This window comes from Anopheles nili, chromosome 2 (genome assembly GCF_943737925.1).
Source record: "Anopheles nili chromosome 2, idAnoNiliSN_F5_01, whole genome shotgun sequence".
In the NCBI taxonomy this organism is placed as follows: Eukaryota; Metazoa; Arthropoda; class Insecta; order Diptera; family Culicidae; genus Anopheles; species Anopheles nili.
In genome coordinates, this window is record NC_071291.1 from 39,163,207 (window position 1) to 39,295,909 (window position 132,703).

General features: G+C 49.3%; 13 protein-coding genes across 13 annotated transcripts; 9 read left to right on the forward strand and 4 right to left on the reverse strand.

Moving 5' to 3' along the window:
• The first annotated feature begins 23,238 nt into the window (after window positions 1-23,238).
• Window positions 23,239-36,410, forward strand: LOC128730788 (dynein axonemal heavy chain 3). Its single transcript, XM_053823867.1, has 14 exons — window positions 23,239-23,946; window positions 24,016-24,977; window positions 25,053-25,237; window positions 25,304-25,569; window positions 25,639-26,859; window positions 26,937-28,226; window positions 28,292-28,845; window positions 28,909-29,113; window positions 29,188-31,921; window positions 31,989-32,118; window positions 32,187-34,718; window positions 34,786-35,125; window positions 35,210-35,833; window positions 36,108-36,410. The coding sequence occupies exons 1-14, from the start codon at window positions 23,287-23,289 to the stop codon at window positions 36,408-36,410; spliced, it is 12,006 nt and encodes a 4,001-aa protein (XP_053679842.1). The 5' UTR covers window positions 23,239-23,286.
• Window positions 36,411-36,860: 450 nt separating this feature from the next.
• On the forward strand, window positions 36,861-38,266 carry LOC128720178 (uncharacterized). Its single transcript, XM_053813832.1, has 3 exons — window positions 36,861-37,048; window positions 37,674-37,757; window positions 37,850-38,266. The coding sequence occupies exons 1-3, from the start codon at window positions 37,003-37,005 to the stop codon at window positions 38,011-38,013; spliced, it is 294 nt and encodes a 97-aa protein (XP_053669807.1). The 5' UTR covers window positions 36,861-37,002; the 3' UTR covers window positions 38,014-38,266.
• Window positions 38,267-39,422: 1,156 nt separating this feature from the next.
• Window positions 39,423-42,380, forward strand: LOC128731783 (ammonium transporter Rh type A). The gene is made up of 5 exons (XM_053824961.1): window positions 39,423-39,597; window positions 39,668-40,455; window positions 41,063-41,281; window positions 41,350-41,443; window positions 41,876-42,380. The coding sequence occupies exons 1-5, from the start codon at window positions 39,423-39,425 to the stop codon at window positions 42,007-42,009; spliced, it is 1,410 nt and encodes a 469-aa protein (XP_053680936.1). The 3' UTR covers window positions 42,010-42,380.
• Window positions 42,381-54,526: 12,146 nt separating this feature from the next.
• Window positions 54,527-56,130, forward strand: LOC128720042 (uncharacterized). The gene is made up of 2 exons (XM_053813687.1): window positions 54,527-55,126; window positions 55,227-56,130. Exons 1-2 carry the CDS (start codon window positions 54,527-54,529, stop codon window positions 55,413-55,415), a joined length of 789 nt encoding a protein of 262 aa, XP_053669662.1. The 3' UTR covers window positions 55,416-56,130.
• A 4,570-nt stretch (window positions 56,131-60,700) lies between these two features.
• On the forward strand, window positions 60,701-64,855 carry LOC128720257 (uncharacterized). Its single transcript, XM_053813917.1, has one exon. It carries the CDS (start codon window positions 60,701-60,703, stop codon window positions 64,853-64,855), a length of 4,155 nt encoding a protein of 1,384 aa, XP_053669892.1.
• Window positions 64,856-65,386: 531 nt separating this feature from the next.
• Window positions 65,387-68,170, reverse strand: LOC128722742 (leucine--tRNA ligase, mitochondrial). The gene is made up of 3 exons (XM_053816424.1): window positions 66,319-68,170; window positions 65,769-66,256; window positions 65,387-65,677 (listed from the first exon to the last, which is right to left on the reverse strand). The coding sequence occupies exons 1-3, from the start codon at window positions 68,168-68,170 to the stop codon at window positions 65,387-65,389; spliced, it is 2,631 nt and encodes an 876-aa protein (XP_053672399.1).
• A 1,195-nt stretch (window positions 68,171-69,365) lies between these two features.
• On the forward strand, window positions 69,366-88,348 carry LOC128720320 (dynein heavy chain, cytoplasmic). Its single transcript, XM_053813985.1, has 10 exons — window positions 69,366-69,633; window positions 69,835-71,450; window positions 71,517-72,026; window positions 72,365-72,403; window positions 73,018-77,256; window positions 77,776-77,802; window positions 78,241-81,264; window positions 81,340-81,580; window positions 81,765-81,966; window positions 84,189-88,348. The coding sequence occupies exons 1-10, from the start codon at window positions 69,366-69,368 to the stop codon at window positions 88,084-88,086; spliced, it is 14,064 nt and encodes a 4,687-aa protein (XP_053669960.1). The 3' UTR covers window positions 88,087-88,348.
• Window positions 88,349-88,771: 423 nt separating this feature from the next.
• Window positions 88,772-90,833, forward strand: LOC128730544 (acid phosphatase type 7). Its single transcript, XM_053823597.1, has 3 exons — window positions 88,772-89,539; window positions 89,607-90,027; window positions 90,244-90,833. The coding sequence occupies exons 1-3, from the start codon at window positions 88,914-88,916 to the stop codon at window positions 90,565-90,567; spliced, it is 1,371 nt and encodes a 456-aa protein (XP_053679572.1). The 5' UTR covers window positions 88,772-88,913; the 3' UTR covers window positions 90,568-90,833.
• A 331-nt stretch (window positions 90,834-91,164) lies between these two features.
• LOC128720578 (beta-1,3-galactosyltransferase 5) lies at window positions 91,165-92,421 on the reverse strand. The gene is made up of 2 exons (XM_053814252.1): window positions 92,145-92,421; window positions 91,165-92,060 (listed from the first exon to the last, which is right to left on the reverse strand). The coding sequence occupies exons 1-2, from the start codon at window positions 92,419-92,421 to the stop codon at window positions 91,165-91,167; spliced, it is 1,173 nt and encodes a 390-aa protein (XP_053670227.1).
• A 1,470-nt stretch (window positions 92,422-93,891) lies between these two features.
• LOC128722753 (actin-histidine N-methyltransferase-like) lies at window positions 93,892-94,578 on the forward strand. Its single transcript, XM_053816435.1, has one exon. The coding sequence runs from the start codon at window positions 93,892-93,894 to the stop codon at window positions 94,576-94,578; it is 687 nt and encodes a 228-aa protein (XP_053672410.1).
• A 729-nt stretch (window positions 94,579-95,307) lies between these two features.
• On the reverse strand, window positions 95,308-99,852 carry LOC128722763 (uncharacterized). The gene is made up of 3 exons (XM_053816446.1): window positions 99,813-99,852; window positions 95,952-99,149; window positions 95,308-95,457 (listed from the first exon to the last, which is right to left on the reverse strand). Exons 1-2 carry the CDS (start codon window positions 99,850-99,852, stop codon window positions 96,001-96,003), a joined length of 3,189 nt encoding a protein of 1,062 aa, XP_053672421.1. The 3' UTR covers window positions 95,308-95,457; window positions 95,952-96,000.
• Window positions 99,853-101,619: 1,767 nt separating this feature from the next.
• On the forward strand, window positions 101,620-103,368 carry LOC128722774 (actin-histidine N-methyltransferase-like). Its single transcript, XM_053816457.1, has 3 exons — window positions 101,620-101,639; window positions 102,492-102,779; window positions 102,858-103,368. Exons 1-3 carry the CDS (start codon window positions 101,620-101,622, stop codon window positions 103,366-103,368), a joined length of 819 nt encoding a protein of 272 aa, XP_053672432.1.
• Window positions 103,369-130,624: 27,256 nt separating this feature from the next.
• On the reverse strand, window positions 130,625-132,117 carry LOC128730671 (WD repeat-containing protein 5). The gene is made up of 3 exons (XM_053823745.1): window positions 131,986-132,117; window positions 131,818-131,914; window positions 130,625-131,753 (listed from the first exon to the last, which is right to left on the reverse strand). Exons 1-3 carry the CDS (start codon window positions 132,115-132,117, stop codon window positions 130,939-130,941), a joined length of 1,044 nt encoding a protein of 347 aa, XP_053679720.1. The 3' UTR covers window positions 130,625-130,938.
• Window positions 132,118-132,703: the final 586 nt, after the last annotated feature.

Below are 132,703 nucleotides of genomic sequence, written 5' to 3' on the forward strand. Positions count from 1 at the left end.
TTTCGTGCGCTATTTATGTTTCATTTCTACCCCCGAACCCGGTGCTGCTGCTGCTCCCGGCCCGGAGCATGAATGACAAACTGGCCGCCCTTTATGGGAGCATATTTTATTCACCGGGGCCACCCTTGCGGGGTCCTTTTTTTCAATGCCGATCGTGCGAAAGGTGAGGTCGGCAAGTCGGGAAAACCCCCGTACTGCACTGAAAACATTGAAAACATGGCGAACATAACTTTGCATCGTTAAATTGATGAAACTTTATTAGGCTGCTGCGGGGGTACGGGGGTCGGAGTCACCACCCTCCTGGGGGGTGGGGGGGGGGTTGCAATAAAGCAACTACACACCCCCTAATGGAGCCATGTGCAACATTTCGACAACAACCGTGCGGGCTGTCACTCTCGAGTTGGGAGGTCTTTCGTGCGACCGAGTGCCACGTGAACCACGCGATGGCTAGGTCGGGCGTAGGGCCACCAGGTCCGGGTCATGTTTGCCGGCCCAATAATGTCAAACAACCGGTGGCCCTTGAAGACGAACGTGCCACGCCGGGCCACTCGTAAAAGTATTTATAAGACGAGATTCTTATCGTGCGCATCTCTGGAAGCTTGGGAATTTCGTGAATGTTCTTCCCCGAGCCGGAAGGACGAGCAGTCGCATTTTAGGCGCAACTTCGGGGGCGGCTTATCAGCGCACCCGGAAGTCGGAACTACTGCGGTAATATCTGCGGTTCGCGGATCCACTCCAGCGTTGGGGAGAATCGAACGAAGCGCAGGCAGCAGAGTCGTCGTAATATTTCAAATTAAAGCAAAAAGAGCGCACCGTAAAAGCGAGTGCATACTCATAACCTCCGCTGCAAGTGGGTGCTTTTCCGGCCATTTTGCGATGCTTCCGGGTGCACGAAGTATTCACGTCGTTATGCCACGGATATGTCGGTTTATGGGAACCGCAAAAAAAAAATTGTTGCCCTCATAAACCGAGGCCACCATCCTTGCGATGGAATCTTTGGATCCTTGTGGTGAAATTAAAACGCCATTCAACAGTGTGTTTTATTTGTTTTTCTTATGCTACTTTTTTTTCTTCTTCTCTCAATCCTCCACCACATCGCATCGCATTTACTTTGCGGTGAAATTGAATATGCCAAAATTGATTTCGATACCACGAATTTCGAGCGTTCGGGGCAAAACTTTGCCCACGCGCGATTGTGCGCTGTGCGTGACGTGCTGCTGCTGCTGATGCTGCTGCTGATGCGCCAAACCATATCAACCCGACCGGTGGAAAACAACCGCTTTGATGATTCAGCACCCTGCGGGAATTGGCTGGCAGGCCAAAAACGCCAAACTTCAACCTGGATGAGCGGATTTATCAAAGCTTCGTTCGTTTGATGAAAAACTTTCCTCACGCCTTCCATGCTGGGACCCTTTTGCAGTGCGCGGGCAAAAAGCCCCTAAAACTTCACAACCGGCCGCGTATGCCGACCGGGGGGGGGAAAAACCAAAGTCGGCTCGGCGTTCAACAGAAAACTTCCCACGATGCAAGGACCGTCTTGAGCAGGCCGCGTGCAATTTTAATAAAACTTCCAAACTCTCCTACCCAAGCGGCCCGGCGATTCGGCAGACCGTAATTAATTTGCCAAAAGCCGTTCCCCCACGGTGGAAAGTTTTGGTACCGGCCCAACGCTCACCGGGATGGCCCAAACTGGTGCAAGTAAGGGACCCACAGGCAACGGCGAAAGTTCTGCCGGCCCACAACGAACTGCCCGGTGGCCCATGCCGGTGGCGACTTGTGTGCGGCTGCGGCAACTCCACCTTTACAAATCGGGTCGGTTTCCAATACGCCACCGACCACCGACAAAGCCGCATAATCCGCGGAGATTTCATTTTTAAACTCACCTCAAACGAACGCCGGCAAGCGACCGGGGGGGAAAATCGGAACTGAACCGGAGATTATGCGCTTTTCCTGACGCGACGCGGCCCGGTGCGCTTTCGGTTGCGGTTGCCAAATTGCGGTTGCCGCCGAGCTAAAGCTGTAAACAAATTTAGATAGCGGCTAATGCAATTTTAACCTGGGATTAAATTAGCGCTCGCAGCTTCCCCGCGAAGGATTGGGAGGATATTTGTGCGCTCGCAACTCTTCCGGAATGGTGCTTTTCTCGTTGGGCTTCGTTCGCTTTGGCTGGGCGGTTTTGTTTTACCGAAGAAATATCGCCACCTGAACGTGGGCAGGGTTGTTTTATTTACGACAATTCGAACAATCTGCACGTGCGTCCTAGAATGCAGCCTAATGGTGCTAGCTGGAGTTTTCGTTGTTGTTTTTTTTTTCAAATTTTCGCTCAGTTCCATTCGAAACCAACCAACCGAAGGGGCTGCCTAAGTACACCGGGCCAATTAAGCAATAGTGTGAAAACCGACACGTTTTATTTACGACAATCCATCCTCCTGTTTGGTGGCCCACCTGTTGGTGGAACGAACCAGCCGATTCTCGCCCGGGGCCTAAATCCTGCAGGCTGGATTTGGGCCGGTTCGGTCGGCATTCGTTACGGGATGTTGCGAATTAATTGAACCGTACAATTTAAACTAACCATCCATCCATCCGTCCACGGTTATCCTTTCCGTGGGCGCTTGGGGTTGGTTGGGTTATGTTTTCTCTCTTTCTTTTTTTTTCTTTGCTTCCCCCTTTTTTCTGTCGCTCGAGAACGAGAGCTTGCTGTGCCTACGCCATGGACGGTAATTCCACAACCCAGTGCAATTGCATTTTCATTTCATTACGCCCGTCCGATCGGAACAGGCACCCTGGCAGGGTGCTTCCCAGTGGACCATGTCGTTCGGCGAACTGACCGGTCCTAATTAAAGGACGAACTGTAGGTGCTGCGTCATATTTTTAGCACGAACCATGACGCAATCGTGTCATATATATATTTTTGCACCTCCTCCCAGAGGAATTACTCGAGCGTGATTGATTGGATAATGGATTCGGATCGATCACAGAGAGGGTGGATATTTTCTCAGTATAAAATTAGCGCATAACACAGCTGGCGGCGAGATATGGATGTTCGATAACATTCTATCTGTTCAAGGAATTGTCTTTGTTCTAACATCAACTATTTTGCTACATACTGACACAGTGCGTACCAGTACATTGATGACAATGTAACAAAACGCGCATAATTACATGGCATTTGCCAGGTATGTAAAAAAATCGCTTACACCTCCATAGCCTACTGCAAGGAGTGTTGACGTTTGCTTACATGGTAACGAGTTGAAACATTCATTGTTATTGAGCGGATTTTTAAAACAGTGTTTCTAAAACATGCACGCATTGTTTTGCTTTCTGCTAATATCATGAAGATTTATGTCTAATAGCTGATGAAAAAACGTAATAACAAGTGCGTCGCTGAAGCGCCGAGGAAGCATATGAGAACATCGCACATAATTATTTGAAATTTTAATTAAATCCTCCCTCCAGCAGATGGACCAAATTGATGATAATATTGTCGTCTGGAATTTAAGAAAAAAAAACGTGACTCGCTTTTAAACAAGCATTTGCCGGCGGCTTTGTGATTTAAAGACGGACTGAATATTGCATTTCTGGCATTTGTGCGTCGCAGAAAATTCCGACAATAAACCACAAGCGGGCCGGCCACCTTTAACGCAATGCATCCTTCGCATCTTTCGTTACGCCGCGTTCAAAGAAGCCTAATTTGCATAACCATTAACGCCGAAAGGCACAGCGCCAAGGGCTGGCGGCCCCCTTGGTGTGCCCTTGATTGATCCTCGCCGGTACCGATGGTCCTTCGATTTCTAACACACTCACGGAACGCAATCAACCGGGCCAGAGGGCGCGAACGACCCCTGAAATTGGCGCAACAACATATTCTCCGCCGCCCTGAAGGGTACCGCGAAGGGTCGCAAAAAAGTAGGCGTGACGATTAAATTTGCAATCCAATAGCGATGGGCGTGGATCGGGCCGCTCGCTGTCGAAATCGAGGCGCAATCTACTATGATTGAATCAGACACCGTTTGATCACCCTCCGGGCACCGGGCGATTATTGCATCAGCCGAACGCGGACGACGGAACGCTTCCGGTGGTTGATTAGTGCGCCATCGTACGCGCCACTACCAGGACACGTACAGTACGTACGCAGACGTCGCGGCCATGCGTCCTTCCGCTCGACGTGTTCTTTTTCACGGATGCCACGGGAGCATGTCTGGCGGTGAGGCACGGCGGCCAGACAGGCAACGGATGTCGATTACCTTCTTCTTGGTATCGGGTGCGATGTCCCCGGAACGAAGAGCGAATTTTACAACGTGCAGTTTCGCAAATCAACGCTGAATGGCGCCATTAGGATGGTGAGCAGTTTTTTTTTTCATTTTTTGGCTGATTGGAATCGTCGCGGCTGGAATCACCACGGATGATGGATGATGGCCGAGCGCGAGTATGTTGGTTTTTTTTCTTTTGACTCGGTTTTTCGGTGCTCATCGCCGTTCGGGGACAAGAATTTACATTCCCGCCGGTATGGTGAAGCTGAGACCAAACTGGACCAGCGATAAAAGGAGATTTATGATCGTCGAACGTCGAACGGAACGTCGACCCAGAGTCTGCTGTATGAAGGAAGCGCATTTCTTTTTTATCTCCAGCAACCTCATGTTGCCTTTTTGGTGGGTTCTTTTTTTTTGCGTAATTAGAGTACATTCGCATCATTTACTACGGAGTGATAGTACCGGAGAGAAAACGTTGACGTATGGGATTTTTTATTCAATTCACCCTCTTCCGAATGCTTCTTTACAGGACATTTTTTCCTTCGTTTACAATCATACCGCACACGCATGGGCCAAATCGGAGACATATTTTGTTATCATATTCCGCTGTTTTGTGACGCTTTTGAGAGATTTCATTTCCTCTGCGGAAACCGGCCCAGTATTTGATTGGAAGTCACCCACCCGCAAGCGGATGGACAAAAAACTAGGCGTCTTTTTGGCGCTTTGCGAGACGTACATTTGCGTACATGCCTGCCCATTCGCTTTTTCCTAGCCTAAAGATAACAGAGATCGAACAAGGTGCTTTAAAACTGAGCGCCAACGAAAACGTTGGCCACATTCCGCAACAGCAAACAGCTCACTTCGACGCCTTGAAGCTCAGAATCCTGCGACGAAAGCGACGCCTTTTTTGCCTCCCGAACCGATTCCCCGTTGGAACGGAATCAGTTTATGGTCTCCGGTTTTCGGCGCCCACATAAAGTCCCCTTCCTTGGTCGGGCTACAAATTGCAAAACCCACAAGCACCCACTTGTGATGGCTTCCGGAAATCAACCCAACGTGAGTGAAGCCTCGGGCCCACGTTTGACAGATGCGCCGATAAGACGCGTGAACACGTGACGTGCTCATTCAGGACGAGGGACGCCATTTTGCCCGCGGAAACAACCGTTTTGTGCTGCAACACGAACGCCAGAACGCACGAGGCTCGACCATGCTCGAGTGCAATTCGGGCTGCAAATTGAATTCGTCCGCCATCCGCAAAGTCATAAGACAGGCGAAAAACCAACTTTTCTCCCACTCATCCATCGCCAACCCACTCGGGTCCGCACGAACGGGTTACCGTCGGCAAATGGCGCCCGAGCGTCCTGGCCGGAAATTGAGTTAAAGTGCTCGAAATGCGCCGTCTGGCTGCCTCGGTTGCCTTTAAGCGAAGATGGCGCCGAAACGGCCATACTCCACTTTGGGGTTGGGAACCCACGAATGGACCCAGAAGCAGGCAGAAGCTGGTGGCGGGAAATGGCCCCTTAAAATGGCAGCCCCCACTAACCCGGCTAACGAAAGGAAAGCAAGAAGCAGTTCTGATCATCGGACGGCATCAAATCGACGCTCCTGCCCGACCGAACTCTCGCCCGACAACCGCTCGGATGAAGCGCACCCCATTAGCAGAAGCTTTTCTTTGTTGCCGAGATTCGCTATCTATTGTTTATGGGCACGTGGCGATAAGCAGGGCTTAAATTGAAACCACCCCGGGCACTCGGGTGGGGTGGGCTTCGTGCGCGGATTTAAATGATTATGCTGTCATTGTTTGGCTTCGCTTCGATCATCCGGGCGATGAATATTATCTGCGAGTGGTGAGCGATGCGACGTTTGGATAGTGGGACTGTTTTTTTTTTGTTTTCCTCTTTAATTTTGTTTTATTGTTCCAAGCAAATCCATTATTCCAAGCAGCTTGCGGCCAGCGCACACAATCCGTGCCGGGTCTGCTAGGAAGCACGCAAAGCCCTACGTATCGTGCCGCATATACGCACAGCATTCCAAAGCTACGGCCGCTGGTGTAGCGAGCAATGGTTCGTTTATCGCAATAATTATCGATCGCGCCATTTGAATTACGATTGTCAGCAACCGTAGCGAGTAACAAGTTTAGCCACTCTGCGCGTGAAGTGCTCTTTCCGGTGAACTCTTTCGTTCGAGCCACAAGCCAGCTGAATGGAGGGAATGGAACGTTATTTACGAAATCAATAAAACACCACTCGAAATTGCGAGCGGACTCTTCCGAATGTGATATTTAGAATAATTTATTAGCGTTCGGCAAAACTTCCGGTTAGTGTTAAAAAGCATCTGTCAACGCGAGTGGAAATCCGTTTTGGTGACGGCCTACTGCGATGGAAATGTACGACAGTTGAAACAAACCGTTTTCAGTCTGACGTTTTTCGGTGGAATTTTTCCGGAATAGCTTTTCCATTTTGCCACATGCATTTTCCATCGGCCAAGGCGGCTAAATACGAATTCAAAATGGACCCGTTCGGAGTACATTCCGCCCGAGAACGATGCATCGCTAAGTGTTTCCGTAAATATTGAGCTTTCGCTTGGGAAAACAAAATACAAACACAGCAAAAAATAAAGCAAAGCCTCTCCCTGTGAGATAGTTTTCTCGCGATACCGATACCGTTCGGCAGGCGTGCTAATAATTCATGCCAATCGGCTCAGACCCAACCCACGGAAGTGCTCCAGGATCATCGATACCCACCCGGATCGGGTGCTTGGGTGGGCCGGCTTCATGGCGTTTCTCGACTTTTTCCCATTCTTGGTTGCTTGGTTTAAAAAGTTTCTGCTCCGATTCCACCGATGCCGCTATCGACTTCGGGCGGGGTTCACTTTGCCGATACATCGAATATGCAAATTAGCTGCCGCCTGATTATTGATGAGATTTGCAAACTTTTTTGCCAAACTCGTGCCGTCGCCCCACGAGCGGAACCGGCTACCCGGTTCCGTCCTTTGGGAGCTTCAAGGCCAAGCGCTTCGGGCTTACAGCACCACGCCGGATACAAGCCACGTCGGTTTCGAGCCGAACGAGAACGGCACCGGAACCGGCTGCCCACACCGTGTCACGGATGGCCGGAAGTTGTATGTGGAAAGTTAATGTGCGAGTAAAATTATGCGAACTTTGGCGCCACTTGTTCCAGGTGCCGGGTCGTGTGCCGTTTCCTCAGTCAAAGGAACGAAGACGAAGACGAGAATAGGAAAAAAAAGAGCGCGCCCACCTTCAACCCGACCCGACGTGAAAGTGATGAATGTTTCGGGGTTGAGTGAGCTTTCAACTCCGGGTGCAGCTGCGATCGTTTTCCGAGCTATCGATTTTTCACCTTGTGGCATCATCATTAGCTGCCCGTTATGATGAAGATGGTGCCGTTTGACGGAGCAGATACCGTTCTCGCTTCTTCTTTTTTTTGTTATTGCAACTTTTGAGCAAACTCCCTACGGTGGGTCCCCGTTTTGCACCAGAAAAAGTCACCCGTGCGAGGCACGCAAACGATGTAACAGAGAAACGTTTCCGCAGCGCTGAAAGTTTTCGAATCCGAAAAATTATAAGATCGATCGAAATCTCCCACCCACCCACCCAGAAACACTTTTCCGCTGATCACGGTTATCGAAATTATGCCCACAAATTGCCCTCGCTCTCGGTTGCGAGAGGAGAGAGCTTTTTTTCTTTTGCTTTTGCATACCCGTTTTTCCGAGCGTGGCCAGCAAACTTTCGCCAGCTGCGACGCTGCGACGTGATATGGAAACGTTCCCGGCGTGGAATTCATTTCCCGCGCCGTATTTTAGTTCCACAAAACCGAAACTGGTGCGGGAATGAGACCGTGGCTTTCATTTTGCCTATTATTGTCAATTTCTTTTGGTGTCTTTTTTTTGCGCTGGTTTCAGTTATTTTTTGTTTTTGCGCCTTTTTGCAACTTCCTCGATTCGAGCTCGCCCCATGGCAAAAAAAAAAACTAGCCAGTTGTGGTTCGCTGGGGGAGAAGAACGCAAATTTCGAACCCGCCATCAGCAAATCATCGAAATTCAATTCTGCGCACGGGCAGCAGTTTACGTTCTTCGATTGAGTTTGATTTTTTCCCCCCCAGCTTTTGACGGTGTTTGTTTCTGGTGCATATTTTTTGTTTGCTTAGTTTAACGTATCTTACTCCTCGCTGCTGCAACCAACGAGCGCACAGGACGGCCGAGAGCGAAGAGAAGCAACAGCAACAAAAAAATACAAGAACCTCGAGCCGAATTGTAATTCGATTGTCTCGTGATTTCCTCCGATTGGTGCAATTGCAAAATTGTCCGCAATGTCGGCCGGAAATGAACGAGTCAGCCGAGTCGGCAACGCCACAAAAAATAAAACACAGCAAAGCTTCCCATTTTTGTAAGGCAAATGTGCGGTGTGATGAAAACGGGTGATGGAGCACCGATACGGGCTCGCGATGCAAACTCAAATCAGATTTCAGATCATACTTGTTTGTTTCGTAGCCTAAATTCAATTGTATCGAGATGATAAATCTTATCGAAAGTGTAATATAAAAGGTTTTTGCTCTTTGCTAAACAGTCGCGGCGTGGTTCGGTCACTCGATCGGACACATTACTTATGGCAGAAGGTTTTGATCGCCCAGGCGATCATTGGAAATCTTTTTGCTAGGACCCTTTTTGCTAGGAGTCTCTTTATTTATACTCAAATGTTGTTTTGATATATCTAGCTGGTTTATAAACATGGTAATTTTTGTGTCATAATAGTAATGAATGTTTTGGTTTGCGAGCGGAAATGACCCCATTTTGATTTGCTTGAGGAAATGCTTATTTGGCTATTTATCTAGGTGCCCAACGTGGGGTTTGCGGATACATTGCTTTTTCTTGAGTTGGTTAGTTTGCCACTTTACATTACTGCATTGATCACTTATTTTGCAATCTTTACTTAAGTGTGAGAAACGGTTTTTTTGCGAAATGGTTCTGGTTGAATGTGCTTCAGTAGCGTAACTGCCTTCATTAAAGTCGGGTATTTAGCAGGCATGCTACAAAAGCTTTTTTTCGCAAACATCCAACGATGCGAAAGTTTCATGGGCTAAATATTTGTTATCCAAATGCAAACGCAAGTGTAGGTGTAAAAAAAACAACCTAGAGGCCCTTCCCGCTGTTTTCAGGTTGATCAACCGTTCAAAGCTTCAACCGATTTGAAATGATATAAAAAGCCACCTGCAAAATACCGAGTACATTCACTCTCAAACACCATGCATAAAGAAGAAAAAAAACCCCATCGGATAAATATTCCATAACCGGTGCGCGAGGAAAATTACGTTCCCACAGAGCAACACGTCGAATTCATTTCGCTGTAAACGCTCTAAATATTTTATCAATAAACCCCCCCGGATAGCTCAGCCTCAGCCGACGAGCCACCCAACCCAGGCCTGATAGTTTATGCCGAGCGGTTTTGTGCTCGCTCAATCACGATCGCTCAAACTCTTTGTGTTTTAGTTTATTGCTTTAATCCCTTTCATCATTCATCGCAAAATCCTTTCAAAAGCACACCCACCGAGAACGCCAGGAGTACAGAAGCTCAGGCTCGTCGAAGGACGAAGAGAACGCAAGCACCCAACCTGACGACCGGTCCGGTCGCGATCCTGAACCGCGCTGTACGATTCTCGTCGCCGGCTTTCGCGTTAAATATTCAAAAGATCGTAAAAACCTCCCCCTGGGGAGAGGTTCGAACAGCTCGCGGGAAAAACGCTACCCCGAGAGCAGCGAACGTCGTTCACGCCGACACTCGCCTTTACCGTTAAATATTCTGTCACCCAAAACCACTCAAATCCCACTGCAGCAATCGATCGTGAAGGTGAACCGGGGGCGAAGATTGTCCCGGGTTCTGCAATCTCGGGCCTTTGGGCCACGTGTGCTCACCCAGTGTACGACTCGGCGATCTTCTCGCAAGAGCCCCCGCTCATCGTCAACTTCATCACCATCGGCATCATCGCCGCATCATGCTCATCATCTCAGCATCAGCATCATTGTCGTGTCGGTGCCCGAGCTCGTCGAAGCTCGTCGGCGTGTGGTGGCTTCGAAATCGGCCCCACCGAAGCGGATGGGCGTAATGAAATATTTAGCAGACAATTTTCTTCTTTCGCCGCCACCGGCTGGCGAAGGGGAAAATATTAAATTAAAATACACACGCATCGCACGGAAATTGTCATCAATAATTTATGCCCATCAGCCCTCGAGACCCGGGCCGTGTCTCTCGCAATTTGTGTGATGCAGCTAAGCGAAGCGAAGCGAACGAACGACCGACTGACGATGAAACCGATTGTGATTGTACGTCTCGAGCCTTGCGAACGTCGTCGTGGCGGCCTCGAACCAACGCATCCGACACCGAGGCGGATGTGGAAAATGGTACGCCAGTCGCACGGATGCGAACATTGCGCACCACGTTCGCTGTTGCCGGGAATCGAACGAATGTGCATCGGGCGAACGGAATCAATATTAAATTGCCACTTTATGCTCGCGAAGGCTTGCTCTGTCAAGGATTGGTGGAAATAACACAGCCGATTGCAGTGGATGATGAAGAAAATCATATCCTCAACAGTGGCTTCCGGCTGCCGGATTTTGCTGCACACACGCTCCCAAGAAGAATAACAATTTCTCGTTATGCAGATTCGAGAATCTTCCGTCCCACACCCGACACCGATTCGGTTGGAAGCGGATTAACGGAAGCAACAAACATCGTCGCGACAATACTCATCCGGAAAAGGACGACTAGGTCTACGCGCTTTCGTAGAAAATTTTGCTTCCGGAAAAGATGCAAACGTTGCCTCACCAAAGCCGCAATAAAAATAATGGCCACCGCACGATCAGCGTTGCAAATTACGCTAACCAGCCCTCAAAATCAATAAGAACGGGTGTACTGGGAAAGGGGTTTAGCTAAGTCTTAAATCTGCCCTCGCCATCAGGCGAAATCTTTGTTTGTTTGGTTGGCAATCTCTTAGAAATACACGGATTGTGCTTGGATGTTGTATCGAAAAGACTCCCCAAGCTCGCAGAAATACAATCAGCGGCCATCTTTCCATGCATTTCGAGAACAATTCCATTCGCGTGAAATTTAATATTCCTTGATTTATTGAATTCGTGCTTTAACATGCCACATTTCGCCTCGATACATTAGAAGCTCGTCATAAACATGCAATCAAATTCACGAAAGCGCCTAAAGGTATGCTTCACCGAAACACGCCGCTCCAAAGTATTTACGCGCCGAGCGTAATGGTACAACTTTTCTCCCCTTGGGGGATGGCTCGGCAGTGTCTGTTTTAGAGTCGAAGTGAAAAGCCACTCCTGGAGAGCTGCCTCCCTGGAATGGCTTCCATCAAATACGCCCCAAATTCCCAGCCTTCCTCGCAGCTCGCCGCCAATGTCACCACAGTTTTCACGAACACCGGCGCTCAGTTCGTACTCCTGTCGCCTATTATGGCGGCCCGTAAAAAGAAAATCCGAAACGGCGAACCGCCACACGTAAAAATAGCTCACATAATTTCCGGTGCGCACCCAAGAAAGTATCCATCCACGTCCGGCATCGCATCTTCGCTTGCCTTCACGTTTACTACCTGACATAATTACATTAAGCGCAGCATTCCCAAACCCCCAAAACTCGAGCCCCCATCGAGATGAAACGACCGATGCCCAACCGAAAGGACCCGGCAGCGAATGCGGCTACCGTTTCTTCACTGGCGGTACATCGCAATTGCAATCCAGTTGCGATGCTGTTGATTTCTTCATCCACCTTCTGGGTGGCTGTTGTTGTTGTGCTTTTTTTTGTTGCTCCACCCCAATCCCCACTCTGGTTTTCGCTTTTATTGTCCTTTCCGGCTCCTCACTCATCTCTGTGTTCCGTCTCGTCCAAGTGTTTTTGTTTTATTGTTTCCTCGCTCCCTCGTTACGTTTTGTAGGTTTTTGTTTTGTATTTTTTTTTTCACCGGTTCCGTTTGCGTTCTTCGACGCACAATTACTTCCTTCCATCAACAGGTTCTCGAGATGGGCACCGGGACTCGCATCTCGGGTGGGTGGTACACAAACACCCCCCACACACAAACACACACACACACACACACAGACGGGCGCACCACACAACAAAGCTTCTCTCGTCCGTTGCCGTCGTTTTGGTTGGAAAATCTCGCATCGCTCACGGGCGCTTGATTGGGATGCGAATCCCCGCACACTTGGATCGAGCCGAAGCGTGCCATGCTGCGGCAAATAAGAAAACACGCTGCCAATGGTACGGCTCATCAACGTCTTACGTCGGTTTTCGCTCCCCTTTATCAACCGCTCCTCATTCGTCCTGGCGGCTCACCCGGGCACGCATTGTGTTATTGCGATGATATTGTCAGCGTGCGGCAGGTTCATAAATAATAGAACGTAAAATGAAATGAAATCGACGCCGCGCTCGGTACGATATGTCGTCGTCCCCGGGACGTCAACTCGATCGAAGGAGGAGCCTTGCTATCGCCCACCTTCCCATTCAATTCGCGCAGCCCAGCGGGAAGCGCATTGTCAACATTTGTTCGCTTTCCCCACCCACGCGGTGGGGTGGAATAGGGGTTTGCGGGAGTGTGGGGCGAAAAACCAGCAGTCCCCACGATAAGTCGCCGTTCGCTTCCGAGCGATAACCATCGTGTGCCGGTGTGCCGGGTGCTGCCAAATGGCGTAGAACAAAAAGATGACGAACAAAAAAAAAGAGTAAAAGGTAAGTCACATGCTTTCCCGGACGGAATCAAATCGTGGCATTATTTCGCCCTCTCGAGCGTGTGTGTGTGTTTGTACATCGTTCTGTTCTGTTCGGCGCTTTCGCTTTTGTTTATCGCTCGATGGTGGTACCATTTTTCCACCCTTTCTTTCCCAACGCTTCCTTCGCTGAGACCATGCCAGTCCCCGCGGACATGGCTGAGGTGAATTTTCAATGTTACACGTGTTTTTTTTTCAAAATTTTGCGTGCTCACCGAACATATCCCCAACCGACCGGCGGGCAGCTGGACGACTGGGCGTCTCCATCGATGGGGGCGACGAAATGGTGCCGGTGGTTCGGATGCAAGCCACCCCAACAACAACCAGGACAAGCACACACATAACGGCAAAAAAAGGGCCCCGTCAAGGAATACCTAAATAAAAGATTCCTCCCCCACTCTGCGATGAGCCATCGTGCTGGCGTTTTATTCCATCGAACCCCCCGGTCTAGGGAAATTGTGGCGAAAAGGAATTCCTACTGCCCCGGTTTTCTTCTCGTAAAAGATGCACGGCCAGCGAGCGCGGCCAAACGCAATCGCAATTTCGTACCACTCGGAGCGTGGGGGTGGGCGAACGGGTGACTCATCTAAGGGCGGGGAGGGATTGAGGGAGCAGACAAAAAGGTTGCGCATAAAAACTACTCCATCCGAAGGCTCGGTGGTGGTAACAAGGACCCTCGCACCCGAACTCGCCGGGTTCGTCCTTACCGACTACCGGAAGCTGTCCCTTGAACGGTTGTGTTTTTTTTTTCGCTCTCTCTCTCTCTCTCTCTTTCATTGGAAGGAATCCCGCAGCACGCCTTCTCGGTATCAGTTCTCGCCGCAACAACAGAAGCAAATAAAAAAGAGTGAAGAAGAAAAGAAAATATCGGTTAAATAGCAAGTGGAACAGGAGGGAACAACGCCGTGAATAATTCAGCGCTGTTTCCGTTTGGGCCTTTCGACTTCCGACCAGAGGTTTCCCGAGCGGATCAGGGACCGCTCCGGTCGGAAAGATGCCCAAAGCACGCAGCCGATCGTAGCCGTAAAGGGAGCTTGGCAGGAGTTCTGCAAAAAACAGTCGATTGCAGCCGGACGGAAAATGACTTCTTTTAACGTACTGCGCCCCGTGCGCTCTTCATTCGCTCTTTGTGCGGTTGAGTAACGCAGTCCAGTGTTCTATGCAGCTAGATGAAGCGAAGTAAAAACCACCGGTGAGATGTCGAGCCCGTGATGAGTAAGAAATGCCACCGTAATGTGTTACTACCATTAGTGGTGCAGGACCGATTGATGTGGAGGCAGTTGACGAAGTAAACGGTAGTATAGCGCACGTTACGCGGTTCCCGAGCGAAGTACTGGGCCTTTGAAAGCATGTTTGTTTTGTTGTTATTTTGTGCTTAAATTCTTCTTATATTGCATTCCGTTCTAGCAAGCCTTTGATGTTGCGTCCTGTAAAAACCACAGCTGCGTACTGCACCACTTAAGGTTGCGTACTGTTGGATGGGTTTTTTTTTCTTCATCATATACACCATATTTTACTTTAAAAGATTTAATTTATTGAGAGAGCGATTATGTGCGTATTTAAAACGGGTTCAACAATCCCGTTTAAACCAAAAATAAACAAACAGTGATAAACAACAAGAAAGCTTCTCTTCGCTCTATCAGCATCTCCTAATGGATCTCTTATCTACCTTATGCTATCGTTCCAGAGCCATGTGAATTGAAAAAAGAAGCTCTTTCTTTCATTCAACCGTACAAACAACCTGTTCTAATCTGATCTGCAGCATGTTCATGTTGCCTGCACGCAATGGATCAGGCTAAGAGATGGCTTATTGTGTCAATTGGATGTAGTCACCGGTTTAAAAATACTTTCGTTTTGCTCTGTGCCGACTCGCCCCCATGATGGAGCTTTTCCAGGCCAAGCTTCGCATCTTCTTCCCAGGGCTCATGGTGGTTTCAATTACGTCGGTGAACGATACCCAAAATAGGCACCGGTATGCTTGCTCCGTTCCGCTCGCTCGTAGCCCCCGAGCCGACGGGATTTTGACTTATCTTGAGGTTTTCCTGTGTTTCCCATCACGTGCACGTGCAGGCAGCTTACTAATCTCTCTCTCTATCGCTCTCTCTTTTCCTATCTCGATGCGCTCTTACACCCGCCCTCTCACTCACACGTTTTGGTGCGCACCCTTTCTTAAATTTGCTAAATAACTTTCGCGATCGCTTCGCCTTGAAAGCGGCGTCGTTCCACGTGCCGTCTTGAGCCGGTGCGTCACGAAATTGATATCATCCACTGCGGGAAAAAAGGTGGCGTAAAATTGAGCCGGCCCTTCACGAAAGCGTGGGTAGTAGCGAGGGTGGAAGAAAAAACCCCTTCCCACTCACCCACCCACCCGGCCGGTTCTCACCGGAGTGCGGATGCGCCTCAAAGGCTCCATCGTGGCTGGCATCGTGACACTTTGGATACCACACTTCAAAGTGATTTAATTTAACGAGAAACCGAGCTCCGATACCGACGAGGACGAGCCCCGCAATGGCTCACAACCGACCAGCCGCCTCCAACCGGCCGCAAACTAACAAGCCCCGTCCTGGTGGACGATCGAAGCGAAAAACTCCCGAGCGGCGGCGAAAAAACCCTCCACGCGCGCCCTTGCAAAAAACCGCCCGCGGTGCGATATTGTCGCGTCTTCTTCATTATGCAAATTTATTCACCCTCGACGGGCCGCACCATCGACGGGGCACCGTTTTTCACCGTCTCGGCGGCTGAGCTGAGCCGTGGAAAAGTGTTTGTTTCTGGTGTGCCTATTACTACAATAAGCCTTCTTCTGGCGGCGCCATCTTTCGTCCTGCTCACGCGCCCCGGCATCGTACGCGTTCGCTCTGGCAGGATGCGCACCCGATCGGGTCGGTCCGCTGACCTCGAAGGGCCGCTTAATGTGCCACAATTTGCACAATAATGGCCCCCTTCGGACCGGGCGGAAGCGCAGCACGACGGCCACGCGAACGCCACCAGCACAACGCTGGCCAGGAACGGTTTAGTTTGGTTTAAAACATGGGACGGCACGGCACGGTCAGGCATCGTTTGAGCTTCTCTCTTGTTCTCATTCTGCCGGGTTTATGTTCTGTTCTTTCTTTTCTTTTGTCGCTTACACACACACACACACACACGCACGCACACACGAGAAAGAAGAGAAACGTCAGAAACTGTGTCAAGGTGGGCCATCGAAGCAGGTGTTGATTTTTCGGCACCCTGTGGAAATATTAAAACGATATTAAAGATATTAGCCTACTATGGGTTCGCTGGTGTGGAGTTTCTTTCTGCGCGAGCAGGGGACGATCCTGTTTCAACCACCATCCACCATCGGCAGGGAATTAAAAACGTAATTAAAAAGAGCGTAGCACGAAGCAAAGAGTCACGTAACCGCTCGTTTGCTAGCGTTTTATTTGGAGCGAATTATTCAAGTGGAATTCCAATTTGTGGAAACGTTCCAAATTATTTGCCCACCCTTACGGCAAACGCAGCGATGAAGAACGTCGCCACGAGCAAGGCGAGTGTCGTAATGTTGAGCTAAATGAAAAATTTACTTACATCTAACCACCATCACGGATCACTCGCTTATCCGCGCTTGGAAGCCGACAAAATCCATCCCCGGCTCGCTGTCACTACGCTTCCGGTGCCTTTGCGTTGCGCGGTCCATTAAAATATAATGAGCAAACCGAGTTTAGCTTCGCTGAAACGCTGGCAAATCTGCGTCAAAGTGCAGCTTTCACGCCGGGCAAACGCAATCCGCGGGCAAGAGCGCATCTCTTTGATCTGTCACGAAAGTGTCTGTGCGCTGAGAAAAGAAAGCTCTGGGCACCACACTCCTAAGGACTCGATGGTGATAAAAAAAAGGAAGAAAACATACAGATGCCGGTTCTGCTGCGTGGGATGTAACTCTTAATGCGGTGGATGTTGTTTTGCCGCTCTGCTTCGCCCACTGCTAGCTATGACTGTGCTTCATTCAGCCATCGAGCCACATCCTTTTCGATCCGCAACGAAATTGTTTGCTTCCGGTGGTGCATCCGTACCCATAGTGCACTGTACTGCATTGGTCGTGGTCGTTGCGTTGCGCAAGTTTGCGGTTGAATCGGAATTAGATGAGAGCTGCCATTACCGGTACCGGGCGTCTCCATCGCTATTGTCCTTGGTAGCCTTGGTAGACGAGGTTTGCCTCCATCACCGGGTTTTCGCAACAACCTCCGCCCAAGATGGTCCTCAAGACTCAAAACCCACCACCCCATCGACCGGTGTTAATGCGGATATGCGGAAGTGGCACATTTAAAATTCATAGTGTCGCAAAAATTGACACCATTCGGTGTGCAGCTGTGTGGCTGATGGGACCGATGGGAAAGCAGGGACTGCCACCGTACCGAGCTCACAAACGTACAAAAAAAAGCCAGAACACTCTACAGCAGGGGCTCGAGATTGCATGGCTCTCGACGGGGATCTCGTTCCGGAACGGGGACCATGCTTGAAGGAAATCGACCGGAAGCTCGAATGCATGCAAGCAACCATCCGACGTTGGCCACGCCCGGATTAGCCCATCCCGGTGCGGCCGACCCGCGTGCCTCCCGATCCCAACAAGTGGTGTTTACATTAATTGTTGGATAATTAATTTGCATTTAATAGCAGCCCAGGGACGGTGCCAGCACGCACGGAGGTGTCGTACCGAGCGCCCGGAACCCATGGGCTGAAACCCGCCGGAATGATTGATGAAGACACTCACCGAAGAAGGACTTCACACCCAGCCAGCTCCTCGATGGGTTGCCATTCAAGTGTATGTGTGTGTGTGTGTGTATACTGTCTTGGCAAGTGGTTCCTTCCCCTTCCTATCAAGCATGGGTTTAATGCTGACTCCATTACAGTGGAACCGGAACCGCACAAGCACGACAATGAACGACGCTCAACAACGGTCGGTTGCAGGATCAACCACCGCACTTCGAAAGCATCCCTTGACGTTCTTAAGTAGACCGTGCATGTTCGCCTTAAATTGTGGTGAAACACTCTCTTTCTTTTTTTTTTTGAAATCCAACGCTTCAAAATGCCAGCAAAACGGACGCAATCGAGGGCCCGGTTAAAGGACTCGGAAGCAAAACGGGCAACGTGGCTGCGGTTAACTGTTACATTTAAATACGCTGGTAAGCTGTTACATTTAAATACGTAATTAACCATAATAAACGTGCGGATGGCAAGGGTGTGACGTTGTATGTGTGCCTGCCAGCACGCATTTTGTTTTCATTTTTATCATTATCTGAGCAATTATTCCGCAAACAAGCCGCTCGCATGAGCAAACACGGTCCACCCAACTGGCGAGGTATCCTTCGCTTCGGGAATAAATCTTCGCTTAAATCCCATTTTTTTGTGTTTTCTATTTTTTTTGCTGCAGCGATAATTCTCCCCAACCCACTTGCAACCGCACGGGACGCCGCTCCCAACCCGAGACAAATCGAAACCATTCATTATTGATTATTATCGGATTTTTCGCCACACCGTTACGCTGCCGATTGAATGCCTATTCGTTTCTTTTTTTTTTGTCTCTCCCTCTCTCTCTCTCTCGAACTTCATCCTATAATCATTCTGTGAATCGCAATCCCGAGAAGAGTGAAATCCGTTGGGGCATTGGGGAAGTGCATTCCGTAAATAAAACCATTCCGGCGTCACCGAGCTGTGTCTGCTTCGGTAAATATTGGTTGATTTCCGCCATTTGCAACGGGGTGAGAGACAAAGCGAGACAGCAGGTGAGTGAAAGAGAAAGAGTATAAAAACAATCTCTCCAGGCGCATCTGTAGCAGGCGCTGCCAGCGTCGGCAAAATATGCTGACGATTTGCTGCGTTCCGTTGCTGTTCGTTGGATTTTTCACCTTCTGTTTTTTTCGATCGAATTGAAAATGTTGTTTATTATTTTATCGCACGTACACACACACACACACACGCATGCACGTGCTCACCGGCTCTACCCGTGCTTGGCCTGCATCGTCCAAAAGCAGGGTGGCAGGGTCAATTCGTGGATCCATTATCGGGCGCTTTTACACAATAAATAAACGGCAATGTGTAAATTGCTCATTTAATTAATTCCTCGGACAGCAGCGCGGCGCATCCTGCCGATGGTTCTGCCATCGCTCGTATCGTCCTCACGACACGTCTGCATTTCCTGCTGGGTGGCAATGTGGCCACATTATGCGTCAGCAACTGGGGCTTTTTCGCGATGTCTGCGGGGTGCCTGCGATTTTCCCCGAAATTCCTAGACCGCGACACCTGTGCCGAGCGAGCGAGGGATTAGAGCCCAGCGACTGTGCGACCGTATTTCGCAGATTCGACCGAAATCACCCACCATTACCGGGTGGACATCATTATGCGGTGCTTCCGCTCGTTCGTCTAATTGTTGCGAGCCATTTCCAGCTGAGCAAATTGCCGCCATTGACTCTTAACGCTAGACAAAGCAATTACCGGAACTAGCCGTCCGGACCGGTACCGTTTCCGTTGGGGTAGTGTTTTTTGCACCGTATTTCATCGAAAACGGTATCCCGCAGCAGGGTCAGTGCGACAAATGCTTGGTGCCGATCAAACAGAGCCTAGTTCTGCGCTGGCTGCACTCCGTCGCAAATATTAGCCAACGTCTGCCTCTAGCGCTCGGGGTCAATGTCAACTGATTTAATTTTCAGTTACCCACACTAGCTACGGGTTTCATTTTGTTTTTTTTTTTTTGTTTTTGCACAATGCACATCCACAGTTTTGAGTTTGTTTGCTTTCGATGCGTTCAAACAAAAAGTGGCTCGATTTTTCATTTATTTGATTTCCAATCAAAGTATGCGGCGCTTCTGCAGTGCGCCTGAGAGTATGCAATATGGTGCCCCAAATTAAACTCTCGTACTGCAGTTTGTCGTGTTCATTTTCCATGAAATTATTCATACTCTGTATTATTATGTTCTTTTATTTACGCGCGAGTACGAGGCAATTAATTTGTCTGAAATTAAATAACGTCCCAACCTCTTACCATCCCCAACCAGTGCTCAACAAGTGTTTGCGAGTTTCAAAATTACTTCAAACATGTTTCCCTCCTCTACATTCAAAGCTGCCATGATTCATCTCTGGCGCAGCAAATCGCTATCGCCCTGTAGAATCGCAGTAATTTAAAACGAAGCATTTGTCGGGTCGAACCAAACGCACCGAAACACCCCGCGATCTAATCCGGGTGACATGAACCCCTTGCGCTCGCAAGTTTAATTATGCCTTCAGGCACGAAAATTACTTCCGACGTTTTTCAGCCACCGCGTGGGGCAGCACCAGAATGGCCCGGGCCGACGTTCGTCCTGCCGAGTCGGTGGGTAATCCCCTCGATAAAACAGGGAGTGTCGCGCTCGGGCGCCAGTCGTGCCGGGTGGCCCAATCATGCCCTAAGTCCCAGGAGATACGTAAATGACTGCTAATAGCGCCGGGAAGAAGTGTCCGACGCACGGGAGGTACTGCTGGACAGCTGAGTCCACGGACGCCATTGATGCTCGGATATGCGAAGGCCCGCCATTCGCTAACAACGAGGGGATCCCATTTGAACCGAGAACTTCCCCGATGTTGATTAGTTGCACGAAATACTCTCGCACTAATTGATACTTACCGGGTACCGTCCATCGGGTGACGAGAAAACATTTCTTTTTTTTTCTGTTGCTCCACGAGACTGGGCGGATTATGTCTCGTAAGTTATGGCTCGAGTCCATCCCCGGGGGAAAGTAATAAAAATTCCGTTCCCTAAGTCGTGGATTGCATTCAATGGCATTGAAGTTTTTTTTCGAATCCCTAGATACGCCGTTTACCTGGCTTAAAGACTTCCAGTGGAGGTGTTTTTTAAATACTAAACGTAAAAACATGGTAACAAACGCAGGCTAAGATCTGATGAATGTGATATAATAACTACTTATACCTTTAAAATTAGAACATATAGTTTATTTTCTATTTTTTTTTCTTTGTATTTTGTGTGTGTGTGTGTGTGTGTTTGTTATTTTAATGCTATCCTTAAAAATTCTCCGTATGCATGGTATAATAATACTCATCTTGATGATAATGTGAACTAAATAGCAATGAGCACTGACTTATGTAAATGGTATAAGCTTGGTGTTGGTGTTCTCTAGACCTGTGCTTGAATCATGACCAAACAACTCGCATACCATCAATTTCAAGTAAATATGAAAATATGACAATTTCATTACTTTCATGATTTGAATTCACCATTCTAAATTACTTAGATTAAAAAAGCGAACGTGAAACACTTATTCATAGCACTGTATTCAATTTACTCAAAGCCGAGACCCAAACCAATCATAGTATCCTATAGATGACGCTACTGGATGAACTCAATAGAGTCGTAAAAATTCATTCATGAACATGTGGTGAACTACACGCAGCTATAATTGCACTTCTAGGTAAATGCAATATGAGTTTTGGTCAAAAATGGTTTTTTTAATTTTACCTGTTACAGTTTAACACGATATATGTTTACATTCAAATCAATCCTTGAAAGCTAGCTAAATTATTCAATTTGTTATTTCAATATCTTAAAATCAATCTCTTTAATCTTTTTGAAATGAGTTTTAGTTTGAATCTTTAAATAGCGCCCATTATAAAACAGTTTTTTTCTCTACCAGAAAAGTTGTGAAATTTTATTCTTCATTGAATAAACAACAGAATTACAGCCCATGCTAAAATTTTGCCTATTTCCCTTTACCAAATGTATTATTGGTTCGTATATCACTATCGCAACAAAATTGCATCCTTAAAACACCTGTTGCTATTTGTTTTCGATCAATTGAAGCTTCTAAAAAAAATCATATATAATACAACAGGTGCCTGTTGCTACAAACAGTTCTATACCCATTTTTAGAGGCGAATGTAGCCAAGCTGGCTCAAAGTCTCTTTAAAAATACACAAAAAAAAAGTTCTATACCCATCCAACATCGCGCACTGTTTACCAACAACACCAAACAACAGGTGGTCACACGTGACCAACAACCGAACGGTTGCGAATGGTAACGATTCCCTCGGCAACTGGCTTTCTGGCCATTTTCGTTTACGGAAAGTAAATAAAACACACAAGTTTTCAGTCTAGTAGGCTGCCTTCAATTCATACGGACGGTTTCTTGCAGTTTTCAAAAAGTACTTTGTTTCTCACTTCTTGCAGCGGAAAAGCGGAATGAGGAGAGCAAAAAAACCGAAACCTAAAGTTAAGAGGCACATCGAAGATGTCCCTTTTTACAAGTTCATTCATGGAAAGGACGAACTTCCGCTGGACCCAGCCCGAACGTTTATACAAGAGCAAATTGGTAAGGCTTTCTGAACACTGCACCTTATTGAATAATGCATCATGTATGTTTGATCATTGCATGTTTGTAGGGAAAATTCATTCCACGAAATCGAGCTGCTTTACCAAGGACTACAGTCTGCATCGTTGTCCGCGTGGCGACGGCACAGCCGAATCGATCCTTTCACCTTCGGAAAGCATTACCTTTCTTCCAGCGGAGGTTGCACTACGTCCATCAGCATCGAAAATTCTATCATGCCAGAAAAACGCAAGTCTAGAAAGGCGCTCCCAACAACCGCAAGAGAAGGATGGTACCGATCAAATGATAGACGCGTTTAAACGGTTCCGTTTGAAGATATTCCACGATCTAGCTCTCACCAAACCGGTGCTTAGAGGAAATGAATTTTTTCGACGCTATGGTCGTGCAACCGATCCAGGAAACCGGAAGCTACCTGCCCTTTGGAGGAAAAAGCGTCAACAAAAGTTCCAATTCGATGAATTTGCTTATCGTACTCCTGAAGAGAACGAGGAAGCTCTAGGACGCATTCAGAAACACCTGGACAAGATGATCGCGAAAAGTATCCGGGAGGCGGAGAAGAGGCGTCGAGAGAAGGAAGAACTCGAGAGAAAGCCTCAATTTGTAGGATAAATTGAATTTGCATAACATTCACAATCAAATGTTCACAATCAAAACAATTTTCGTTTCTTCACAGTGCACGTCAAAAAGCAAGAATGTGTACCAAGTTAAGGTGAAAAAGAAGCGACTTTCCAACGAACAGTTCATCAAAAAGCTGAAAGATGCGGAAAGCATGTAAGGGTTTTATTTTTCCTTTGCAAACTCCCACCCTTAGTCATGGAATCTTCTTTCGTAGGAAGCTAAAATATCTCCAAGCTCTATTACCGGTCCATCCCGACGAGCAGAAGCATAAAATATTGATGCGATACGAGCACAGCTTTCTACAAGCGATGTACTTCTTTGATGATGCGATGAAGCAACGCACACTTAACGCGCTGGATCAGCTAGATGTGCGAAAAATCGACTACTATCCATCGCATTTGATAAAAAAAATCTTACCACTCGTGGATAAACGAACCAGCTACCTCAGGCAAGCGTACAAGTTCATACTAGAAGAGGAACAGCTTTGGCCAAACATTTACCCCGAGGTGATACTGATGGATTATTTGTTTGAAACCGATCACGGTGTCTCGCGCGATCAGGCCGTTTTCTTCATCATCTTGCTGATGGATCTTCAGGAAGACTATCGCTATCATGTGAAACGCGCCTTTTTGCGATACATTTTGCGCTCGGAAATGGAACGTGCGCGACTGAGGCTGGCTATCGAACCACCCGAGTTTCCGATTGCCACCATGGTAGCGCCGGTGCCTTGGAAATGTTCTGTTCAGCTGGCAAAGAACCGGCTGGAGGAAGTGCTGATGATCAACCATCCCGTTCTGCAGGCTATCAATATGCTTTGGCACAAGCTGTACAGTAACCTGTTGGTAGTGGATTCGTCTAAGTTCTACAACACCGACATTCCGATGCACGCCGATAAGATCACCGAGAAGATTCACAGCAGCTGCCGCATAACTAGAGACGTAACAAATTAGCATTTTACTGCTCTTGGCCACTTGCTTAAAACCTTACATGTCAATCTATTTTGTCAGATATTGATCAACGACTGGATGCCCCGTGTCGCGGATCTGGTGGACGTCATGCGCAGATACTGGAAGGATCTGGTGCCACGAAACTCCACGCACGGAGGACGGGGAGCTATTTTCTTCAACTGTATTCACGCGCTTACTTCGTACCATTTGCAAGATATGATCAAGAAAAGTCTCGACCATCTGGTGGAAGCGCTAGAAGTCTACCGGGAGGGAGACATCGCGGGCAATGAACCGAAGGTGAAGAAAAAACCCTTCATGACGCTGACCGTCTCGGTGGTGGGCCAACACCATACGGATATCGAGAAAACTACCGAAAAAAGTGACCTCTCACTGTACCAAGTGGACGATGACGATCCAGACATTCTGATGTCGGAGTCGGACGATTTTCCACTGACGAACTGCGATGAGCGAAGGACGTCGTTCATTGTGAAGAGCAGCGGCAAGATCATTATCTACCCGTACATGGAGGAACTGCCCGATCTGTTCAAGAGCTACTTCGTGAAGATCCTGAAGGTGGGCTATAAGATACCACGGCTCGAGTACTATCTCACACAGGACGAAAAGCAGCTGGGCTATCTGCACTTCATCCACGAAACCAACGACGATATGGAGAAGCTATACCAGCGCGTCAAGAAGATAGTGATCGCCAACCAAACTGGACCGACCGTTTATCTTTACCCGATGTACGAGTACTACTTTCCGGTGTTGGCTAACAAGATGAAGCTGATCACCGAGGGCATTTTTTCGCAGCCCGAGCTGCCTCCATTGGATATATTCAGAGAATTGGTGCAAAAGTTCACCGACTTGTTGAACGGAATCTATTATTTGCGTGATTTTATCCCACTCAACCTGTTCATGCTCGATAACAGTAGACTGAACAAGGTCCTCGAGAAGCTAGTCAATGATCTGAGAAACTTTGTGATCAATTACTTCATCACGCTGAATCAGGTCGAGAATAGAAGGTGACGCGTTTTTGGTTTTGAATCCACGCACTTGCTCAACCTATTTAACACTTTTCGTTTCCTACGTTCCAACAGAATTTGCGATGAGTTCGAGGATATGTCGCTGCACGCTGGAGAGAGACCTAAGGAAACCCCCGAAGTTGTTGCTTTACAAAACTACCTCACCCACTGTCGGGAGGAACGCATGTATCAGCTGACGTCCGAAATTAAGCAAGTGGCTCAGAGGGTCATTTTCCTGCTCACTCACGCGATCCTCGACCGTATGTAGCATGCCAATGCGTTAGCCATGTGTGTAATACGCCGCTTGTTGTTTCTATCATTCGCAGAGGAGGATATCAACCTGAACTCGCGGTTGTTCCTGTGGCCGAAGGAGCTAGAAAAGGTGCTCGATCTTAGTGGGGCTCGCCTATCTGTGGTGCGAGAAAACCTTGAGACGTCACTGCGCGAACGCAGAGTCAAGTTCGAGCAGTATCTCATGACGGAGAAAAAGAAAATGGACCACTTTCGTACGCGAGAAATTCGCGAAATGCTCTCGCTGGATGACCTGCGCGAGAAAGTGGACACGGTTGATGGGTTGATGAAAATTTTAGAGGTAATTAGTGTACACATGTATGTGCTCAATCCACCACTAAAATATGCTTACGTGGTTTTAATCTTCCAGGACTGCAGCAGAGAGGCAAAAGAAATCAATACGAACGAAAATCTACTCCAGATCGATCTATCCTTCTTCCCGTCGCTGAACGAAATGATTGAGAAAATGGGTCCGATAGAGAAGCTCTGGCACACGGCATACAAATTTGATACCTGCCACGAGGTGTGGTACTTTGGTCCCTTCAAAGATTTGGATGCGGACGTCATACGTAATGCCGTGGAGGAGATGTATCTGGCCATTTCGCTGCTGCTGAAAGAGCTCACCGGTAGCCCGCAGGCAAAACGAGTAGCCGAACAGATACGGATGAAAGTGGAGAAGTTCAAGGTGTACCTGCCCATACTGGAGTCGATCTGTCGCCAGGGACTATGTGATCGCCATTGGAAGCAGATCTCGGAAGAACTGGGCCAAGAAGTGAACCCCGAAGAGCACAATTCGCTCAGCCAAATGGTGGAGATCGATATCGTCAAGATACAGCAGCGCCTGGAAGAGATCTCCAACGCTGCCGGCAAAGAGTACGAGCTAAACATTCAGCTGGTGAACATGCAGGAAGAGTGGACCGAGGTGATGTTCGTTTGCATACCGTACCGAGACAGCGATATGTACATCCTTTCCTCCGTCGACGAGATCCAAACGCTGCTCGATGATCACATCCTGAAGGCGCAGGCGATGCGAGGCTCGCCGTATATTGCTGCGCTCGGCACGAAGGCAAACAACTGGGAAGACAAGCTCATCTCCATGCAAGACATTATCGACACCTGGCTACAGGTGCAGGCGACCTGGATGTACCTGGAGCCGATCTTCAGCTCCGAGGACATCCTGCGCCAGATGCCGACCGAGGGCCGTCACTTTAAGGCTGTCGATCGTGTATTCCGCAAGATCATGAAGCACACTACGGCCGATGCGCACGTAATCCAGGCGACAGATTACCCAGAGCTCTTGAACACGCTCCGTAAGGCATACACCGATCTGGAGGAGATTCAGAAGGGTCTGAATATGTATCTCGAGAAGAAACGGCTGTTCTTCGCACGCTTCTTCTTCCTCTCCAACGACGAGCTGCTAGAGATTTTGTCTGAGACAAAGGACCCACTGCGCGTACAGCCACATCTGAAGAAGTGCTTCGAGGGCATCCATTCGCTTCAGTTCGACCAGCAGATGGAGATAGTGGCCATCATCTCTGCCGAGCAGGAAGTAATACCGTGTGTTCGAAAGGTTAACCCGAATCTGGCCAATGTAAGTAAATGCACACGTTGTTGCTAATCCTTCCCCAACGCAACGGTAACCCACATTCCTTTTCCTTTCTTGAGTAGGGTTTGGTAGAGAAGTGGTTAAAAGAGGTTGAAACGGTGATGCTGGAAAGCGTGAAAGAACAAATCTGGCAATCGTACGAGCGTTACCCGAACGATCCGCGTAAAGTGTGGGTGATCAACTGGCCAGGGCAAGCTGTGCAGGTGGTGTCATGTCTCAAGTGGACCGAGGAAGCCGAAGAAGCCATCAAAGCAGGTGAACTGAAGCAGTTTGCCAACACGTGCAGCAGTCAGATAGCGGAGCTGGTAGATCTCGTTCGTGGAAATCTGAGCGCAGGAGCGACCATCACGATCGAAGCCCTGATCGTCGTCGATGTTCACGCTCGAGACATCGTAAACCTGCTGGTGGAGAAGCAGATCAGTGATGTCGGTGATTTCAACTGGTTCTCACAGCTGCGTTACTACTGGCGCATAGATGACGATGATAAGCAGAGCTACGTCGGGGTCAGCATGGTTACTACGGACTTGAAGTACGGCATGGAATATCTCGGCAATACGGGACGGCTCGTTACGACGCCACTTACGGATCGCTGCTTCCGCACGCTGATGGGAGCGTTCAAGTTAAACTTGGGCGGCGCTCCAGAGGGCCCTGCTGGAACGGGTAAAACGGAAACGTGCAAAGATCTCGCAAAAGCTGTGGCGAAGAAATGTGTCGTCTTCAACTGCTCCGATGGGCTAGATTACAAGGCGTTGGGTAAATTCTTCAAGGGCCTCGCTCAGTCCGGATCATGGGCGTGCTTCGATGAGTTCAATCGAATCGAGCTAGAGGTGCTATCGGTTGTCGCGCAACAAATTCTCACCATTCAACACGCCATCGCACAGAAAGTGGTGAAGTTTGTGTTTGAGGATACGCACCTGCGAATCGATCCCACGTGTAACATCTTCATTACGATGAACCCTGGGTATGCCGGTCGAACGGAACTGCCCGATAACTTGAAGGTGTTGTTCCGCACTGTTGCTATGATGGTACCGGACTATGCCATGATCGGAGAGATCACACTCTACTCAAACGGATTCGACAATGCACGCGTGCTGGCGCAAAAGATCGTGCACACGTACAAGCTCTGCTCGGAACAGTTATCCTCGCAGTTTCACTATGACTACGGAATGCGAGCGGTAAAGTCTGTTCTGATGGCAGCCGGGGCTTTACGGCGTGCCCAACCGCACCTACCGGAGGATCAAATAGTGCTGCGTGCTATTATTGATGTGAACCTGCCGAAATTTCTTCAACAGGACATTCCGCTGTTTGAGGGCATCTACAAAGATTTGTTTCCAGGCGTTGATTTACCTCCGGTGAGTAAGCGCTCAGCAATAAGGTTTAAACATCCACCTTCATGCTTTTTGTCTCATCGTTTTAGCCCGCTAGAGAAGATATCGTAAGGATATTGCTCGTGAAATTAGTCAAACGGAAGCTTCAACCGACGGCCTGGTACATCGACAAAATCATGCAAATCTACGAGATGCTTCTCGTGCGCCACGGCCTTATGATTGTCGGTGACTCGATGGGAGGCAAAACGACGGCCTATCAAGTGTTGGCCGAAACTCTGCGTGAGCTACGGCTCGAAAAGGGACCAAAGAGTGACGAGCAAGGAGTGCAGTATCGCATCATCAACCCGAAGTCGGTCTCCATGGGTCAGCTGTACGGTAGTTTTGATCCTGCCTCCCATGAATGGTCCGATGGCGTGCTGGCGAACACCTTCCGCGAGATGGTCAACACGACGAGCCTCGAACGGCAGTGGATCATCTTCGATGGGCCGGTCGACGCAGTGTGGATTGAGAATTTAAATACCGTGCTAGACGACAACCGCAAGCTGTGCTTGATGTCTGGTGAAATCATTCAAATGACCAAGCTGATGAATCTCGTTTTCGAACCCGTAGATCTGGAGCAAGCTTCCCCGGCCACCGTTTCCAGGTAGGCGTGTGTTGTAGACTCATGCTAAAATTCCTAACAAATCGCAACCCGGCTTATTTCTAGATGTGGCATGATCTACATGGAACCACATCAGCTCGGTTGGGTAGTGCTGCACAAATCATTCCTGCTTGTGTTGGAAGAGAAAGGTGTTTCCGAAATAAACATCGGCGTATTTGAGCAGCTAGTGGAATGGTTGATACCTCCGTCGCTGAAAATTTTGAAAATGGTTAAAACCGTGCTACCCGTTTCAGAAATGCAATGCTACTCGGTAAGCTGGCAGCACGATGGCAACTTACAAAGCAGCTTTTAACATATGTTATTTTTTCACAATATCCGTTTCAGATGTTCTCAAAGTTTTTCTCAATCTTTTGCACCCGTATGCACAACTATACGCAAGTACAATTCCAGCAAGCGTTCTTGTTCTCGTACGCATGGGGCTACTTTTCGTCAGTTAGCAATGAGGGGCGCAAGATGATCGACCCTTTGCTGCGCAAGATACTGTACGGTGGTAACGAGGATCACCCCAAACCGAAACATTTCTCGCTAAACCGAGGCCAGATGTATCCGGAAAAGATGAACTTCATGGATTACCGGTTCGATGAGCACGAAAATTGGTGGCCTTGGCAAACGACAGAGGAACTCGTCCTGCCTGAATCCTGCATAGTGTCCGAGCTCATGATACCCACCAAAGAAACCGGCTACATTCTCTACTGGACCAATCTGTGCGTGCGCAGTGGCATTCCGCTGTTGCTCGCTGGTCCGACCGGAACAGGTAAAAGTGCCACGATCTCGAACTACATTCGAGAGCTACCGAAAGCGAAATTCATATCGAACATTATCAACTGCTCGGCACGAAGTACGGCTGCGCAGGTGCAGGACACGATCATGGGCAAGTTGGATCGGAGGCGTAAGGGCGTTTATGGGCCGCCAGTTGGGAAAGAGTGCGTCAACTTCATCGACGATCTCGCTATGCCGGCTCGAGATGACTATGGGTCTCAGCCACCACTAGAGCTCGTTCGCACCTGGCTCGATCACCGTGTATGGTCGGATCTGCGAGATACGTCTAAAATTGAGTTGATCGATCTGCTGCTCATCGCTGCGATGGGACCGATCGGTGGAAGCAATTTTATTCCACAACGGCTTTACCGGCACATGTTCGTGCTGTCGGTGGATTCATTCGAGGACACCACGCTGATGCGCATATTTTCCTCCATCGGGGACTGGCATTTTGCCAAAGGATTCCCGGAGCCGGTGGCCCGCCTCAGCAAGCTTCTCAGCCAAGCCTCGATTGCGGTTTATCGGGGCGCGATCGAGAACTTCCTTCCGACACCTGCCAAATCGCACTACCTTTTTTCTCTGCGCGACGTTTCTCGCGTGTATCAAGGCATCGTGCTGGTGCCTGCAAAGAAGCTGCCAGATCAGGAAAAACTTGTGCGCCTTTGGGTACACGAAACGTACCGCGTGTTTCACGATCGGTTGATCGATGATGACGATAAACTCAAGCTGCTGCGCTTGGTGGATGACTCGTGTGTGTCGAATTTGCGCTTGAAGCTAGAGCAAGCGTTTGGCGATCGTCTCGAATCGGGCCAAAAGGTATCCGATAAGCATATCCGGGATCTGCTCTTCGGCAACTACATGGAACCCGCGGCAGTGACACGGATATACGACGAAGTCGACAACTGGGAGCAGCTGGAGAAAAACGTCAATTTTTATTTAACCGAGTACAACGAGCGCTCCAAATCGCCCATGAATTTGGTACTGTTCCGGTTTGCGATCGAGCACATCTCCCGTGTGTCACGTGTGCTGCAGATGCCGCGTGGTCATCTGCTGCTGGTCGGTCTCGGAGGATCCGGACGACGAAGTGCCGTAAAGCTGGCGTCCAGCATGAGCGATTCAAGCGTGTTTCAGGTGGAAGTAACGCGCAGCTACACGTTGAACGAATGGCGCGAAGACATGAAAAAGCTGCTAATGAACGCGGGGTGCGAAGGCAAACGAACCGTTTTCCTGTTTAACGACTCACAGGCGAAAGAGGAAGCTTTCGTCGAGGACATCAACTCGCTGCTCAACACGGCCGACCTGCCCAATCTATTCCAAGCCGAGGAGAAGGCAGTGATCCTGGAGCAAATGCAAACCATCGTCCAGGCTACGAACAAACCGATCGATCTGACCGCACTGTCACTGTACAATTTCTTCGTTGAGCGTGTGCGCGAAAATCTCCACATTGCGTTGGCCTTTTCACCGATCGGAGACTCTTTCAAGAAGCGGCTGCGAATCTACCCCTCGCTTATCAACTGCTGCACAATCGATTGGTTTACGGCTTGGCCGGACGATGCGTTGCAGAAGGTGGCCGAGTTTTTCATTCGCTCGATGGATCTCGTCACCAGCCAGGAAAGGCTGTCCTCTCACGAATCGTCGAGCGTCGAGATTGTCGAGAGTGTGGAGGACAAGGATCCAAAAACACGCCAGCTGACAGCGCTGGAGCGAAAGCTTATCGATTGTGTGCTTGTATTTAACGAAAGTGTCGTGGAAAGCTCGCAACGGTTTTTCCTCGAGCAAGGTCGGCGCAATTACGTCACACCGACGTCCTACCTGGAGATGTTGCGATCGTTCAAGGATTTGTACCACAAAAAGTACTCCGACACCATCACCCAACGCGATCGCTATACAACCGGTTTGGAAAAGTTGGATTTTGCCGCCGGGCAAGTGTCGGTCATGCAGGACCAGCTGAAGGATTTGCAACCGATGCTGAAGCAAACGTCGGACGAAACGGAGAAAATTATGGTGAACATCGAACGAGAAACGGCGGAGGCTGAAAAGAAGAAGGAAATCGTCGGAGCGGACGAAACGGCGGCTAATGAGGCGGCCGCATCGGCGCAAGCGATCAAGGACGATTGCGAGAGTGATCTACAGGAAGCGGTACCGGCACTGGAAGCTGCCCTTTCCGCTTTGGATACGCTCAAACCAGCGGACATTACCGTGGTGAAGTCCATGAAAAACCCACCCTCGGGCGTGAAACTTGTGCTGGAGGCCGTGTGCGTTATTCGGGGCATCAAACCGGATAGGAAACCTGATCCAAGTGAGTGACAGATCGTATGTGGAATAGTTTAACGCGTGGTGTAACGTGCCATTCCGTTTCATTTTAGATGGCCATTTGGTGGAGGACTACTGGGGACCCTCACAGAAGATGTTGGGTGATCTTAAGTTTCTGGACAGCTTGAAAACCTTCGACAAAGACAACATTCCCATACCGGTCATGAAAAAAATACGCGAAGTGTACGCTCATAACGTCTGTTTATGCTGGAAGCATTTACTTAAGTTACACTCAACAAATTCCATTGCAGGTACATTGCCGATCGTGAGTTTGTGCCGGAGAAAATCAAGAACATCTCGATGGCCTGCGAAGGCCTTTGCCGATGGGTTCGCGCTATGGAAATCTACGATCGTGTGGCGAAGATTGTCGCACCGAAAAAGATTGCCCTGGCTGAGGCCGAAGCGGAACTGGCGATGCAGATGGAAAAGCTCAACTCGAAGCGAGCGGAGCTGCAGGAAATTCTTGACAAGCTGCAGAAACTGAACGATTTCTTTGCCGAAAAGTCTCGCGAAAAGAAACGGCTAGAGGACGAGATCGACAGTTGCGAGAAGAAACTCATACGAGCTGAGCAACTTATCGGTGGCTTGGGTGGAGAAAAACGCCGTTGGTCGGAGTGCGCCACAAACCTGCACCAATCGCTGAGCAACGTCGTGGGAGATGTGCTACTGGCGGCAGGTTGTGTCGCTTATCTTGGTTGCTTCTCGACCGAGTTCCGTTCGGCGATTGTGCAAGAGTGGAACTCGGAAGCCCTGTCCCGGCACATACCTTGTTCAGAAAACTTTTCGCTGCTCACAACCCTCGGCAACCCGCTGCTTATCCGTAGCTGGTCTAACTGGGGCCTGCCGACGGATAACTTTTCGGTGGAAAACGGCATCATTCTAAAGCACGCACGTCGTTGGCCACTGATGATTGATCCTGAGGGGCAGGCGAACAAATGGGTTAAGAACATGGAAAAAGCCAACAACTTGAAGATCATCCAGCAGATGGAGACCAACTACATGCGCGTGGTTGAGAATGCAATCATCAACGGATACCCGGTATTGCTGGAGAACGTGGGCGAGAATATTGATTCCGGATTCAACACGATCCTGGAAAAGAACATTATCTATCTACGGGGATCGTATAATATCAAATTCGGAGACGCCATGATCGAGTACAATGACAATTTTAGGTTCTACATCACGACTAATCTGCGCAACCCGCACTATCTCCCGGAAACAGCCGTCATGGTAACGCTGATGAATTTCATGATCACCGAGCAGGGTCTACGATCGCAGCTGCTCGGCACGGTGATCATCCAGGAGCGACCGGATTTGCAAGAGAAAAAGGAATCCCTCATTATCGAGTCTGCTCAGAACCAGGAAGCGCTCTACAATGCCGAAGCCAAGATTCTGCAGGTTCTCTCGACCTCCGAGGGCAACATCCTGGATGATGAGAACGCGATCGACATTCTCACCTCCAGCAAGCAGCTCTCGGAGGAGATCCTAGCGAAGCAGATCATTGCTGTTGCGACAGAGGCAGAAATTGATGCCGCTAGACAGCAGTACATCCCTGTGGCCCGCCACTCGGCTGTGATCTTTTTCTGTACGGCTGAGTTGGCCAACATCGATCCGATGTACCAGTTCAACCTGACCTGGTTTCTGCATATATTCGTGCAGGCCATCATCAACTCACCCAAATCGGATGATCTTGAGCAGCGTTTGAAACACCTAACCGACTATTTCACCATGGCTATCTACAATAACGTTTGCCGCTCGTTGTTCGAGAAGGATAAGCTTATGTTTTCGTTCGTGCTTTGCCTCGGCATCATGCGAGGCCGAGGAGACATTGATGATGCCGAACTATCGTTCCTGCTGACGGGTGGGCTTGCGCTGGATAACCCGTATCCCAATCCGGCTCCCGAATGGCTCACGGACAAGTGCTGGTCGGAAATAGTGCGGGCAGGATCACTTCCATCGCTCAAAGAACTTCCACAGTCATTGATGAAACACATTGACCAGTGGAGAGCATACAACGACCTAAACGATCCGGATACGCAATCACTGCCAGAGCCGTTTGACCAGCAGGACAACATCATTAAGTTGATTGTGCTGAAATGCTTGCGACCAGACAAGGTGGTACCGGGATTGCAACGGTTCATAGTACAAAATATTGGCCAGCCGTACGTGGAACCTCCACAATTCAATCTGGAAACGTCGTACCGTGATAGCTCCCCACGGTCTCCGCTTATTTTCATGCTCTCGCCCGGTTCGGACCCTATGGACAACATTTTGACATTCGCAAACTCGCACTACATGAGTGACGATTGTCGTGTGATCTCGCTCGGACAAGGCCAAGGTCCGAAGGCTACGCGAACAATCCTGGATGCGATCAAGATGGGCTACTGGGTCGTTTTGCAGAACTGTCACGTGGCCGAATCGTACATGGACGAGCTGGAGAAGATCTGTATGGATTCCAGTCTGTACGAATCTGTCCATCCCAAGTATCGGCTCTGGTGTACGTCCTATCCCAGCAAACGGTTCCCGGTGTCCATTCTGCAGAACAGCGTAAAAATGACTAACGAAGCCCCGAAAGGCGTGAAGAACAACATGACTCGAAGTTTTTCCACCGATCCACTTTCCAACAATACCTTTTATACGGATGCATTCGACGGTGAGCTATCGAAAATGTGGCTGCGTGGTGTCTTTTCGCTGGTTTTCTTCCATGCCGTCGTGCAAGAGCGATGCAAGTTCGGTCCGCTCGGTTGGAACATCCCGTACGAGTTCAACGAGTCTGACTTGAAGTAAGTATGCATGCAATTGAACGTATCTTACTACACGGTTACCAAATTCTCAACATTTGCTCCGTAGAATTTCGCTCATGCAGCTGAAGATGTTTATAAATCAATATCAAAAGATTCCCTTCGAGGGTCACATATACCTTACCGGCGAGTGCAATTACGGTGGGCGTGTTACGGACGATAAGGATCGTCGTCTGCTGATGGCTCTGTTAAACCGCATCTACAACCCAGACACAATCGATGTCGACCGTTTCCAGTTGACGGAATCCGGGCGGTATTTGGTGCCGGAGCGTCCTACAAAAACAGAAGCACTTTCGTACATCTCCACAATGCCGCTGATCGCCCATCCTGAGGTGTTCGGGTTGCATGAGAATGCAGACATTACACGTAACATCGAGGAAACGTCATCGGTAAGGATATCGCACTGTTGGGGCCAACTGCAACTGTAGAGGCCATTGTGCTAGCAACCATTTATCCGGCTTTACTCGTTCTAGCTGCTAAATCGAGTTCTGCTCACTCAAACGCACCTGTTCGCCGGTACTGCCACATCCGATACAGAGCAAAAGGATGATCCAGTGTTGGTGCTGTGCTCCGAGATTGCCAAAAAGCTGCCCAACCTGTACGACGTGGAAGCCGTCGCCGAGCTCTTCCCGATCGAGTACGATAATTCCATGAATACGGTGCTGCGGCAGGAGCTGACACGGTTCAACCGGTTGCTCGAGTACATACACATCAGTCTGGTGGATGTGCAGCGTGCCATCAAGGGTCAGATCAGTATGATACCGGAGCTGGAGAATATCTACCGTGCGATGAAAATATCCCGAGTTCCCAAGGCGTGGCTTTCAAAAAGCTACCCCTCGCTGAAACCTCTCGGCAGCTACGTGAATGATTTCGTGCAGCGGCTAGCGTTCTTTCAGCGCTGGATCGATGAGGGTGAACCGAACGTCTACTGGATGAGTGGGTTCTATTTTACGCAGTCCTTCCTGACCGGCATCATGCAGAATCATTCGCGCAAGTTCAACCTGCGCATTGATGATTTAGTGATGAACTTTGAGGTGACGCAGTTCGAGTCCGACGACGAGGTGAAGGAGTCCTCAGAAGTGACTACTTTCGTAAAGGTAAGTGAGAAGACTTCATTTCGACTGACACTTTGAAACAGATGATACCTCGACTTTGTTGAAAAATATCCACCTAACCTAACCATGTATTTAACGCTGCTTTACACAAAGGACAAACGACGCCACTACGTTGACTACGTATTATTCGACGTAAGTACATGCTGCTGGAGCGATGTATTCTTTGAAATTTCAGCCACAGTTCAGATAGCAAAGGTTCTACAGTTTCATTCAACTTAAAAGATGTATTCATCGCTTGATTTCTCTTTTTTCGTAGGGTCTCTACTTAGAAGGCGCCCGGTGGAATCGAAGCACGATGCTCATGGACGAGCCTTTGTCGCGCATCCTTTATGACACGTTGCCGATCGTTTCGATGGCACCGATTTTGAAGACTGAAAAAAGCGGCCAACTCCGCAACCGTTACGACTGTCCGATCTACAAAACCAGCGCGCGTCGTGGAATCCTTTCCACTACGGGTCACTCGACGAACTTTGTCATGTTTCTCGAGCTGGACACCGACAAGCCCCAGGAGCATTGGGTTCTTCGAGGAACGGCATGTCTCTGCCAGTTGGATGATTGATGAGAGCAAATCCTGCTGCCAGAACCAACTCAAAACAGCTCAATTTTCTCACCTATATTTTATAATCCCTCGTATTGGGGGCTTTTTTCCACGTGTGACTGTTTTTTGTGCCGCACTATAGCATAACCAACGTTAGCAAAAACCGAAAATAAATCTGTAGTCGTTTCATCGGGAGTGCATTCGTTTCTTTTTTACCCCGTTTTTGAAAAGCTCTCCAGCAGATGCTATCTTATCTGTTTCGCCGTTACTGGAAGGTAAGCGGCCGTTAAACGATGAAGTATGCTCCATAGCGAGAATCCATGAGGTCCAGACAAACTAGGCAGCTCGATATCTTATCGCGTACGCGTACGCTAGCCCCCACGTTTGCCAATCGTTCACTTCACGCGATAAGAACGCGTTTGGGTGTAACCGTCGCCAACGAACAGGTCTTATTGTACGTCAAACATTCGAGCCAGTGAGAAACGTTTGCTAAAGGATTGACGGAAGACGCCTATATTTGGCAAAGAAAATCCATCCAAACCTGTGGTGCATTCGCGTGGTTCGCAAGTGAAAGTTGTGCGTGCAAAAGCCGTATCGAGCCCGAGCTGGAAAGATGCATTTCATGAAACATAAAGCGGTGTACTTCACCCTCATGCTAGGTAATTACACAAGAGGGCTGCTGCGTCACCGGGAGAAGCTATGGCGAGTCACCTGTGTGAGCGTGGGCCTGTGAATCATCGCTAGAATATTTCCTGGAACGTCTGATTAACGTACCCGAGGTCATCGTTAGTGGCACGATTTCGAACGCCGCGTAATGTGTTTGTAACGGATGTGTTTTTTTTTGTGTTAGCCTGATTTTTTTTTCATTTCACATACACGATCATGATAACATCTTGCTTTGGGAGGAGGCTTATCGTACGTGCGAGATCTTTCGCTCGTACTGACCCTCCAATGGATGGTTTTATCGGCCGTAAAACAAGCTCCGTAAGTGTCGATTTCCGTCGAAGTGCAAACTTAACATGCCAGAGCAGCCACTTGTTCGACCTTCGTGTGTTACTGCGCGTGAATTATGCAAAATATGGATTGTTTTCTTGTTGCCTAATACTGAGCAAACCGTGAGCTGGAAAACGGCCCATATCAGCTGGCTTACACATACTGTGTAAAATGTGTCAAACCAAACGTTAAGTGGGACGATATCTAACATTCATGAATCGCGTTGGGTGTACATAGCGATTATTTATTCAACCGAAATCGTTTCTTCCCATTGCCCCGTGTTATTCACAGTTGTCCTGAGCATGTGCCTGGATGAGACGGAGGCCCGACGAAAGATTCTCCGAGGTCGCCGTACCATCAACCGAAACTTTAAGCGTAAGTAACCTTCGTAAGGGGCAAATGCTTCGACCACAAAATGTGGCCACTTCACTCACTGCGCCTTGACCGTTGATCCGTTTGCGTTGCAGGTGGACCAGGGATACCGGCCTGGGCCATCATCGCGATAGTGGCCATAGGAAATCTGCTCTTAGGCGGCATAGCGTATCTGATATTCCGTAAGGTTGTCCTCAACGCACCGATCGAGAACGTCACCTCGTACACACCGGCAATGCAGGACGAGTACATGTCCTAACAGTACGCGCGCGTGCAGTTCCCGTTGATTCCTTCTCTCTCTCTCTCTCTCTCTCTCTGTCTCTCCATTCCGCGCATCACCATGTACAACTCTTTGGAGACGCTGAAAAGTGCCCTAAGTTCCCACGAAACCCGCTCTTTCCAGGTGTAGAGAATGAATCCTTCCCGTAGATCGTAAGACACCCACCCAGCCATTTATGTGTACGATGAGTAAATAAACTTCCGATTGATTTTTTTGTTTTACACCATTCGAACTCTAACCGCACCTTGGCTCGTCAATAATGAAGGAAACGGTTTCATTTTCCATGCTTCCGATTCGTCACACCATGTGTGTACTCGAATGCAAAGACACACTTGAGATCGCGTGACCAGCGAGCGTGTTGTTTAGAAAGCACCACCAGCACCACGCTCTAGAACAATTCCGACCAAAAGCAGACGCTCATGTTCGATTAAGGAAAAGGCCTCGACGGTGGTTAGCCGGTAGAAGGAAAAATCAATCGGCCCATTTCCCCGGGCATCTCGAAACCTGTGAACGATCGAAAACAACCCATCCGCCGGCGGGACTCGATGGCGCAGTTCGCTGACGTTCGGTTCGGCTTCGAGGTCGATGGTTCATAAATTTTCAAGAGCTCACCAATTTCAGCAACAAACTGCAAACCGCAAGCTGCTGCACCCTTGCCGCTTTAATCCCCACGGCCACGGCCATGGCCGCTGCGAGCAGCCGAAGGGGTAGCTAACGATTTGGATAAATTTACCTAATTCATTTACCCCCTTTTCCTAATTTAAATGTTCGCGTTCAATCACCGTCGACGCGCACTGGATCCCCAACGCATCGCTATCAACCGTGATGATCGGGGATGTTCGTTTGGGGGATGTTGAGCCACTTCAGATTTGTTGTTTCATTCTACGACACTTGTGTTGCTGCACAGAACCGTTTGATTGACAGGCACACTGAGCCGAAGGTGTACCGCCCAATTGAAGCCGTTTTCATTTAGTTACTACACGACCAACTCGTCCAGTTATTGCTCTCATTCGTTTCGTGTTCTGTTGCGTGTCAGTTACAAGCTACCACGAATTTGTCACATTAGAGTATCCTTGCTACGGAACTGGCAGTGAAATCTTTTACCCACATCACCCCGAGACCGGTTCTCACTGTGCCGGCAATCATTATCATCCACCGCACGTAGCTCCCGCTGACGGAGGCAGGAAAATGAAGCATCCAGCCGGTACCGTACCGTGGTGAGTTCTCACCACCAAAATCAGTTCAAGTTTGGCGGTCCGCGGATAAAAATGTACCACGGTTAAGCTGCGTGCGGTGTCGGTGATTTCCCCGTTTTTTTAGTCAACACTTTAAGTGAGATCTAGGACCTTTGCTGTCGAACGAATCGAAAGCTCAATTTCGTCGCCATCATGCACACACCAGGATCTTCGACGGCCGGTTATACGCTGCTGCTAATCGTGCAGGTCGTGTTCATCATCGTGTTTGGGTTTTGCACCGACTATGCTAAGGACCTGCTGCCGGTAAAGAATGAAACAGCCAAAGCCATCGAACCGCACCAGGAGAGTAATCTCCGCAAGTACCCACGTAAGATGCCCCGCGATCAAGGGCTACCAGCTCGCCACTTTTACAACTTCCCGCTTGATCCATTTTCCAGATTTCCAAGACATCCACGTGATGATCTTTGCCGGCTTCGCTTTTCTCATGACGTTCCTGAAGCGATACGGGTTCAGCGCGTCCGGATTGAACCTGCTCGTAGCCTCACTCGTCGTCCAGTGGGCCATCATCATGCGCGGTTGCTACGAGATGGAGGACGGCATCATACCGATCTCGCTGCAAAACCTCATCGGAGCTGACATTGCGGCCGCAGCCGTACTCATCAGCATGGGTGCTTTGCTTGGACGTACCACTCCAATCCAGCTGCTTGTCATGGGCATCGTCGAGATCGCGATCTTCGCCGGTAACGAGTACCTGCAGCTAGAGCTGGTTAAGGCTGCCGACGTTGGTGGTTCCATTACGGTGCACGCCTTCGGTGCCTATTTTGGGCTGGCCGTGAGCTTTATGCTTCGTCCAAAGAAGGAACTAGCTAAGGCGGGCCCACTCGAAGGATCATCCTACTCATCGGACATCAGCGCGATGATCGGCACGATCTTCTTGTGGATCTTCTGGCCCAGCTTCAACTCGGCACTGGTTGATGGAGCTGACCAGGAGCGAGCCATCATCAACACGTACCTGTCGTTGGCCGGTGCGACCGTGGCCACTTTCGTCCTGTCGGCGTTGGTGTCCCACGAACACAAGCTTGACATGGTGCACGTCCAGAACTCGACGCTTGCCGGTGGTGTTGCCGTCGGCTCGATCTGTAACCTGCTCATCCATCCGTTCGGAGCGCTAATCGTCGGTGTTATCGCAGGTGTCATCTCGGTTCTCGGTTATCGCTTCCTTACGGTACGTTACGTTGCTTGGATGCGGCGAGTATCTTGTCTCGTTATCGCAGCTAACTACGCACATTCTGTGGCTATGGAGTGGTCTGTTGTTTTTACCAGCAGCTAAATGGCGCTAAAAAAAAGCGCCCAAAAGCGCCCTTTTCCCCTCCGAAAGGTGCACGCTGTTAGCAACCGCTTAAAATCTAATCTTTCCGTGCGCACACACCAAACCACATGGAACGTGAAGAGGCTGGATCGTTTTAGCACCTACGTGATAAGAAGCAGCTTTAAAGCGCTCTATTTAGCGATCGGTCAAGATTTGCGATCAACCTCGACGCCAGGTGACACTATCCCAAACCGGCATTATCGAGCTGCAGCGCCACACGGATTAGCACTTTGCTTCGCCAGGAAGCGAAACTGTCGCTTACCAAGAAGCAGGATCTATTTTTAACGCATCGGGCATGCATGTTACCCATCTGCACGATCGCGAAAAGCGCGAATTAGTTAAACATTAATTATGGGGTTCAAAAGTTAACTCAAAGGCAAACATCGCCTCTTTTCAGAGAAAACCCTGCGGGCTCAGAATTCTAGCACCAAATGAATCTGGTTCTATTTGCTTCCTTTTACAGCCTGCCATACTGTCTAACCTGCGCATTGCGGATACGTGCGGCGTGCACAACCTTCACGGTATGCCCGCCGTCCTGTCGGCCATCTTCTCCGCGATCTACGCTACGTTCGCGAGCCCCGAAACCTATGGCAGCTCGCTGGCGACGATTTTCCCCGCAATGGAAAGCCACACCGTGACCAACTCGACGGAAATGAACGAACCGCTGGAATACGTCATCGGGGTAAGTGTAAAGCTCTTCAAAGGTGAAAGCTTACCGACGCCTAACTTTGGCTTTTGTGCTCGTGATAGGGATATGGTCGATCCGGTGCCAAACAGGGTGCCTTCCAGCTGATGGCCATCGGACTTACGATGCTGATCGCGATCGCTGGCGGTCTACTAACGGGTAAGTGTGCGAAAATCAGCGGCCAAAACGTGAGCTGGTCTATAATTCGAACCAATTTCGTATGCAACACCGAACGGTAGGAGCGATCGTAGCGATGGGCCCAATCGGTGACCCTTTACCGGAAGCAGATCAGTACGCCGATGGTCTGTGGTGGGTGGTCCCGGCAAGCGCAACAACCCAAAAGCCAATCCAAACGGAGTCCAAGCGTGACCCCACCATGCGGCTCAAGGCCAATGTCGTCTTTCGACGGGCCCTGAAAAGGTGCTTAACAAAATCGAAGCTTCCTCGCTGTTCGCACTGGTTCACAATCACGCACCGGTCGTCGTCTTTCGATGTCGTTTAGCTTTTAGATGTTGACTTGTGGTCGATGTTTGCGATGAAAAACCCATCCGTTTGTTGCTAATTCCGGACATTTCGTTCGTTTGTTCGCAGGATTGATACTGAAATCACCCTCAGTTCGTCAGTTGGAAGAACATGAGCTGCACAAGGACGATGCGTTCTGGGAAACGCCCTCAGAGGAACCGACCACGGCCAGCAGCGCTTCAAACGAAACCTCGCAGCAGTAGCTGTCACGGAGCTGGAGTGATCTGGGGCAAGCAGTATTAACATTTTGAGTGCGAGAATCGTTCGAATAAAAGCACCCGAAACCCCAAAGGCAAACGAAAACTGAAAGTGTTAGCGATGTAAATATACTGTAATATCGTTGAGCAGTTCATTTTTCTTTTCCATCAATGATCAATGGTACACTTTGGAAAACCTCTCGCAAGCCCATGTACGTTTGAGGAGGCATTTACATGTTTAGATCGAGACTACATAGTCTCTTAGATGTGTGGTATGGATAAACGTGATCTTTATTTACGATCATTTTCACTGGTAGCTTTCAGAAGAGTGTTTAATAAAAGCTAAACCTTCTGCAGACTTTTCTGTATCGATGTTACACGCCGAGATGTCTATTTTGATCACAAAAAATATCTTAACAGCTGCAAGCGCTCGTGAAAAACAAAACCTTTCGATACCTTTCGCATTGATTATCCAAAGCAAAATCCAGATATTTAGCTTCGATCGCGATGCTACCAGGCGTTACCGCTACGGTGCCGACGTCGTGTGAATTCATTTTTCTCGCTCGCTACTCAACCGCGACCACATTCCAGATCGCTAATTGAGCCGCGAAACGGAGATGAGAATTTCCACATGCTAAACGCATCGCACCCGGATCCGTGAAGCGATGGTTTTGCAAATTTTCGTGCACGCTTCGCTGCACGCTGCAACCACCGAGTGGTCACGCTAAGCTGCCATTTTATCACGCGATCATGCCACTGAGCGTCGGCTTTATACTCTCCATTTCTTTAATAAGCGTGAAATGTATCACCTGCCACTAGCCCACGTGTACGCGTTTGGGTTTTCCGCGCTTGTGTCGGTTCTTTCGCACCATGTCAAAAGCACGGAAGACAGAAAAACGCACATTAGCCGGGGTCGTAGAATAAATTATAGCCAGACGAAATGTAACATTAGGCCGCGTGCGTCCGCTGCATTCCGGGCAATCCAATTAACGGTGGCACAGTACCGGACGTGCCTTGGCGTGTGTCTCTGACCCACAGCTAACAGCTTGTGCTCTTTCTCTGTCTCTCTCTCTGTCTCTCGTTTTGCAAGCATCAAATCAAAAGCTACTATCCGATTAGTACGGCGCTCCGTGTAAGGTTGGCGACATTATGTCACATTCGATTAGGGCCGCTCAGATTTTGGTCACCGGTAGTGTGCAATAGGGCACAATTTTCATCCAATTCCACCAGCTTTACGACTGCTCGATGTGCGAAACCATGCAAAACATGCGGTGCTTCACAAATTAATGCCAAAGTGACCCACATCGCGGGGCGAATGCACTCTCAATCCTTTCGCAACGAGTTCGACTGCAACTGCCACACCATCACGAGGCGAGAGGGCGTTCATCATGACTTTTCGCGTCGACTTCGCGTACTTACGGTGCGTCTCCATCACGCGGTCGTTAGCTTCGGGAGAGCAAAACAAAAACTCACCCGCTGCTCCAGACTTCCGCAAATGAGCACGCAAAGTATAATGAACGAAGCCCCACGAAAATCGTGGAGCTTGCCGTGGAAAATCGAACGGTGTACGGGACAATCGGTGGAAAAACAAGGGCAGCGAAGGGCGGCTCATTTTCACGCGCCACGCATCGCAGAAGTCCCGCGAGAGCTCGTAACATTTCCCAGAACAGGTCGCTCGATACGATCAGCGCAAGACCGTGGTGCACAATGGGCGTATCAAGTGGCCAAAATACCAGCGGACCAGTTTTTTTTTGCGGGATGAAATCGAAGTAACAAGTGTCGGAAATGGGGATTTTAGTTGTTTTTTGTCAACGTCTGTGGGTTTACCAAATAGCTCGGTGACACTATTATATTGAAAAAAATTAAAAACAAACATCATGAGAATGTTGGGGATATATTTGAGGTACTCAGTTTCATTCGATCAATAAATAGATAATAGTATTTAATGGATTTGGAAACGATCTCATTATTATCTAAACCTCTTTCGAGAGCTGAAGAAACTAGAGATAATAATTAAACGCTGGTTAATGTATAGCACCCTTGTTAATTAAACGAAAGTTGCCGCACCTTGGGCACGCGAATCATACGCGGTGGTATATCGCGTGCTCTCGAACTCACTATTCCACGCGTGGGGAAAATACCACCCCACGGCGCTGAGCACGGCGCTCCACGGTCCAAAATGAAAGCAAATCGAAGTGTTTAATGAAACGAGCCCAGCTGGGCAGTGGCAAGGTGTGGAAAGCCAGCAACAACAACAAGAAACAGCAAAAAGGATATCGAAACCCGCGCGGGCGAAAAGCGCACCAGCGTTCTCTAACGTTTCTTCTAACCGAGTGGCGCGAACCACCCCCTGGGTTGGCCATGGACCAACAATTAGAACCGCAACCACTAAGCCATCGTTACCATCATTACGCTCGTGGCTCTCACCGAAACAGGCCGCACGTTGTTGTGTTCGGAGTGAAAACTCCAAGGTTCTTATCGTAAACCGCTCGCGTGGTTTTCCCAACTAATCGAGTGCCGAAACAGACAGACACCGGCCGGTATCTTCTGTTTTTTGTTCGCCCACAACCCGAGCACAAGTTGTGCCGCAGATCAAGCGTGTATCGAAAGTGTAAGTTTTCGCCCTCACCCACTCGAGTGAGGGGGGGGCCATTTTCCACGGCTATCGTGTGGCGTGCCCACGGAGGGAAAATCGATCCATCGGCTACGCTGTTAGCCGAAACCCAACCATCGGTGTCCAGTGTATCGCGAGCGCTGCGCGCGAGAAAGAAAGAGTGAGAAATTACCTACCGGGTTACCGGGTGCGATTTCCCAGGTGGAGCGGGTGGACCACACGCGTATTTTCTTTTTGCTTCTTACATTTTCACCCTCCCCAAGACGCGATGGAACGCACGCGAAAGCGAGTTCGATCCCGCGAGTGGCTAATCAATCGGTCTCGAGCACTCGTCGCCGTTGGTGCGCAACAAGCGTGCCGTGTTTTTCTGGGGCCAACATAACGCGGCTAACGCGAGTGGTGTAAAGTGGGTGGCACAGTGGGTGGGAACCCCACCCCCAGTGGGTTAAAAATAACACCAAACCACCACCCGGCACGCAAACATCAAGCGTGCGCTCGAACGGCGCACTGTGTGTTGGTGAGCGAGTGATGATGATAGCGGCGTGATCTCACCTGCGTACTCACATACAATCGCGAGTGTGTGCGCACGCGCGCATTTCCGAAGGACAGTCCAGCTCGGAGTACGTCCGCGGACGGCATTGGCAGTGCATCGTGATCGCGAAAAATCGCGAACAGTTTAGGGGTGGTTTTTGCGTGCCCCAAAAGGCCACGATCGGTCGGTGTGCGTACGCGCGTAATTGCTCGCGATTTTGTGCAACAGCAGCAGCGCGTTGGTGTGTTGTAAACTCGCAAACGTGCATTGTGAGGTAACCTCAGAGGTTGCAGGGAAAAAGAACGAACACCCGAGACCCGCGGTAAAGTGGATAAGTGTTTGCGATTGCTTGTGGAGTTACGAGCGCGACTACCAACCGCGCGTGGTGTTATCAGTGGGCTTTGAGTTCGCCTTTCTACGCCTTCCTAAGGGACGGCGCTGTCCACTGGCAAACAGACACCGATGCGTCCGGTCCGGTAATCTAATCCTCGTAAGCTGGATAAGGTGTTTTTGTTTCCTTCGAAAAGCGTCGTCCTTTACGTCATACGTTGTTTGGTTTCGGAAACAGCCAGCGGTGCAGCAAGCAACAGGACGGTTGAAAACGTACCGTCTCCGTCCCCGAAAACCAACCCATGGCCTACCGGTGGCCCCGCAACCATCGTTCTTGGCCCCACGAGTGGGAGGCCACGGAGTGAAATCGCGAAAAAATTGCACCTAACAATCTCGAGACACGGGCCGGTTGAGATCCGTGCGTCATCGCACTGGAGCAGAGCGCTTAGTAGGGGGGTGTTTATTTTTTTTTATTTTTGGCACATTTTTTTTCTGTCGTGGCCTCCCCCGCAGTGTACCGAGGAGTGAAAGAGTGAAACTTGAAGCCTGAGCATCGGAAAAGCCCCGCAAAAGACGCCCGTGATATTCGGAGCGAAAAGGGGAACGGTTACGCTTCTCGGTGCTAAGCCGCGTTCTGCGATCGGTAGTAGTATGATGGAAGAAATCGTGCATTTTCAAGCTAATGTGCCCCGTTCCAAGGGAGAGCGTGGACGTGTTCTAGTGCCCTAGAAGGTGTGTGGTGAAACAAAGTGAATCAACTGGCCGCTGGTCAGCTGCTGCTGCATTGAAAGCATTCGTTCGTGGGATCGCGGAGATCATCAGTAATCAGTTGACCACCAAACCTGCGATAAGCAGATACGGTACGTAACGCGGGTGAAACGGGTGGCCCATGCAGTTTGCTGCACTGGCACAGGGTGCCTCCGAAATAATTGCATCACACGGTTGCTGTGAATCAATCGACAATAATACACGCAACACCCATGCAGTGCTAGCATGATTTTTCAATATGCAAAATAATGCGACGAGTAAGAACATATAATCATTTCGGAAAAGAACGCTGTTAGTGTAGTGGTTGTAATTTTTAAATTCCTTCTCAAAACTAATTAAATGAAAACTGATATTTCAACTGAATCTACTTTTCCAACACTTACGAGCCCCAAGAGCCACCCTGTGCCACCAGTCATGGCCCATCTAATGTTGCTGTTAATAATTCAATTTACTACCACCCTCGGTCGAACTTCCGTCAGCCTCCACGAGCTTGGTGCTGATTCACCATTGCTGACTCCATTTGTTGCGTTTGTACCATCCCACGTGCAACACCCACAAACAGGGTGGGTGAGTTTTGTGCCTCAATACGTGCGAGTCAGTTCTTCTTGCAGCCCGAAATGTTTTACGGGCACATCATCTGCCACTGATCGGCTCGAACGAACAAATGCGCGAACGCAGGCAATTAGTTTAGTGCGATATGGTTCGGTAGTTCCTGTTCTTCACCGACGCTTCCAACACTGGGTTGGTATTGTTGGAGAAAACGAGCGAGCAAAAGGAGCTGCAGTATGAAAAGCTGTTTTCAAAAAATGAAATCGGTTCGTTGCGATTTTTCGGCCTACACGGTGACTCATGTTTTTCCACGGTCTGCCGATGTTCACCTTGAAATTTGATGAATTACAAAGGAAAGTTAAACAACCCCATTGTTCATTTCTCTGATTGCAAGCATCCACAACAGCTCCGATGATTGCTACCCATCAGTTTGATGATAATGCTATTGCAAAAAAAAAACACGTAACGGATTGCTTTTAACGGTCATTATTATGAACGGTACGAAAATTTGTTCAAATCTTGCTTTTGATAACAAAGCATGTAGCCAAATACCCACAGCTCGAACATAACTGACCATGATAACAAAAAACGAATCGGCTTTCGAAAAATTGATTAAAAACGTACTGTCTAACTGTTTGAAGTTTTATTCACATATTCGTTTTGATCCGAGAGGGTGCTCAAATCAAATCGCTTCGAGGTCGATCAGCTCAATCTTGGCACTCTCCGCTCGATTTGTTTCGCCCGTTACCCTTGCATTTGCTGTTTCCTTTTCCGTTCGATTTGTTTTGCTTTTTATGGCCCTTTTTCTTTCCATTACCACGTTCGCTGGGCGATTCGTCTTCCTCGCTCTCATACGCCACTGTTGTTGGACGGACGCTGAGCTTCTGCGTCGGCAAGAACATCGGAGGTACCTCTCGAACCAAGGGTGGTGAAACTTGGGGCTTACTTCCTCCAGCGTTCGTCACAGGCACGATGGGTTTTACTTTGCTGCTATCCAAACCAAAACCACCGTATTTGGTAGCCTCAATTGCTGGAGTAACAGCAACAATCGGTTTAACAGGAGAGGTTTGTCTCACGTCCACCGACAATCCAGGCTTCTTGGTGGTTAGCAGAGATGTTAGCATATCCTTTGAACTGAGCGCAGGATTTGCATACGTGGCAAATATTGCCAGCGCCTGCAGTAGAACGAACTGAATGATCCTCATTGCTAACAAATTGATCTGAGCACGACTGATGTCCCGGCCGCATGCGTTCCCTTTTATATCACCTGAATGACCTGAAATACCTAGCATTCATACTGTTAATGGACAATAAATTTCATATTTAACAGCAATACTTTAAGTAATACTTAGACCACTATTGATCAACATCATTATTTGATCACTATTTAATTCAAAATAAATTGAATTAGGTGTTCACGTTACGCTTTTCGTATGCCAAACAAGTATATAAACCCCACAACGATACGACAATTTCTACACAACGAATTGTGCTCCTGCTTATCGTATCGTATTAAAAAAATAACGCTACAATGAAGGCCACTCTGTTTTTCCTGGTCGTCGTCCTGTGCGCCGTGGCGTTGGCCGAGCCACGAAAGGAGGAATCGAAGGGAAAGAACGGCGGCAAGGGCAAGGATCGTGAAGTCTCGATGGAAGGACGTGACGGAAGCAGCGAGGAGAACCGCGGTGGAAAAGGCGAAGGCAAACGCCAGATGCCTGGAGGCAAGGGAGGCCCCATGGGAGGACCTATGGGAGGATCCAAGGGCAAGCAACAGGGCAAGCCGAATGGCAAGGGCAAGAAGAACTGATCGCTCAAACGGACTTACGGAACTAAATAAAACGAGATGTTGAACTGACAATTTCTCTGTGTACTGCGCGCTATGGAGGTGTGTCTAATATCATGTTGAAGATCACGTTTTGGCAAATACAATAAGCGATTGATATCTGATTGATCATATATCGTTGTTGCTCCATTCTCTTGTCATTTGATTGTTTGTTTGTAAGATTTCCATAAACTTTATGGGTATTTTAAATACCGCAATACTCTATCGTTAGTCAGCTCAGTAAGTCTTAATTATTTCATTCTTTCATACTTTCCTTATAAAAGTTTTCTACATGAACAACGTTTTCTGAATCTGTAAATGATCTTCAAATATTCTTATTCACCAACACGAGCGAACATAATACTCTTCAAAAACTATAGAGCTATTTCATTTGTGTACTGGAGCTATACGAATGATTCTTAACCGTAGCATTTGGAACAATAAGTAAAAAGTTGCGTGATTTAAAGCTTTTCCAGATCAGATTTAGACAATATTCGTATTATACAATCAATTCTAAACACAAAATCTGCATATTGTTACTGTGTCTACATATCCTTCCATTATGAAGTCAGGAGTGTGCTAGATATCTGGCCTATAATTTATTGCATTAATTGTACTATATTTAATAAAGCTTTTCATTCACAATCTGGTTTGGTTTATAGACGTCTTGATGAGCAGTTAGAAATCAATACTTCAAGAAATATCACCAGAATGGAGATGATGCTTAGTTTTCTACAGGACATTGCTTATAGGACATGGAACACAGATGATTGTGCGATTAGTTTCGAAATATACAGGCTTGATTTTGTGCAAAAACATTCGAGCATTGGATGTTAAAATTCAAGACGCGGATAAATGTCGAAGATTCCATTTTCCTTCTTCATCTCAAAGTCGATTGCTGAATTTAGTGTAACTACACGATCATTTCTTTTGAGAGTGAAGAGAAATGTGTTTTGTTAAGTTAATGTATCATTTTATTTCCGAGAGTCTTCAATCAGTTCCGTGGTTCATTGTTTTCCCTTTCCCTTTGCGTTTTCCTTGCCTTTTCCGGCATTCTGAGCGTGAGCTCGGCCTTCTGCACCCTTCTCCTGTCCCATCTCCTTGGGATTAGCAACACCTCCCTTCTGGGCGTTCTTGGCTCCGGCAGCAGCGTGTTCCTTTCCGTTGCCCTTGGCTTGATCCTTGCCCTGAGACTCAGGTCCGCGAGCCGAAATCGTCACAACGCACAGGACGACGACCAGGAAGAACAGAGTGGCCTTCATTGTTGTTTGTTGTAAGGTTAGCTGTTGGGCTGAGCTCAGAAAGCGTTGCTTGGCACAGAAAGCTGCGAATGATGATAAAAATCGCTTCCAGCAACACTTTTATACTAAATTTTCGGTGCGATTATAAAATATGTGATTATTGTTTGGTTGATGGAAAATTATTTTAATTTCAGAGAACTACTCGAACAAATTTACCTGAAACCTTCCCATTTGCAAAAAAATGTCCTTATTTGCTTTTATTTTTCGCTAAAAATAATTGCGGAATCGGTAAATTACTCATTTTAGCCGGTATTTTTTGCCACATATAGATGATCACATAAACGGGCTAAAAATTTTAATGAGCACGTTATATTAATCAAACATAGCTAGCTGTAAATATCAATAGTTTCGATTACGCATTTCGTAGCTGTGTAATTTTTGACTATTAAAATGCAATATATTTTGAATTTGAAAAGCATATGGTATATCCTGAAATTCCCTATCATTGCCATTAATTTCCCATCAACTGAGCAACGTTTCCTTAACACTCATTTAGATGGTTATTTAGATGGTTATTGGTTGGTATATAAGTGTTGCTGGAAGTGATTTTTATCATCATTCGCAGCCTTCTGTGCCAAGCAACATCTTTCTGAGCTCAGCCCAACAGCTAACCTTACAACAAACAACAATGAAGGCCACTCTGTTCTTCCTGGTCGTCGTCCTGTGCGTTGTGACGATTTCGGCTCGTGGACCTGAGTCTCAGGGCAAGGATCAAGCCAAGGGCAACGGAAAGGAACACGCTGCTGCCGGAGCCAAGAACGCCCAGAAGGGAGGTGTTGCTAATCTCAAGGAGATGGGACAGGAGAAGGGTGCAGAAGGCCGAGCTCACGCTCAGAATGCCGGAAAAGGCAAGGAAAACGCAAAGGGAAAGGGAAAACAATGAACCACGGAAATGATTGAAGACTCTCGGAAATAAAATGATATATTAACTTAACAAAACACATTGCTCCTCACTCACAAAAGAAATGATCGTGTACAAACGCCGAACGTTAAGAGACATCTAATTCAACAATCGACTTCGAGTAGGATCGAAATGTCGACATTTATAAGCTTTGTGAATTTCAATATTAAACTCTTCGGTTTACATATCCTATAATCTCTGCATCTCTTTTACATATCCTATAAGTAATGTCCTGTAAAAACCAAGCATCATCTCCTTTGTCCTGATATCTCTGCCATTATCGATATTCATCTTTTCACCAACCCTACTCAAAGAGATAACTTGAGATCGTGAATCAAAAAAACGACCAAGTATAGCAAAATCAATGGATTAAATTGTAGACTTAGTAGACTTATAGAGCTTTTATTTAAAACACACTTGATTACTCAAAGAGAGAAAAATTAAAAAAACACAGCATTACATAGAAAGTGTGTCTGGAATCAGGTACACTACACGATTATTGTCTGAATAAAGAACTAGAAACGTAAAATGTTGAGTTATGCAGCTTTTAAGAGTGTTCTATTTGCTAGTAGCAATGATATGGATATAAATAAATAATTTATTGATTCCAATCAATTGTGTATCGTAACTTAAAGAAAAGTTTTAAATAAGTGAAGTGTGACTGATTGCCGGAGCATTATTAATGTAATTGAAATTTTTTTAAAGTTTCCTCCATGGTTTGCATACCAATAGAATGTTCAGCGATATTGTTTTGCTATCAGTTCAATATGCTTAGTCGTTTTTTTTAGACACCCTTCCATAGCTTGTAGTACACAGAGAAATTGTCAGTTCAACATCTCGTTTTATTTAGTTCCGTAAGTCCGTTTGAGCGATCAGTTCTTCTTGCCCTTGCCATTCGGTTTGCCCTGTTGCTTGCCCTTAGGTCCTCCCATAGGTCCTCCCATGGGGCCTCCCTTGCCACCAGGCATCTGGCGTTTGCCTTCGCCCTTTCCTCCCCGGTTCTCCTCGCTGCTTCCGTCACGTCCTTCCATCGAGACTTCACGATCCTTGCCCTTGCCGCCGTTCTTTCCCTTCGATTCCTCCTTTCGTGGCTCGGCCAACGCCACGGCGCACAGGACGACGATCAAGAAGAACAGAGTGGCCTTCATTGTTGCTTGTTGTTAGGTCAAGTGTTGGGCTGAATTCGAAAGATGTTGCTTGGCACAGGGGACTAAGAATGATGGTAAAAATCGCTTCCAGCATCCCTTTATATCAAGCATGGGGCGCTGGTTCTAAATGAGCGTCAAAGAAATGTTGCTGAGTTGATGGAAAATTAATGACAATGATAGGGAATTTCAGGATATACCATATGCTTTTTTAATTTGAAATATATTGCATTTTAATAGTTATGTAGTATACTTCTAGGAATTCGTAACCAAATCTATTGCTATTTTTAGCTTCCGGTGTTTGACTAATATAATGTGCGCATTGATATTTTTTGCCCATGTATGCGATCATCTATATGTGGCAAAAAAAAATTCCGGCTAAAATGAGTAATTTACGGATTGAGCAATTATTTTTAGCGAAAAATAAAGCAGATAAGGACACGTTATTGCAATTAAGAAGATGTCAGTAAAATGTGTTTCAGTAATTTTCTGAAATTAAAAAAAAACTTTCCCATCAACCAAACAATAATCACATATTTTATAATCGCACCGAAAATTTGGTATAAAAGTGTTGCTGGAAGTGATTTTTATCATCATTCGCAGCCTTCTGTGCCAAGCAACACTTTCTGAGCTCAGCCCAACAGCTAACCTTACAACAAACAACAATGAAGGCCACTCTGTTCTTCCTGGTCGTCGTCCTGTGCGTTGTGACGATTTCGGCTCGCGGACCTGAGTCTCAGGGCAAGGATCAAGCCAAGGGCAACGGAAAGGAACACGCTGCTGCCGGAGCCAAGAACGCCCAGAAGGGAGGTGTTGCTAATCCCAAGGAGATGGGACAGGAGAAGGGTGCAGAAGGCCGAGCTCACGCTCAGAATGCCGGAAAAGGCAAGGAAAACGCAAAGGGAAAGGGAAAACAATGAACCACGGAACTGATTGAAGACTCTCGGAAATAAAATGATACATTAACTTAACAAAACACATTTCTCTTCACTCTCAAAAGAAATGATCGTGTAGTTACACTAAATTCAGCAATCGACTTTGAGATGAAGAAGGAAAATGGAATCTTCGACATTTATCCGCGTCTTGAATTTTAACATCCAATGCTCGAATGTTTTTGCACAAAATCAAGCCTGTATATTTCGAAACTAATCGCACAATCATCTGTGTTCCATGTCCTATAAGCAATGTCCTGTAGAAAACTAAGCATCATCTCCATTCTGGTGATATTTCTTGAAGTATTGATTTCTAACTGCTCATCAAGACGTCTATAAACCAAACCAGATTGTGAATGAAAAGCTTTATTAAATATAGTACAATTAATGCAATAAATTATAGGCCAGATATCTAGCACACTCCTGACTTCATAATGGAAGGATATGTAGACACAGTAACAATATGCAGATTTTGTGTTTAGAATTGATTGTATAATACGAATATTGTCTAAATCTGATCTGGAAAAGCTTTAAATCACGCAACTTTTTACTTATTGTTCCAAATGCTACGGTTAAGAATCATTCGTATAGCTCCAGTACACAAATGAAATAGCTCTATAGTTTTTGAAGAGTATTATTTTCGCTCGTGTTAGCGAATAAGAATATTTGAAGATCATTTACAGATTCAGAAAACGTTGTTCATGTAGAAAACTTTTATAAGGAAAGTATGAAAGAATGAAATGAATAAGGCTTACTGAGCTGACTAACGATAGAGTATTGCGGTATTTAAAATACCCATAACGTTTATGGAAATCTTACAAACAAATAATCAAATGTCAAGAGAACGGAGCAACCACGATGTATGATCAATCAGATATCAATCTTATCAATCGCTTATTGTCTTTGTCAAAGGGTGATCTTTCTCATGTTATTAGAGACACTTCCATAGCGCGCAGTACACAGAGAAATTGTCAGTTCAACATCTCGTTTTATTTAGTTCCGTAAGTCCGTTTGAGTGATCAGTTCTTCTTGCCCTTGCCATTCGGCTTGCCCTGTTGCTTGCCCTTGGGTCCTCCCATAGGTCCTCCCATGGGGCCTCCCTTGCCACCAGGCATCTGGCGCTTGCCTTCGCCCTTTCCACCCCGGTTCTCTTCGCTGCTTCCGTCACGTCCTTCCATCGAGACTTCACGATCCTTGCCCTTGCCGCCGTTCTTTCCCTTCGATTCCTCCTTTCGTGGCTCGGCCAACGCCACGGCGCACAGGACGACGATCAAGAGGAACAGAGTGGCCTTCATTGTTGCTAGATGGATTGTTGTTGCCCGAGGAGAAACTGTAGCGATGTGCAAGCAAACTTCAAATGTGATTGAAAGCAAACTGAACCACCGCTTTTATACTCTGTTGAGTACTAATTTTAGTCATTACAAAACCATTATCATATGCAATGATCCATTTGTATACATTTCCCATTTAACACCAGCATTTTCACCGTAAATTATTTCTACTTCTCATAAACATTACATTTACCCTTTACAAGTATGGTGGGATTTTCTCGGCTGCTTTCCTGTTAGCCTAAAATTATGATACCAAGCCCAACGTACTAAACATTTTGCTTGTTTTGGCCATCTTCAGATGAACACGCTACAGGAATGCCTGCCCAAGCTGGAGTTCACGCTATCCGTGGACGAAGAGAACGCTCTCACGCTGTACGAGGAGCTCGAGCAGACGGACATCAACCCAACCAACCTCAACGTGAACTGCTGCTGCGGTCTACTCCGCACATCACCGTTCCACCAGCCCAAGCGTTTAACCGGTTCACCCGATCGCACCCAACTGGGCTCAGGTGACGCACAAACTGAGCCTCACCATCACCATCATCAGCACCACAGCCATGATGCGGACGAGCACGTCCCCGTCACATCCTGCGAGGACTTCGACAATGACTCCACCCTCACCGACAGATGGCGCCACATTGCCGAACGACGCAACGAACGGTACCGCACGTTCGGGCTGCTCGAGTCCAGCATCATGAACAGCTTCCAGCTGCAGAACTTTCGCCGCAAAACACCCAGCGTCTTCGATTCATCCAGCTCATCCGGCCAGACGAGCTGCAGCTCTACCGCATCCAGCATGATCGAGGACATCTCGGACAAGATCGACGAGATCGGGAAGCTCGACACCAACATCCACTCGCTCATGTACAAATCAGTCGAGCTTCACAACGACATACTGGTAAGGCAGACCGGACGATCCAAGCTGCCACACCAGCTGTTGACAAGGATGCGTCCGAAAATGATCATGGTTTTCATTTTGTGCCTTATTTTTTCTCCAGTCCCTCGAGGCGACCACAAATCGGCTGATCGCCGACACGAAGAAGCTCTCGGACGATCTGGATGACGTGCGATTTTTGGACGAGCTGATCGCCATCCTAAACGGAGACATCGGGCCGGTGATACACCGCGAGTGGCCTTACAAAATTGATACCGACGCACCGATCGAGGAAGGCACACCGGTCACCTAGCTTCAGCACATCCGTCGTTGGACGGCCCCGAGCGCATCCGGTTCCGCTGCGCTCCTGATCCCGTCTTAGTACGCCCATTACGCCGCTAGTGTCCTCGTGACTGGGCGCTTTGTAGTGTGCCGACGAGAACGTGAAGAGGCGGCGTGGGAGAAATGGAAAAGGAAAATTCCAAAACACCACCGAACCGCACGGCTTGCTGCGTGGGTGGGCTTTCAAATCGATAGTCTTGGTCTTGCGAGTAGGAGGAGGTCGTTTTGGGGAGGCTTAAGTAGGAAACGGGCGCCCGCTAGTCCTTGCGCACGATAATTGGCTTAAGGGCCCGCAACAGCAGCTCTTACATTGGGGACGTTGGGCGACGTTGAATATTCAATTGTATGTTTCCGGGAAAGCACAGATTCAGCTTTTTGTTTCCTTTTCGTTCCTTTTGTTTTGCCCTTCGCGACGTTTCACCGGCTTCTTAGCCATAAGCATAATTATAAGTAGGTATGAGTAGTTGGCGGTTGCGTGTCGCTTTCGAATGCCCCTCAAAAAGAAAAATTAAATATAAGAAGAAAAAAACCCGCCACCCGACAATCAGATGAACCAAGGAAGCCATTTGATGGCCATTAGCCGGCGGTTTGGCATCCGGGCGATCGTTAACGAGCCGCCATTACGGCGGTTAAGAACATACGCTAACCCAAAGCAGGCTGTACAATAAACGAGCAAATTGTGATAACTGTAATCGGTCGTGTCGTGGGTCTTTTCATTTGAACGAAATCACTTAGTAGGCTCGCCCAAGCGAGGATCATCTAAAGCTCATCAGCCGAGATTCCCAGACCGCTGCTGTTGATCAAAAGCAATGAGGGTAATTTCGGGCGGTTGTTTTGGTGAAATTTGTTTGGGTGTTGACTTCAAAACAGCAACAACAAAAAAGTACCGAAATTCTCACTACATCCAACGTGCGCGACACACGAATGCAAACGAATCCCCGAACCGAAAGGACATCCAACCCATAGTACTTGAGTGGGAGGACCTTCAGGGGCAGGATGAAATCAATTTGTCCCCCAAATCGAAATGCAAACGACACACCCATGCGGTAATAACTTTTGTCATTGACTTCCTTTATTTCGTGCACATCGAACCAACGGCACCGGGCTCCATCGGGGTGGGACATTTTCGGTATTGGTTTCTTTTCCGAGCGCGAGCATAATCACGCCATTGAACTTGCCCGACCACTGCACGTCTCTCTGTGTGTGTATATGTTTGTGTGTGTGTTTGGGGGGAGGATTTTCCTTCTCGACTATTTTTTTTGCACCCATTTTCCACTGGTAGAAACGATTGCAATATTGCCATTGCCCGTTCAGGCATTCGCACACATGAATTTATGCACGAACCGGTGCAAAAGTGACACCGAGCAAACAAAATAAGGACAACCGCGAGGTTCTGTGTGCCGTTGCCCCTCCGTGTTCCGTTCGTTGAACGCTTGGTGCCATGCTTCATGCTGGCACCAAGTCTAACTCACTCCACTCACTGCCATTTAGGTAATGCAAATGAAGAAGCGCCAAGTTGCTTCAGACTCTCTCACCCATGCCATGCTTCACTGCAACAAAGTGAACAGTCTCAGGTCCTTTGGCGCGCGGTAGCGTGGGTGAAGTTTTACAGCAACATTTTATTAACTTTCTGCCAAACCGTGCGCAACCCTCCATTGGCCCACGGTAGAACGGCAGGAGTTAATTACTCGAGTATGCCCCAACTCCGATCGTTCACACGCCCGGTTCCACCCGAGAAGAAGGGAGGCTTGTTCACACACACACCCACCCACCCACACAAGGCTTACCGATTTTCCGTTGATTTAGCGTTCGTTAACCTGCAGTGGGGGGGAGTTTATTTTCTTTTTTTTTTTTGAGTTCCGCCCAACCGCTTCCGGTTCTGCATTCCTGGTGTTGCGCCCGGTGAAGCGGTAAAGTTTCGTTCGTTATGGCACACTGGCGGGCTCGTGCACGTGGCCAGGCCGAACATGAACGCTGGTTAGTGCCTTCACGGAGGCATAGCGAACATAAAAACAGGCCGGTGGCAAAAAGGTCAAACGGAAACGGAGGAATGGGATGCGAAATTGGCACAATTCATGTTTTAATTATGCTGTGACATTTTTTTTTCTGCTGATTCTACGCTTCCACCGTTCAGCAGTGAGGAACATGTGGAACATTGTACCACCAACTGGAGCCAGTTTCGCTTCATTAGGAGCAAGCAAAAAAAAAGGCTGAGTGGCAGGTAATTTTCATGCAAAAGAATGTTTTTATTAACATTGTACGAGCGGCTGCATATGCGCCAAAAGGAGCGTCCGCGAAGGTGAAACAAAATTATTGCACCAAAGATATTGCTAAAATAAACAACCGAATCCATCGCTCACTCTCGATACAATCCCGTTGCATTTGGGTTATTTTTTTCCCCCCTTCTCGCTAATCAGAAGCAACACAAATTGCAACGTTGAGCGGCAGCGAAGGGTTCACTCGCTGAAACCCAACCCCCTGGTGCTTGCGCCACCCTGGTGTGTAGTGCGCCTGCAAATAGCCCACGAGGTGCTAATGATAGAAAATGGCGAACGAAAAAATGTAGGCCAATTTTGTGCACGCCGTGAACCCATTTTCGTACAACCTTCCCAAGAATGCGCATTGCCCCCGAGCCCGAGCCGGGTTTTTTTTATGGAAAGGAGGGATCCCTGGGCGCGAAGGAAAGCGCAAACTTTGCGCATTTCCCAACGATTTTCACTTTTCCCACCATTCACGCCAATTCAAACCAACTTTAAGCACTTGGAAGTAACACTTCCGTCGGCTGGGTTCGTCCGGAAATTCCAAAGACATTTCCCCAAAACACGCACACTCACTCACGCTCCTGCTCATCGGCGCCTACTTTGCACATGTGAGATGGCCCGCCAGACAGCAGGGGTGTAAAAAAAAATCGACCAAAACAAACACACACTCAGAGCCGATGGGAAACTTTAACCCCGTTCCGGCTCGACTTTTAGTGCCGGAATGCGAGGAAACTATTCAGACGGCCGGAAGCGCTGCCACATGCTGCCAAGTCTGCGAGTCGGAAAAACCCCCGGTCCCGAGCTCCACGGCACCGTCATCGGGTGTGCACGTCATCGAAAGCTAGCCACCCACGTAGGATGCCCGCTGGAACCCGCTCGATAGCCTGGCGAAAGGGGTTACTAACAATAAAAAACAAAAGTACGATCGGTACGTAATCTATGGACGGGCTGTGCCTAATCACAACCCACGGTGGCAGTTGGAAAACGGCCATTCAACGAACACACGCTCGCTGCTGGCTTGGTTCGTCCTCGCGGTGTCCTGCCAGGGGTACTGCTTGCACCGCTTCGACACCCGCGGCCCGAAGGATGAACTAAATCAACCGACATCAACACGTGAAGCGGCTAGCAAGCGCCGAACAACAATCCACCACGAGAAACAGCTTCGAGTGAGTGGGTTAAACGGTACTAGCCCACGTCCTGACCTAGGGACACCCCTAAAAAGCCGTTTAAAAACACCATTCAAGATGCCAACATTTCCTTTGCGTAATGACACAACATGGCGGGCGCAGTACATCCATTTTACCGCGCAGTGTGTTGAGAGAGAAACAACAACCAAGGAACGAGACAAGGAACCCCAACCCAACACAAAGGCAGCCTTTAAGGCACATGTAACAATCACCCAACCGAGCACGTTACTTCCGCAACGTGACCGATTGCAGCGCTTTTCCGGTGGAAAACCCAACGCCCCACGCGAGTTAAGAACGGCAAAACGACGGCGCGTTCTTATGCTACGGCGGGGTAACCACGCGAAAACAACCTCCGCGCCTCCACGAAACATACGCCAGCCAATGCCCTAACAACATTCGGCCCAATCACTAGGCTTTTGTTTATATCTAACCTCAATACGCGAGCATGGCGCATAGATAGTGGGGGTCGCGCCAACCCGCAAAGCGTTTGGAGTGCCCGCATCGTCGGCCGGGAGGGTGGAAAGGACTTTCCCATTTTCCGACAGCCCGCCCCCGCCACGTCCTTCGCAAGCGCAACCGGTACGGTGTGTGAGCGAGACGGCGAGCGATTCATGCTATCACGCTCACCCAGCGAGCGAGGGAGTTTTAGTTTTTCAATCATAAACAACCTAAAACGCGGCCGCCTGTGAGCGGAAAACTAAAACATCGCTCAAAGACGCGACCCCACCGTACGGGTGTCGGTACGAAACACACACACACACGCACACCAGCACGCTCCTTTGCTCCTTTCGCAGGAGGACATCGAACGGGACCCCACCACCCGCAAAAACCCGTGCGGCGAACCGTGCACGGTGAAAGAAATTGCGCCCGAAAGGCAGTCGAAAGGATCGCGTCGCCGTGTTCGGATGTCCTGGGCGTCGTCGTACGGTGCGCTTGCGGTGGTGGTGGTGGTGGCGGTGATTGTCCGTGATTTCAAGCTTATCCTGCCGCTTGCTTATCCTGCGGTTTGCCGTGGACCGTGTGTGAGAGTGCGGGGAAAACACCCTTCCGGGAAAAGTCGTGTGGGCGTGTGTGAAACCAACGGCAGGATCCCTGGCTCGCAGAATGATCGGGCAATGATCCGTGGGCAATTGGTGGGGGCTAAAATAAGTGCGGAAGTATCGTGAGCCTTGAGAGAGCACGTTATTCTCCCCAAAAAAACACACACACACACATACGCGCGGAAGAGACGATTTCCACCCTGTGTCTGTCGCTGTGTCTGTGTCGGGGAAAAAATCGGTCACGAAAGTTTTTCGGGCATTCAATTGATTTTCACTCCCGGCGCAGGTGGTAGTGGTGGTGGTGGTTCGGTTGCCTCAAAGCGCGGGTGTGTGTGAGCCACAAGGAGTCGGAAAAGCCCCCCTCGGGGCGTGCGAGGTGGGCGAGAAGTCATCATAAACAACTTTATGAAAGCAGCACATTGAAACGGCGCGCGAGGAGTGCTGCAGCACAACTACACACACACACACACAACCCCCGTGCGGGTGAAGGACTCGTGGCCGTCTTGTGTCGTGACACCCGAGAAAGCCAGTCCGACCATTCCGGAGGGAGCAAACGGAAACGCTTCCCGTGGGTATTTGACGGATTAGTTAAGAGCTTTAGGAGTGATAACGAGATTCGTGCTGTGAGCCGTAATTGATAGAACCACGCCGGTGGCCAATGCAGCTCAGTTGGACACATGAGTGAAGCGAACAGACACGCGACAATCGGTGTAAGAAACAGGTGAACGCGAAGGGCGCCCGCAACCGGGTGGGTACGCCGAGTTTCCAATGAGTACGCCGAAAATTCGTGGAAAATCCGCCGTACACATCAACGACACCATCATCGGACCGGGTGCGGCCGGTGCACCGGTTGGCGCCCACAACGCCCTGCTAAAGATCGAATCCGTCGTACCGAAGCTGACGGTGCATCGTGGCAGCAACGGAGCTGGAACGACCGGGCTGGTCGGTGGCCATACGGGACGTTTGCGGACGTTCCATCGGTCACACAGCACGCTCAGTTCGTCCTACCTGAGAAAGGTGACAGCGGCTGCTGCAGCCGATCACAACCGGCAGCAGCACCAGCGCATTCTAGCACCCAGGCCTGATCCAATTGCCGAACGACCTGGCTTTACGGGAACATCGTCTACGTCACCATCACCGGCACTGGGACAGTCTCTGCTCGTTGATGCAACCGGACAACCTGGGTTGTTGGGTGCGTACGGTGAAACGCCACCACTCGACAGTACACTGTTGGTGCAGAATGGTGTCTCAAGCATCCGGCGTTCGCAAAAGGACCGTGAAAAACACCCCGATCGGGTGAACCTCGATCGGAAGGGACTCAGCTCGATACCGCTTATCGAGGACGAACCGAATCTGCGGTTGCTTTCGTTGCAGCACAACCTAATCAACGCATTTCACATCCCACCGGAGGCGGATTCGAATAATAACCTGCAACCGGCGGGTGTCACTGCTGCCGGAAATGGGACTGAGCTTAAACCGGGCGGACCACCGGGTGGACCACCGGGCAGTAGTCCTCCAACACCTACAAGACCTTCCCCGAGTGGTACGCCTACTAATGGGCCGACATACGCGACCACCAAACCTTCGGTTAAGCAGTTTCTACGCCAAAAATCGACCTCCCGTGGGCAACTGCTGGTGGGGGGTGCACTAGGGACACCGGGTGCACCGGGGGCTGGTTCCACGAGTGGGAGTTTCATCCAGAGTAAGATCACGATCGGTAGCAAGCAAGCAGGTGGTCAGATTCAATCGCAAACCGGTGGAGGTCCAGTCACGATATCGCCTCATCTCCAGAAATCGACACCACACGTGTCCCCAACGGCGCCGATCGCGATCACAGCTCAACAGAAGAGCTTGCTGAAGAAGTCGAACAGCTTTATCGGTGGTCCAAGCATGTTCCTTGCCGGTGGAACAACCGCTGGGACATCCCCGGGACCGGGAGCGAATGGGTTGCTGAAGATGCGTGCCGGGAAGTTGCTGCTCGTGCCATCGTTTAGTATCGATAATTTGAGCAACATCAGCGAATTGCCGGGTGGATTGGCTGAGCAGGAGTACTGCAATGGACAGTACTCGAGCAGCAACGGAAGCGCTGGAAATAGTGGAAAAACGACACCCGTCAACGGTAACGGTGGTCAGACGACGCCGGGTGCACCGGAAACGAACCCATTCGGGGGTGGTTTGATGGTGGTTCCGCGTTACAACCTTGGGAATTTGGTTTTTCTCGATCTGTACGACAACCAGATCGAGCGGATCTCGTGTCTGGATGGGTTGAAGAGCCTGACGGTGCTGTTGCTGGGCAAGAACCGTATCACCGACATCGGTGGGTTGGTGTCGCTGAAGGGCACGCTGCGGGTGCTCGATCTGCACGGCAATAAGATCGCGAACATTACGGGCAAAATCAGCCAGCTGCAGGAGCTGAAGTCACTCAACCTGGCGGGCAATGCACTGCGGCAGATCCAGGTGCAGGATTTCGCCGGATTGTTCAGCCTGAAGGAGCTGAATCTGAAGCGCAATCGGATTAAGAAAATGTTCGGTTTTGACGACCTGCACAACCTCGAGCGGCTCTGGTTGTGTCACAACGATTTGCAGTGCGTTGAGGATATGTCGGCGATCGCGAAAGCGATCAACCTGAAGGAGGTGACGATCGAGAACAATCCCGTCTCGCTTGCGGGTGATTGTGTGTCGTTTTTGGTCAGCTATCTGCCCGGGCTGGTGTCGCTTAGCCAGATGCAGATCACCGAACAGGTGCGTCGAGCCGCGTCGGCGTGGCGCAAGAACAAGGAGCTATCTGACAGCAAGTACTCCAACTTGACGTCTGACGTGTGTCAGAGCATCCGGCGGGAGGAGATCATCTCGAACGCGCGCACCAACTGGGAGCTGCTCCGGTCGCAACAGTCAACGGTGATTGCGAGAAGTGGCCGCATCACCGGAACAACCGGGAAAGACACCGATATGCTGCTCGACTCCGCGAGCAATCTCTCACCGGAACTTGGTCCTCCTGGCGGTGCGACTACTGGTGGAAAGTTACCACGGAAGGGTCTTGCTGCGACCAACGGCACCGGACAGACGAATGGTGGTCGGACGATGAAGGCAGCCAACGGAAGAAAACCGGCAACCAACCGGAAACCGTTGGTACGGTCGTCCTCGCAGGATAACTCCGGCTCACAACTGTCCGAGCAGGGCGGTGAGGAGTACTTCCGATTGCCACCGATCTTGGCACCGTTTCTCGAGCAATCCGCTACACCAGCGAAACCGGCCGATGGAGACTGCCCGGTTGCGTCCGATGTGGCCGTACACGCGGATTCAAGCGTTTCCAGCGGATTTAGCTCGGACAACGATGAACAGCTCAATCCGAAGGACCTCGACAAGGAGCTTGACAAACAGCCCACCCTGGTGGCAACGAATAGTGCGAGCTCAACGCCAGAAAAGGATTCCGACACCGATCGACCGTTGGCAAACGTGGCGGAAGCGCAAGAGATCTCAACCACCATCGGTCCAGTTAACCAGCAGGAGTTTCCCGTTCAGACAACAGAAGAAACGATCGTTAAACTACCCACATCACCGGACGAGCGAGCTCCCATCAACAGCAACGAGAACACACCGGAAGAGGTTAACTTCGAAAAGCTGTCCACACTTTCCACGCTCTCGGCGAAAAGTGGCACCGAGTCGGTGATCACGAACATCAGCTCCAACTCCGACTCCACCGGATCCACGACGGATTCAGCGAGCAGTGGTCCTACGCATGGTGGAAGCGGAACCACCGTTGTCGGAGGAACAGGAGTGGGTGGTGGGAGTACCAGTGGACACAGTTCGACAAGCAGCACCACCCACGGTCGGTCGCACAAAACGAAACTTAACACACCGGTCAAGCGGTACGGTACGGGAACGTTGTCGCGAACGCAAACGGCACGCAATGGCGGCATATCCTCCGGAACCGTGGCAAGCCTAGCCAGCACGTCCAACCTAGCGTCCAATTCCTCTGGTACACCTGGACCCGGCACGTCACCGGGTGGAACCACCAACGGAACATACTCGGCTTTTTCGAGCAGCAACTACGGTACCGGCACTGGAACCGGTGCCGGTAAATCGGGAAAATCGGGCGAACGCGAGCGCGAACAGGGCGGAGATTATCTGATCGAGATTTGTGGCCGGTACCTGAACGTGTACGGGCTCGGGGCACTCCGGTTCATCGACAAACAGTGGAACATGCAGAAAGCGTGCGACGTGCACACGGTCAAGTTTAGCTACATCAACTTCAACAGCATCACGGCGATCCTGTGCCGGATCAAGGTGCGCTTCGTCAACGCGGAAAACTTTATCTTTCGCGAGACGAACATCAGCTGTCTCGGGCAGATCAACGCGCTCGCTGAAAGTCAAGGGATTGCGTCACTCACGATCGATCCGGAGGGAAATCCGCTGTCCGGAAGATCGTGGCGCAACTACGCCATCTATCGGCTATCGCACTGGGGTCTCAAGCAGGTGAACGGTACAGAGGTGACTCCGGAGGAGGTGCAAACGGCGGAGGCGTCGTACGCCGGTCTGTCCGATTTGGTGCTGTGGTCCCTCCCGGAAGGGCTGCTGCAGCCGCTGTTGCAGCGTTTGCGGCTCGAGGAGACGGCCCATGCGTCCAAGATGACGGCCAAGGAGTGGCTGATGCAGGCCGACCCCTCGCTCAAGAACATCGTCGGCAAGGAGGCCCTACAGTGGAAGAAACACAGCACCACTCAGGACGATGCGGTTATGCGCGCCAAGGGAAAGGCGTACTTCGGTAAGATGCTCGAGAACACGTGCAACGCGGTCGAGAAGCTGCAGCGGCTCGAAACGATGTGGCCGGCGCTGCTGCTCGAGATGATTCGCAACACGCTCATCGACTACTCGCAGATCGACGTGTACGTGAAGGGAATGCTCGTGGAGCTGCTCAAGTAGCTGCGTTTCCGTAAACAATGTGTTCAGCAGGCGGCCGGAACGAGCGCCTGGATGATGGAACCATCGGATATCGCTCGGAACCGCATTTCGTGTACTGTTAACCGATTAGTTGACTCACTTTTTTAAACGCTCAACGCCCACAACGGATCGCATGTTACGGAAAACGCGACGGGCCATCAACTAGTAGCTATTTTGCGTGCAACGGAAAAACTCCCTTTTTCTTCACTCAACACCCATCCGTCAACGTAGCGATTTCATCCCTGGATTCTTAGCCTGGACCTGGACACCGATGTGACTAATACAGGCTCGTAAAGCCTGCACGCGCTGCATGCGCTGAATAGTCGTTTTCCTTTCCTGTTGCATCCACGTTTCATCCAGTGCGCGGTATCCTCTCTAACCGTAAGCGTATCGGAATCATATCGAATCTTTTGTACATGGCAAATAAAGCACTCGTCGATTACATCCTTGTATCTGCCTCGTGAATATCACAACATGTCCTCAACATATTCTCGGGTTTATTGGTTGACACCTTTAACCTATGTACAGCACTTCCAGTGACTTTTTCTTCTTTACTTTCTTGTCCTTTTTCTCCTTCTTGCTCTTTGGCGATTCGTCCTCTCCCAGTGAGGCACGGTCTAGAAACACGTTCAGGAAGGCCTCGCAGTTCGGATACAGCGTGAAATCGCTCGTTCGAAGTGGCCGTTTTCCGATCAGCTTTACGATCAGTTCCTGGCGCAGTGCCAGATCCAGGGACTCTTGATGCGTAAGCTGGTTGAAGCGCTTGGCCGGTATTTTCAGGATGCAACACTCAGCGCCATTGATCTACGAAAGAATGCATAAACAACCCAGAATGTGGTTTAACGTCAACCATTGCTGATTGCTCTCAACCCGACGGACGGAAACACAAACAAACCTTGAAGGTCAAATCAAGTGGAAATTCCTCGTCGATTGCTGGCCACTGTTGATCGAAAACTCCTCCATCCCACCGTACATCCGACGCGCCCAATAGGCCCTGATCGACGCGATACGGTGCGGTCACCAGCTGTTCCCACAGTTCGGCAGCAAAATGTGGTGCCATTGGCGCAAGCATGATAATCTGTGCCGCAAGCGCACGCTCGTACTGCCGACCGTAGGCAACAACCGCTGCCGGTGCTCGCCGGATGGCATTCGTGAGTCCCTGCATCTTCGAAATGCCAACACTGAGCTGGTGCGAATGGCGATAGTTGAAGGTTGCGCCAGCGGTGAAGTAGTTTCTTGCGTCCCACAGCTTATGCTCGTGGTCGGTAAATTCCTCCGTCGCCGGGGGAACTACGCTGCCGTGGGGAATATTCGCACGAAGTTCTCGAAAGTCGTGCATCGTTAACCACAAGCGTTTCTGCCAGTTCAGAATTCCCGGGAATGCTGCAAAAAGGGACCGTCAATGCTTAGTGTAAATGCAAACGGGTTCGTGCTGAAGTACTCACTCGCTTCGGACCAGTTGCGATGGGACGTGGGGGCAACGTCAGCCAACAGGATGAGCCGTAACGTGTCACATCCGTGCTCTCGCAGCACGTCGAGCGGATCCACGCCGTTGTGTTTGGATTTGGACATTTTCTCCCACAGCATCGTAACCGGTTCACCCGTCACTCGTTCAACTGCTCGGTTGCTCTTCTCATCGACGACGTCCACCTCGGCGGCAGAAATGTATTTCCCGTTGCTGGTCACCCGGTACGAACGGCCCATCACCATTCCTTGCACCAGCAGTCGCTTGAATGGTTCCGCTGAAGGCAACAACCCTTTGCTGTGCAGATAATGCGCGACAAAGCGCGCGTAATACAGATGCAGGACCGCGTGCTCCTTCCCACCGACGTACAGGTCCACCGGCATTAAACGGTGGGCAAGGGTGCGATCAAACATTTCGCGTGTGTTGTGAGCGTCAATGAAGCGCAAGAAGTACCACGAACTATCCACAAATGTGTCCATGGTGTCGGATTCACGACGACATTCCGGATGCTGACAGGAAGGGCAAGCCACTCGCAGCCACTCGTCGTTCTGAGCGAGCGGAACTCCGACGGAGTTTGTCGGCAATTTCACCGGAAGATCTGGTTCAGGGACGGGTACCGGGCCACAACTCGGACAATGCACAATCGGTATGGGTGTACCCCAGAAGCGCTGACGTGAAATCAACCAGTCACGTAGCTTTGAGCTAACGGGATGGCCGCCAATTCCTAGGGTGGTTGCTTGGCGAAGAATTTCCTCCGCAGAACATTGTGTTGCAGAAGCTTTACCACCGAAGTGCGCTTCATTTAACCCGTTCTTTAAAGCTAATGCGCGATTTTCATCGTTATCTATAGCTAAGTAGGTATCACAGCCTTCCGGAAAAGGTGCATTTTCAAGAACGACCACAGGAAGGGTGCTTTTCGTGAAGGGATTTTGTACTGTAATATCTAGCATACTGTCGAGGCTATTGTCCTTGTTCAACAGATTGGATGGGTGAACCGCAATGTAGAGAGCATTTTTCAAGTCCTCCGGGTCGCGAGTCCATACCGAAACGCTCGCTTTCACGTTTCCTACCAAAGGGAGCTCAAACGCGTATCCCTCGCATTCACCAATCCAATGGCGCTGCAACTTTATAATATCCTTCCAATCTTCAAGGCTGGGATCGTTTAAACCTTCCAATAGGGGTTTGGCAAATTTTGTCGTTTTAATGAACCACTGCCGTAGCACCTTTTTCTCCACCTTCGCTCCTGATCGCCAGGAACACCCGTTATCGTCGACCTGCTCGTCAGCCAACACCGTTTGATCAACGGGATCCCAGTTTACCAGGGCCTCTCTCTGATATGCCAAACCATCCTTGAAGAGCATCAGAAACAGCTGCTGAGTCCAGCGGTAATACTCCGGCTCGCAAGTAGCGAATTCGCGCTGCCAATCGAAGCTGAAGGAGAGCTTTTCCAGCTGCTTGCGCATTTCACCAATATTGCGGTGGGTCCACGTGTCGGCCGGTATTTGACGCTGCATGGCCGCATTCTCCGCTGGCAATCCAAAAGCGTCCCAACCCATTGGGTGCAAAACATTGGCACCGTTAAGCCGGTAAAACCTCGCCATCGCGTCGCTGATCGTGTACACACGCACGTGGCCCATGTGTAGATTACCGGAGGGATACGGGAACATAGCAAGAACGTAACGCTTCTCTCGCAAACTGTCGGATGGGTTGAACCGATAATCACCTAGATTTTTATGCCACTTGGTTTCTAACTTTAGCTTCATTTCGGAAGTCAACTCGCGGCCAGCCTGCAACGATACGAGCGCAATTGCAATACAAACTGCACTGGACATTGGCCAGCATATATTCCGTTTTTACCGAGAGCTGTCCTGCGGAAGAACTGAAGCATCTCCATTCTTTGGGCCACCTTCGTGCGATAGATATGTGAAATATACGCATGTTTTTAGGACAATCGTAATCACAACAAACTTTTCCAATACAATGACATAACTCGAGCTAAAATTCCGACAAAATGTCAAACGGTGTTTCATCGACAAAATGCGAACGAAGGAATCACAACAAACGACGGTGATAGTGCCGGTACGCATGCGCAGGCCGGTATCAGCTGTTCAGTTTGATCGATTGTTATGTACACAATGATCGGCATCTCGTTCTACCGATGAAATGGCAATATCAACAAACCACCAAAGATACACGGAAAATTTTTCGAAATTTTGTCAAATGTATTAGAATAAGTTCTTCTTAACAAAATTGAAATGTTTGCTAAAGTTCTTGATAAAACAAACTGTTTTTGAACTCCCAATCATTTAATACATCAAAAAACGCATATTCATGCTCTTCTGATGAGAGTACAAGCGATTAGGTGAGTAAATAGGTAGTTTTAACTTATAATAAAACAAATTTTGATTTGATGCTTAAATCATTAAACTGTTGAAAGACAATCCCATCACATCAAGTTGATAATTTAATAAACATCGTCTATGAAAATAGTGGACGATTATGTTTTATCAACACTGTAATAAAATGTCCTGTTTTGAGGTTATATTTCGGTTGTCTATATTGTCAAACAACTTGTTTACATGCATAGTTTTAATACGCAATTTACTATTCGATAAATTGCACAATTTTTAGTCAACCTCAGGCAAATATGCTCACGCAATAGAACAATTTTGTGATTTTTTTTCACATTATAGTTTGTAAAAGAAAGCGTGACAGCGCACCAATTGTCAACCTAAACCCATATTGCACTTACAAATATCCGATTGTATCGGCATGTCCTTACCGGCCATCAGTAACAACGCCTCTTCAAGGCCATATAAACCAGACAGGGCGTCCAGCGCACCGCTTTCTTTCAATCTCGCCGCCATCTTTCTTTTTCACTTGGAAATTTTGCGACGTGCGGACGTGTGCTGCGCGTTTGCTTATATTTTTGTGTGTTAAGTACTGCATAGTAAAAAGAATCTTCTGTGTGACGATAGTGCGAAATTACGACAACTCGGTTTCCGTTTGGCTGACACCCATATCGTCATGGGTGACTCGCTGGAGGCAACGCTGCCCAGCATGGGCAGCGAACAGCCACCATCTGTGGAACCGGAGACTGTGGCCGTCATAGATTTCGACAACTTTTCCAACTATCTCCGAAAGGCTATCACCGTTTTGCTGCCGGAAGACGATATGAAGTCGTTCGGCCCGCTTAACGAGGCCCTCGAAGATAGCATGAATCAGGAGTGCATTCGAAAATTCATTTCTGACCCCCAAACGCAACTACTGTACATCCAACGGAACTGCTTCAAAGGTGAGTGGGCGGTGGCACAGGTATCACGTCATCATCTTTGCTTGTCGTTTTCTCAAGCTGGGTACGGCATACGAGAAAAAGAGAACGAAATAGTCATGAGTCATGAAGAAAGTTTATGGTGAATGACGACGCCTGGTGCAACGAGTGTAATGTTTTATTGATTTTCATGTTATTTTTTCATTTCTTTCTTCCTTCGCTCAGATGATGAAAACGAGCCGCCAACCGAAGGTGAAGAAGAAAAGGATGCCATTACGTACTATTTTGGCAATGACGTTCACTTTACCAACCAACGTATGGCATCGCTGGTTTGCCTGAAGCGTGGCTCGTTAGTTGAGGCGGACAAATCGATCCACTCGCAAATGCGCCTTATCAACTTTTCGGAGGGCTCGCCCTACGAGATGCTGCACGCTTTCATCAGCAAAACGATGGCTCCGTACTTCAAGAGCTACGTGAAGGAGTCGGGCCGCGCGGATCGCGATGGCGACAAGATGGCTCCGTCTGTCGAGAAGAAGCTGGCCGAGCTGGAAATGGGACTGTTGCATCTGCAGCAAAACATCGACATCCCGGAAGTGACGCTTAACATCAACAGCACGGTTGCACAGGTCGTTAAAAAGTGTGCCGATGAACAGCGGAAAGCCAAGATTACCGATTTCGGAGACAAGGTGCAAGATTCGAGCTTTCTGAATACGCTGCAGGCCGGAGTGAATCGTTGGATCAAAGAGATACAGAAGGTTACCAAACTGGATCGCGATCCTTCCTCTGGCACGGCGCTGCAGGAAATTTCGTTTTGGTTAAACTTGGAACGAGCGCTGCTGCGGATCCAAGAGAAACGCGAATCGCCCGAAGTTGCGCTTACGCTTAACATTCTCAAGCATGGTAAGCGCTTCCATGCGACTGTCTCGTTTGACACGGATACTGGTTTAAAGCAGACGCTGGCGATGGTTGCCGACTATAATCCATTGATGAAAGATTTTCCCATTAATGACTTGCTCTCGGCCATGGAGCTGGATAAGATCCGCCAGGCGGTCCATTCGATTTTCAACCATCTGCGCAAGATCCGTAATACCAAGTACCCGATCCAGCGCTGTCTACGCCTGATCGAAGCGATTTCGCGTGATCTAAGCCAACAGCTGCTCAAGGTGCTTGGCACACGGCGCCTGATGCACATTCCGTTCGACGAATTCGAGCGGGTCATGAACCAGTGTTTCGAGGTGTTCAGCTGCTGGGACGACGAATACGACAAGCTGCTCGGCACATTGCGCGAGATCGTAAAGCGGAAGCGCGACGAGCACATCAAGATGGTGTGGCGTATTTCCCCGGCGCACAAGATCCTTCAGCAGCGCATGGAGCATATGCGCAAATTCCGTAGGCAGCACGAGCAGCTGCGTACGGTCATCGTACGTGTACTGCGCCCAGCGCGCCAAACTTCGGTCATGTCTGGCGACGGTGGAAATGGCGAAGGAAAGCAACCCTACAGCCTCGACACTGCCGACGCAAACGCCATCGAAGAGGTGAACTTGGCGTATGAAAACGTGAAGGAAATCGAGTGCTTGGACATCTCCAAGGAAGGCTCCGAAGCGTGGGACGCAGCGATCAAGCGCTACGAGGAGCGTATCGATCGGGTGGAGGCGCGTATTACAGCGCATCTGCGCGATCAGCTCGGTACGGCGAAGAATGCGAACGAGATGTTCCGTATCTTTTCCCGCTTCAATGCGCTGTTCGTGCGGCCGCACATCCGTGGTGCGATTCGCGAATACCAAACGCAGCTCATTCAGCGCGTGAAGGACGATATTGAGGCGTTGCATGAAAAGTTCAAGGTATGCTGATGGGAGCGAAAGCAATGTGATGCAGGTTCATTGTGTAATTGGTGCGTTTTGTTCCAGGTGCAATATCCCCAGAGTAAGAGTTGCCGTTTGTCGGTGGTGCGGGATCTCCCGCCCGTCGCCGGATCGATCATTTGGGCCCGTCAGATCGACAACCAACTCACGATGTATCTGAAGCGCGTCGAGGATGTGCTGGGTCGTGGTTGGGAATCGCACATCGACGGACAAAAGCTTAAGGCGGATGGAGACAGCTTCCGGGCGAAGCTCTCGACGGCCGAAGTGTTCCAAGATTGGGCCCGAAAGGTGCAGGAACGTAATACGGGCATCACGGGGCGCATTTTCTCGATTGAAGCCACTCGCTCCCGTACGGGTCGGGGCAACACGTTGCGCCTACGAGTGAACTTTCTACCGGAGATCATTACTCTCTACAAGGAGGTGCGCAATTTGAAGAGTTTGGGCTTCCGAGTACCACTCGCCATCGTAAACAAAGCACACCAAGCTAATCAGCTGTACCCATTCGCAATTTCGCTCATCGAAAGTATTCGAACGTACGAACGGACGCTGGAAAAGGTGAGTGAATAGCAGTCGATCAACAACCATTATCCTTTCTTTTATGAAAATCGCGATTCTTCTCGATTGCCTTTAATACTTCATGCGCTAACTCAACATCATACAACACTCGACATTTCACGATGATAAAATAATGAGATTGCGAAGTGAATTGCTACCTATCATATCTAACAAATTTCACAATTCGCTCTTCTCACTTCGGGCCAACAATAAATGGCTCATGATAAATGTCCAAGCCTTTCGCTTCACCATTCGTATGACAGACATCACATTTGTTAGATCTCTACCGTTACCATCACAGTAAGAGTTTTGTATCCTTAATTTGTTTTTCCATGCAGCTAAACAATAGGACATTAGCACAAAATTCTGTATTTAAGGTAGCGACATGCTAAACAGTTATGCCAGCGTTAGCTTTATAGCTTACTTTAGCTGTTGTTTTGTTCGAACCTATTTTCTAAGTGCTTCCGCTGAATTTTTATTCGGTTTTCTTAAATTTTCTGTTTTCTGTTGCTCGATTGTTCGCTTCTATCGATCTAGTTTAATGGTTGTTGTTTTTGAGTTGCTGTTAAAAAGTATGATAAAAGATTCGAATACAGCTATTTTATAGTATTATTAATCCGCATTGTGCTATCTTAAAAGATATTACCAATATAAGATTTACAAATTAATTGTCGATGTTCCCTTGTTCGTAATCCATTAAAAAATTAACATATTCGGCAATGTTTTCAATTCAAAATCCGTTATACTGTACTCTACATTTATAAAGACTCAGTTGGATTCCATTTGTTCAATTTATTTCAAAATAGGGTTTTTTTTTTCTAATTTTCAATCAGTTATGGTTTTCCGCTTAGTTTTTGCTTCTCTTTAAATGTGATATTGTATACGTTTTTTGCACGATATTTCTACATCTTTATGTACTTCATTAAAGTTCAATTCGGTGAGTGTCATTCATCATCTTATATTAATTTTAATTTTTCTCTGATATGTGCAGATCGAAGATCGTGCAAGCATCATACCGCTTGTAGCGGGACTGCGCAAGGAGGTGTTGTCCCTTATATCCGAGGGCATCGCGCTTGTCTGGGAGAGCTACAAACTAGACCCGTACGTGCAGCGTTTGTCGGAAAACGTGGTCTCTTTCCAGGAAAAGGTTGAAGACCTGCTGGTAGTAGAGGAGCAGTTAGACGTGGACGTACGCTCACTGGAGACATGCCCCTACAGCGCGGCTACCTTTGCGGACATTCTTTCCAAGATTCAGCATGCCGTGGACGATCTCTCGTTAAAGCAGTACTCAAATTTGCACGTTTGGGTAGCCCGTTTGGACGAGGAAGTAGAGAAAAAGCTAGCCACTCGCTTGCAGGCGGGTGTTCAAGCGTGGACCGATGCCCTCACGGGTAATAAGAAGGAGCTGGATCTTTCAATGGACACCGATGCCCCGACGCAGCCGACGATTCGTCCAGGTGGCGATCCGCAGATCCAGCGTGCTATTCACGAGATCCGTATCACAAACCAGCAGATGTATCTGTATCCATCGATCGAGGAGGCGCGGTTCCAAATCATGCAGCAATTGTTTGCCTGGGAGGCTATTGTGACGTCGCAGACGCGTCTGCAAAGCTCACGTTATCAGGTCGGACTGGATAAGCCGGTTTCACAGACGTATCGAAATCTCCTCACGAAGCTTCCGAACAAACCGGACCCACTTGAAGGTGCTTATGCAGCGATCGAAAATCAAATCAGCGATGTGCGTAATTACGTTGACGAATGGTTGCGTTACCAGAGCCTTTGGGATCTGCAGGCGGATATGTTGTACGGACGACTCGGCGAGGACATTAATCTGTGGATCAAGTGTTTGAACGATATCAAAAAATCACGCACGACATTCGATACATCGGATACACGGCGCGCCTACGGGCCTATTGTCATTGATTATGCGAAGGTGCAGGCAAAGGTAACACTGAAATACGATTCCTGGCATAAGGAAGCTCTGAGCAAGTTTGGACAGTTGCTCGGCAACGAAATGACCACGTTCCACACGAAGGTATCCAAGAGCCGCAGCGATTTGGAGCAGCAAAGCATCGAGGCGGCCAGTACCTCGGACGCAGTGTGCTTCATTACGTACGTGCAATCGCTCAAGAAGGAGATGCTCGTTTGGGACAAGCAGGTCGACGTGTACCGTGAGGCACAGCGCATCCTTGAGCGTCAGCGTTTCCAGTTCCCGAACAACTGGCTGCATGTGGACAACATCGAAGGCGAGTGGTCTGCGTTCAATGAAATCATGAAGCGCAAGGACTCGGCCATTCAAACACAGGTAGCAAGTCTGCAGACGAAGATCGTGGCCGAAGACAAGGCCGTCGAAACTCGTACTGTAGACTTCCTGAACGATTGGGAAAAGAACAAACCAACTGGTGGACGTACGCGTCCCGACGATGCTCTACAGCAGTTGCACATCTTCGAGACAAAGTTCTCACGGCTGAAGGAAGAGCGCGATAACGTGGCGAAAGCTAAGGAAGCGCTTGAGCTCCAGGAATCTGCCATTCCGAACAACAGCACCGAGCGCATGTGTGTAGTGCTGGAGGAACTGCAGGATCTTCGCGGTGTCTGGAGCGAATTATCGAAGGTGTGGGCGCAGATCGACGAGACGCGCGAGAAGCCTTGGCTATCGGTGCAACCGAGAAAGCTGCGTCAGTCACTGGAAGCGATGATGAACCAGCTGAAGGAGCTGCCGGCTCGTTTGCGTATGTACGAAAGCTACGAGTACGTGAAGAAATTGCTCCAGAGCTACATCAAGGTGAACATGATGATCGTAGAGTTGAAATCGGATGCGCTGAAGGAGCGTCACTGGAAGCAGCTGACGAAGCAACTGCGCGTTAGCTGGGTGTTGTCTGATCTGATGCTCGGTCAAGTTTGGGACGTAAATCTTTTGAAGAACGAATCGGTCGTGAAGGACATCATCCTCGTGGCGCAAGGCGAAATGGCACTCGAGGAGTTCTTGAAGCAAGTGCGCGAAAGCTGGCAAAACTATGAGCTGGATTTGATCAACTACCAGAACAAGTGTCGCATCATTCGCGGCTGGGACGATCTGTTCAACAAGGTGAAGGAACACATTAACTCCGTTGCTGCAATGAAGCTGTCGCCCTACTACAAGGTGTTCGAGGAAGAGGCGCTCACTTGGGAGGAGAAGCTGAACCGTATCAATTCGCTGTTCGACGTGTGGATTGATGTTCAGCGCCGTTGGGTCTACTTGGAGGGTATCTTCTCCGGCAGTGCTGATATCAAGACGCTGCTGCCAGTGGAGACGTCGCGATTCCAGAGCATCAGCTCAGAGTTTTTGGGTCTCATGAAAAAGGTCGCTAAATCCCCCAAGGTGATGGACGTTCTGAACATACCGGCTGTGCAGCGTTCGCTAGAGCGGCTGGCGGACCTGCTCGGAAAAATCCAGAAGGCTCTCGGTGAATATCTCGAGCGTGAGCGTACCTCGTTCCCACGATTCTACTTCGTGGGTGATGAAGACTTGTTGGAGATTATCGGTAACAGCAAAAATGTTGCCCGACTGCAGAAACACTTCAAAAAAATGTTTGCTGGCGTTGCATCGATTCTGCTGAACGAAGACAACACGGTCATCCTCGGCATAGCGTCTCGCGAAGGCGAAGAGGTGCGCTTTATCAAACCAGTCTCGACGGTCGAGCATCCGAAGATCAACGAGTGGTTGTCGCTTGTGGAGAAAGAGATGCGCTTCACACTGGCCTCCTATCTGGCCCAAGCCGTGCAAGACATCAAGCAATTCAAAGACATGATCGACACGCAGAAGTACATGGAATGGTGCGACAAGTACCAAGCGCAAATCGTTGTCCTCGCGGCTCAAATCCTGTGGTCAGAGGACGTAGAGAATGCACTGCAACAAACCTCTGAAGGTGTGGGCGGAAACGGCAATGGAAAGGATAAAACGCCACTGCATCGTGTCTTGGCGACTGTGGAGGCCACGTTGAATGTGCTTGCCGATTCGGTGCTCCAAGAACAGCCACCATTGAGACGCAAAAAACTTGAGCACTTGATCAACGAGTTCGTGCACAAGCGTACGGTCACGCGTCGCCTGATCTCACATGGTGTCAGCAATCCGAAATCGTTCCACTGGTTGTGCGAAATGCGCTTCTACTTCGATCCACGCCAGACGGAAGTGCTGCAGCAGTTGACGATCCACATGGCAAACGCTCGCTTCTACTATGGCTTCGAATATCTCGGCGTACAGGACCGACTGGTGCAGACGCCGCTTACCGATCGCTGCTATCTGACGATGACACAGGCACTGGAGGCACGGCTCGGCGGATCACCGTTCGGACCGGCCGGTACCGGAAAAACGGAATCGGTGAAGGCGCTCGGTAATCAGCTGGGTCGCTTCGTGCTCGTGTTCAACTGCGACGAAACATTCGACTTCCAGGCGATGGGCCGCATCTTTGTGGGCTTGTGTCAAGTCGGTGCCTGGGGCTGCTTCGATGAGTTCAACCGACTCGAGGAACGCATGCTGTCGGCTGTTTCCCAGCAGATCCAGACCATCCAGGAGGCGTTGAAATCGCAGCAGGACGCTAATCGAGATGCGCAGAGCATTACTGTCGAGCTGGTCGGAAAACAGGTGCGCGTGTCCACTGATATGGCTATCTTTATCACGATGAACCCGGGCTACGCGGGCCGTTCGAATTTACCGGACAATTTGAAGAAGCTGTTCCGCTCGCTGGCTATGACCACTCCCGATCGCCAGCTGATCGCCGAAGTGATGCTGTTTAGCCAAGGTTTCCGTACCGCGGAAAAGCTCGCTTGCAAGATCGTACCGTTCTTCAAGCTGTGCGACGAGCAGCTGTCCAATCAGTCTCACTACGATTTCGGATTACGTGCGCTTAAGTCGGTACTCGTGTCCGCTGGTAACGTGAAGCGCGATCGTATCATGAAAATTAAGGACACCAAGAAACAGCAAGGTGAAGAAAACATCGATGAGGCAGCGATCGCCGAAAATCTGCCCGAGCAGGAAATTCTCATCCAGTCGGTCTGTGAAACGATGGTACCGAAACTGGTGGCGGAGGACATTCCGCTGCTGTTCTCGTTGCTCAGCGATGTTTTCCCGAACGTGGGCTACACACGTGCCGAGATGAAGGGATTGAAGGACGAAATCCGCAAGGTGTGCTCCGAGGAATACCTTGTGTGTGGCGAAGGAGATGAACAGGGAGGAGCTTGGATGGAAAAGGTAAGGTTACTTCTAAGAAATGATTGGATATCGTGGAAATTTTATCGGATGTATATCATAAATATCTTTAAAGTTTGCATATTCCATTGTGGACCGATTCCAGAAAGTTGTTAATAGACTTTGACAACGTTTTTCAAATCGGGCCACTACAGATTACATCATTATGAAAAAACTTGAAGCACAGTTACAAAAAAAAATAAAAATGTTTTAAATATTTCATAACGTAGGTTCTGACTCGGCTGGTTTTCTCTATTTGCCTTTAACAAAAGTATCAAAAGCTCATTTCTGGCACAAAAATCTCAATGAATGAACTAAAATGTAAATTCCAAACAGCTCTCATAAAGGAAACGCATCAAACTCATAACTTAACATTTCGTTCTCGACCTTACACTGGCTTATTTTGTAATCGCTCGATCTTTACTAACAAGCCTTTTTTTCTCGCCTAATCTGACGCTTTATTTATCAAATATTGCCAATAATCGATCACCATCGTACCGAAACCAACTTAACCTAAAAAAGGGATTTGGCGAAACATGGGTTGACAAAGTGAGTTCTATTAATTGTAAGCCTAAGTACATTAGCTTTTTGGATGATTTTTGTATTCCGATATGCTTTAGTTCCTTGTACCAATTTTGCTATGTATTCATTTTCCACGTCCCGATTTTGTTTTTCTGAATACCCGCTCCTTTCATCATCTTTACACAGTAGATCGGTTTATTGGACCGATGAAAATTAAAAAAAAAATGGGTCGGTAACTCGGTAACGTTTTCCTCATCCAATTAATCTTTTTTCGGTGGTCTCAAACAATGTGTAAAAATGACGAACTGTGTATTGTGCGTGTGCGTGTATGTACGGCTTGAGTGTGCCATGGTTTGCTCTATTTTGTTCTGTAAACGTTGCTTGATGAAAGAAGGACATCAGCGCACCGGAACTAGCGCCCGTAGAAGGAGCATTCTCTAACGGTATGCCATTGTTCCGTTACAGGTCCTGCAATTGTATCAAATTTCGAACCTAAACCACGGCCTGATGATGGTTGGTCCGTCTGGATCTGGTAAGTCCTCCGCGTGGAAGGTGTTGCTGAAGGCGTTAGAACGCTTCGAAGGCATCGAAGGCGTAGCGCACGTGATCGATCCAAAGGCAATCTCGAAGGAAGCACTGTACGGTGTGCTCGATCCAAACACGCGCGAATGGACCGATGGACTGTTCACGCATATTCTGCGTAAAATCATCGACAATGTGCGTGGCGAGATCAACAAACGCCAATGGATCATCTTCGACGGTGATGTCGATCCAGAATGGGTGGAAAATCTCAACTCCGTGCTGGACGACAACAAGCTGCTGACTCTGCCGAATGGCGAGCGTTTGTCACTACCCCCCAATGTGCGCATTATGTTCGAGGTGCAGGACCTGAAGTACGCCACGCTTGCTACCGTGTCACGTTGCGGCATGGTGTGGTTCTCTGAGGACGTCCTCTCGACGGAGATGATCTTCGAGAATTACATGTCTCGATTGCGCCACATCCCGCTGGAAGACGGTGAGGAGGAAAGCTTCAGTGGACAGGCAAAGAGCGGTTCTGAGAAGGAGGACGAAGTGACTCCTGCCCTTCAAACGCAGCGTGAAATTGCCGCCTTGCTGCAGCCGTACTTCAGCTCGGATGGATTGGTCGTACGCTGTCTCGAGTATGCCATGGGTCAGGAGCACATCATGGACTTTACGCGCTTACGCGCACTCAGCTCGCTGTTTTCGATGTTGAACCAAGGTGCCCGAAACGTGCTCACATTCAACCAACAGCATCCTGATTTCCCGGTGCCACCGGAGCAGCTTGAGCAGTACATTCCGAAGCTGTTAATCTACTCGATGCTGTGGTCCTTCGCGGGTGACTCGAAGCTTAAGGTGCGCTCGGATTTGGGCGACTTCTTGCGCAGTATTACGACGGTGGCGTTGCCGGCACAAGGAGCCAACCCCATCATCGACTACGAGGTGAACATCCAGGGTGATTGGGTACCGTGGTCGAACAAGGTGCCGGTGATCGAAATCGAAACACACAAGGTAGCAGCTCCAGATGTGGTCGTACCGACGTTGGATACGGTGCGTCACGAATCGCTCCTGTACACATGGCTGGCCGAGCATAAGCCGCTGGTATTGTGTGGTCCGCCAGGTTCCGGTAAAACAATGACACTCTTCTCAGCCTTACGCGCTCTACCCGACATGGAAGTGGTTGGGTTGAACTTTTCGTCCGCAACCACGCCAGAGCTGCTGCTGAAAACATTCGATCATTATTGTGAGTATCGCAAGACCCCGAACGGAGTTGTGCTGGCTCCCGTACAGCTCGGCAAGTGGCTGGTGTTGTTCTGCGATGAAATCAACTTGCCCGACATGGACCTGTACGGTACGCAGCGCGTAATTTCATTCCTGCGCCAGCTGGTCGAGCACAAAGGTTTCTATCGCGCGGCAGACCAGTCTTGGGTATCACTGGAACGCATCCAGTTCGTCGGTGCTTGCAACCCACCGACCGATCCCGGTCGCAAACCGCTCAGTCATCGGTTCCTGCGACACGTGCCGATCATCTACGTCGACTATCCGGGAGAGACGTCGCTCAAACAAATCTACGGCACGTTCAGCCGAGCGATGTTGCGTCTGATGCCGAATCTACGCGGGTACGCCGAACCGCTCACAAATGCGATGGTCGAATTTTATCTCGCATCACAGGATCGTTTCACGCAGGACATGCAACCACACTACGTGTACTCGCCGCGTGAGATGACCCGTTGGGTGCGTGGTATTTGCGAGGCTATTCGCCCGTTGGACAACCTGCCAGTCGAGGGGCTGGTGAGACTATGGGCGCACGAAGCTCTTCGCTTGTTCCAGGACCGACTGGTGGAGGAATCTGAGCGTCGCTGGACGAACGAAAATATCGATCTAGTTGCGACGAAGCACTTCCCGAGTGTCGATCGCGATAAGGCTCTTGTGCGTCCGATTTTGTACAGCAACTGGTTGTCCAAGGACTACATGCCTGTCAACAGGGACGAACTGCGTGACTACGTTAAGGCCCGATTGAAGGTCTTTTACGAGGAAGAGCTCGATGTGCCGCTCGTCCTGTTCGACGAGGTGCTGGAGCACGTGCTTCGTATCGATCGTATTTTCCGCCAGCCGCAAGGACATCTGTTGCTGATCGGTGTATCCGGTGCGGGCAAAACCACTCTATCCCGCTTCGTGGCATGGATGAACGGACTCTCCATCTTCCAAATCAAAGTGCACAACAAGTACACCAGTGAGGACTTTGACGAGGATCTGCGATGCGTACTGCGACGTTCGGGATGCAAGGACGAAAAGATTGCCTTTATCCTGGACGAGTCGAACGTGTTGGATTCCGGTTTCCTTGAGCGCATGAACACGCTACTGGCGAACGGTGAGGTGCCCGGATTGTTCGAGGGAGACGAGTACACGACGCTCATGACACAGTGTAAGGAGGGTGCCCAACGAGAAGGCCTGATGCTTGACTCTAGCGACGAACTGTACAAGTGGTTCACGCAACAGGTCATGCGCAATCTGCACGTCGTCTTTACGATGAATCCCTCTACTGACGGACTGAAGGATCGAGCGGCTACATCGCCCGCCTTGTTCAACCGTTGCGTGCTGAATTGGTTCGGTGACTGGTCTGACTCGGCCCTATTCCAGGTTGGTAAGGAGTTCACCATCCGGGTGGATCTGGAAAAACCAACCTGGATGGCACCAGACTTTTTCCCGGCCGTTTGTCCGCTGGTTTCGAACACGCCTTCCCACCGGGATGCGGTCATCAACAGCTGCGTGTACGTACACCAGACGCTTCACAAGGCGAACGCCCGGCTTGCAAAGCGTGGCAGTCGCACTATGGCCATCACGCCCCGTCACTATTTGGACTTTATCCATCATTTTGTGAAGTTGTATTCGGAGAAGCGCAGCGATCTGGAAGAGCAGCAGCTACATCTGAACGTTGGTCTAAACAAGATCGCCGAAACGGTCGAGCAGGTGAGAAATGCTTTATACTAAATCTCTAACGGTGCATCACGAATCAACACGACACGAATGGTTTCTTCATCACAGGTTGAGGAAATGCAAAAGTCGCTGGCCGTTAAATCGCAAGAGCTGCAGGCGAAGAATGAGGCGGCCAATGCGAAACTGAAGCAAATGTTCAAGGATCAGCAGGAGGCGGAAATCAAGAAGCTGCAATCGCAAGAAATCCAACAACAGCTGGCTGAGCAAACGGTGAAGATCGAGGAAAAGCGCAAGGATGTGATGGCTGATCTAGCGCAGGTCGAACCAGCCGTCATAGACGCCCAAGCCGGTAAGTGTGGGTTCCACGGGGTACGGATACAATTCGACAGTATTTTCGCCGTCAGTGAGGTCGCATTTATATGCGATGCTGCACAATATTGGATCTTTATCATAATGATTTGCTCTCTCGTATGCGTACGTGGTGTGCTATTGTGCATGGCACTATGCACAACCGTAACATAACCGTACCGTAGCCGTTGGTAACATCAAAAAGAAGCAGCTGGCTGAGGTGCGCACCATGGCAAACCCGCCTCTACCGGTCAAGATGGCCCTCGAGTCAGTGTGTCTGCTTCTCGGCGAGGACGATCGTGGCGGTGATTGGAAAGCAATCCGAGCGATCATGGTGAAAGACAGCTTCATTGCGTCGATCGTCAAGCTGGACACATCTCACATTACGTAATTATTCCAATCGCGAACGGGAGTTTGCGCATCTGCTTCCCTCTTTGGTCGGCTAATCGTTCCACGAAAGCCTTTCAAGAGTCGAGCGTGCGTACCCGTGTCGAACAAATGATTCAATTCGCTAGCAAACCGCTCCATTCGCTAATCAATCAGCTCTATCAGCATCAATAACTGTTATTGTTTATCAGCTTTTCGTGACTAAAATGCGAATCCAACGAATATTTGGCAAAACTTACTAAAATCAAAATTCCGCACTGCACGATTTGGAACTTGCCGTTTGCCATTTGTTCGTTGTACTTCAGTTTAAATATTCGTGTTGTGACTCATTATAACAGCTTGTGCTCTTGCTTCCATCCAGAGAGCGACAATATAATCCTGGCATAATTGTCACTAAATAGAAAGCCCTTCTAGGTTTGTCCTAGTCTGCGTTCATGTTATTCTCTTACCCTGTCTCCTTGTTTGTCTATCAAAATTAATTGACCGTTTGCACATTTATAACTAGACTTTGCATCTAGAATGACAAAAAATTGAACTTACAGTTTGGTGCTGGGGGTCAACATGGGTACAATTGATAATCCTTTGTAGTGTAATGCAATTACACCACCAATCTTCTTATATCAGCGAACTCAATTCGATGCGCGATACCTGGAACACTTTGTCTCATTAAGTTGCGTTGTCATTCACCGATTAATGGTCATGCACATTGCAGACTCGTCTAAATATCATGGAGTATTGTTCAGATTTGTTTAAACTATGCATAGATAAATTATTAAATGTTATTTATCTCTTTCATTCTTTCTTCTCTCCTCTCTCTTTCTCTCTCTATTTCTTATGTAACACTTCATTTGGTTATCCAATGTATCGAAATCAAAAACCCCCATTCTATATTTTTTCTTCAACCCACGAATTCTTCAAAATATATACGCTAACACACGTCGTCCACGTATATCGTAACCAACAAAAAAACACTAATCCAATAAACGCTACGCACATCATCCAATCCCTTCTCCGGGCGTCCAAATATGCAGCGGTAAAATCGATCAAGAAACAGCATCTCGTCGAGGTACGTTCCATGGCAAATCCACCGGCCGTGGTTAAGCTGGCGCTGGAGTCGATCTGTCTGCTGCTAGGCGAAAACGCATCGGACTGGAAATCCATTCGTGCCGTTATTATGCGGGAAAACTTTATCAACTTGATTGTGTCTAATTTCAGTACCGAAGACATAACGTAAGCATGATCTGAATCACTTTCTTTCTCCCTTTTTAAAGTTGCTCCTTTTTTGGTTTTCTTTGTTGATTTGTTTGTTGGTTTTATTTTTATTCCGTAAAACATTCTTCCCTACCTTGTTTTTCATTTCTTTTATAGTGTATTGTTTTATCCTACACCTGTTCTACTGGGTATTTAAAGTTCTACGAGTCTTACTGGGACTTGTTTGCGTTTCAGTTTTCATTTGTGAAAATCTATTAGTTTCCAACATGTTAGCACTATCCTTCCGTAGACCAAGCAACCACCTTTCGTCCATCGAGTGTAGTACCTGTCCATAGATTTGCACATCCTTTTTCCCAATAGTTGTACGTGATGTAGAAATATCATATAGTTCCTATTCCGCAACCCTTTATTTTTCCCTATTCCGGGTTATTTTTTTGGTGTGAATGTTTAAAAACGATTAGTTGAAGTTATTACTTTTTAGTTCACACCCATTACGTGAAAATTAGCGCGTGCGGTCGTTAGATTAAAATAGTCACTTTCTTTGTTTCATTTCAATACAGCATCTACCTTAAGTGAGTTGATCTTTCTTTGAGATGCCTTCTCATTTTCTGTACATATATGCTGCATGATTAACAACAAACATAGCTTTTATCGCGCGACACTATCTATTTAACTGCTAACAAAATTGCACTTTGTTGACCTCAAACTATTAAATTAGCTTTGGAATGTAAGCGTAAACGAAGGAACGAAATTGATTAGTTATTGCCTGAATTATGATGCGATGGTCAAAAAAGTGCAGACAAAGCGCAATCTTATCAACGCCTAATGTGGAGTCTGGTTATGTATATAGTTCATAAATGCGTATGGGTTCCTTGCTTTGGCCTGGATCTAACCCGCTCCTCACTTGCATGTTTCTTCTGCTTGTCACGCTTTTGTTACTCAGTTCGCTTCTGTAAGAGTTGTTAGTAATTGTTTTTCTTGTAATTTGTTTCCGGATTTTCCCCCGTCAGCGATGAGGTACGTGAAAAGATGAAATCAAAATATCTGAGCAACCCGGACTACAACTTTGAGAAGGTGAACCGTGCCTCTATGGCCTGCGGTCCCATGGTAAAATGGGCCATCGCCCAGGTTGAGTACGCCGACATGTTGAAGCGTGTTGAGCCACTTCGCGAAGAGTTGAGCTCACTGGAAAGACAAGCCGAGACAAACATCAAGCATGGTAAGGAGGTTAAAGAGCTCATCGCACAGCTCGAGCAGAGCATCGCCGCGTACAAAGAGGAGTACGCGCAGCTGATCTCGCAGGCACAAGCCATCAAGACGGATTTGGAGAACGTGCAGGCCAAGGTTGATCGGTCGATCGCGCTCTTGAAGAGCTTGGTGATCGAGCGCGAGCGCTGGGAGGCAACGAGCGAGACGTTCCGTTCGCAGATGTCCACCATCGTCGGTGATGTGCTGCTTTCGGCGGCTTTCATTGCGTATGGTGGTTACTTCGATCAGCACTATCGCAGCAACCTGTTCTCGACCTGGTGCCAGCATCTGCAGGCGGCTAACATTCAGTTCCGGGCGGACATCGCTCGCACCGAGTATCTGTCCAATCCGGACGAACGGCTGCGCTGGCAGGCAAACGCTCTGCCAACGGATGATCTTTGCACTGAGAACGCGATCATGCTGAAGCGGTTCAACCGCTACCCGTTGATCATTGATCCATCCGGACAGGCGACGGAGTTCATTATGAACGAGTTTAAGGACAAAAAGATCACCAAGACAAGCTTCCTGGATGATTCGTTCCGCAAGAACCTCGAGTCGGCGCTCCGTTTCGGAAATCCGCTGCTCGTGCAGGATGTTGAAAATTACGATCCAATTCTAAACCCGGTGCTGAACCGTGAGCTGCGCCGCACGGGCGGTCGTGTCCTGATAACGCTCGGTGATCAAGACATCGATTTGTCGCCGTCGTTCGTGATCTTCCTGTCCACGCGCGATCCGACAGTCGAGTTCCCGCCGGATATTTGTTCTCGTGTGACGTTCGTCAACTTCACGGTCACGCGCAGCTCGCTTCAGTCGCAGTGCCTCAACCAGGTGCTGAAGGCCGAGCGGCCTGACATCGACGAGAAGCGATCAGATCTGCTAAAACTGCAGGGCGAGTTCCACCTCCGGTTGCGCCAACTGGAAAAGAGTTTGCTGCAGGCGCTGAACGATGCCAAGGGTAAAATTCTGGACGACGACTCTGTCATCACGACGCTCGAGACGCTGAAGAAAGAGGCAGCCGATATCGGGCAGAAGGTGGAGGAAACCGATAAGGTTATTGGAGAAATCGAGACGGTTTCGCAGCAGTATCTGTCGCTATCGCAAGCCTGCTCAAACATTTACTTCACCATGGACAGCCTGAACCAGGTGCACTTCCTTTATCAGTACTCGCTGAAAATGTTCCTGGACATTTTCAGCACCGTGCTGCACAACAATCCTAAGCTGGAGGGCAAAACGGACCACACGGCCCGATTGTTGATCATCACGTCGGATCTGTACCGGGTGTGCTACGATCGGGTAGCTCGCGGTATGCTGCATGCCGACCGGCTTACGTTCGCCATTCTGCTGTGTCGCATTCACCTGAAGGGTACAGCCGAGCCAAACCTGGACCAGGAGTTCAATTTCTTCCTGCGAAACAAGGAAGGTTTGGTGGCGTCCGCAAATCACGTCGATGGAGTGAGTGCCGAGCAGCTCGAGTCTGTTACGCGTCTCGCCACACGCCTGTCCATCTTCCGTAAGCTGCTGGAGAAAATCAAATCCATGCCGGAATTAACGGCCTGGTTGCAGCAAGGCTCACCGGAACAGAATGTACCGGTGTTGTGGGACGAATCACGAGCACTGTCGGCTGTATCGGCTTCCATGCACCAGCTGCTGCTAATTCAGGCGTTCCGACCGGATCGTGTGATCGCCGCAGCACATCTATTCGTCTCGACGGTGTTGGGCGAAGACTTTATGCCACAGGCTGAAAAGGAGCTTGACTTTGCTACCTGTGTCGAGAAGGAGCTTAACAGCAACACACCCGCACTTCTCTGCTCGGTTACCGGCTACGATGCGTCGTCCCGCGTCGACGATTTGGCGGCAGAATTGAACAAGCAAATTTCGAGCATCGCCATTGGTTCCGCGGAAGGCTTCAATCAAGCTGAGCGAGCGATTAACATGGCATGCAAAACGGGTCGCTGGGTGCTGCTGAAGAACGTCCATCTGGCTCCACAATGGCTGGTGCAGTTGGAGAAGAAGCTGCACTCACTGCAACCGCACTCCGGTTTCAGGCTCTTCCTTACGATGGAGATCAACCCGAAGGTACCGGTAAATCTGCTCCGTGCAGGACGCATCTTTGTGTACGAGCCTCCGCCAGGCATCCGGGCTAACCTGCTACGCACGTTCTCGACGGTTCCGGCAGCGCGCATGATGAAGCAACCAGGTGAACGCGCTAGATTGTACTTCCTGCTTTCGTGGTTCCACGCGATCGTACAGGAGCGCTTGCGGTACGTGCCGCTTGGTTGGGCCAAAAAGTACGAGTTCAACGAGTCGGATCTGCGCGTTGCCTGTGACACGCTCGACACCTGGATCGATGCGACCGCGATGGGCCGCACTAATCTTCCACCGGAGAAGGTTCCGTGGGACGCACTGGTGACGCTCCTATCGCAGAGCATCTATGGCGGTAAGATCGACAACGATTTTGACCAGCGTCTGCTGGCCTCCTTCCTGTCGAAATTGTTTACGGCCCACAGCTTCGAGGCCGAATTTGCGCTCGTCGCCAACGTGGACGGTGTGGCGGGTGGTCCGAACGGTCAGCGGCACATCACCATGCCCGACGGTACACGCCGTGATCACTTCCTTAAGTGGATCGAAGCACTCGCCGATCGGCAGACACCATCTTGGCTTGGTCTGCCGAACAACGCGGAGAAGGTGCTGCTCACCACTCGCGGTACAGATCTGATCAGCAAGCTGCTGAAAATGCAGCAGCTCGAAGACGACGACGAGCTGGCGTACAGCAACGACGAGAGCCTTGACACGATGCAAACGCGCCAGGAGGATGGCCGTCCATCGTGGATGAAAACGCTGCACAACAGCGCCCTCACTTGGCTTGAACTGTTGCCCAAGAGCCTCGCCACGCTGAAGCGCACGGTGGAGAACATCAAGGATCCGCTGTATCGGTACTTTGAGCGAGAAGTGTCGAGCGGTGCCAAACTGCTCCAGACCGTGGTCAGTGACCTGCAGGACGTGGTGTTCATCTGCCAGGGTGAGAAGAAGCAAACCAACTACCATCGGACGATGCTGAGCGAGTTGGTACGCGGAATTTTGCCAGCAGGCTGGCGCCGGTACACGGTTCCCGCCGGGTGCACCGTCATCCAGTGGATCACGGACTTTAGCCAGCGTGTGCAGCAGCTGCAGAAGGTGTCCTCGTTGGTATCGCAGGCCGGAGCCAAGGAGTTGCAGAGCTTCCCCGTATGGTTGGGCGGCCTGTTCAATCCGGAAGCGTACATTACGGCAACGCGACAGTGCGTGGCACAGGCGAACAGTTGGTCGCTGGAGGAGTTGATGCTCACCGTCACGATCACCGAAAGCGGTTCCGATGGTTTCGACAATCTGAAGGACAGCAGCTTCGGCATATCCGGACTAAAGCTGCAAGGAGCACAGTGCAAGAACAATCAGCTGCTGCTGACGTCCGCCATCATGACGGAGCTACCGCTGACATTGCTCAAGTGGACGCGCATCGATTCAGATGCATCCCGAGGTACCAAGCTGACCCTGCCGGTTTATCTGAACTCGACCAGAGTAGAGCTGTTGTTCACGGTCGACATGACGGTCGCGCCTGGTCAGGATCCACACAGCTTCTACGAACGCGGCGTTGCCGTGCTGGCGTCTACTGCGTTAAACTAATTTTCTACACGGAGTAGTTCCGGTGGAAGGGAACACCACTCCTAACGTATAGCTAACATGCCTGTTATCTCTAAAACTAAATGGTGCAAAGGTTATTGGGAATCATGCTATTTATCTTCATCTTTTCGGCTACTTATAATAATCATCTTGTATGCAGCATCAAAGTATATCATTATCGCGCTATAGTGAATTGCTCGTTCCAAGAACAGAGCCCACGCAATCGTTTGCTTACATAAATTTACACATACTCAATACAAATATATTTCACATGCAAGTAGCATTTTAGTGTACCCTATCTTTTTATTTCGCGAAAGAAATAAGTTGTTCGTGAGAGAAATTTAGGATTTTCCGACCCTATAGATATACGCATTTCCTCTTTTTCTCCTTTGATCCGCTTGTAATCGAAGATGTCGTGCTGCTTGCGTGATCTAGTTGGCCATATGTTCTAACGGTTCCCTCGGTCCATGGCTGCATTAAGTGTCCTGCCGCACTTGATCCAGTTAGCAGTAAAGCTGGATGCACTGTAACTGCAGTTCCTCAAGCTGTCAAAAACGGGGTGCACTCTTGACAGTTTCCATCACCGCGAGAGTAGGTCAACAAATCTATGACGTATTTGTGACGAAAATAACAGAGTACAAAGGCGATTACGGTCCGTGGCAAACAACAACAAAAACAAAGTGTCCGGCCTATCGCGAAGGCATTTATTTATTAGCATTTAGAAGTCTCGCTGGAAAAGGGGCGAGGCTGTATCAATTTCAGATTGTGTGAAAGTGGCAGCCAGCCATCGAGCACACGTTCAGTTACGACGCAGTATTACGCACAAGACAATGGGGCTATCGGGAAGTTTCTACCAGCGAGCAGGATCCATCGTTCTGCTGCTGGGGGTTTTGGCAACGTGCAATGGGCAAGTATTTTACTACCAACCAGAACAGGTGCACCTTTCGTTCGGTGAATCGCCGCTGGAGATTGTAGTCACCTGGAGCACGATGACGGCGACCAACGAATCGGTCGTCGAATATGGCATTGGTGGACTTATCTTAACCGCTACCGGTACGGAGGAAAAGTTCGTAGACGGTGGTGCCGGAAAGCACACGCAGTACATTCACCGTGTCGTACTGCGAGATTTACAACCATCGTCCCGGTACGAGTACCATTGCGGCAGCCAGTGGGGCTGGTCGCCGGAGTTTTACTTCCACACCACTCCATCCGGATCCGATTGGTCTCCGTCGTTCGCCATATTTGGAGACATGGGCAATGAGAACGCACAATCGATGGCCCGGTTGCAGGAGGACACCCAGCGCCACATGTACGACGCGATCCTGCACGTGGGCGATTTCGCGTACGACATGAACTCCAACAACGCGCTCGTTGGCGATCAGTTTATGAACCAGATTCAATCGATCGCCGCCTATACGCCGTACATGGTGTGCGCCGGCAACCACGAGGAGGCATAGTAAGTCATGCGGATACGAAACACTTTACAATCGAGCAAAGGTATCAACCGTTCAATCGTTTTGCAGCAACTTCTCAAACTATCGCGCCCGCTTCAGCATGCCCGGTGGCACGGAGAATCTGATGTACAGCTTCAACCTCGGTCCGGTTCACTTTATTGGGTTTTCCACCGAGGTGTACTACTTCATGAATTACGGCCTCAAGACGCTCGTGAACCAGTACGAGTGGCTCCGGCGGGACCTGGAGGAAGCGAATCGGCCGGAAAATCGCAAAGAACGCCCGTGGATAATCACCTACGGCCACCGACCGATGTACTGCAGCAACGATAACGATAACGATTGCACGCACAGCGAAACGCTCGTACGCGTCGGTCTGCCGTTCGCGCACTGGTTCGGCCTGGAGGATCTCTTCTACGAGCATGGCGTCGATGTAGAAATTTGGGCCCACGAACACTCGTACGAGCGGCTGTTTCCGATTTACGATTACAAGGTAAAGCAAAACGCACTCGTTGCCGCTGTCCGTGCAATAATGCTTTTATCGTCCTATCGTACTGTCGGTACAGACAGTCAGTAGACGTTTCTCTTTTGGTTTCCTTTGTTTGCATCACCCATTACTCTTAGTTCCTGGCCGAGCCCTAGTTCCCTCTATGCAGAGCAGCTTCGATCGGACGCACTATACGCCTTTCCTTTTAAAATGTTCTTTCAGGTGTACAACGGCTCGTACGAGGAACCGTATCGCAATCCGCGCGCTCCGGTGCATCTCGTGACCGGTTCCGCCGGTTGCAAGGAAGGACGGGAACCGTTCATTCGCAAGATTCCGGCCTGGAGTGCCATTCACAGTCGCGATTACGGTTACACACGCATGAAGGCCATCAACGGATCGCATCTGTATTTCGAACAGATTTCCGTCGACAAGGAAGGCGCCATCATAGACTCGTTCACTATCATCAAGGACGAACACTTGCCCTACAAACAATTGCTCGAGCGTGACGAGCAGCAGCGCCAGCGGACGAGCGATGGCACAAATTAGTCGAATCTTACGCACAGGACATGGAGGCCCAACCAACGCTCCTGATCCATTGCGTATCGTTACCAAAAGCTTATCGACCATAGAAATATTTCTTTTTTCAGCATTAAATTAGTACGCAACGTATTGTTTGGTCCAAATAAAATATGAAACCGTATGATGGACACGGAACAACAGAGCTTTATTTTGTCAGCTCAATGCAGAATGGTAGAATGATGCGCTAGTCTGGAATGAAATACGCGCCGGAGATTCGCTCCGATGATGCAATCGTTAGTATCACAGGTTGGTTGTTTCGTTCTCGGTGTTTTACGAAGGGTTTGATGATTTAAAAGCAATACATTCGACTTGTAAGCACTACGCCCAACAATTGATCTATAAAATTAACTCTAAGGGCTTAAAATAATGGCAGTTATTATGTGAGTGTAAACCGTGCGCGGCTAAGGACGGACGCGTGTAAAAGGTTATATAAATGGCGGGGATGTAAACCGTGAGGAATGCTTTGTTCGTTGGCACATAAGGGTAATGCATTGTCGCTTCTCTCTCTCTCTCTCTCTCTCTCTCTCTCTCTCTCTCGTGGTAACGCGTGAGGTCAGCTGAGTGCTACTTAAGTTTCATCTGGCTGACCATGGCCGTGCCGTGATCGGGAACGTTTAGCTGTTGCCTGTACTCCGCCACGCAGGTTGCGGTGAGCGATTTGCCTGCCGGCCGCTGATAGCACGCATTATCGTAGCATCGTTCCAGCTCCTGTACAAACTCCATGATCAGCTTGTTGTTGCCACCGTTCGGGCCGACGTAGTAATCGCACTGGTACGCGTATCGCTTCATGTCCCGAATGCAGCAGTCGAGAAATTCTGAGTTGGCGCTAAACCAGCGGTTCAGTCCGGTCTGGGGCAACTGAAGCCGTTCCGCCAGCACACCGGTAATGAAGGTATCGTCGATCCAGAAGAATCCAGCCGATTGCGATTCGGCTAGCAACGCACGTGCCGTCCGCTGGTTTGTGATGTACAACCATCCGGATAGGTACGGCGGGTATACTTCGGGCTGATACTCATTCCTCGATACGTACCATTTGTTTGACTGTAAGCGAATCACTTTCTTGTTGCGAAAGATGTAACCCGCCAGCAGGTGCCGCTCGTCGGGTTGGTTCAGATCTGAGAGGTAGTTCTGTATGTAGAACGGATCGAACACAATGTCGTCGTCCATTTTGATAAGATACTTTGCACCACGGCAACTGTGCGTTGCCCACTGCAGGCTCATTAGGTGTTTGTACGTGAGATTGCGATAGGCTTCATCAAAATTGCCTTGAATTAAATCACCGTGCAAGCGCTGCTCTGCCTCGATGTTGGCTTGGCGAATGAACTGCTCGGTCGACGGTATAGACGCTAGGGAGAATATTCGCAACAAACCCATGGAGAGTAGCTTCTGCTGCGAGATGGCTTGACGATGGGCGGAACGAATTTCATCGTGGCCTACATACGATGTCACCAGTATAACTCCTGAAAAAAGTACCAAATTTGAGAAGAAAAAAAATCAACCGTCGATGTAGGACACTTCCAACTTTCATTCTCTTTCTCACTCACCTAAAAGCTCGGAGAAACTGCTGTTCTCCTTGCAGATGTCGTTGGAGATCCTGTACTCGAATCCAGTAAAGTTTGCCAGCCGCGAAAGATCCACGGGACGCTCCTCACTGGCGGCTGCGGTCAGCTGACGATGGGGTTGTGACGCAACATCGTCAGTTTCCCCGGGCAGCAGGAAAAGGTAGTTCCCGTTGCTGTCGGTGCGAAACGAGTACCGGTAAACGCCGTACAGAATACCGAAAGCCACCACGAAGGTGAGAAACCGATGGAACTTTCTCATCGCAAACGCAACAAGTGGAAACCAGCGCGACGCAGGACGATTCGCAGCACATGTGTGGAGTCTCGCGTTCCGCCAATCGTAAGCAACGTTTTGTTTTACGGCGGTGGCTTTGTGGTGGAGCAGCTCGAAAATCACATTAAAATATTATCAACCTTTAACTGGTCTCGATGGCACGTAGGAAACCGACCACCGCTTGCTTGTTTGCTTTGTTTGGCACTGCACGATGATGGGGAATTTGTAAACAAACATTCGGCCCCTTACACACTGGACTGCGTTTGAGCGCTGTCAAACCGCGCGTACGATGGTGTGCGAGCGGTGCTGTCAACAGTCGCGTGAATCACGCAACACACCAACAGTAAACACGTACGTACCGAGCCCGGCTGCATGGTACCTAGCGCGGGCAGTTGCATTTTTTCGTTTTATGTGCATGCAAATTCGGGAAAATTGATGGTCTGATTTCGAGACGAAGGAATTCATCACGTGTCACAGCTAGGCGCACTCAGTGAAGGCATACACACAATTTGTCGGCGTGCGAACGCACGAAAGAGCAACCGTGGGACAGACAGAAGCCAGTCTACAATCGCAGCAAGTACGGTGGTGATTTGTGTGGTATTCATTGTTGCCGGTAATTTACGCGTTGTTTACTTACCGACCCTGTCAGCATGATGGGCATCTTTGAGTAGTTTTTTCGAAATAGTCCAAATACTTGCCCGGCTCGCGTGGTGTTTCACTTGTCGGCTTCTCCTGGCTTCCCCCTCCGAAGCAGTCATTTATGCTGTGTTTTTGTCGCTGATCGGAAAAATTACGATACTGTGAAGCGACCACAAGTCTTGCGGGTTGGAATTTCACCGTCAGCCCTGCAAATTATCCCCGTGGCGCGCTACTGCCAAGGCCCCATCGTAAGGGTAGACGCAGGAGAACGAAGCAACATCTCAACCCGCGATCGTGCCGTTCCGCCTGACGGCACTCCCGGTAACTGCGCGGTGCATAGAGCGTGCGTGCGTGTGTGCAGGAGAAAAATCGTCGGCGCACGTCCCATTTTTCGAGTCTATTTTAGTCTGGCCACTGGTTCACCGTACAGCCCCGTGAGCGTTAAGCACCGTGCGATCAGGACTGATCGCCCCCATCAAACGCGCAGAGCAGAAAATAATCTGTACGCACTGCCGACCCTTCCGGCCCGATCTACTCCCGGTGGACGTCGTCGTGCGTAAGTGATAAATATCCCCCAAAAGACGCACTTGCCGCGGACACGGGTGAAACTTTCAAAAATACATAAATCAGCGTGACAAGCCATATAACGCCGGTTAGGCGGTGTGCTGTAGTTCGAGGACTCGAGGAATCGAAAAGACGACGGTGCGGACTGGCACGGAAGAAAATCCGCCGAATAACGGTCTACGGCACGAGACCGTGTGCAATAACAACACGATCGCTAATCACCAAACCACACCAATGAACAACGGCACTCCCAAGATGGCTCTGTCCAAGGGAAAGGCGAAAGAACTGAACGGACTTGTTGAGGAACTGCTGAAGCATGGCTTTAAAGAAGCAAACACCATCGACGAGCAGCAAGCACAGCACCGGAACCTGTGCGGCGTACTGGACCGCATCCGACGGATCGAACCGAAGCTACGCACCACCAACGGACACACGAGGTTAGAAAACGTGGACAGCTTCACGCAATGGGCGCTCGCAAACGGTTGCCAAGCGCAAAACGTGCGCATCGCAGAACACACCGAGTACGGGGGACTCGGGTTGGAATCGACCGGCTTCATACCGGACGGTGAGTGTGTCATCACCGTACCACGGAAGCTGTTCTTTTACGTCACCGGTGAGCCACGGTACCGGAAGCTGCTCGAGCTAATGCCCGCCGCCATGATGAGCGAACCCGGCAACATGCTGCTTGCGCTCGCCCTTATCATGGAGCGCTTTCGGACGAAAAGCTTCTGGAAGCCGTACCTGGACATTCTGCCCGATCGGTACACGACACCGTTGTTCTACACGCCGGACGATATGGCCGAGCTGGCCGACACGGAGGCGCTTCTGCCGGCGCTTAAGCTCTGCAAGAACATCGCCCGCCAGTACGGTTTCGTGCGGAAGTTTGTCCAGGACCAGGTCGAAGATCTGCGGGATTGCTTCACGTACGACGTTTACCGGTAAGTGCGCACGCACGTGGACGTGTAATCGTTTAATCATACTTTATTTAGCACGCTTTACTTAGTTCCAATGCATTCGGTTTGTTCTTTGTAATCGACCGACTTTGTAACGTGACGGCTGAGTCCCTTTTTCGTGTCCTCAAGCTAATCCCTTTAATGCATAAACTCCGCCCCGTCAGCTGTATGGCTGAAAATGGGGGAGAGAAACCTAAACTAATCTGCGAACCGGCTCAAATCAACTGTGGAGAGTTCATAAATTACACTATCGGCTACTCCTCGGTGACCGTGTTCGCGCGCCTTCTGCCTTTACCAAACTAACTTTGCTACGTTAACGTTTAATTTGCTTCCATCGAACGCAATATTGCACATTGGTCTATCTTACAAAAGGTGTCCTTAAAAGTAAAACTACACCGCGTGTGTACGGTGTGAAACCCCCTATCCCTTTCGAAGAAACGCACCGCCAATCGGTTCTGATCAGCAGCAACTTGGTCCGCTGCAAACACCCAGATGGACCGCCAATTAGTTGCCAATGTTTGGGTGTACAGTTGTTGATGTGGTTCCTAAATTTGCCGTTGCCAGCTTCTCTTGGATGGGTGGAATAGTACCACGTGTTCCTCGCGTTCGATCAACCTTCCTCGAGCCATCTTGCGGAGATGCGGATAGTTCCAAACTTTTGTACGATTAGCTACTCGAGACTTTCGGCTCTCCAGCTCTAGTCATCCAGAACGCCGGCCACCGGCCCTTCGAAACCACCGCCCGTTGTCATGGCGTTCATTAACACGTCACACCAACCACGTGGTCGCATCCGTTGCTGGTCGGTTGTCCAATCGATACGCAACGCTGGCGGGTATGCTTCCGAGGATCCGGCTGGACCCGGACCAATCTGTGTAAGAGAGTCAGAAAGAGCGAGAGAGAGAGACGAAGAGAGTGAGAAATCGAAGGAAAGCGGATGGTTTGGCGAAAGTTTTTTGGTCGGAATGCACATTTCGGCAACCATCCGGATGGTCCCTGGAGGCATGGCGTTCCGTTGCTCCGGAATGGGGCGGTGTAATTAAATTGCATCTTTTCGAACGAAACTTTCGCACGAAATTAGCACTATAACCCGCCGGCTTCTTCACCGTTGTTCGGTTCGGGGTACGGTGGCAGAGATTGTGCGGTTACGGGACGGGATTTGTGCACAAACTTTCGGCTAAGCATAAAAGATTCACAGCATTCGAGCGTGGGTTTTGTTCCCGATCATTGCATTACAGCGCATCGGCTGCCGGGCTTCAGTTGATGCGGGATGGTAGGAAGTTATGCATTTTGGGAACTGTTCAGCTGACTTGGAACTATTCCAAATTGGGTGGGAAATTGGCACAACCGCCGCGAGGGACTTACCTAAATATTTAGATCCAAAAAACACCCTCCATTATCACAACCGCGCCACCTACTGGAATGGCTTCCGATCCCACAAGTAATCCTGCACGTCCACCGAATTTGGGTCCATCATGGAGCGCTGTCGGCCACTGGTACTTGCGGCCATCGTCTCACCGGATGCCAAGGCCCGGTGCGTTGTAAAGACTACTTGTTCCCCGAGACTACTCGACCGTCCGGACACCGATGGTGGTGAACTCCTGCGAGGTTCCTGCTCAGCACCGTGCAGTATCGGAACCCGGCCCTTGGCCATATTGAAGTGTTCCGTGTAGTTGAGCTTCTGGCGACGTCTCTGCCGCAACCGACACGCCACAAATATGCCGATGAAGATCACCAGCGAAACACCCACGATCGCGGAACTAGCCACGATGGCCGATCGCACACCAATAGGCACGGACGTACTCTCGATCGTCACCGACGGACTCCGGTGGTGCTGAAATCCGTGCCCCGACAGCTCCAGATCGAGCAGATCACCACCCAAATCGTTTGTCCAGTCACGTTCCGCACGGTGGTCGTAACCATCACTACTGCTACTGCTGCTACTGCTGCCGTACACGGGTCCTGTTCCGGCGGACATCTTCGAAGGCACGAGCAGCCTATCCTTCGATCCGCCTTTCGCTAAAAAATGCGCCTCATTCCGGTGGGTTCCGGCGGGTCGCACCCGATGCCGATCCTGAAGCGCACGCGCCTCCTTATACGCTTCCTCCGACGGGCGGATGTTGATGATCGACGTGAAGTAGCTGAATCCCTGCGAATCGAGCTTGATGTCGTCCGGCCGGATGCTGCGCAGGTTGCCGATGTTAAACCGCGGGAAGTGCTCGAACGCGGTCACGATATCGATCTTGTCGTCGATCGGTTTCGTCTTCCCGTTTGCGATTTCGGCCAGGTGCAGTTGGCTTGAACCACGCCGTCGGTGTTCGAGCAGCTGCTCGAGTGTCATGTTGCGCTGGGAGAGCACTTTAGCAAGCCGTGATCCGATCCGGCGGTCTTCCATCAATTCGAGCAGCTCGCGACGATCATCCGCACTGGTGATCGGTGAAAGATCGTTGAACAACGACGGGTTGCTTTCGGTTACGTCCCGATACAGATCCTCAAGGCTGTCCGTGAACGAACGCTGCGTTTGTTCGCTGATGCGCCCGATCAGATCGTCCACGGCTGCTTGTTCCGAGTCACCTCCGGGAGCCGGATCCTCTTGGCCTTCTGGCGAAGTGAACTTCTCGATGATGTTCAGTTCAGGTTCGCTTCCTTCATCGTCGTCGTTGTCGGTAGCCTCATTCAACCTCTGTTGACGACGACCACCTTGTTGTTTGGTGGTTGGTTTCACTACCGCTGGCCGTGATGGCGTCACATCAACGGAACCACCTTCATCCGGTTCAAGCTCAACATCGGACAGATTCTGACGATCGGTCGTCAGGACCTTCGACGGTTCGGGAGTGGCCGCAGTCGGTGGCACAGCATTCGGCAGCCGTGGTTTAATCGCTATCCGAGGTTTCAACTTTGGCACTCGCAATAAGTGCTGCTGTTGGTGTCGTGTTGGTTGATGTAACTCCACCATCGCTTCCGCTTCCGGCAACATGGAGGTAGCCTCAGCCGAGCTCAATTTAAGGGTCTCCGACGACACGCCATCACCGCTGGAAAAACCGACAACACCGTATCTATGTCCCGTACCCGTGAGTGGTTGCTTTCCGGTGGCGCTTTGAAGCTTCTGCCGCTGGCCAACGAGTGCCGCTGATGGTGTCCATTTTTCCCGTGGCGTTGACATCACCAGTGCAAGCGGAGAGTTCGTCGGAGGGACTGCCGTAGACGTCGTCGTTGTTGTCGTTGTGGAAATGGCCACCGGCGATGAACGCGCTCCGGCTGGTTCCGTACGGATGTGCGTGTTGCTTAGATCAGGCCGTATCCTTGACGCAACACCCTTGATCGGGCGCAACCGCTGCTCATCCTTGGCCACCGGAAGGACCGGCCTGAGTGCCAGTTGGCGAATTTCCACCGTCGGAAAGATAGCACCCTCACCACGACTAATCTCGTCCACAACCGCATTCGAGCTCGTGTCCTCATCCTCCACGATGCCCGACGGATGCCCACTCAAACCGGAAGTCGTCGGCAGGTCGTTAGCCGGCGATAGTGTCGTCATTAGCGTCGTCGTACCCGTGTCGGATGTTGGGTCATTGCTAGGACGAAACCGCACACTGGAAGCAAGTGTCGGCGAAAGGATCGTCGTTGGTGTCGACGTCGATTCACCATCCGTCGCGGCCATCACCGTCGTTGTCGTCGCTTCCAGCGGGCTTTGCGTGAGCGCGGCCAATGCCATCTGCTTGCCCTTGATGAGGTCCTGCAGCGAGATGTTACGCTGCTGCAGTATCTCACTCAAACTGAGTCCATCCGATTGTTTCAACAGCGCCTTTAGGTCGGCTGCGGACGTTGACGGTTTGGCTGCTTCGCCAGAGACACCTCCAGTGGTCGCTAGCTGCAATTCCTCGTTTCGGCGTGCCTGCGAGTATGGCTTCCGGTATGCTTTGGCGTTGGTGGGTGGATGTTCCGTCACCCTAGCACCGGTAATTCGTCGCGACCTATTCGGATCAATAGGTGACAAATTCCCGGTTGCCGTCGGTGGCCCACCCGTTGGTGTCCTTCGCACATCCGCCATCACCGGCTGTCCGGTCGCATCGATTCGTGCATCCGTGTAAGGATTGTGCATCCAATCGTTAGCCCGTGCCGGCGGATTTCCATTCGCAGCTCGTACTCCTGGTCGAACCGTCGCTTGTGGTTTGTGAATTCCTTCCCACCGAACCGAACCGGTGGTTCCGGCGTTCGGAAGCCGTTTCCGGCCTCTGGACGTGGGACGCTCGAACACAAATTCCTCATCCTCCGAAGGTATCTGTGGCCAGTAGTCGTCCTGTAACGGTCGTCGCTTTCGCTTCCTAACCAACCGGCGTCGACGCCGACCATCAAGGATCACGCTGCCTTCCGAGGAACCGACCGCAACTCCCACGCTTTGGTCGGACAGCGGCTGCAAGGATGCGTCGGCCGTTTGGTCAGATTGCAGGATCGCTGCACCGGTCGGTTCCTCGGCCAACAGTGTCGTCAGCGAGAGGGCCTGTAAACAAACGCAGAGTGCTTCGTTAGTACGGTACACGGTAAATGCACCCGAAATTAAGCTGCCTAAAAATGTGCACCCATGCCGAACTGTGAACGAGTTCGCACCGTAGGAGTAATCCTCATAATTGGCTCTCGTTTGTTATCACTTTCCAGAAACGGGTAGAGTTCGTAGTAGCACGACATTGCAAGTGAGCTGGCTCGCACGTCAGCCTGCCGAAAAGGATATAACGCATCGGTTCTTAGCGGAAAACGGCTTGATAAGCCTTCGCCTTCGACCATATGTGGGCACAATAAGGACGTACGTTCGATCCTTGCGAAAGCCAACAAATCCTTAGTTATGCCTATTAATTGTGCAAATTCCTACGCCCTTCGCCACCCTACCATAACACAAATCGCCGATGCATTCTCGTAATCGAAAGTGCAGCGGTAATACGACGCAGAACGGCTTACGAACGGAGTGAAGTGGAACGTTCCGTTTTGGGCCAATTAATGCATCATGATGGTCGAGACCCACACCAACTCAGGACAGATGGCATGCCGTTTTGTGGATGTGGGCTGGGCTTTCGCCTCATTCACAGGAACTGTGCCCTGGAAAGAGCACGAACTAAAACCGATTATTGCACGATAGTCAGCTAATAATGAACTGCAGGTTTGTGTAGACACGGAACGGGTCAAATGGTGGTGGAGCAAATATTCCGCTTTAGGTCCTGCCTCTATCGGTGTTACCTTTGCCGGTTGAGCAGTTGGTCCAGTTGTTTTTCTTCATAATTATACGAACACATTTTTGTATGATTTACCTCCCGAGGACTCGTGACCTGCCTAAATTAGACCCAATTCCAGTCCTCCTGGCTGTTTCCGAGACGGGTACCATACGATGAAGCAAAGGATTCCATCGTCACGTACTCGTGCTCGAATACCGCATCAATACTGGGAAAATTTTAATGAATACTCAAGAGAAACAACACGCATTGGGGGCACTCTTTTTCCGGCCATAGCTTCGAGCTGTTTCGGTTCAAGCGAGTACTGACGGGTGTTTTGGATTGCTGGAAGGATGCGATGTGCAAATATCCGACCGGGAATATTCTTTCGGCTTGCGGTGTGCACTGTTGGTTTGAAAATGAAGCAACTTTGAGTTATTAAATTCGAGCCGAAAATGAAAAAGGGATCGCTCCATCGGAGCAGCGCACGCATGGTCGAGCTTTTCTGCTGCCCGATCCGGCAACAGCTGTTGGCTCGATTTCATTAGCTCGAATCAACCGATCGGCCGGTCCTGTGGGTGGACTGATAAGACTCGCAACTGCCTACGTACCGCCATAAATCGGACAACCCTCATAAAGTGCAGCCATGCGTTTTTCGACGAACCGGGCCCGTACCGTAGACTCGGACAACCTGTCTCAATCTCCCACCCGGGCATAAACGGGAAAACGACGTGGGTTTTATGCACGATGCCTTTCGGCACCGCACGCTTTCCTGGGAAAGTCGCTTCATTCGGTTGGCCGACTAGAAATCTCGATTCAGCGGGGGGTTTTTCGGAAAATGTCCTTCGGTTTCGGGGGCCCACCAATTTCGTTCTCCATTGGGCCGAAATGGGAAATCCCATAAAAGGATGGAACCGAATATGTTGATATGCTCATCACCGAAAACTTCCCATCCCGCTTGCTGGAAAGTAGTTTGTGCCTGGAAATCCGATAACGGTGACCGATCGGGGCCACCCCGGCCGGAGATTGAGTGAGGTATTTTCTTACACGTAGCTCTTTTTGCTGCAAGGTTTCGGGCAGCATGAAAAGAGGCGATTTTCACGCAGTTTGCGTTTCGCTTCCTCTTGATAAAACGACTCCTGTAAGGGCTTCGGCTTGCATTGGACGCACGGGGGAAAAAAAATGTAGCCCACATGTTTGAGCCAGAGCTAAACTTGGCAGGCAAATTCTTGCGAAACATACGTAGAGATACCATTTGCGTTGGCATTCGTCTTCACCTTTTGTGCTGGACTTTTGTGCTTTTGCACGCCATCTTGTGGGATCCAAACTTGACCCATCGGGAGGGAATATGCTACCGGCAGGACTTTCCATTTGGTTGCGCGCCCCCAAATTTGCTTTGCGTTCCAAAATACCTTCAGTCCTTCCTACGGAATCAATCTTGCTTTTGGGGCCGCTCTCAGAGGCCAATAACACTCGATCGATTTCAAACAACCCGATTTGTATGCACAATGTGAGGGCTGGGCTCGTAGCTCGAATCCCATGCCCAAGGTTTACGAGCATCTGCAAAGCTCTCACTTCGGGAGAGCTTCTTCGGCAACAAAACAAATCTATATGCAAGTTATCTTGTCGGATTCCGGGCAAAATATCCGCCGGAAGCGAGGCAAATCTCCCGTCCCGTTTTGACCAGACGGGGGCTCAAGTTTCCCTTTTCGATGCGATAACATCGAAGAATTGATTTAACTACCCGTAGCTTGCTGGCTTCGTTCGACAGTCAGACCGAGTTTCGGAGCAGAAGCTCTTGCTGGAGCAACCTCAGGACCTCCGTGTTCTAGCGAATGACCACCGACGGTGGCATGTACGTGTTGCGTTCATGTGCAATTTCAGCTAGCCTAGCTCTCGAAGGCGTCCGGTGCATCTTTCCCCGGTATGCCCGGTGCCGCATGAGAGTCAAATCGGATATAAATTGCCCAGCAAACAGCTTGCGGCGTTTGCCGGCTTCATTCGTGCCAAGTTGGTGCCTCATCGTTGCGTTTTCCAACGCGGTCAGAGCACGGGAACAGGAAGAGTGCAAATTCTTTATGGCGCACAGCAGCGCTAGTAAATCATACCACGGCAAGGGAAATCCCGGTCAGGATTTTCCTTCGACTGACCGGAATGCAGATGCTTCCTGTGAACCTTCCGGTTCTAACCGACTGTATGCTAACATATTTAACTGTACTCAGCGCCGTAATACGTTTGATTGGTTTTTGTCACATTTAGAAGGCTCTTGCCCCGTATGCAGCATCAGTATCCGTGAGGGTATCGAAAGGGAATTACAAAGCTTTGAAAACTTCTAGTAAATAGCTCATGTGTCGAAAATTATTTTATCTCATTGGAATGTAAATGGTTGTTCTTCAGAAGTATAGTACTTGTAGAAAATTCATTTAATGTTCATCAAATAGACTAAGCCATTATTACTTTGTTCGCCGGAAAGCATAGTTAAAAATGTTCACCATCTACAGTCACATGGCCTGCAGCATTTTAACGAACAAAATGCTTCCCTAGTACGTAATTCCGCTTTAAATTTTCAGCATTCCAGGGGCGGCATATTATAGCCGATGTGAATTAAAAATGTGTTTTAAAATTTGCTGGGATCTTCTGTGAGGTATTTCAAAGCATAGCACCGGACAATAACCAATCCATCCATGTTATCGTTTTACTTCCACAGCTGGGCCGTATCGACGGTTATGACGCGCCAGAACAAGGTTCCAGTCAATCTGGCCGAGCTGGACGGGATGGATTACACTCTCGCCCTGATTCCCTTCTGGGACATGGCGAACCACGCATATCCCGGCCTATCTCCGACCAAAGCCCGCCACGTAGCCGAGACGTGCTACAATCCCGAACGCGAACAACTGGAATGTTCTCTGCCCCACCCAGTGGACACCCAATCCAGTGAGCCGATATTCATCTACTACGGTACGCGAACCGACGCGGAGTTTCTCGTCCACAACGGGTATGCATTCATCTCGACCGCTCGAAGTTTACAGCGTCATCGATCGTACTAGGGTAACCGTGTGACTTCCGTTTTCAGATTCGTATATCCGCAAAATCCGTACACGAGCGTACAGAAGCGATTCGCGCTTACGCCTGCAATCCCACTCTTCAAGGAACGCTCCCATCTGCTGGACCTGCTGGGCATGCCGACATCGGGCGTGTTCTCGTTCGGGCTGGCCGACAAGAGCCGGCTTCCGGTACCGATCGCACCGGAACTTATGACACTTGCGCGCGTTTCTACCATGACCGATCGCGAGCTGGAACAATACACAACGATGGAACCGATGTTGCGACAGGAACTGATCGCTTGTGAACCGCTGCAAGTGAGCCCACTGAATGAACGTGCGGATCGGTGGTTGGCAACGGTCATGAAGATCATGCTCCGGCGTTACGCCACGACGATCGAGGACGATGAGGCGCTGCTTAAGGCGAACCGACAGATGCACCACATCCGCCGGTTGTTGATCGAGTATCGAATCGCAGAGAAACTAACGCTGCACAGCTGGGTGGCCAGGCTGTGCCCAACGGTACCGGTGAAGGCCGAGTGATCGTACTTTGCTGTGTCAACTAATTACACCAAATAGATGCTATGCGACGCGCTGACAACGACGACGTAACATCCTTTTGCGAGACGCAGATCAGCGAAAAATGTTTTCCTAGAAATGCTGCACTATGATCGTGCTTGGAGAACAGTATTATTTTTTTTTTGGCACGAATTGAACATAAAATAAAGAGAATATATGAATAGGATTGCTGCCAAACATGTACGAACATTCAATTAAGATACATGGAAAAATTTCGCACCGTGCTTGTGTTACCTTTGATAGCGTCAGCCTAATCAAAACACGCGACGTTCAGGCAACGATAAGAAAAGATACGATTTAAATACGTGATTTGTTACTAATAGAATATCTAATAAATTGCTTGTATTAACTAATGCTTGATCATCTAAAACAATGCATAAAGAAAATATAGAGAAATGATAATATTCACCAAACTAACGGTTGCTTGTAGCTGCAAATTTGTTTTAAATCAAATATTGGAGATTTTAGAGAAATAAAGTCGAAAACAAAGTTTCGCATAGAAAAAGTTTGAATAGTTTATTTTTTTATTCAAAAGCCAATTTTTTAATTGGTTTTTGTTTGTGAACTGAGACATACTTTCTTTCGCAGATCACACCATTGGTTAGGCACAATTATCCGTATATATTTACGTAGGATTTTATTTACGTAATTGTTTTTGTTTTAATCCTACACAAATCAAGTGACTAAACTATTTCGACGAATCGACAGCCGCGTCGAGTGCGCTCCCTAAAGCTGTGGCCGCACGCAGCATCGCAACCGTCGTGACTACGTACAAATGTGGTTAATATCGACCAGAACCCAACACTCCCGATAGAGCTGCGGTGCGGCCACTTCACTGCAACTACGCGAAGCATAAATCGATGCACCGCCGCAGATTTATGCGTGCTCGTTCCGTGCCTTTGTCAGACATGCATCGCCAGTGAACGATTGTTCGGTTGTGGCGGTTTTTGGCCCATGGAGCTCGGAAAATCTACATCTCCCAACTCTCACCGGATCAGTTCCCGCAAACCATGACTGCGGTCATTCGACCAGGCTGCTTCTCGAACAATCGCCAAAGGCTTTCCCTTTGAAATGGGCCACAAAATAGCAAACCAAATAGCCACCGCGGTGTATTGGGATACCGTGTGAAGTTAGCACAAATTATGGTGAGATAGAGCAGCGAGGAAAAAAAACGAGGACAATTTTATAGGCCCTATCCGTGAAATAGAATACGATTGAAATGTGGCTAACCATTGTAGACCACAACTGGACCGTCCCAAACGAAGCAGGCCATGCTTCAACCAAAGCGGTATTTAAACGTGTAATGCCGGCTAATGAAAAGGGTCTGATCGGGGTAAGTTGTAATTAATACGCAACGTGAACTTTTGGGCTACCTGTGCCCGATGGGGCTTTTTCCTTCACCCTCGTTCATTTTTCCAGATGCTCAAGGCACACAATTATGCGACCAAACAAGAAAAGCAATTATTATTGCGAGTCAACTTTCGCAACGGCCAATCCAAACGATGTTGCATTTTTGCCTCCCCCAGCACGATCCGGTTGAGCGTTAATTAAACCATCAACGATAGCTCCCCAAACCAATAACGAATAGTGACGATAGTTTGCGCATCCAATTACGCGTCTAAACGTTCCATCGCCGGGTCGCCTTCCGGCAATGGATTAGCCAGGCAACTGCAACGCGGGTTGGAAACGGTAAACAAATTGGAAACGATCCCCTCCACACCACGATGGCTGCAGCTAGGTGAGTCGTTTTTCATTTTCCCGTTCACAGGACACTAGCGGGCGGTTCCGGCGCCCAATATTTTCCCGGACTTGCACCATCCGGTGTCAGTACAGCCGCGGGGTTCGTTGGAATCCACCACGAGGCGCGTGGTACGCGTCAACATTTTACCTATCGAAGCCTTCTGCCTACGTAGGGCGCAAGCTGACGCTTAGGGAAACCGCCAAATTGGTGAAAATTAGATTTTGATAATCAAACCCGTGGCAGAGGCGAGGGAGTGTTTTAATCTCGTGCCATTCCGCAACCGAGGAAGAGCTTTCATCAAACACACACACACCCACACATGCACCAAGCAGACGGAACTGGCCGGTTAAAAGGTGCGTTTAAATTTGATCCCATTAATCCGCATGAGCGAAGTGAATTCCGACTCAGAGGTCCGGCAGCTGGCAAAGCTCGCAAAGCTGGAACGAAACAGCCGGTTTCGGTTGGCGATGAGCCTAAAATTGGATTAAAGCAAAAACGTAAAACATATGCAGAATGATCGCACAAATCCTCCTTTCGAACGGGTTGAGGACCCGTTTTTTTTCGGTCTTGCGGTCGACAAAAAGTGGCCCACACGGTTGCCGCGGGGAAAAAAGGTATAAATTTATGTTTTCTGATTTTTTTTCAAGCCCCATTCGGGTTTGTTTTTCACTTTTGATGCTCTTGTTTTGGGCGTAGTATCCCAGCGTGCAGAGTTTTGGGAAAAAGGCCAGTAACCGCCGTACCGAGCAACTTCCAGCAGGATGGACATTTTTTACCGCACCTAGAAATGGGTGGAAGGGGCGTAGGCTCTTCCGGGGGTCTCATAATCGTGAAAACGGGTCTATCACACAGGAAACCCAAGCACCCTAGCCGTGGCCCCCATCTCGCCAGCCAAATGGTCGGTACTAGTTTAATGGTTCATATATTCGGCATCGTAATCGTGGCGCTTGGTTTCCACCGGAGGCCCGGTTTACTTGCCGTCACCGCCAACGGTGGTGTAGATTACGTTTTTCACTCGTTAGGACACACCATTTGATTAACAGTTATTACTGTCTCCTGGCAGCTGCGCAAACATGATGTGCACCGGGACAACACGCCACACGTGTACCGGCCAGGGCGTCATGATCCGCGTGCATTCGGTCATTGGCGCACGGGTACAGTGGTGCACGGAAAATTGGCCGGAAAATTCCATCCATTTGCGAGGCTTAAAAGGGGTGTCCTCGAGTGCATACTTAGGCGCTCTTTTTAAAGCAACCGTTTAGGATAATGTCATCCACAAAATGCCCCTTTTGAAGAGCTACACAACCACTAAAATCGGTTGATATTTTGGTTGGACATGCAGCAAATCCAGGTACAAAGGTACAAAGTTTGTAAAGAACCTTTGCTTGGGTCATTGGGTTAGACCAAACACACGAGGTTTTCAATCAACATTTGCTCCCACTCGCTGATAGATGGTTTTAATTTACGCAATTTGTTAGCTAGCAAAAATAAAAACGGGGCGCCTCCATCATGGCGGTAAAAATTGGCCCTCGCAACTGCAAACGACGAGTGCTGCACCGTAGCAGCGAGCCCACATTCACACGCCACCCGTTATCTATTGTTTCGCTAGCTGTCACGGTGCACCATTACCACTTTTATTTCTCCCATTTTATTGCCATCCTGCTGCGCCGTGCGGTGTGTTCTCGCTGGTGGCCGCCATTTTTATATCCTTCGCCTGTTTGCCACCGCCACTGCCCGCTTCGACAGCGTTTGATTGAGTTGTTCCGGGTGAAGTGCACCGCGGAAGCGGCGTGTTCCTGTCACAATGTTCGTATATTGTAATTTTTTTTACCACTCTACCGCCGGCAATATGTTTTCCGAGGTGCATGTTGTCCCGTGCCGGAGCCGTTTCGCTATGACCGTCGTCGCCCATTTTCCCATTCTCCATCGGTTCCTTTCGGTGGCTGCCATTTTGGCACTTTTATCTTCCGGTTTCACCGCAACGGATGCCACCACGCTCCATTGCACCCCCATCGCGGTCGGGAACTGGCTGATTAATGTTGACACGTCGCGTGCGAAAACAGCCGGCCGCAGATAAAGCGGTCCGCTGCGGGTAAACATTCGTATCCTAGCATGTCACGGCTTAGAGTAGGCCATGATTGGGTGTGATCGATTCCGGGCTACCGATTGTGGTTTAATTTATGCCGTCAACGGGACCGATGGTGGAAAAGAAGGAGAGAAGAAAAAAGAAACCGTTGCCTGTCAAAACCGGCCGGTAAGCTTGACAGGCGCCAAGATAAAGGATAACCGAGTGCCCGATGATGGGTGCATCGATAAATCCACTCATCCTCGCGGTTGGGGTTTAATTCGTTCGAAAATCAATTAAAATTATGTTTTCTCACTAACATTGTCTCCCGTGGAGCGGCCTGGGGTGCATCCTTTTCCCGCGGGTTCATGAGTGCGCGGTCGTGCACAAATCAATAAAACCGATATGGCGTTGAAAAGCGCTGTGAAAGCGCACCGTGTCGCATGTGCAAGTGATAAATCATTTTCCTCGCCGAAAATGAAAACCACCCCTTGGGTGGGTGAGAGAGTGAATGCAAGGAAGCTAGAAATTATTTCCACTCAACTACTAGCGGCACCAGCAAACATCGCTCACGTATAAGCACATTTTCAACACCCACGCACAGGTGCATGCTGGATGCACCAGATGCATCTGCCACACCCCCACCCCCACCCCTTCGAAACACTCTCACACACGGAATGTAAGTGGGCGAATTAGCCACACGCGAGTGCACCGCGAGATGGAAAGTAAGCGGCTTATCAATAGCGGCGCTCAATCGTTCGTCCTTCGGAGGGAAAGCATTCAAAGAAAAAAGAAAAAGAAGGAGCAAAAAAAAGGGAGAAAAAAAAACACACACACGCAACCTCCTTTTCCTCTCGATCGCCGGGTAGCGATTGATACACGACACGTGCATCGAAACGGAGAGTTTTCTAGTCTTTCGCCGCCATCGTCGTTGATTTTCTTTCTCCTATCACCCTTTCATGCACATATGAAACCGACCCTTTAGCGGCTTCGAAGGGGGGGGGGGGGGTGTTAATTTGGGAGGCAAGCAGCATTGCAGCATGCCCGGGCACGGGTTTCGCATTCCGCACCGAACCGGTTCAGTGAAGCGTAGGAGATTCGCTCGAACGGGGCCCAGTCTCGTCCGTGCCACCCGTCAGGAGAGCCCTTTTCATTTTCTTTTTGCAGCAAGCGTGGGGGATAGGAAAAAAAGAGAAATTGCTTCCGTGCCGAGTGGCGTGTTGTTTAGGGATGTTGGCTAGCGTTTCAAGCCCGCTTCGTCATGCCACCGACGGTCCGTGCGAAATGTATCCCCACGTGGTTGCACGGGTTTGTCAGGTACTGGCCACGATTGGCTGTGCCGTGGAAAAGTCCGTGGTGGGATGCTGTGAAGGGCTGGACTGATCGATGCATCATGCATGTGGCACCGTTGCACGCCACACAACGGCTGCAAGATGTGCATCGCGACGTCGACATGCATGGTCGGGCTCGGGCAAGAGGCAACCGTGCATAATGCGGAGGGGAAAACGGACCAAATAAGAAAAAAGGGAAAACTCGCACGGGAGAAAATCCGAAGCGTTCGATTGATCGATCGGCATCCAGCCGTGCGTATGCTCGTTGGGGCGTTTTTGCTTCCAAGACATTTTCCAACGAGCGAACGAGGTTGGGTGTCGTGATCGATGACAAAGCCCAGTCACCAAACAGGATACCGATATACCGTGGGAAATCGGTCCGACAAATGCGCCAACACCGACGAGACTAGGAATTAGTTTGCTATGAGTTCTGTGGCATCAAAAGGCTTAGCGAGCCAGGAGCCTTTGCGGAGGAACAAGAAACGGACACAAAAAGCAGTGGCTTTTTAATTTTGTTTTAGCCACGATCGATGCAGTGGACAAGATTTCTCCGCTTTTCTCCGTATTGTACTGCATACGTTATCGGGTGCACATCGAACAATGGGGATTTAAAGCCGTTCGTCTGAGTTCGTGCAGCCCTTGTAAACAATAATTAAATGCTAGCTTAGACCAGATAATGCACCACAACGTTGGTTTCTCTTACTGCATCTAGATGGCGGTTCTCCTTTTGTGGGTTTTTTTGAAAGTAATTACGGTTTGTACGGCCAGTGGCAGAGCGGGAGCGATAAAACATAAAAGGAGTTTGCAGTTAAACAATAATGGAGATTAGATTGAAAGGAATTTACTAAGCCATCGCGAAAGCATACAAACGGTGCTTTTTCTACGGAAAACAAAAGGATGCTTGATTAATTAATCGCATCGAGCGTTTGAAGTGCGAGGAATTTTTCTAGATTCATACCACGCTGGGTGGACATTCCCTGGGCAACTATTAAAGTTTGTTATGAATGCTTTATCACCATCAGCACCACCGATGGGGAGATCAATACAATTCTGTCATTATCACATTAAAAACATTCCGTTCGCATGAACATTACCGGCATGTTTTACGGGCTTTGGCTCGGGCATCATTGAATTGCTTAACGCACGGAGCTTTCGTAGGCTTTCGAGTGCTGGAAAGGCACCAACCATCATCGATCACAGCAAATCACATTACGACGGGGAAATGAAATGAAATAATCCAGGGAAAATAAGCAAACAATTCAATTTCAGCTCGTTTCACGGCACGTGGCAAGGATGGCACCCAAATTGGTATGAACCGGCAGCGTCAGCGAATACTCCCCTTGCTGGCGGCATTTTCGCAAAGAGTCTGGAAGATATGTGGATTAGTGAGAAGTAATAATCGCCAGAAGTTATGTTCATTTAGTCTAGCAGCACCATTCGTCAGGATAATCACTACCGATGGGGCGGCTTTTCCGTCCAAAGCTGGAATCTCGTGATCGTAAATTATTTTCAAATTTCGCTTCATTGAATTTCTTCGTCGCATTTCTCTCTCCATGGAGCGTTCTTGTTATTTGCGCGATATGGACTTTATTATTTGTATCTGAGAAAACATATCCTCCCGATAACGCTGTAGCCAATATCGTACGGTCTCAAGTGCAGCGGAATAAATGGCATCCGTCTAAGGCGGGCTCGTAAGGACTTCCACTTGGAAAAAGAAAAAAAATAACACATCGCATCGAAATGTCGTCGGAACGAAGCTAGCCATTAGGAAAGTGATATTTCAATCTCCCTATTTATGCCGATTCTTGTGACGGTCTCACATTCCAGCGCACCGTCTTCGTCGCCATATCAGGCCTCTCTAAATAATGCCGCTTAGGCAAAGCACATACTCGATTTTCCTGCCGTTCGTCACGTTGCGTCTGATGTACATAAATAAATAAACAAGATCGCAACGGAACATACGAGCGCAAATATGACGACGCTCGGGGTTTTTGATAGAGATTCCAAAATCACTGGCGTTCATTTGATCATCATCATCACCTTTCCCGGGTGGCTTCTCTCGGTGGCTGAGCCTTGCGATAAAACCATACGACCACCGTCAACGGGCGTGCCGAGTGACATCAAAAAAAGGCCACAAGGATCCGGCCCCTTTTCCCGTGGGGAGGCTTTCTTCCCGGGCAAGGATAACATCTTGTCGCGGCTCGACGCTCAAACTGCGGCGCCCAGCCACCGGATGTAGGCCCTGGTGCCGCAGCCGTTCCGTTCGGCTTTTTCTTTCATTTATTTTTTTCCTCGCAGGGAAATTCCAACCCCACACGGCGATGAAGAAGCGCCGGGAGCATATTAAAATATTCATATCAATATCGCTTCAGCTTACGGTCGGCCCCGGTCGGTGTCCCTTTGCCGGGGATGGCACTTCCGCTAGTTCACCGGAAGGCTCGGAGGGCGAACGCTCGGGGTGAAAGTTGTGCTAAATTTCCATGCCACCGTCGGAAAAGCGTCGGCACGATGACGCACGAGCAGCCGGCATTCCGTTCCGTTCCGTCCCGGGCCCGACGCTGTGCCCGTTTTTATTTATGTGCAAATTTCATAGATTCTTCCCCATATCCTTGGCGTGCTAGCGTGTTAGGAAGATCTTAGGAGAGAGAGAGAGAGCGAGAAAAACGTCTCAGTGCAAGCCAGACTCTTCACTATGCCGCCTTTGAAGGCACGAACATGATCGTAGCTTACGCTGATCAAATTAATATACGGTCTACCAGCAGGATAAAGGGCGTTCTGGTGGCTCGATGCAGCGGTGCAGGACCGGAAGCAGTTCGAAAACCTTACGGTGCACCGGGGATGGAATTACATTATCGCTGGAACGCATCAAACTCAAACCCCATCAGCAATATGTTTACCCAAATCCGGTTGCTGTAATGAAAGCCTCTAGCATAGTCGGTGTTAATGGAACAAAAAATGCTGCAATTTTCCCGTTAAACAACGCCCTGTTTGCGACCTAAACAACTAATGCACCATGAGCGCCGGCCGCAAATGTCCTACGCAATGTGTGTTTTAATGATGCGTTAAAATAGCGGGAGCTACACGAAAACAAAAATCAAACAATCAGTGCACAACATAATGCACAGTTTGCTTGTATCGGACGACCCCGAATAGCCCGTGAATCGGTCCAATTAAATTGAAGAAAAAAAAAGTGCCACATTAAAAATGTACCATCCCCATCCCATCCAATTAAAACCCGCTCGTGATGGGCTGCGTTTTTTTTTTACCGGGAGCTCAAATATGCTGCCCTCCTGGAAATCGTTACCATCGCGCATCCGAAACGCCACAACCCGACCGAGATTGTTTCGCCATCGATGCCTCCCGGGGGAAATACGGCTCGAATGGTTCACCTCGCCCAATCGTCCTCGCAGGACCATACATTTTTCATTCCACCGATCGATCCGCCACCGTCGTCCTCGTGCATTAAATATAGATCCCCTCGCGTTTCGGAGCTACCGGAGCGTTCTCCAGGCGTGTTTTTGGGGCAGAGACTTCACGGTGAATTCGTGCTTCCGGTCGCAGAAAGACTTACGTCCGGCTTGGAAAGACCAATCGCCTAAGACGTCACGGTCCGGCTCAGTGAATAAACGTGACGAACAAATGGCTAGTTGGGCATGCATAATGCACTAAAGCGAAGCGAAGCGTAGCTGTCAATTCGAAGCCAAATCGCCAAATCCGTCCCTGATAATCCAACCATTCTGCATCCTACCTGTGGCATCGGCTCGTCGCTGTTCGGTGCGTCGTCCAGTTGGATGCCGGATGTGTTGAACGCCTCGCCCAGGTTCGTCCTGGCTAACGCCATCATCGCCAGGAGCGTCAGGATCGCCATCTGCACGCCTCGTTTGTCTCTTCGTCCTGGGAGGAGGCGCCTCATTCGGGGCGCAATCAGTTCGGTTTGCATCGTTCTTAACGTGCCACTGTTTTAGGGGATGTTTTTTTTGTGTTTTAATTTCTTTTCAATTCACTAACGTCACTGCGGCGCCAACTGCGTGCTAGAATGGTCACCTCTCCGGAGATGAGCGGCTCGGGGTTAACCCATCGAACAACCTACGCTACGAGCGAGCCTCCTGTGACTGAAAATCAAGATTCACGCGTGAAATTACGTTGTGTTTCGTTGTGTTCGCGTTATGAAATCCTCGAAAACCTTCGTTATCCTTTTTCGCTCCCTCTGATGTACGAGTGTGGGTGTACACGTGGGGGAGAATTTTTCGCTAGTCACCCTCAAATCGCAACCAACCCCCAGCAGCAGGTAATTTGAGAAAACAAAACTTCATCCATCACTTTATCAAACCAATCACCTCGCTGTGCCCCACCCCGTGTCCTTCACGCGAAAGATCTCGATTTTCCTGCCTTCAAGCGTCACGTTCAACATCAAATCGCTTCTTCCACGTTGATCCTCGACTTTCCCCCGGGTGTCGATAAACAACGATTTGTTCCAGCATCGAACGGCTTTTCACTCGCGGCAGCCGGTTGTTAACACTGTTTTTTTCTCTTTCTTTGCTTTTCTTGTTCATCTCGCTCGATTTCCTTCACGTGCCGCTGTTCGTGCATCTGTTTGTGCGTTTGTTTTCACCCTCGTCACGCGTGGGTTTTCCTCGTACATCTCGCCAGAGCGATGTTCTTGCCAATCGCCTGGGCATTCAGCCAACGATGCACTCTAATTATTTGCATTATTTTGCAACCCCCATTCCCTTGCATTTTGCCCACCCCTTGGGCAGTGCCTTATCGCGAACGGCTTGTTGGATCGCTCGCGGAAAAGCCACATTCCACCGAACCGAAAAATATGTTCGCGAAACCGCACCACATAAGCTTCACAAGCCGCACAGAGAACGGCCATGCTGCACGTAAAGGACTTATCGAAGGTGGCTCTGATCGTAGCGCTGCGCCGGCAAACTGTTGCTTCTCCATCCGGGGCAGCCGGTATAAACAGCAGGCCGTGGAAAATATGCTCGAGGAAAATGTCAAGCACCGCGATGAGAGCTTTTTAGCGCGGCATCAGAAATAGCAAAGCAAGAATGAATAATGAGAACATTTTCCGAGAACCTATCATTGCAAAGGGGTGTCTGTATTCATGTTCGTGTTTTTGGTTTCCCACGTCCTTTTTCACAGCACAGTGATGGGGTCACGTATCCTGCTAGGTTTTGTTTATAATTCAGTTCCTTCCTTCACATTTCAACACCATGAAAACGCCACTGTGTTCGTCAATCGAACGGAAGCTCTTAGCGGATAAATACTATTCCTTGGTATCACTAACAAACAACACACACCCGCATGCATACGAGCACAAAAGCACATATAAAATTTCTAGCTGGATGGTAAACTTTTCGTTTGATGTCCAGCTTCGACCCTCCCAGGGTGGGCTCGTTTCGCTTGAGGGTTGACCCCGAGCACGTGCAAAACTTCTCATCGTCGCAGGACGAGCGGAAAAACGTACACCGACGCTTGACACCGCGACGTCAAACAATGCCCAAAGGAGGAGGTTTCTGTTCGTCCGCGTGCAAACAAGAAATAAATCCACTCAAAAAACAAACCAAAAAAACTACAAACGGTCAACTTTTTCCCGAGCGACAGTTTTGCGGTTGGGGACAGTTTACTTCAGTTGCTTCTTGTTTGCCATCCATCCACCCACGAGCGTTTCCCAACTGTCGCCGGGAAAATGTCCAACCACGCGCGCGAAAACGCACCGAAAGCCGAAATTCGCCGTCGCACGGCCAATGCCCGTGTCTCCGGTGTACGTGGGTGTTTCTGTTGTTGTGCACAATCCGCCGCGTGATGGGGCTTTTGCCGGAGCCTGTGTCGTTCGAAAACCGTGCAGGGCAAAGCCAATGCCCAACCGAGCACTTTCTACGCCCGAGTGTAACTGTCGGCGCGAAACCATCAGTGGCCCCATCCAGCCTCCGATACGCGAGCTGAGTCGGATGGTGGGCATGTTCGGGTAGCGTTTTTCTCTCGCCGGTTGCTGGCATCTCGCTGGAAAGGGAAAGCTTTTCTCCCCAGCTCGATGATGGAGCCCATTCTTCACGAGAGTGAGAGGGATGCGCAGACTGAGAGAAAGAGTGAGAGTGAACGAGAGAACCGAAATGGGGAGCATCACCGGCATGGCTGTCGTCGGTTGCCATGGTTGCTAGAGCTGTGCTTGCTGATTTCAAGCTGGCTTCGGTTTGGCGCGTTTCGTGGGCGCGAGATTTTGTTCGTTGGAGCACTCAGCTTTTCCCTGTCAAAACGCGCTCCACCCCTCGAACGCAAATCAACCCCAACGGTAGGGTGGTGGCATTAAAGCACGTGCTAAAAAGAAAAAAAGCTCCACGCACTTGAGAGAAGATGGAAAAGGACGTTTAAAAAGCAAACTTAAAACAAACCGAACCCCGGCGTTTGTCGATCCGGTCGGTTGGCTGCGGCTTTGAGGGGGTGGTTTTATTTTTACTCTTCGTAGCTTTCGTGGGTTGACAAACGATGTGCAAATGTGATCAAATGTTGACCGGCGTGTTGAGCCGTCGTTTGCCAGCTGATTTCGTCTTCGCAAAAAAGGGCTTAGCGAACTTTTCGCGTCGGTCGCGGTTGGGGAATGTCGGTCTGATTTTTGGTGTTCTAAATTCGCTCAAACGGTGCGTGAATTTTGTGCCAGCAAAAGTTCGTCCCAGCAGCCCCAAATCCTCAAAGAAGTCTGCTTAACAACGCCAAATCGATCGCAAGTGGTAGATTATGCATCTATTTCGGCAGCTCAAACCGCACAAACAGTATTAAATCGTTCCCGCCGTCCATTAGCTCACGCGGTCGCTTGGTCAGAAGTGGATCGTCCCGGGATAGCGGCAAATAAAGCGAAGACAAAACACTCCAATATTTCGCAACGGAAACTTTCCACGAGCCCGAACGAAAGTTGCAGCCCAAGTCTCACCGATAAGGCGCTCAAGAATCCTCCCCCAGCTGGCCGCTGATCCGTCGCCGTTTCGGTTGCTGAGAGATTAATTTAAATTTACCAAAAACGCTGCCCCTTTTCTTGCGCCGAATTCCTGTTTCGAAACTAAATTTGGACTTCTCGGCTGTGCTGTCGAGTTGTCTTACCTTTTTGGTGATTCGGTGTGCTTTTTGTTTTTTTTTTTGGTTTTGTTTTTCCATTTGATTTTACTTTGCCGTTGAATCTTCAACCCGTCAGCCCGTTATCAACCGATGGCAGCAATTTCCCGCCGAGTTAGGTTCAACTCCCGAAGTCCCAACTGGGGTTCGAGCCCAAACGGAGAAGGAATTCCATCTGGGGGTTGGAAACACCGGTGGTGAAATGATTGCGAACGAAACGCACACACACACACACACAACGCAAAAGGGTGAAGTTTCGCACCGACAAAACAAAGCACACAATCACTCAAAAATCGTCGAATCGCCGAACCGGGGGCGAGATAAACCGTTCGACTTTTCGTGGCTTACCCCTTTTTAATGCTGTGCAAACTTCGACTCCCCTTTGGAGGGAGCTGCACAAACGTTTGCAAGGATGTGGGGTTTGCGTCTTTGTTTGACTTTCTGCTTACGGGCTTTCGGTGTTTCAGTGATTTGTTTTATGATCACATTAACGTCCTCTCGCTTTTGGAACGACGGCACGACGCTGCTCTCAAAAGAATCGCTTCAAATGACAATTATTTTGGGGTTTAATCATAACGATAACATTTGACCACTTTCGCGGCCACTGTGGCCAATAAAAAAATCGATTGCTTACACCGAACATTGAACCCATTCCCACCCCGGAGCCGTTTCATCGTCGGCAGTTATTCAATTAAAACTGCATCAATGGATTTAAATTCCGACTTGCATCGAAATCGGTTCACCCAATCCTCGTACGCTCGTACGTTTTAACGGCTCGGCCATGATTCTTCGGCACACATTCCCACGTCGAACGCCGCCGAATAAATCATCCCTCGCACTGTTTGGGGATTCAGCGCAGGATTTCATGGCTTCCGTCCTTATCGGATTCCGGGGCCCGATCGCCGTTGGTCGATTGGTTGATACGACGATTTAAATAATTGCTTTCGGTTGGGGCAGGGACACGAAATAGCAACCCGCAAAATCGGGCTTCCCAAAGCAAACAGAACGGTGGAGAAGAGCATAAAAAAGGGCGAAAAAAAAAGAACAGCGCTTCACACCTTGGTAATGATTAATAAATGCGGATATTTATTTTAATCCACCGTGTGCCGGAAATGAGCGTCACGTGAACGTGAAACAGCAAAATCAGCACGAATCCTTTCGCACGGGTTGGGCGAAACCGTTCGGGTGGCATAATTGGGGCGCTGCCTGCCAACAATAGGGATACTTAATGCTCATGTGTGGCCATTTTCCATTTTCCAGCACAACGGACGGCACGGATGTGCAGGGACTGGTGGTGCGATGGGACCGCTGGGATACGTGCGTTGTGGCGGGAAAATCAATCCATGACGGAACCCAACGTCGGGGATTTCCATTTGCTGCCCCGGGGTTGGCTTTTCATCAGGATCGGCATGAATAACAATCACTCGTTTACTCGCACGATGTATGCGATCGGGATAGGAATAATAAGAGAATTTTACGTAAACATAAAAAATTTCTAATAAAAATACTGTTACCTAGTTTCCTTATAGTAAATTAGTGAATTTTTATTTATAAAAATGCTATAAAATCTATACAAATATGTATAGATTAATAACAAATTTAATTTAACAGATTAAAATTACATAACCAAAATTAACAAATTAGATTAAATAACAAAGAAATTTAAACAAATGAAAACAAAATCAGAACTAATTAATAAACCAACGAAATGTACAAAAAAATAAGAGTATTCAACTTTCGACTTAAAATAATTCAGACAAAACCCTCAGTTCTGTTTTATCTCCACTCAGTCCATTATCTTGCACCAAAAATAGGCTCTTGACCCGAGCCGGAGAAGGGGAGCCATTAGCACAGAACAGTCTACGGAAGTCCTGCTACGAACACAACAGCTGCCTGAAACCCAATCGATTTAGCATTGATTTTTCCATCAAAGCATGCCACCGCTTCGTACACGACTGTAAGCTGGACATTCGCCGGCACACTCTCTCTCTCGCGCCTTCGGTGAAATGCAACCCAATCCGGTTCCGATTCGGATGCAGATTGCGATGCATTTCGGTTGCCGTGTCACTGGCCGGCCCTTAATCGAGCCCCAACCCCCTTTCAGGACATCATTGTAGCCGTAGCCGCCACGGGTTTCCACGGGCGTGTGTGTGTGTGTGTCCTCCCACGAACGTCCGCTCCGCTTTCGTAACAGCTTTCAGGGCTCCTCTGGGACGCTTCCGGAAATCCGTCCCAGGTAAGGTACCACCGGCACGCAGATTGGTTATCGATTAAGCGATCGAACGAAACGGCGGTCGGTGGAAAGCGATGAAAATTTATCACCACCACGGGCAGCAATTGTTCGCATTTTCTTCGCTCCCGCGAGTTTTCGCGCTCGTCCATCTTCACCTTTTCTTGCACACTTGCGCCAAGGCACTCCGCCTTAAAAACAATAAAAGTGCATTCCCATAAATTAGTCCAGCTTAAGTCGCCCGCGTGTCAGCTTTGTGTTGTGCTCTGCCCGGCTGCTGCTTCCTTTCTTGGTCTTGTTTGTTTTTCTTTTGTTTTTCCACCCACGAACCACCCCACTGGCGGGGCGTTTTCTTTGGCGTCCCCAAAAACTGTCCTAAACCCGGGGTGGGAGTGTAGCTATTACCAACCAGTAAAAGCTTCACCAGGCGCGGTTTGAAAGTCGCTTCTTTCCCGAACAGAACAGCGCGAACCGTACGATACGCGCGCGTGGCCGTTATCCTGGGAGGATTTATGCAGCATCTTTTGCAACTTACCCCACACTCCCTCCAATCCCTTCTTCTTCTCCACCACCACTGGGTGTCACACAAAGGAAACCCGGTCCGGTCAGCCTGGGCGAAGAAAGCACCGGAAAGTTGGCTCGTTTCCGTATTCTTAAGCGCCTGGTACGCCACTGGGAAAATGGGAAAAACACTGCGCGTGGTCGGGCCGGGGGGTAAACTTCGGCTTTGGCAAACTTTCCGGGGCCCACCCACCAGCCGGTCGGTGGCCAAATCTCGTGCCCGATTTCGGGACAGGTTCTTTTGTTAACAAATTTAGCATCACCTTCGGGAAGGTGCGGCGTACATCAAGGCGAATTTTTCCACCCCATTCTCGTCGGCTTTGCTCTGCTAGAGCTCCGGAAACGGGGGTTTCGAAAGTGAGCCGAGTTCTTCCTGCCACAAGGTGAAACGCAAAGTTTGCAGTCAGCGGAATGGCGGGCAAAAAAACGTCGTAGCAAAAAAGTGTCGCAAGTGGGAAATAATTGTATCACTTGGCCGCGTTCCGGCTTTTCCCGGGCACGCTCAATTTATGCTGCACCGAGGGCAGGTTTCAGCCGGCAGCGATATTGCTCCGATTACCGGGAATTTAGGGGGCGTACGAGTGACAGGGCAATGCGGCTGGTATAAAGTTTGCTTGGTGGGTTTTAGGAACGTTTTTGTGTGTGTGTGCCAAATATGGCAGCGATCGTACACGAGTGGTACGCATGAGGTTAGAAACTAACCAAGTATAGCAGGTTTTGAATTTGCAAGAAAAGGAAAATTTACCATTTATCATTCACACAAATCATAGTCTTTTGTGTGCTATTATTATGACTTACTTTTATTGCCTCACGGCGTTGATTTCTTGCCCACACGGACAATCTTTCGTACTTTCGAAAACTACTCCACCGGCTTCAGTTGAGGCTCAAATAATGTGCATCGTTTGGATTTACGTTTAATTCTCACGAAAAATTAATAAAAAAAAACACGACCACCGGTGTCCATAAATTAGATGGTAAGATAATGAAAAATTTAAATATCTCATCATGATTACGCTTCTCGCCAATTGCAGCGCCAAACTGTCCGAGTTGGAAGGAAAGGAAAAAATCATCGACCCTGCAGCTCGCGGTCCATTCTCGGCCGCTCATAACTGGCTGTGAAGGCAGCAGTGGCGCTTATGAAATCTCCACTAATCTAATCATCGCAAAACCACCCCAACGTCGCCGTCGAGGGTTGTCGCGTCGGTGAGTCGTCGCGTAATTAGATTTTGTTTCGTTTTTTTTTTCGTTCGTTCCCTGCGTAAGTTTCCCTCAAACCTCCATCGCGTTTAATGGCGGTGAAGGCGAGAGTAGGTTGAGCAAAATGAAAAAAAAGAACCTACTGCTACTGGATAAACACAATTAAAAAATGTGATTCGTGCTGCCGTTAAAAATCAGAAGGAAATTAAACCCGACCCATCCACATCCCCACCCAGCAAGGTTGGCATAAAACGTCCGGACGAGGTTCGCTCGTTTGCCCAATTCGTCGGTCCTCTGTTAATGGTGGCATTCCGGTGAAATTACTTCAAGCATCAGCGGATCTGTAATTTCTCTCCCGGCTCAGTTCTGTCCGGAACGGGGGAAAAAAATGAAGGCGACGGTTGGCACCGCGGTTGTTATTAGATAAAGGCGAAAGTTTAGCCGTCCGTAAAGTTGCCCCACCCGAGGCAAAAGGACGCGTGGGCAGAAGGTGTAAATTATTATTACTTTTCTCCTAACGGGCCCTCCCTCCTGGAGGAGATAATATTTTAATATCTAATTTCCTCGCACCCCTTTTGGGCGGCACCGTTTCCCGTTTTGCACTGACTGACTGAGGGCACTTTAGTGCGAGGTTTCGGAGAACAAAAACGCTCACCGACAACCGGAATACGGGGGAAAATGTTACGCGCGTGTCCTGCGTGGCACGCGCTTGGTAGGAGGATGAATTTCCACGAAATGTTTGGCTCTTTGAGGTGACAAAATAAGCATTTCCTAGCGGTGTGTTATTTTGCTCGAGTGTTTCCCGGAAATATATCTGCCAGAACGGGCTCGAAGCACTTGTGCTAGCAGACAGTTTCCAGCTAAAATACGAGAATCCATTACCCCTAATGGCTCAGCATTCGCTCGCGACGGTGATGTTTTCTGTCAGGTTGCAGGAAATGTGATAAAAATATACGATAAAAACCCAACCCCACGTACCAGAGCCGTAACTTTCGCTATCGTTTTGCGTGCGGATCTGAGCGCATCATCCGGCTCAATTGCGAACCAAATGCAATTGCGATCGGGTGCACTTTCTCCGTTTTCCAGGTTTTTCCTGTTTGGTGTGCGGGCAACACTCCGGGCGGGGTGGCCATGTGGTCCACCCCACGCTACCAGTTCCGGTTTCGGTGATCGGGTGGTGAATCGAAAGTGAACCCGATCGAGCGCCCCGATCCGGGGTGTGTTTGTGCGGAGATGGCAATAAATGTTGCGAATCTTCACCCCGTTGCTGGAACCGGTTCGATCGGTTCGTCAGGGGTGGTTTTGCTTGCAACGGGAGTTCATGCTCGGAAGCGGGAAAGTCGCGTGCAAAATGCAAGTGCAGTGGAATCGTTTGGCGAAAGCGCACCCGTTTGCATTCGGTGGTGGATGATCGGCTGATCACGTCCTTCGGAGTGAGGGATGTCATGAGTTGAGCTTTGCAACTTCATTCGAGCAGCATTACTACTTAAATATCGTTTCTGCATTAATTGGAATGATAGAGAACAATTCGAAATTGCAAACTATAAGGTCAACTTTGTCTTATTTTAAGGAAGAACAAAGCACGAGAGAAAAACGATCACAAAAAACTATGACTTTTCCCCGGTAAGAACGACTCATAAATCGAATGCAAACCTCTATGATAGCTTTGAAACATTGTCTTCATTGTCAATAATGATCCGTTTCTCTCCGATACCTGCCATGAGCACCGAAAGGCATCAGAAATCCAAGTAAATAGCATACCCATTTGGCTCAATCCATTAGCCCAGCATCAAACGGACGAAACCGTTTACCTTTCGAGGGCCTTTTCTTCTGTTATTTCACTCGATTTGCGAACAAAACCCCCCTATGCTGGAGATGGCTCACCGAACAGGCACCTTTCACACCTTCGCCAGTGGCGTTATGCAACCCCCAGCACCCCAAACTACATTGACCAGCTGAGAACGACCGTGCATCTCGTTGGTGAGGTTCGATTGAGCCCTATTTACCCAGCGAACGGGGGAAAGGAAAACACTCCACAGCGCCACAAAGAGCGTGAACGAGCCCGATCGCATTTAGGCGCGATTGAAAGTGTTTTTCCGAAGCCATCGCACATTTGGAGGTCGATTGGGCCCCTCGGGGAGACGATCAAGTGGCATGGCAGCCACGGTAGATGCCGGAAAAATGATCGAAACGAATCGCGATGATCGCCCTCCAGTCGTGTGCTTGGAAAAGCTCCCCCGTGGGGTAAAGGGGGATTAGCTCAAGTGACGAAGCGCCAACTCCAGGAAGTCATCCGTAGCCGTCCATCTCGTAATCGGCGTTGTTGTTCGGTTCGGTTCGTGTACCGTATGATTTGTGCACCGTTTCGGAGTGGTTGCGATTGCATTATGTAAAGGTGCCGTTCCAGTCCCGGGTGCCGGTTTTGGAATGTGTCAATAGATCGTGAACAACGGCGAACTAGGGTTTGATTCATCACTTCAAACCAAAAAAAAACCACCACTCCAGACGGTCGTGTGAAAGGGCGATTGAAATTCGCACCTCGCAACCGTCATGCCACCGTTTTGATTCCAAGCCTTTAGATCCCTTTTTTTGGTCGCGTTTCCATGCCACCAGAGAGAGCAAACTCTCGAGACATACCAGCACGACGGTCGGTTTGGTGCATTGTTTCTGGCGGATGCCGAATTCCACTTTCCGCCCGGTACCAGATGCCGGATGCGGAGGCGCTCAAACCTCAAACCAAACGCCGACCGGCCACCCACTCGCGGAAGCCATGGTGTGCGAGGGAGTGGGGGGGTGGGAGAAGTCGGGAACACGGGAAAAGTGCACCCCGGAGAGCAACTCAAGCTGGCAGGAAACGTGAACGTGCACGATGCATGTGCTTTGCCGCGAATTTTGCTTACTTTTCATTGCGTTGCATTTTGCTTCCCCCAGGTTCCGGAGGGTTTGTTTTTTTATCTTCATTTCAACATTTTCTCATGGAATGCACTCGCAAGAGGTCGGACGGTGAGAGTGGGGCAAACTTTTGCGGAAGGGAAGGTGGACGCAAAAACCACTTTGCTTCATTTTCCGCCCGGTCCCACTGGGAACTGTCATAATGAGGGAGCTTTGTCTAGCAAAAATGCTCCATCGGTGGGCGGATGTTTGAGGAAGCATTTGAAAGAGAGTAAAGACACACACACACACACATACGTACATGGAGGCATTTTTTGCACTGTTGAACATTGAAAGAAAATATTGTTCTTCAAAGTTTACTCCTAATACGCATGCTTGCCCGGATTACAACTTTGTTGTGCACATTCGTCTGTCAGAAGGAAACGAATTGTTCCGAGAGAGAGAGAGAGAGAGAGAGAGAGAGAGAGAGAGCGAGAGAGGGAAGTGCGAAAAACAAAAAAACCCGCTACGATCGCATTCCCGGCAACGGCAAGGTGGGGAATAATTCCCGACGGAAAATCGCATTCACATGTGTCATTTGTCAAAAAGGACATCCCGGCGAAGAAGAAGAAGAAGAAGAAGAAGAAGAAGAAGAAGAAGAAGCGGTACCCAAAGACATCCTCCTCATCCAATCGTGCACGGGAATGTCGGAAACGATTTCGGTCTAAGATGGCCTTGCTTTTTTTCCCTATTCTCTCCAACCTCCATTTTAGGAAAATGTGCAACGGTTTCCCGCGCGGTTCCCATCGCGTTTCGCCCGCACCAGACACTCGAAGGACGAGGTGAGAAATGATGCCTTCGTACAAACACCGGGTGTGATGGCTATCTATGACGCCGGGTATAAGACCGGAGCTTTATCTGCTTCGGGACGGCACGGACTGCTATTTGTACAGGGGTGTGTGTGTGTTTTTTTTTCTCTTTTTTCGCTTGAGCTCATGTAAGGACGCCTCGTATCCGCTTGTACCAGCGTGAAACTAAAACCCCCCCACCAACCGGAAAGGACTACCCTGTGGTGGGTGTAGAACGAAGGTTTCGCAGTTTTTTTCCACATTCGCGCACGCTCTTTTTCTCTATCTCTCTCTCTCGTTCTCGTTCTTGTTCTAGTCGAGTTCCTTTCCACTGCCATCGAACGGACCCACTGGCCGTGGTTTCGCTTCCGGTTTGGGTTGGGCATTGCGAAAGTGCCTTGGGCCACGGCCAGCGTGAAGCCCTTTTGGTAAGTCTATCATTATTATGCCGCCACACACCGGCAAGCGGAAAGGATGACCCACCGTAAAACCTGCTGCCATGTGGTGGGATGCTCACGTGGTGGGTTTCGTCCTGCGGTAAGCCGGGTTGGGACTTCCGGGAGCTCGTATTTTCTTTCCTTACCAACACCACCACCATCACCCATTTGGTGGTCGTCCTTGGCCGTGCTTATCAGTGCCCGGCTACAAACACAGGCCCCACTCGGAGCTTTGAGTTGTCGTGAAAAACCAGGCCCGCAGTCGTTAAAATTTCATTATACACCTAAATTCTGCCACCCCGTTCAAAAAGCAGACACACACGGTTTCGAGGACTCGCGCCATGCGCCAGGGGCGTGCGATCGCATACGAACCATCATAAACGCTTACGTGGAAAAATGAGACGAACCGTGGCCGTTTTTGGGGTAGTCCCGTTGCAAAAGACCCCTTTTCAGGATGTGAGATCAAGCAGTGGCGGTCTCTCGCTGTTCGGCAGGGTCGTCCCTGTACAAACCAGCCAGGACGACGAGCTCACCCAGCGCAGGAAAGCTACGGTGCCGTTGCTGACCACAAGCGGTTCAAATCCGGTGCTGATGTCCACAATTGCGAGAATGGCCCCATTCATTTCGGGGGCGTTTCATCGCGCCCCAGCACGTCAACCCAATTAAAGCGTCATGTTCGCCTGCTGGAGCACTGGCAAGGATGCTACCGAGAGAGAAAGAGAGCGAGCTGAAGGATTAATGTGCGGTCTTTTGCGGCGTGGAAAAAGTGGCATTAAATTTAAACACTTTGCCATCGTCAATACTTGACGGGTTTGTTAGCAAATTGTTACAGCGCTTGCCAGTCACGTAATCAGCCGTACGATCCGCATGATGTGGCCGTTCAAATTGAGTGTCAGGCCACTTGCAGGAAGCATACAAACCTGCCATTGACAGGAACCAACCATCAGCTTCCAGCGCCCTCAATTGGCACAACGAAATGCGCATATCGAGCGCTTCCCAACACTCCCTGGTAGATGATTAAACGTGTGAGCGCCTGTGAACGAGTGAGCGGAAAATCACTTCCACCCCCACGACGAGGGCACACGCCATCGAGTTTTCACTTTCTGCGTTTGCGGCAGCTTCAGGTTTTGTGCTTGATTGGGGGGGTTGCTTGCTTGGTTCGTCGTTGGAACCGTTGGATGCTTACTTCCTGCGCCATCGGCGCACGTCATCGCCTGGGAACGATTGTTTTCCCGTCCTGAATTGGGGGGGGTGCATTTTCACCCACGTTACGTAACGCGCACGGGCCAGACTTCCGGTGTCAGGAGGGCCCTCCAAATGCAGAACTTGCCGTAGGTGGCGTTGGCGTTCGAATGGAAAATGGAATGTTCCGTGCCATCGGCGACCGCTTCCGTGATTGCTTGTTTACGTTGCATTACAGGCGAATCGAGTGAACACTCTTGCGAAACCTTGTCTTTGAGGCGCGATCACGCTCAGAACAACGCTATCGGCGAAGTCCGTGAGACTAATGGAGACGAACGGACCCGTGCGTGGAGAGTGGCGAGTTTCGTCCTTGTCCAAACCAACTGACGGAACAACATCAACCGTCCATTTGCTCGAAATAAACGGCGCTTTTCGCGACGGCGGACGGAACGGCCGAAGAAGGACACGAAACTCGACCGAGAGCGAAACGAAAACAGTGAGCCGTGTGAGGACAGGAGCTTTCGGGCCTCCAAAAAAACTCACCCCACCGAAGCAATCCGCGATTGCAGCTCGAGGCAGCTCATCCATCCAATTAACCCGGGATGGAAGAGCCCGGGAGCACACACACACACACACGCGGGATATGCATTTTTGTGTGCCAGCGGGTGAAAAATGGAATCACAAATGGAGGAAAGGAAAAATACAAAAACCACCCCACAGGTCGTTGTCCTGGTGAGGAAGCGACCGCACGGACCAAATGACGGACCAAGGCGAAACGAGAAATGTAAACTTTTCCAACCAGGCAAAGGAATAATCGATAACAGCCACACGCTAGCCCCTGCTTTCTGGGACGAGCCGTGTATCGGGCTAGCAGCAGTAGTGATGGAAATGTTACCGGAACTGGAACAAGCTTCGTCTGGAGTCTGCGAACGGAAGATGAATTTACGGCAAAGGTTTGTTGGTGTTGGCCGACAAACGTCGTTTACCATTCCATCATTCAAATTAAAACACAACACTCACTCTCGCACACGCACACAGGGCGTTGGGCATCAAAATGGCTTCCGGTTAATTATCATCGCACAAACTTTTCGATCCACCCTGCCAAACCGTCCTCAGAAGGCGAGCGGTGCAACAACAACAACCTTAAAAAAAGTAGTTCCACTATCCATCCCGGTGCCAATTTACAACAACCCCCATACTCCCGTCCCAGTTACGGCTTCGCTAGACGTTTATAATTTGAATAATTGATTTATCTCCGATTTTCTCAGGAAATTTCTAATTTGTTAACTTTTTGCCACCGACCCGACCGCTCACCGGTTCGGTTGCTCTCGGATGTCGTTCGTCCGGGGGCCTCTGAAGGGATGGAAAAACTTTACGTCCCCATTCCAGTTGCATGGGAGGAAGGCTGGGGGTGTGGGAGAAAAGAAGGACACTGAACACACACTGGGAATGTATATTTAATTTGCGAACTCAACCCGTGCTTCCTGCTTTCTGTGGATGCCAATTTGATGACAAGGACGTTGATTCGGTAGCTCTAGCGTGCTCACTTGACACGTGGCACACATCCCTGTGTGTGTATGTGTGTGTGGTGTGCGTGTGTGTGCGGCAAATTGATCGCGAAAAATGCCCAATTTTTGTAATGCTCGCGGAAGTCCATTTCCCGGTCCCGTTAGCTGTCTGTGGAAGTTTTGCTGGTCGAGAAGCCTTAGGACGCTTGAAGCACCTGAAAGCTATGAAGGGACACCTGGCTTGTTTAAAGGATCGTGAAATCCCCGGAAAATGGATACACGGTCCATGTCTCGCAGTCGGGCGTTTAATATGGTCAACAAATAGAACAAACAAATAGAGCCAGGACCCGTAATTGACGCCAGTAGACGCGTATCCGTATCAGCGGTGCATTTAAAAGCGCATTATTTTACAATTATTTTTTTTTTTTTGATAAACATCGATGTGAACAACTTTGCAATGAAAAATTGTGAGCTCATGGCCTGGAATCAATTCTGATAGATCCGCAGATTTGATCATTGAACAAAAAATCGTAAATGTGGTTACCATGGTAACGAGTGTCTGTGGCATTCGTTTCCACAAAACGGCTACTTAAATAATGATCATTCGCCGGTTCAAACCCTGCCGGACACGCGTGCGGTCTGCCACAGTTAATACCCGGTATTTTCACGCTTTTCCACACCGAGAGTAATCTAAATCATTTTCGATGCAGCACACGAACCGTTGAAATGAGACACAAAAAAAGCAAGAAAAAAGAGGTTTCCCACCCCTGAACGAGCGCTACTAATGAGGCGGCCTCTTCTGAGGTCAACCCACGCCACGTTGGTGGCGTAAAAATGACCGATAACGCTGATACGGCGGAATGATTTTTCACACAGTTTTTATTTGCACACATTACCACCGGAAGCAACCTTTTTCAATTTGTGTAATGGCTCTCGCGCGCTCGTTCATTCCCACTGTTCCGCCATTTGTCGGTGTTCGGTGGAAAGCTCTTTTCCTCGCTTTGGGCTTTGTTTTATCGTGGTTTTGTGGTACCACCCAAAACGGCGGAACCAAACGGCGGCCCAAATCAACCATACTCAGCCGCGCCCGCTGGCAAAGGACGCGTATTCATATTCGATTTGACGCCCCCAATTACTCGCGCGCAGGGAGGTGTCCACTTTCGTTGGTAATTAAGTTAATTAATTTCCACCGATAATGCCACCCAGGCCCGGTGTTTGTTTTTGGGCATTCCGGAAAAAGGTTTCCACTTTTCTTTTTCCACTGCATTCCGATTTCCTATCGCGGTTGGTTGGTTGGTTGATTCAACGATTGCAGCGCCGCTGAATGTTGTTCAAATATTTCACTTGAATCAATTCTAAATTTCCACATATTTGCGCTCGTGCTCGCCGGCATTGAAGCTACAAATTGTCTTGTGAATTGCATCAGCTCCCCCTCACTAGGGTGCAATTCTGTTCGGTTTTTCGAATTGTGGCGGAATTTTGTCGTCAATTAGTGAACTCGAACCCACGCGGCGTCTGCAATTTGTGGTGCTCAAGTGCGAAACAATCGTCCACCGCTGCGTCGTGTTTCGCCATGATAAATACCTGCGGGGGATTATTTGTGTTATGATTAGTCTCCGGCGGTGCAATTGAATCACGGCTTGCGGCTGATATAACTTACCCTCCCACGGGCATTGGGCGTTGGTGAAAGCACACCAGAGCTTACGGCGGTTGAGCTTTCCGCGGGAAGTTGGGAAGCACGGCGTTGTGCAAAGCAAATACAACCCACCCCGCTCGGGAGCGCAATGCAATATACCCCTATTACACAACGGGTGAGAAACGGAAAGTGCGAGAAAAAAAAAGACAAAGATCTGTCTCAAAAAAAAAAGGTCGCACAATAAGCCGGACGGATGTACGAAGTCGGACGGATGGTGATGTTCATTATTAGTGCAGTTGCGACTAGCAAAGCTGGCCGGTCTATGGGCGCGTGAAACCGACACTGTGCCTCTCGAGGGTGCTCGTGGAAAACCCTCGCAGGCAAACGATCGACTCGCCAACAACCGCTCGTTCGCTGCTGACATTGCGCTACTTTTACTTTTATCCCCTACGGCGGGAGGCAACACGGCAAAAGTGTCTCCCGTGAGGCGTCAAACTTCCGGAGTAACCGGCTTCCCTCAGGGGGGACATCGGCCACTTGACACCGATGCCGACCGGCTGGGAGATTTCCCTTCCGTTGGGCCAACGACCTTCGGAATCGGTTGATCTTGTTTATCCCGTCCTACTCGTCCTCCACCTGTGCTTGTTCGGGGCTTAGTTGCAAAGTGTTGTCGCGCCATCTTTCTCTTCTCTCTTTCTCTCTCTCCGTTTCAACGCCTACCAAACGGGTTCCACCGTGGGGAGTCGAGTGTTTGTTCCTGTTTTTTTTTCGCAATCTTGAGACACCCTTTTTTTCGACTTTCCTCACACGGTGGCATTCGGCGCTGGTTTCAGGTCCGATAATTGGGCCATTATGTGCGGCATTCGTGGGGCAGCTGTGAGAGCACGGGCATCCGTTTTGATGGAAAGCAGCCGTGGAAACTGAGAGGGAAGTTGCAACAATTTTAATTTACCAGGACAATGAAGAGTAAGCTGATGTGGGCAATCTGAAACAGTTAGCCGGACGTACGGCTATGATTCGAGATTATTATGCAAACGGTGATGCAGAAATGTAGCAAAAAGGCGTAAAAAGAAGCTAATTTAATAAAGCAACAAGCATTACGACGTGAGATGAAAATTCGCTTAGAAGAGCGGAAGACAAAAAAAAACCACAACTTCTTTTTTGTGGTACTCCACTACAGATGAATGTACGTAATACAGTAGTTTAATTAATTTTTTTCTGGTTTTGTTGCTTTTTTGCTGCCTCGTTGCTAATTATTCAATTTTGTAACGTTATTTGAGGGTTCACATAACCGATGACCATGTCAATGGTGAATGGGAGACTTAACCTTCGAAATCCCGATTTGTGGCAACATTAGTAAGTTTCGATTCTCAACATGTTGCCGGCGTAGAAGTCAGGAGTTTTGTGAATTTTCTTTTATCTATTGTTATGACTAGCCACGTGTTTTATCGGACCGCCCGATCAGTCTCCGTTTCGCGATCTTACATAAGCATTCAGTCGCTACAATAATCACTCACACGATCGTCCATTGCACAACGTGTACAATAGATCCTAATCGGAAGAAAGACAGATAAGTTCCTGCGGATTAAAAACAACAATAAATAAATTAATAACTCCATTAACGCGCCCGCACCAACATGGCTGCTCTCCGGTGGAGGCCTCGAGTGAAGCGAACGTATTTCCAACGCCAGAAGAACGCGCCGGATGGAAAAGGGAAGTCTTGATGCGTTTATTACGATTTTCGGCCGCGCTCTCGTGCAATAAATCACGGCTAATTTCCTCGTTTCTTTTGTTTTGTTTTCCCAATTGGTATCAATTATCAAGAAAGGGGTGCATTTCAACCGTAAACCGTAAATCGAAATCGCTCCCCACGATCTAGTTTGAGCGAGACGCGGCCTCGAAGCCAGCCGCAGCTAATTGCTAATCTGTCTCCGGAACCCGCTGCCGGAGATGGGCTTTCCCTTTGGCGGGCTCTTCCGGCGTCAGGGAGCGTGGCTTGCGGGTGCCTTTATTGGCGGGAGATTATTTTTTTTTAATCGATCGCATTTTTCTCTCTTTCTCCTCGCGATCGGGGCAAGTTCAAATTCACCGCTCAATGCAAACAGCAAAAAAAACCTCCCGAACCGATCATCAACACACCCATAATGCAACGCGCACGCTGGAGCGACGAAAGTGAAACTTGGGCTTTTCTTTCATGTTTGATTGACTCTCGCTTTCTGTCGCCGCGAGATCAAATTACGTGTCGCAGCTTGTTAAGCGATGTAAAGGGCTTTTATAGCCGAATTTTACACACTTTTATTATGGCAGAGGAACCTACTCTCCCGAGCGCTTGGAAGATTCGCAAACTGTTGAAGGCTGTCTACAAAATGGTGCGATAAAAAACGTTTGAACCGTGAACAATACTCGAATGAATACTACTTTCACGCATATTTTAAGACTATTTATTTTCCAGAAACACTATGAAAATGTGGAGACTCAATAAACGTTGTGATTTGTCGGTGTAATTTGGATAAATTACGGCAATGAATGATTTGTGTGCTTTGTAGTAAAGAAATTCCACGGGAACGTTTCATTTCTCGCACTCCTCTCTGCTACCAGGCTCATCGGAGGAAAATAAAAGCCGACAACTTCGTTCCTTACGATATCCTACTTACTTATTTTGTATATTATTATACACACAACGTCGAACTCCGGCATCAACTTCGCCATGAATTCCTCTTGATTCCGCTCGATGCTTCATTTCGCTTAAAATTTATGATTTCACGCAGCTTTTGCGAATCTGATGGGAAGCCACTTTAAACAGCTAAACACCCTCTACGTGTCGCTCTTCCAAAGCTTTATCGTCTTATCGTTCTCAAGCGCGGCTGAAGCGATAATATTCTCCGTCGGGTGGCACGCCGTGCACAGCACCGTATCGGTGTGACCCTGCAGCGTCTGCACGATTTCCTTGCTCTGTAAATTCCAAATGTACACCATATGGTCCTCGCTCCCCGACACGATCCACTTGCCCCCGGTGACGGAGAAGTTCGCAAAGATGCAATACTTTTCGTTCCGATGGCCAGTGTACGTCTTCAAGCATTTGCCTTTCGAATAGTCCCACAACTTCAGCGTGTTATCGAGCGTGGCCGCGAGGATGTACTTTCCATTTGGGGAGAACTTGACGAACGAAACCGGCGGATTGTCATCGTCAATCAGCGTTTTCAGACACTGTCCGCTTGCCGTGTCCCAGATGCGACACAGCCCATCGTAGCTGGACGATACGATCAGCGAGCCGTCGCGGTTAAAGTGCACTGCCGACACCGGATCGGAGTGAGCGGGTAGCGTCTTCAAACACTTGCCCGTACGGACGTCCCAGATGCGCACCGACTCGTCGAAACTGCCCGAAACGATGAGGTTACTCTGCGGGTTGAAGTTACAGCAGAACACGTAATTGGTGTGGCCTTTCAGCGTCTTCAGGCATTTGCCCGAGCTCAGTTCCCAGATTTTAAGTGTCTTGTCATCACTGGCCGTCACCAGCAGGCGGCTATCACTGGACCATGCAACATCGCTTATACCGAGCTTGTGTCCGGAAATCGTTTTCTCAAACTTTCCATCGTATGCTCCCCATATTTTGATCAGCTTATCGGCAGCTGTGGAAATAACAAAGAAAGATGAAATCCGAGTTCCTGCCGGTTGGTTGCAGACCACTCTTACATGAACTTGCCAGCCATTCGCCATTGGGGCTAAATTTTACTGCCGAAACTGCTTTAGTGTGGCCGGCAAGGGTAAATTTAAGTGTATAATTTGGTTTCTGAAACGAATTGCAAAAGCACGTTGCATGATATCATATCGACCATTGCCATCGGTGATGTGTTCTTTTACCACTGATAATGACTGCCGGTTCTGGCTAGATGGTGTGTGCTGACTCTGCGATGGTGGGGGCGCGTTTTGTATCGGAGTGGGAATGTGGATTGGATGCCCACCATGACCGACTGGTCCACCGAGCGGAACCATGGTTTACAGAAGAGGTTCTTCTCTAATCTAACTACAAGCCTAGGGCACCAAACTGTCGCGATTCTTTCTGCTTCGCTTAAACTTCACGGTTACACACAAAAGACTCATATAACGGAAAGAGGTTTATGGGCTAAACGAATAGTAGTTTTAAATGATAGTCTAAGAAGTATTAGTTGCAAATCTCTCAATAATTTATTCGCCAAATTCAGAATGCTTAACCCAAACAATCAGTTCGCGTCTTTTTTAATGTCAAAGCGGAAATTTGTGCTCGAATTTTTCGAGCAGTCAGTTTGACTTATTCGCAGTAGTGATGGTCACTCCTTAATTTAAAAAAATACTCCGAATTGGACTTCTTGAAGAGCTATTCAATCATTGCTTAAATGAGCAGTTTATAGTTTATTGTTGGAATAATATTAATTAGCGTATATTAATAACAATTTTGCAAGCAAGTAGCTAAACTATAAGTTGGTTTGGACCAAATATTCATCGTTTATTGTGGACAACTGCTCCGATCCAACACTAGCCCAACCCCCAGAGACGAAATAAACATATACAATATTTTTGTACTAAAATATTCTAAAATTAA

Bases quoted from the DNA above. Each gene is read 5' to 3' on its own strand.
- LOC128722742 (XM_053816424.1), bottom strand. From the start codon at position 68,170: ATGTCCAGTGCAGTTTGTATTGCAATTGCGCTCGTATCGTTGCAGGCT. The intron at 66,257-66,318 runs GTGAGTACTTCA...CCCTTTTTGCAG, and splicing joins TCGCAACTGGTCCGAAGCGA to CATTCCCGGGAATTCTGAAC. The intron at 65,678-65,768 runs GTTTGTTTGTGT...ATTCTTTCGTAG, and splicing joins CACTTGATTTGACCTTCAAG to ATCAATGGCGCTGAGTGTTG.
- LOC128720042 (XM_053813687.1), top strand. From the start codon at position 54,527: ATGAACACGCTACAGGAATGCCTGCCCAAGCTGGAGTTCACGCTATCC. The intron at 55,127-55,226 runs GTAAGGCAGACC...TTTTTTCTCCAG, and splicing joins AGCTTCACAACGACATACTG to TCCCTCGAGGCGACCACAAA.
- LOC128720578 (XM_053814252.1), bottom strand. From the start codon at position 92,421: ATGAGAAAGTTCCATCGGTTTCTCACCTTCGTGGTGGCTTTCGGTATT. The intron at 92,061-92,144 runs GTGAGTGAGAAA...TACTTTTTTCAG, and splicing joins CAGTTTCTCCGAGCTTTTAG to GAGTTATACTGGTGACATCG.
- LOC128730544 (XM_053823597.1), top strand. From the start codon at position 88,914: ATGGGGCTATCGGGAAGTTTCTACCAGCGAGCAGGATCCATCGTTCTG. The intron at 89,540-89,606 runs GTAAGTCATGCG...ATCGTTTTGCAG, and splicing joins GGCAACCACGAGGAGGCATA to CAACTTCTCAAACTATCGCG. The intron at 90,028-90,243 runs GTAAAGCAAAAC...ATGTTCTTTCAG, and splicing joins TTCCGATTTACGATTACAAG to GTGTACAACGGCTCGTACGA.
- LOC128722774 (XM_053816457.1), top strand. From the start codon at position 101,620: ATGACCACCGACGGTGGCAT. The intron at 101,640-102,491 runs GTACGTGTTGCG...TTACTTCCACAG, and splicing joins ATGACCACCGACGGTGGCAT to CTGGGCCGTATCGACGGTTA. The intron at 102,780-102,857 runs GTATGCATTCAT...TTCCGTTTTCAG, and splicing joins GAGTTTCTCGTCCACAACGG to ATTCGTATATCCGCAAAATC.
- LOC128731783 (XM_053824961.1), top strand. From the start codon at position 39,423: ATGCACACACCAGGATCTTCGACGGCCGGTTATACGCTGCTGCTAATC. The intron at 40,456-41,062 runs GTACGTTACGTT...TTCCTTTTACAG, and splicing joins TCGGTTATCGCTTCCTTACG to CCTGCCATACTGTCTAACCT. The intron at 41,282-41,349 runs GTAAGTGTAAAG...TGCTCGTGATAG, and splicing joins CGCTGGAATACGTCATCGGG to GGATATGGTCGATCCGGTGC.
- LOC128720178 (XM_053813832.1), top strand. From the start codon at position 37,003: ATGCATTTCATGAAACATAAAGCGGTGTACTTCACCCTCATGCTAG. The intron at 37,049-37,673 runs GTAATTACACAA...TGTTATTCACAG, and splicing joins GTACTTCACCCTCATGCTAG to TTGTCCTGAGCATGTGCCTG. The intron at 37,758-37,849 runs GTAAGTAACCTT...TTTGCGTTGCAG, and splicing joins CATCAACCGAAACTTTAAGC to GTGGACCAGGGATACCGGCC.
- LOC128730788 (XM_053823867.1), top strand. From the start codon at position 23,287: ATGCGATACGAGCACAGCTTTCTACAAGCGATGTACTTCTTTGATGAT. The intron at 28,846-28,908 runs GTAGGCGTGTGT...GCTTATTTCTAG, and splicing joins TCCCCGGCCACCGTTTCCAG to ATGTGGCATGATCTACATGG. The intron at 35,834-36,107 runs GTAAGTGAGAAG...CTTTTTTCGTAG, and splicing joins AAGTGACTACTTTCGTAAAG to GGTCTCTACTTAGAAGGCGC.
- LOC128722753 (XM_053816435.1), top strand. From the start codon at position 93,892: ATGGCTCTGTCCAAGGGAAAGGCGAAAGAACTGAACGGACTTGTTGAG.
- LOC128720257 (XM_053813917.1), top strand. From the start codon at position 60,701: ATGAGTACGCCGAAAATTCGTGGAAAATCCGCCGTACACATCAACGAC.
- LOC128720320 (XM_053813985.1), top strand. From the start codon at position 69,366: ATGGGTGACTCGCTGGAGGCAACGCTGCCCAGCATGGGCAGCGAACAG. The intron at 77,803-78,240 runs GTGAGTTCTATT...GTTCCGTTACAG, and splicing joins GCGAAACATGGGTTGACAAA to GTCCTGCAATTGTATCAAAT. The intron at 81,581-81,764 runs GTAAGTGTGGGT...ACCGTACCGTAG, and splicing joins CGTCATAGACGCCCAAGCCG to CCGTTGGTAACATCAAAAAG.
- LOC128730671 (XM_053823745.1), bottom strand. From the start codon at position 132,117: ATGGTTCCGCTCGGTGGACCAGTCGGTCATGGTGGGCATCCAATCCAC. The intron at 131,915-131,985 runs GTAAAAGAACAC...AATTCGTTTCAG, and splicing joins ACCGGCAGTCATTATCAGTG to AAACCAAATTATACACTTAA. The intron at 131,754-131,817 runs GTAAGAGTGGTC...TTATTTCCACAG, and splicing joins CGAATGGCTGGCAAGTTCAT to CTGCCGATAAGCTGATCAAA.
- LOC128722763 (XM_053816446.1), bottom strand. From the start codon at position 99,852: ATGAAGAAAAACAACTGGACCAACTGCTCAACCGGCAAAG. The intron at 99,150-99,812 runs GTAACACCGATA...GCACATTTTTAG, and splicing joins CAACTGCTCAACCGGCAAAG to GCAGCTTAATTTCGGGTGCA.